Source organism: Gallinula chloropus (genome assembly GCF_964237585.1).
Source record: "Gallinula chloropus genome assembly, chromosome: 5".
Classification (NCBI taxonomy): Eukaryota; Metazoa; Chordata; class Aves; order Gruiformes; family Rallidae; genus Gallinula; species Gallinula chloropus.
In genome coordinates this window covers 74639451-74783629 of record NC_140090.1, presented here as the reverse complement: position 1 = coordinate 74783629, position 144179 = coordinate 74639451, and the positions used below count along the sequence as shown (strand labels likewise).

The window sequence follows — 144179 nt, the reverse complement described above, 5'->3', positions numbered from 1 at the left end:
CCAAGGTTTTGTTTACCTTCTCTATCTGGTCTGGGTTTGCATGTTTTAGGGCTGTTAGATTTCTTATAATTGCAAGGTTTGGGTATTTTTTTATAGGGTTGTGTTTTTATCTAAGATGTATGTTTCTCTTTTCTGCCTGCATTAGACTGTTCATTTTTAAAACTTTCTTTTAATCAAATGAAAGGAATTAAAAATGAGGAGGGAAAGCCCAAGAATTTAAATTCCAGTCTTCTTTCTACCACAAGGAACCAAGAATTCTTTCTATTTAAGACAGTCACAGATTTTATCATTATGACTGGTTTCCATTAACTTTTTAAGTAAAAAGACATTTAGTGAAGTTGAAAGCTGTCTCTTATGTGATGACAGACTTTGCCTGTTTTAATATTTTTACTGGTTAACTACCAAATCCCGAGTCTACCACTGTCTACAGCCAACATTGAGTGTTCACTACTCCTCTGGCAAGAAACGTGACTTAGAAATACATCTTCCATACCAGGCATTCGAAAACATACAGCATTATGTGTTAGAAAAACAAGAAAGAAGTTGCCACAGCAAGGTCCAACCAAAGAAAGAAAGGGCCAAAAAGGGTGCAAAGGGTCAGACAGAGAGTTTGCTTTGGGAAACACAAGACACAAGAGAGTCTCCTGTAATTAATACTAATGCATGCACCTCAAGCAGGATGAACTGGTTGTAGAGATCGAGAGGTTGGTTAAACCAACAGCGGTGCCATGTTGGGTTGTAGTGATGCCAAGTGGGACTTTGTTTCTGGAAGTCAGGACCCGGTTTACTCCTGTTGAAACTCTTGTCCTTGCCATCAGCCAGCAGAACAAAGCCCTTGCTCTCAATCTGCTGTCTGTTCTCACACCTGCCCTCACAGCCACGTGCAGCTGATCCCACTCCTCAGGGAAACGGGAGCAATGGGAGCTAAAATATCCGACCATCTTAGAAGAGGCATCCAAATGTGTGTAACATCCACCTAGTCTGTCATCTACCTCAATGCCTGGCATATTTCTTTCTACAGAAAGAAATGTCCCTGGTGATTCTACATTTTATTTAATGTTGTTCAGCGTAACAGTACTGGCTGGATGAACTAATCCACTCCAAGCCCAGGTCCATCCAATGTGAGGAAGGCACTGCCTGACCTGTTCTGCAGCGAGGAGGAAAAAAAATATCTTATCCATCTGTGAAAGTTGAGCTGGAAAAATGGTCACGTAGGTAGAGTTGATGTCCAAACAACTGCCTCCAGCACAGCTTTCAGAGCAAGCCAACTGCAGACCACTACTGGTGGCTCCCCTGGTCCTGGGTGGCTGCTGGGTGCAGAGCACATGGGTAGCTATGAAGTTGACCTGGTCTGCTTGATGGCACAGGGGTGACTTGAGATCCCCCATCACCCATTTGTTTTCCCTCCCTAGTGAGCAAGGCAGACAGAAAGCAAGGCCTTTTGCCTGTGAAATGAGATGTTTGCTCTTTCTGGCTCTTTCAAATGTTTGCTTCTCTGCAGCAGGGTCCATCTGGCACCACTGTGACACAGGGGGTATTGCTCAGCAAACAAAGCTACCTTCAGCTTCTGTAAACATGGTTCCTAGATGTTATCAATTTTAGATTACTGGCAGAGAAATCAGATTTTGAGGACCAAGAGTAGAGACAAGCTTCTCCCATGATCCATTTTTTTACCTATTTAGATTTTTCTTGTTAGAGTTCCTTGGAAAAGCTTTTCTGTTACAAAAGTTCTTCTCTGATGTCCTTCCACTCTGCTTCTTCCCCAAGAATCTGAGCTTCTGAAAGGCTCCAATATTACATTAAGTTTCAAAACAGGTCAAACTGGGCCCAGTAAATGAAGCTGTGTAAAATTCCCTTCAAAGGGGTTCTTTGGGTAGGGAATGTCACTCCCTCCCTCTTTTAAACAAATTGATGCTGTGTTCTGCAGGACAGGGAGGACCACATCAGTTGATTTTGCTATCTGGAGGCATGCACTGATGGCAGGTACCCTTCCTCCTTGCACAACAGCAGGGCAGCCATCACGATGGGGCTTCTTCCACTGCAGTTGTCCCTTGTGTTGCACCTCAAACTCTCTCTTGAGCCATGTGAAATGTGGTCCAAAGGTGAGAGACCTGCTGGTAGGAACTAAACGCAGTCTCAGGCCGTGCCATCTCGACCAACCTTCTGCCAAATACAGGGCTGAGGCTACCCAGAACCTGCTGTCAGGGATGGCATCCCCAGCACAGCAGGCCAAGATCTCACGTGTGGAGTGTCCTCCAAGCCAGGCTGGAGAGGGCTCAGTCAACCCTGCCTACTCTGCAGAACTGCAGTTTGGGCTTTTAATCCATTTGCTTCTATTCAGATACAACTCTTGCTAATTTCATTCTTAGTTTATTATTGGAAAGGGCCTTCCCTATTTAATTACTAGAAACAGAGAATCCATAATATATTCAAAGCTGTGAAAACTTAATCCTGGATAATTTTTTACTCTCTGAGAAAAGTCGCCAGGACTGATCTATTCTTTCAATCAAGTGCACCCATTTAGTTTATTTTTAACATTCCTTTCATTATGTTATGAGCTTCTTAAGGATAATGAAATAATTGCTTGTCTCTTTGATTGATCTTTGTTTTGAAAGGAAACTTTCATAGTGTTATTTCTAGAGCAGGCTTATGGTATAATACAATTAAAGGAAAACATGACATTAAAACACATTAAAGCACATGTTCCAATAATTAGACCTACAATCCTCATCAGCTAGAGCGCTGTGCAGGGAGGAGTCACTGTAAAAATTGATGAGAGAAGAATTCATATTATTCTGCTTAATAAAGCAAATAATGACATTTATTAACATTGTATAGCTGTAGTAATCGGTGAACGTACTCTTTCCCCAGACTGCTCTGGAAAGCTGTTCACATAGAATCATAGAATCATAGAATGGTCTGGGTTGGAAAGGACCCCAAGGATCATAGAGCTCCAACCCCCCTGCCACAGGCAGGGACACCAACCTCCAGGCCTGGAGCTACACAAGGCTGCCCAGGGCCCCATCCAACCTGGCCTTGAACACCTCCAGGGATGGGGCATCCACCATCTCTCTGGGCAGCCTGTTCCAGCACCTCACCGCTCTCTCTGTAAAAAATTTCCCCCTGATACCTAATCTAAACCTTCCTTCCTTTAGCTTTAATCCATTCCCTCTTGTCCTGCGATTGTTTACCCTTTTAAAAAGTTGGTTCCCCTCCTGTTTGTGTGTTCCCTTCAGGTACTGGAAGGCTCCAATGAGGTGTCCCCCCAACCCCCGCAGCCTTCCCTTCCCCAGGCTGAACAAGCCCAGCTCCCTCAGCCTCTCTTCATAGGGGAGGTGCAAATGGAGAGGTGCAAATGCACATGCTATGGAGAGTCCCAAATTCTGGCTTTTTCTTTTGTTAAGATGAAATTATGTTAAAAACATGGTCATTTAGGTTCAGTTTTAAATTTGTCCCTTGTGTACAAGGTGAGCTTGTGGTTCTTCATGTGAGGGAGTTTTACCTTCATCCTGGACCTTCCTTTGCTAAGGACCAACCACCACCTCTTGTGATGCTGGTGAGCAGAGAAACTTTTCTCCCCTGGAGTTAACAGCACCTCTGCAATTCCTTGCCAGCAGCTCCAGCACCTGTTTGCAGAGCAACACATTTCTGGCATTACCTTATCACGCATGAAAATGGAAAGCAGCCAGATTGCAGAGACCCTGCCTCTCAGGACAACTCCAGATGGGTTCCTGGCTGCTTCTGTCATTTAATTACAAGATCTCAGGCTAAATGAAAAGTAGACATAGGGTGTAAGGAGCCACTTGGGATGTCTTACACATCACCAGCCTATCTTTGGCACCACCTAGATACACCTTTCCTACAGTTGGATAGGTCCTTTTCTGTCATGGCTTTGGTGGACTTACTCTCACAACTTTCTGATCAGATGTTCCATACATCTGTATCCCAGGGAACAAGCATAGGTATGTATTACTGACTGGTCTTAACTGCTAAAATATGTGTTCAGCCAGCATGTACATGGTGACTCTGGTAGCTGAATTAACCTGTGATGTAACTAATATCTACAGGTACGAGACACATCACTGTACGTGGCAGATCAGGTACTAAGGAACAATATTTGTGTTCTTTTCCATGTTAGCATTCCCCATGTCCTCCATCAGCTTTCCAGAAATGGAATAAAAAGTTTTATATGTTAAATGTAATGCATGGCAAGTGTTGTGGCTGTTTGAGGCACTTACTGTGCAGATGAACATGTCAAAAAATGCTAACTAACAGAGACCTACCAGGTTGCTTGGAGTACAGAAGCACATTCTTGTTTAGATAACTAAATCTCTCTAAAATCACTCATCTTTCAATAATATTCAAAGCCCATCTCTTGCTCAATAGAATTAATTGCATTTGCACTGTTGGTAAACTGGATGCTTATGTATTTTAGGAGTAATCACTTTTTTAAAGCTTTTATTCAGCCAAGAAATGGAAGGAATCCGTAGAGCAAAGCAACACTAGTTTGTCAGTAGAAGGATGTGTAGAAGAGTGCTTGGATAAGCTCTGGGTTGGCAGAAGTAAGAATTCTAGTTTGTAAAATTCTCTAATAGCACACGATGGGGGAAAGTTCAAAACCTGATATAACTGAGTGTCTCTGAAGTGTGGATGTGCATGCGTGCAAATTAGAAGGGAAAAGAAAAGAAGGAAGGAAAAGAGCAGAGATCTTGAACCTGGGTGCACATGCTGTCAGCCTGTGAAACAGCTGTGCTGATGGTTAGACCATAAATGAGACAGTATAGGCAGGCTATGCTAGAGCATACAGGCAGGCTATAGTAGCCTGCAGAAACAGGCACCTCCTGCTCTCACAAATAATTAAGAATTTGGGAGAAAAGCCTTTCATCCTCAGGTGATGACCTCATGTCCTGTTGGGACAGTGACATAAGGGCAAGCCTGTATCATTGGGATCAAGAATTTTCGAAGATGCCCTTTCTGCCTCATCTTCTGTAGCCTGATTTCTGAGTAACAAGGCTGAGATCCCAGATAATCAAAATATTCAGGACTTTTTTTTTTTCCTGTCCAGTTGCAGTTGCATTCAATTTAAATATTTGGGGTTTGGCAGGGAAGGGCGGAAGGGTGGAGATTTTTCATTTCTTTGAATCCTAAACCCAATAATATTTTCTTCATTTAAGATCAGTGAAATCACTTAGAGACTGGTTGGTTACATGCTGGACAAACAGCCTGCCTTCTGCCTTGGAAGAAAGGAGAAGAGGGTCCAGTCCGGGACGCTCTGAGGACCTTTGTGTGGAAGTATGTGGTTCGATCCTCTGATAAGGTTTCAGTGATGCTGTACTGCTTTTTCTTATAGCAGATGAGGAATCACTATGGATAATGACTCTTTTTAGTATCCACCCAGATGTGGCACTGAGTGCAAAACCACACCAGCAGTTGTGTACTGTCTGACAACATGATTTGGCACCTTAGGAGGGAAAATGAAGTCTCTGAGTGAACCAAGGAGGTTTAGGTCATGCTCCCTGTCCAAACTCAAATCATGGATTTAACTTTTCTGCTCAACTGAGCAAAGGTGACCAATGTTACTTCTGCAACATGGATGGGATCTTCTGTCTTATCTGAGAGGCATCCAGGCTGCAAGTATGTTTAAGGAGTAGTTCAAGCCTGGGACTATTTGGACTTCTTCTGAGTTCACACTGGAAAAGGAGATTGTCCTTGTTTTTCAGGATGCCTGTGAGCCTGCGTTAGTAAACACAGATGATGGCAATTACGCCTTTGGGGGAATCTTGGCACATTGGGACTGACCGTTTTTCTGATGGAGAACTGAGATAGCAGGAGAAACCTTTATCCCCTGGATGAACGAGAACATCTTGAAGCTGTTTATGTGTGCATGAAAAAAATTAATCAAACCTCTATGGGCTGGATTCCTCAAGGATGATAAACACTCAACTGGCTTTGGGATCCTGCGCAAAAAGTATGGGTCAACCTGGTGAGATGTTTGACTCGAGATAAACCTGAGGAGCAAGGCTGTGGGGCACATGTGATCAAATGCTATCATGAGGAGAGGTCAAGAGTTTTCTGTGCACAGAGTGGGCACTGTGTCACTCCAGTTTCACCCACTTGAGTGTCTTTCATTTTGTGTTACTGATAAATATTATCCCTCTGCACCCCTTTGCTTTTATTTTACGTCCCAAAGGTCTGGACCTGATCTCTGCCAGGATGAGTAAGGATCCTGGCTCAGTGGCAGATAAACCTCTGAGTTTCAGTTTAAGGAGGATTTAATAGGAAATCAAACACTGGTTTCTCTGGGAGATGGGTGGTGGGGAAAGTGAGCCCAACCCCTCTGCGCGGTTGAAACAGATGGCGGTTGTATATAGAAGTGGTCTGGTTTAGCCTGTAAGGTCAAACGGAGCCTCCTGCCTGGCTCTGTACCCTGTCCCAGCTCCTCTGCAGCTCAGGACCTGTGGAAGGACACACAGCTCAAGAGAGACAAGTAGCTGGTCCAAACTCAGGTTACTCAAATCATTCTCTCTCACCCCATCACTCCTTATACAGGAAGATGCTGATGATAGTTACCTCCCAGGGAGTGGATTCGAGTCCACATCCCCAGAGAGACCTAAACCTGCATCTCCCACACCTTGGCTGAGTGCCTTAAATATTTGGTAAAGTATCTGGATATCCTCTGCAGTGTTGTAAACCTAGGCCAAAAATAGTTTCCAGCTGCAACTATATGACTAATTTGCCCTGGGACTACATTTTGGGGGAAATAATTTATTCACAGAAGAAAAATAATTGCCCTCCTCTATTAAGGAGACAGAAGGGAAGAGGCTCCACTGCTCCAGAAAATGAGCCATGAGATCCTGTAGACAAGGTCGGGAGGCTACACTAATGCACCACATCTTCCTAACTCCAATGTGAAAAAGCCAGAGTTCTCCTCCCTGTCTCCTCTTGTATATAGCTACATACTTACTTCAGTACAGGTTTCCAGGATATCTCAAAGTCCCTCATGTATTTTCATAATGTGTGGCAATAATAATATACCTTTTATAGCTGTAACTCCTGGGACTGCAAGTAGATCTCTCAAATGCACAATAGCTTTCCATAAAGAAAAAAAAGATGTCCAAATTATGGAATCATAGAGTCATTTAGGTCGGAAAAAACCCTTAAGATCATCGAGGCCAAGTGCAAATTTAACACTGCCAAGCATTTGCCTTCCTATTCCTGTGTATCACAACAACAGCTTTTAGGAAGGGTGGAAGGAGGGATCTTGAGCTACTGACTTGGAATGTCTTATACTGATTTCTCAGTGTGTTCATGTTACACCAAGGCACTACTAGCTCCATATCTTTAGTGAGAAGTTTGTAAAGCACTTTGTTCTGTGCAACTTAAATGGATAAAAGTACTGGCCCTAGGTTTCAAAAAACATTTAGAGTTAGGCCCCTAGGATCATACCTTGGCTTACAAATAAATAATCCCATTTTCACAAGTGCCACATTCAGCAGCTTCTCCCAGCTTACATGGCTGCAGCTGGAAGGCTGATATTTTTGAAAATCAGGGTCCTTCTTCAGGGACTTGAATGCAGACTGGAGATGAGGATTTGCAAAGAGAGCTAGGTGCCCAATTTCTATTGAGCAAAGGTTCAGGAGTTTCATGAGCATAACTTTCAGGTATCCATTAGGAAAATCTCAGCTTTGCTGTAAATGCCTCTGGATTCCTTAGATTTCATTCGTTTGGCAGCCAGGCACCTAGTTCTGTCGTCTGATCCAAAAGAAATTTGCCGAGCTCTGTCTAACTTATGTAGTCTTCCTTTGGAAAATAAATAAATCACTCAAATGGAAATACTCAAATAGCTGGGCACATGTCCAGATACAGTATGCCTAGCTTAGTGGCAAAAAAGTTACGGCACACATCCTGTATTGTCGAGGACACTGAATGTTTTGGCTGTCCTAATAGAAAAACAATAATTCAATCATGTATTATAAAAGAATTTCCTGGAGAAGTTTGGCCCCACTCAATCATCCCATTAGATTTGTCCTTAATGTGGAAGAACAGCACATTAAATTCATTACATACATTAGACCAGCTACATTTATTTCCAGATGGGTTTCCATAAAGCGGTTGAAATGCCTAAAAAAAAGCCATTTGGAAGATGCCTTTATGTGGAACTCACATAGCATAACCACGACACTGCAGCCTTACACCAGCCTATGTCCAGTAATTCTCTCTCACAGTGGAAGGACCCAGTTAACACAACTAGCTGTAAGTATTTATAAATCAATAATAATAGGCCCACGGGGGTAGGGTCATTGTTTTATTTTGCTGTCAGGGGCCCACAGGACTCGGGATATTATGTAAAGACAAGAGGGGATGTGTGAGGAGATAGTTATGCTAATATATGCCATTTTCACACTCTCTTTCTCCTCCCTGGAGTAACTGTCTTAACATTACACATGGTGATTTGTCCTCAGCAGTTCCAAATTGCCTACACCTGTTGGCTCTGGATACTTAAATAAATAGCTAATTAAGTATTTCTCTATTCACAGAGTATAAGGAAAACGTAAAGCGCTCTGGTGCAGCCCTACAACTCTCATCAAAGTGTTTCAGATAGCTTTCAGATGGAGAGCAGTTAGATCAATACCAAGGCTTTGGAAAATCAGGCTGCAGGGTGATCTTTATGCAATTTCAGGGATTTAATTTTCACAGAATATAGCCTTGCACACACAGTCCTGACCAGGGCTTGGGATTGTGCAGCTGGAAAGCAGCTCTGTGCTCCCATCAGAGCCTGTAAGGGACAGTGTCTATGATGAGGAGAATGAAGCTCCCTAAGCAAAAGTGAAGGAGGTTTGTCACCTCCAGAGATGATTTTGCTAGCTAGAACTCCTTTCCTTGAAGCTTCTCAAAGACCAGGACTTCCCCAGTTTGTAAAGACCATCCTATACTGCCTGACTTTCTCCCAGCCAAAGCAACTGGTCAGCAAGTTCTTGGTGCTCACAGGGCACAGTTTAATTTCCTGGAGTCCTTTAGCTGTTGCCACCTCACAGTCACCTTCATATTATGAATCTGCTGTGTGTCCTGCCACCCCTCTCTCTGGCTCAGAGACCTGGATGCCAATGCACCCAGATCACTTCCCATTTGGGTCCAAAGCCAGAAGAACAGCACTTTGGGGGTGGCTGAGAGGTTGTGCCTGTGGGTGTTCATCTAACCAAGCATCAGGTTGTCAACACGCACCCACCCTTCCTACCTCATCTCGTATGGATAGGATGGTGGACCTAAGCCCACCCAGTGACCACCCCCATGTCACCTGTGCCCTTCCAGGGATGCTCATGCCCCCCAGGTGCTCCAACACGAGTCTTGTAACAGAATAAGAGATCAGGGCCATCCCTCAGTCATTACCTCCATCTTAAACATCTTGCAACCCCACATCCCAGAATTTTTAAGTAGAAATACTTGATGCAATTTCTCAACTCCTCCCATCTCATTCAAACCAAATCCAAAGGAAAGTGAGCATCTTGACAGCAACCCCCCTCCTACCTGAGGCTGCTCCCAGGAGCCCGTGGGAGTTTCTGAGCAATAGTAACACAACCATGTGCATGCTGTATGCTGCTTTCCCAGCCACACAATCAGCACTGCAACAAGTCAGCAGCAGCATGCCCAGGCTTAAGGAGAATCTCCCATGGAACTTCCCAATTATTTATTTGTTTACACAAAGCAGAACTGGCTCTCCAAAGGGAACTTATTGTGGGAGGTTAGTTTATTATTTCAGTAAAAAAAACTACCCCTGAACTGAAATTGTGTAAAATTGATTGTAGACTAGGCTGCAGGAAGACTTGTTACTTCAGTAATATAGGATACTTAGCTAAAATACTTAGTTTTTGACTGACATGTTTGTCTATACATGGTGCCCAAACCAGACCAGGACACTGCTGTGGTAACAGAGCAGCTGGCCACACTCAGTTACACTGGGCTGGGTCTTATTTGGGTGCCACTTCACCCATTCTCCTTCTCCATCAGGCTTACCAGATGTGTGGAAGCTCCACAGCAGAAGTGTTGACTGATACAGACACAGCCAGCCATGAGTTACACCTAACAAGTGACTGCAAACTCTCATTTCAACTGCACTTGGTGCCAGGAAAGGCTCAGTGTTCTTGGATCTGTCACAGAAACATTTCAAGCTGTTACAATGCCTCTGAAAAGAGACAGAAGGCTCCAGTACTTCAGTGATGCCAACGCAAACAGTTTCTTAACCACCTTCACTCAAGCATCTCCTAATGATACTCCCGGACCCCGTGTTGCACTCCAGTACACATATGATGTCATATTTTCAAAAGCATCTACATTTTATGAGTATGTAAATGTGCCTACTTTGCATTCATGGATGCAATACAGGTATCACTTTCATAAGTCTACAGGATCTGTAGCTCTACTGGTGCCCATGCAGGTCTTCTGCATACCTAGAAATTATACCAACGGGATGTATGTGCCAAGAGTTGTCAGGAAGGAATCTGAGTTGGGAAACAGCTGGAAGGCAAGCCAGAAATTACAATATATGCCCATAAAGTACTGCTACACACACTGGAGCTGTATGTTGTGCTCCTCCCAGGGCTGGCAGTGGGAGCAGGCAGGATGCTTTGTGGTGGTACCCCAGAAGTCCTCCTGCACCCCCAGAGTTTTTAACAAAGGTCTCCTGGGTGCCCCTCTGCATGCTGCTGGTAAAATTTGCTTATAATATAATATAATATAATATAACATATGTTTGGACTGCTGCTGTGGGCTTAGAAAATATGAAAAACACACTTATTTGTAAAAACTCTGGGATGCTGAGGTGCTGGAAACTTGTTAGGTGTCTTTTTCCTCTGTCAAACTGAACCCTTTCCCTGCCAGGTTTTCCGTAGTCCCAAAGGGGCAAAGTCCTCATCCATCAGTTCCAACTACTAGAACCATAAGGCTGACAATATCAGAGTTATTGAAAGCTCAGAAACTATAAATGGAGGATCTGTTTATGATATTTTGCTTTGTGGTCTCCTGCTGTGCTGAATCCAGTGTCCCATCTCTTCAAGCCATAGGTCCTTCATTCTGCACTGATGGAAACGGTTTCATACAATTCCAGGTGTTCCACTGGGACAGTTTGTTGTGGTCCTTACATTAACAAATCTTTTCTCTGAACTTGCAATGTCCCTGATTCTAGATCCATGCTTGCAGTCACAACCCATCTGTAATGGATGTTACAAACTTCTGTAATGTTTGTAAGTTCATCGTTTTCTTCACCTTTCTGAAGAGTCAAATTCTTCCTTCCTCATCATTTATATCCAGAGCAAAAATGAGGAGTTAAGACACAGTTCAGCTGCACTGGATTTATGAAAGCTTCAACTGAAGTCGTTCTGTATCAGTTTATTTATATTGTTTATTAAAGAAAAATGGAGAAAACCTGATAAAAAAGTGAAATCATTATTGAGTACACATTTAAAACTGGGCAATAATTTGTTGTTTTTGCTATAGAGAAGCTCGGCACATTTTCCTACCTTGTACTTTTTCCAACTGCACTATTCCCCACCACTAAGACCCACTGCTGGAGAGCACAGCCACTCTCTGAATAAAGCTCCACAGACATACTGAGATTACAGACCGCATTCTGATTTCCCCTATGTTAAAGAAATACAGTATGATGCCAATTACTTCAGGGGGGAATGACTCTGGATTTATACCACTGTATCTGAGATCATAATTTGACTCCCTGTGAGTAATTGAGGTCATGTGTCTTCCTTTTTAACTTCACCACTGTAATGCCTACGCCTCATGCTGGAGGGTGACTAGCTTGAACCATCCCAGATGACTGAGTCATGAACATTTTTCCTAGATGAATACATGAGAGTTTATATGAGAGCAAGTAATTGCTCTTCATATGTGCCTGGGATATTATTTCATTAAGCAAACTACTCCCTGTTCATGCAGAAGCCCTACAGATCAAGCAGCTGCTAGTGCCAAATTAAGTTTTCCTTGGGGTTAGAGCACAAAGTCAAAACTCTTGGGTCCTTGTTCATTAACTTCCTCGGTTTGTGACTTTGGACAAACTCCCTGGGATCTCTGTGCATCAGTTACCCGTCTATAAAGTGGAACGAAAGCTTATTTTATGAGGGAAGAGAGATGTGAGAGTCAAGCATGCGGGCCCAAACTCTGTCCTCTTACTCACACTGAAACAGTCAGTTGCTCTGTGCTCCTTAGCTGCTTGGCTCCATGACATCACCGAGGAAAGCCGGGCTCAGTGTAAGTTCATATGTTTACCCCTGGCTCTTTGGGTTGGTAAAACACTGAAATCCTCCGACGAAAACCGCCCTAAAAATACAAAGTGTGCTTATGACTCAGGTTCACTCTTTGTTTGGGTACAGATTCAACATCTCACTTCTTCGGCTTACGAGACAGGTTGTTATTACAACGCTCTTTCCTACAGCCTAACACCTACTTAAACAGAAATCACTACTTCTGCTCTCACAGCCAGGGCACAGCAATCTGTTTAAACTTTCCTTTCGACATGAAGGAAATCATTAAAATCAACCTCAATCCCTCTGCCCCTGAGGGACTGCTGTCTTGTTACACCAGAGCTCCTCAAGTAAAGCCTACAGTATGGCTTTAACTTCCCTTTTCTTAGGAAGGACCTCAGTTTTTGAGAGTGAACAGACTTATAAGCAGCATGAGAGGGCGAGGGCACGGGGAAAAAGAGAAGATCTCCTCTCCAAGGAGGAGTTTTGATATGTCTGAAGAAGGGAATTAAGCCTTCAGATTGAGGCTTCAGCACCACGTTCTGGAAGTGACACCCGTACACTCATTGCAAGTGGCTACATAACCTGTGTAAGGCACAACAGGTCTGTTTTCTAACTTTTATGGTAGTAACTCTTCCTTCCTATATGTCATAGTCATCCAGGTTAGCGGCAGAAAACTCTTCCTTTCAAAGTCTGCAGAGGTGGCAGGTTGTGTTAGTACCAGGATGGGGTCCAACAGAAGGGCACTGAGTCCAGTACATATGCACCCAGCATCCCCAGCACACCCCCACACCCCCACAACCACACTCTCCTCCCCCCCACACCCCCACCAGGAGTTTCTTACCTTGCCTTGCAGAAGCCCGAGGGTCCACAGCTCCCAAACCAAGATGTGTTCCAGAGATCTATTAGTGCACACACTAAAGAGCATATTTAGGATACCACAAATATTTAAGTGTGGTCTCTGCAAGTGGGAGGAGAAACTGCTCTCTCCAAAAGCTTTTGGCCACAGGATTTCCCTATCTTGCCAGCCTCCATGCGTCCCTCTGAAGCTGTGGGTTTGGTGGGGAGGCCTCAGATAATCATCTGGCATCTTTCATAACGCTCATAAAAAGGGCTGGTGAGAAGTCCTTACATATCATCATATGTATTTGAGTTACCACAGGACAAAACAACACTTCCAGGAAAGGAGGGAGAAAGCATGCAGTCGGTGGTAAAGGCATTTGGGGAGTCATCTGCCAGGAGATGGATTGGAGAGGGCTCCTGCCAACAAGTCTTGGAAAGCTCTGGCCAGCTCCTTCCCTCTTTGCTTTCTTCTTAGGAAAATTCAACTTTACTAGCCTAATATATAGTGTGATTGTGAAATGAAGCTGATGGAAAGATGATTTAAATTTGATATTCAGTCTACTGGTTTGGACTGATAAATGGCTTCCCTGCAATACGCTGCTTTACGGAACGGTCACCTTTTCCTCTAGCCTGAGCAAGAGTCAAACTGAGCCTCTGTGGAACCAAAAGGACCCTCACCCCAAAGTTTACATCTTCAGATGAAAACAAAGGGGGCTCCCTCCCTCAGGCTGAGTGGATTCTTACTTGGTGAGTAATCCTATGGAAACCAATGGGACTGCTGGGGGAGTTGAAAGATATACTGGTGTGGCGTAAATGTCACTGGCTGTGGTTCTAAAGATCCATTCATTGTATCTATTTCTGTGTTAAAAAGCTTTTAACTCCACAGGCATTGCAATGTATTGGGATTGAGGCACAATGGCTGAGCTTTGCTGCCTGCTTGGCTCTCCCAGGATACATAAAGAAGTTCAGGGTCTGTAAGGACGGAGAAATTTTGGCCAAAGTGGCATTTTGTTTCTCCTGGTTGGGTTTTTTTGGTTGTTGTTTTTTCAGTTTTCTTCCTCTCTCCAGCCAAACTCCCAGTCACCCTGGCAAAGTGAGCTGTACTTCACTGGATCCCCTGTCTTAAACAGAAAAAGAGCTTTTCCTCTAGCTGAGAAAAAAGTTGGATCCCATGTACATGATTCTGCTGCTTCTTTTTCTGAGCAAAGTCAGCTGATCAAGTGAAGTACCCGTTCTGTAGACCCTCTCTTCTGGTACAGGCAAGTACTTCTTTCATTCCCCATGGCACTGATACAGCTCTGCAGGTCATGCCACTTCCCCATGGCATTAATGTGGCTCTGCACATCAGGAAATAGGAGGCAAAGAGGAGCTGTGCAGGAGACCTCCTTGGGTTATCCTTTAGCTCTCACTGAAATGGGTTGGATAGTTCAGAGAGGAAATTTTTATGCTGGCAGAATGCCAGACTGATTAAATCAAAACGAACACCCGAGCAGAAATCAGGAGTGTTTCTCAGGTTACCAATGAGCTCAGTGGGCTGGTAGGCTGCTGCAGAGCTGGTGACATGGAGAGTCCTGGCTCAGTCCCGTTAGATCCACAGTTCCATTAGATAACTGGGTGTTAGTCACTGCTATCTTTATCTGGCTATGTCACTGCAAGGAATTCATCAAGCTGATGTAATCCACACCGCACCAAGCTCCTGGCTTGGGTGAGGAGCCTGTAAGGTCATTCTGCTCCCTGGGAGCCTGTAATGCAGCTTGGGAACTCCTCAACCCAGAAGTCCTCTGCTTTTGAAAATGCCTGAACCCCCTTGAACAACATCCCACTACAAACTGGTGCACAAGGGGAAGATACCAACTGCAAAAATTACATTCAAAACACTTCAAGGTGGCAAGGAGGAGCTCCAAGGCAGTAATTTTGGGTTACCCATACCAGCTTAATTCCACCTTGTGCGTATAATCACCTCTCCATCCCTCTAGCTGTCTGGTCCTGTTCCCCTTTCTCCTCCCAGGCTGTCATCCACACTTTAAATGGCTTGGAAACCCCTGCCTGCCTGAAGGGGATAAATCTTGGAAGAGTCCAATTATTAATCTCTAGAAGTCTCTACGGAGTATATGTGATTTCTCTTTCAATTTTCTTTCTTAAAAACAGATTAATAGTTTTATCCCCTTGTTTTTCAGCTTGAGGCAGAAAATCTAACAGAAATTTTCACCTGGAATGACGAAAGTTTAGTGAAGCTATACCGAGCAGGAAATAGGACATTCTCCTGGGAAGTGCTGGACAACATTGGCATGAGGTGGGACTCGAGCAGTGCAGGGTGGGATGGCAGAGCATTCAGCAGAAGACTCCATCAGTCAGAGCTGGCGAGTGGTGTCAGACCCTCCAGAGCACTGTGTTGAGTGTGTCAATGTATATGATTTGCCTTGAGATCTCAGCACAGCAAGGCTGATTCCTGGCTTCACGGTGTCTTCTATGTGACTGTGCCAGAATGTCCTTAACTTCCCTTTCCTTGCCATAAAACCCCAAATCCATATTGATGTCACCTTCTTTCTTCCCTCCCCAGTGCCCCATTTCATCTGTTCCTATCAGATTGCCTCCCCTCTTGTCTGTGAGGATGCCAGCAAAGCAGAGCAAGGATAACATAGCAAAGAGTAATTTTGTCCTCTCATCTCTGCTCCCTCCTTCATTGCAAAGCTTCAGAAGCAGACCCACCTCTGACCTGATATCTATGTAAGTGCTTAACACAGTGGTATGGGTCTATGGGGAACTCCTCTTTAGTGACCTGACAGGTGCTTTGTCTCTGCTGCTTTTTACAATTTATAATCCTTTATAATCTCTTATATTTTTTCATCCCCAGGAAAATAAGCAGATCTGCACTGTTCCCATAGAAGAGCAGGGAAAGAGGATGGTGATGAGCTGGCACTGAGCACCAGTCCCAGGAAAGCATGGACCAGGGTCCCAGCATCTACAGGTGCCTCCTGGGGTCCTGCCACCCACACCTGCTTGCTCCCTGGGTTCACCAAGCTCCCGGGCCCACGCTGCATGGAGATGCTCTTGCTCAACACTGGGCTTGATGTGGTGTCATCACCTCAGAAGCTGCAGTTTCTTCTCCTGGATCCTGAGGTGTCTTCCCTGATGAGAGGAAGTTGTCTGGCAGTACAAGAGAACAGTCCGTGCATGTTACAGACAAGGTGATGGGCGTCCTGTGCTGGCTTTGGAAAATGAGCTGATGAGTTCTCATCAACAATAATCATAAGTAAAATAATATTCCGTTTTCTCCCAATTAGGAGGGGATTTTGTTTTGCTCTGAGAAAAAAACATCTGCTGGTCCTCTGAAATGGATCAGTAGTGACATCCAGTGGCCACAAACTGAGACTGCCATAACAATTTGGGGTTGTAACAAGTGGTCTGGATTTACCACTAGTTACATATATCCTACAAATGTTCTGCATGAAAAAAATGTCTACAGTTATTACAAGCACCACTGTTCAGGGAGTGAAGAAAAACACCATATCCACCAAGATCATCTTTTCAAGGGCTAGTGAAACAACTTCATGTCCTTGGAGCTGTTGCTCTGCCCTGCCCCACATAATGAACCATGCTCCTCCCTTTAGGGCTGGAACTTCATTCACTCAAAAGGTACTTTGAAATGAGTTACAGGTCTTGTGGAAGAACTTGGGTTGCCTATGCAGGTTGGCAGTCTGTTTTATCAGCTTTTTTCAAAGGGCTTTGCAGGGTTTCAGACTGTTTCTATTTATCTGCTTAACTTCTTAGACTGCTTCTTCTGCCAATGCTGCCAGAGCAGAGGGCCTATCTGCACTGCACAGAGTTGTACAGATTTTGTGGTTGGTATAGGATGGGGGTAAGGGAACTGTGAATATATATATATATATTTTTTTTAAAGGGAAATGTGTATGAAATACAGAGTTTCCCAGCAATGACACCAATTAAAACTTTCGTGGCATTATCTCCAGAGATTTGGAAATGGCCACTAGATCTGGGCAGTCCAAATCTAACGCAGCAATCCTACACCATGAGTAATTTTTTCCTACATCATGATTTTTTTTTTCCCTTCTTGCCAAGTTATCACAGTGTTCCAACCCACAACACGCTAAATGCAGCAAAGCACATACTCCAGGAGTCCCAGCATCTCCCTGACCTTGAGCGAGCAGGCCCAGGAGCTCTGTCTTGGATTGCAGCCACGTTGCTTCACTTCTTGCTGATCCAGGGTTGTTATGGTATGCTTCCTCCCCTACTGCCCCCATCTTTGCCTGACTATTTCCTGTAAATCTGGATTGATTGATTGATAACCACTGTCTGCATCCATCTCACAGTGAGTTCAGGAAGACAGATAACAACACACTAGCCACAGGCTATCTATGCTAATGTGCCCACCTGAACACAGCACTGGTCAGTGTCCACTGGCATCTATGGGTGGTTTGTAAATATGACTACGAGCCAATCATCTTACTCCATAAATAGTGAGCAGTCCAAAAGCCCTTTGAGCTCTCCTGAGATGACAGCGGGCTGCACATCAGGATCTCCCCTTGAAAGGGACGCCTCTCAAGGTTACTCCCAGAGGTTGAGAGAATCCTTGCCATGACAGATCTGCAACAGATCCTCGGTAAGTGAGCTGGGAATAAGTGATCTTAGCTAAGAAATAGAAAGGATTGATTGTATAGATATAACCCTTTAGACATAAACCGTTGACCAAGTCCAGGACTAAGACTGGATCCAGTCACACCCAGGCTCCTCTCTAAGCAGGAGTTTAGAAAGCAAGGGGATTCTTTCTGAACCCCGTGACTCAATGGGAGGGTCTCCCTGACAGATTCATCTGACCCTGTTCTCTATGCACTAACTAATCAAGATTACCTTACCATCGAATCTTAATCATCATTAATCACTGTCATGCTTATTACCAAACACCGTTACACCCTTTGCTTTATATCAATAACAATATTGTTGCCTGGCTCTTAAGAGTGAACTGCATCCCTCTTATCTATCTCATCTGCGACACAGACTGACTTAGCTCCCGATGGGCAACACGCAGTCCCTAAGCCTCACCCTAACCCTAACCCTAACCCTAACCCTAACCCTAACCCTAACCCTAACCCTAACCAGGCCACTGGCGAGTGCATCAGCTGGTTTGTAGATGCAGGGAGCTTGGGGAAGAACTTGCTTCTCTTTCTCAGTGTGTTAGGAAAACACAGCCCAGCACATGGGCAGAAGAGCCCAGCGCAAGCCAGGCATGGAGCATTTTTTACTGCCTAAATCTGCACTAGGAAATAAATATTCAGCTCTCCCTCAGAGACAATGGGCTTTTCTTTGGTAAAGTGCTGACGCTGTGACTCCATAAAGCAAATCCTCAGTCAAACACTGTTTCTCTCTTGATCTCACTGGCGATTTAAGAAGTTAAATTTACACCCTCCCTGACAGCCTCGTGCCTCTCGCTCAGTTCTAATCCGAAGCGACTGCTGCGGTTCAGTTCAGGGTTGGGAGACATAATCAAGTTACTGTTGGTTGGAGAGTTACTGTGTGCTCATCCAGGCTGAGGGTTCAACCACACACATACTTCTAGGCCCTCACAAACACATGGCAAAAATGCATTATCTTAAATCTTTCTCTTTTTTTTTTCTCCCCTTCTTCTGACATTTAAATGAACACATTTTCCCCCAGATATGTGACAGGCCAAGAGCATCTGGCTCCAGTGGTGTTCAGTAAGTAACTCATTATACTGCAGGAGCTCACTCATTTTTGAGCCCTAGGCTTTGGTAATGCTTTTGCTTGGTTTATGGCGCTGATGTACTTGATTTGAGCTTGAGCCAGGGTATTATGTTTAGGCGCTTGAGCAACAAATTTTGCACAGAAATCCAAACCTTTAACTCACAGTTATGCAAAGCACTGGAGTAGACCCTCTGCTCATTACTCCTTGTTTGCATTTAGGATATGGATGCTTCAAGGAGTGACAAAATGTAGAGACTCTAAAAATCTATGTATTGAAACTAAAAAGCAGAGGCACATATCCATCCTGCTGATGCTTTATCTGAGACAGCAGCCTGACAAAACATCCTACTTGTCTGTTTAGGATGGCTGCTTATGGACGTTTTGATGACTGACATTCCTAGCATGTCACTTTTTGTTTTGTGATTGTCAGGATGGCTGTAATTTCTTTCCTCCTTCCATTTCTTGTAATGCTTGTTTGCTTACATGGTAATGCTCAGTCCTCTTTTGGGATTAAAAGATGCTAAGGCTACAAATAGGACACAGATGGCAGCAAGCTCCTATTATTTAATGGTAAAGAACTAAACATACAGCTATTTATACTCAGCTACTACTTTCAATCATATGGTAGATCATTCATACTAATTTCTAACAGAGATGGGTATTTTCAGAAAATCCAGATTCTGCTCCTTTCAAAAAATTTCGGGATAACTTCCTTAAAGATATCCAAGGAAATTACTAATATGGCAGCAGTAAAATTACCACATCTCTCCTAATACGCTGAACAGACCAAGATGTTCACCATCACAGAATCCCAGACTGGTTTGGGCTGGAAGGGGCCTCAAAGCCCACCAAGTCCCAATCCCCTGCCATGGGTGGGGACACCTCCCCACTAGCCCAGGGTGCCCAAAGCCTCATCCAACCTGGCCTTGAACCCTGCCAGGGATCCAGGGGCAGCCCCAGCTTCTCTGGGAATCCTGTGTCAGGGCCTCCCACCCTCCCAGGGAAGTATTCCTGCCTAATGTCTCAGCTAAATCTCCCCTCTTTTAGTTTAAACCCACCACCCCTTGTCCTATCACTACACTCCCTGACAAAGTGTCCCTCTCCAGCTTTCCTGTAGCCCCTTCAGGTACTGGCAGGTTGCAGTAAGTTCTCCCTGGAACCTTCTCTTCTCCATGCTGAACCACCCCAACTCTCTCCACCTGTATCCATAGCAGAGGTGCTGCAGCCCTCTGATCATCTTCATGGCTTCCTCTGGACTCACTCCAACAGGTCCATGTCTGCCTTGTCCTGAGGACCCCTAAGCTGGACACAGCACTGCAGGGGGGTCTCACAGGAGCAAAGGAGAGGGGCAGAGTCCCCTCCCTTGACCTGCTGACCACACTGCTTTAGATGCAGCCTGAGAAATGGTTGCTTTTCCGGGCTGCAAGTGCACATTGCCAGGATATGCTACCTTCTTGTTCACCAACACCCCAAAGTCCTTCTCCTCAGGGCTGCTCTCAATTCCTTACGCAGAAGCCTGATTCCTGTTAAGGAAATGGAAGGGAAAAGTAATCAGTGCCTGTCCCCATAGATGCTCTGAGCAGCCAGGTGAGCCATCACCTGGGTACCCTGCTGCCATGGGATGTGAAACATCCTATGAGCCACAAGAGTGTGAACAGGTTACCACTGTCATATGACAGGACAATGTCTGAGTAAAATAGCAGGCTGCAAGGGAGGAGCTTAAAATGGAAAGATCTATCTCACTGGTGCCAGATTGGGTGACAGAGCAGATTGGAGGGAAAGAAGGGAATAAGTGAGAGTACTGGTCTCTAGCAGAGACTTTATGAGGCAGTGTGAGCCTAGCAGGGGTTAATAGAAATTAATAGTATTAAACTTTGATGAATTGAGAGCAAATAGTGAGATTTGCTTCCTCAGAGGTTTTAGATTTGTAGGTTTGGCAGTTCACTAAGAAATGAAACCTTAAAAAGGGTGGTTGGTATAATTATTTTTATTATTATTGTTATTAATCTTTCAAAATGCTGGCATGGATACGGTCCTTAGGTGACCCACCTGCTGAAGAGGAAATATGAATGGAGGGTTGCTGCTGGCTGAAGAGAAAAAGGGCTGTGGAATGGTCATATAGTGCTGCTGGGTCTTGGAGTGTGGTGTGTTTCTGCCCATGTGCCTTGGTCTTTCTCCAAGACTTGTGATTGCTAGCACCATGGGGAAGGATCCACAACAGCTACCTGCTGCAGGAGATACTGGACATATAGATTTAGTCCTTACTATATGTGGAAGAGTGAAGTGTTTGTATAATCAGCAACTGGTGTCTTTATCTCAGTTTTGATTTTCTCTTTAATTCCTGCAGCAAGAAATAAAGGTGGAACCCCTTCAGCTTCCTAGAAAGGAAGTTTTGTTGGAGGAAAATAGAGTTTTATTTATTTATTGACAACTTCTCCTTCAAAGTAAATTAATACTGTAATGTTGCCATTGACACGGCCAGTTTCTATTGATCATGGTTGAAAAAATAAAACTCTGTTGGTATCTGATCTTATGTATGCATTTGGAAGGTAAGTACCAGGACAAACCAGGGGTGACTATTAGCAATATAATCATCTCAGGTAGTGTGAAGCTTGACCTTTGCCTCATGATCCTCACCCTACCACCAAAATGTAAGTAGTGTTTCTAGCAGTACAAACAATACCTGACCTGTTTTCCCCTTGTAAGATTTCTGCATTTTTGTGCTGGGGAGCTCTGTCACTTCACACACTAGAAATCCAAACAATATATAAGAATATATCTTGAGGAGCAAATACTGCACTGACCCTAAGTCTGTCTGCAGCCTACGTAAAGGGACCAATCCAGCTCCCAGTGAAGACATATGAGAAATACAGGAGGACTGATAAGCTACAAAACTTATGCTAAAAAAAATTTAAATAATTCTGCATCTGTCCAGAAAACTCTCAGCAATTGAGACAACCAGGAAATAGGTTATTTGCTTGGTAGTGGTGCCACCAGAAGAAGTACCTACCAAAGGGGAATGGGGGTGACTGGATTCAAAGCTGAATTCAAGTGGAGGTCTCCCAGGCTCCTCTGAATGCAGATGAGTGTAATGCTTGCTGTCTGTCTTTTAGCTGTCCTCTTAGAACCTCTCTAGAAAAGACTTCATTTTGGTTTTACTTGTCTCCAGGTGAAGGAACTGAACTGAGTGGTGGGAAATGTACTCACGCTCTTCACAAATTGTCAAGAAGTGCAGTTTGTGCTTCCTGGTGATGGTAGCAGTTGCAGCATTAGCTAAAAAAACAGTCTGCATATTTTTATGCATGAGGTCAAGTCTCTTGTGCTGATTCTAGTTCAATGGGTGCTCCATCTGGGGGCAAAAAAAGGAGAAGCTGAAAGACATCTTAATTGTAATGACCACTTCAGTTTGCCTACACAGCTACAAGGTCTTCCTGTTAACATCAATAAGTAGTAGTGAAACCAACCATTTAGACAAGATATAATGGCACATTATTGCCTGCAAAGGAATTGCACTTAGGTTTTCCAGTACTCCTCTACTGCTAGATTTAGTATCACATTACAGGAAGCCTGACTGGACAAAGCTTGGCCAGATCTAATGATCTCATGTTCTTTGCTGTTCTGTTTTACAAGCTGATGTACAGATGCTCATCTGTTTTGGAGAAAGTACAGGCTGGATTTGCATCTCTTGCTATTTAAAAAGAACTTTTAGAGCCCCACTTGCTGACAGACCTGTGAGGATGAAGCTTTAGACTGCCTTTTGTATCTTCAAGCCAAGAATACCCCTCAATCTCCAGAAGAAGCTGTAAAAAGGGCCATGAATTTCTATTGTTAGTCAGTGAGGCTTTTAATGCCACATGTAACCTGATGCAGCTATGAGTCTCTGTGTGGTTAACTACAGAGGAACTTAAGCAAGGCCTTGGAAGAATATATTCCAGGCTTAGTTTAAAAAGCAAACAAACAAACTCCACCAATATAAAACCCTTAGAACATAAAATCACAAACCCAAATGCCTATAATGGGAGAAGCTGGAGGGCTCCCTCCATCCTTACCAACAGGAAGATGCATTTTCTTTGATTACAACCATCCTCTCCATGCTTTTTCATCCACTCGGCTCTGTTAGTCCACACTGTTTAGCAGTAACCTGTTTGGATCTATGTGTCCAGCAAAATTTTGCAAGTTACTCCTTGGCATCTTTCTAGCATTGACAAATAATAGGCTGTGGTTATCAAGTTCTCCAGCTGCTATTCCATCACAGTGCACAAGAACGTATGCGCTGTCTGCCAGATCAACTCAGGACTTAATTTCCTTAGATGAGCTAATCAGCAAACAGGCGCCAGCTAAAGCAGAATGAACCAAGGCAATCTCAAAAAAGTCAGTGGAAGTTTTTGTTCTCAGGCAAAACTAAACAAAAAGAAATGCATGAGACTGTTGAGCATGACATTTTCAGATGCTGAACATCAGATATTGCAAATTCTCGCCATCCATCACAAATTCTGAACTAGAGAAGCACTAAGTACATCAGTGGTACTGCTGCAGCTATTAACAGTTGGGTCCCATGTGTCAGCAGTGGGCTGTGGAAAGGAGATGTGCTTGAATGGAGACAAACATTCCTCAGAAAAGCTGTGAACCCAAACTCTTAATGGTTACCAAAAATAATTTTATATTGTTTACCAGAAACTTTCTAAAATGCTTCTCTATTAGAAAAGGGTACTTTGTACTGTCAGTAAAAGGGCTAACAAGGAAGTGAGAACGATGAGTCACCAAGCCACAGGGAAAGAAAATGTAGCGTGAGCAACCGCAGCACCCTCAGCTCACCCTGTGGTCCTTCGATAGAGCAACATGCAGTTTCCCGCAGCCATTGCCTCTGACAAGAGCTGTGCTCAGCTCACTGGTGGGGATGGAGGTTAAGGATACTTATTCCAGCTGCCCCAGATGTGCTGACATGACCATGTTATCTAAACAGCTTGTAACGTAGGAAGTATGTTTATCCTGATGCTACAGGTGTGACATTACGGTTAAAGACATAAGCCTCAGCTTCTCACAGGATTCAGGTGATGACACAGCTTCTGGAGATGCAAAGTAACTCGGCTGAGGTTTGTGGTAAGAGCTAGGGCAGGGATCCTGGCACAGCTGTCGACAGGGCTGTCCTGTCCTCCACAGTTGGTATCCGAATTGTTACATCCTTGAATGTTGAAATGGGGCAGATTCAAAGCAAAACCATCCTTGGAGCTGTGTAAGTTGAGCAGAATATATATACAGAATAACATACAGAATAAAATAGGAACAAAATGTTGGGCTGGAAGGGACTTTAGAGATCAACTTGTTCCAACTCCCTGCCATGGACAAAGACAGTTCCCACTAGACCAGGTTGCTCAGAGCCCCATCCAGCCTGGCCTTGAGAACAGTAAGTAGGGAGGGAAGACAAGGCTGTGTTGCTGAATTCTGACCAAAACCTATTTCTGCAGTTAACACTTACATCAAAAAAACCCCAAAAACAACAAGAAAAAAAACCCACCAAATGCAATCAACCGCAGACTGTGATATTACTGCTAACACTGCTACAAGCTAAAAGTGGGGGAAGTAGAAGGGAAAAGTCAGTGGTGCATGGTAGAGCAGCAATAACATGTTTTAAAATCTTCGTTGCATCTGTGACCTTCTCATCTTCTTAAATCTGAACCTGTGCTTGCTCTTAATGGCACCCATCTTCTGTTAAGTGAACAGTCTCCCTGGTAAATGCATCTTCCCAATAAAAGATGCAAAAAGAAAGTTCTGTGGGAAGCAAAGAAGCAAAGAAGAACTTGGCCTTGTGGAAAAGCAATATTTTCGCTGGTCTGAGAGGGTTTCATAAATAACTTGGCATATACTTTGAAAATGTCCTTGACGGTGCCCTTTTAACCACGGAGAAAGCAGGCAAGCTCATGTTACAGCATCAGATACGCTGAGCAACTGGTGTGGAGGAAGTATTAATGCCCACAAATCTCCTGTGTAAAATCAAACAGAGACAATTACCTTGGTTATGAACCACGATGGTGTAACAGGCTTCAGCCTGCAGCCTGTCCAGCTGCTCCTTGGCACAGATCTTGAACAGACCTTGCAGGTGGTCCTAAATCTTCAGATACTTTCCTCCTCCTCAGCCTGGCTTGTAGCCCTACTATTACATCAAGCATTCATGTGGCTGCTGATGGCTGCCTTATCCTAGAGATATGAGCAGCTTGGCCAATTTGCCACTGTCAGGCTCTCTCACAGGCTTTCCCAGTAAAACAACAAAGGGTGTAAATGAAAGGGAGATATAGACCTGAAGAAGAACTTCCTGGATAACTGCCATCCAGAACAGAGCTGTAATTAGCTGAAGAAATCTGTGCTCTCTTCCCAACAGAGAGGATACCCCAAATACAGCAGCTCTCCCCACCTCAGGCAATTCTGTTGCCTGTGTATCTCTCCCAAAGACCACAGGCCTCCCTTGAAGGGATTTAGCACTGGATAGAGCTTACTCCTTCATCTATCCACGGACACCCTGTTCTCGACAAGGCCTGTTGTCAAACGCCCCCTCGTTTCTTTCCTGCCATCCTTCTTACCCCATAATTTGTACATGTTTACCTGCAGTTCTTTTCCCCTGCCTTTGTCATCCTTTGTGCCTAAACTGCTCCAGAGACCGAGCAGAGGCGTGTGTGTATTAATAGAGCAGACAAGGGATGAGTACACTCTCATGCTCCCCGGCTCGTGCTCCCTCCAACGCGGATCATTTCTGCATGGTACAAACAGCATTGCCAGATGATGTTTTAAGCATTTAAGCTAATGAAAAAGAAATTAGCATCTCAGAAGCCTATTAGCAAGCTTAGGAGGATTTTTTTGTTGTTGAGGTTTTTTGGGGTGGGGTTTTTTTTTACCCATGATGTGTATATTTCTATATTATTAACAAAATCCAAGAGTTTTGCAGTACACACCTATATCTTCTCCTATATCACTTCTGTGTATGGCAGTGTATAAATAATTCCTATTATTTGCCCTTGCTAGGTGTCTTTTAAGTTAATAATGAATAAAAGCTGTTCCTTCCTTCCAGAAATGAAGCCCCACTACTATGCCATGGTTGAGCTTAGCTGGCTTTCAGTCTGTTTTACCTGCCTGAAAACTGTTTTGTTGTCTGTAGGGGTGAGAAAACAGGGGAAAACTACAGGATTACCTCAAGATAACAAAGAACCCATGCCAGCCTTAACTCGGTCTTTATGTCAGAATCAGCAGGTGATGAAGCTCTGGGGAAATGGGTGTGAAGGAGGGGTGTGCAAAAAAACCCACATGCTGCTTCAGTTCTCAGAAAAATACTATCGTCCTTCCTGCTCCTCCTCCAGAAGCAGCCATTTGTGACCCCTGAGATAAGCCCAACTGTTTTCTGCTGTTCTTCCCCTCTTAGCTGAGCTCTGCTCCCACAGTGGCTCCTCCACTGCAGCTCCTGTGGCAGTGTTCATAGGGACTTGCCTTCCAGCTTCCTCTTCCTCCCCTTCCTCCTCCTCCTCCTCAGCTCCTTACCTGCTAACGGCCTCCCCCAGCCCCTCTTCCGAGCATGATGTGCCTCCACAGCTTCTTGTGTTAATATTCTTTTTTCATTGCTTGTGTGCTTATCAGTTTGAGGGATCTTTGCCCACAACCTGTTCAGACTTTACTTGTTAGACCCTTTCTACTCCTGTGCTCCTACATCCTCCTCTCAAGAGCAGAGGGAGCTCTTATGGGTTCATTTTCCAGACCAGCTGCGTGTTGATAAATAACTATGCAATATTTAAGTGCTCATTTGCTGACTGCAAAGGAAAGCAAGCCTGCAGTGATCTGTGGAAAAAAAAACAATCCAGGATCATCTTTTCAAGCCTCCACAAAGGAGTTTTGTTGGACAAGTAGCTCACGGCGGCATCTGCAGTGGAAACAGTTAATAGTTGTATTTAAAAAAACATGAACGTGAGGCACGCAAGAGAACACAGAACATTTAAAAATAACTGTTCTTAATGTTGCTACGGAGACCTTTATTATAGCCATAGTACGTGATGCGCATTGATTACTATCCACACGTAGGTAACGTTTCTCTCTCAGGCTAGGACAGGCTGACAATACTCCCACTTGTACGAGATGGTGCAGAGCTGAGGAACATACAGGTTGTGCAACTAAGCAACAATTGAGAAAGGGGGGTTGCTTGGTTTTTTAAGTCTTAAACATTTCTAGCTATGTGGTTTCAGCACTCCACCATCAGTTTTCTGCCCCTTGTTTAATACATCCTGCCTTTCCTAAAGCAGAAGCGCTTAGGATCCTTCTAATTGGGGTGATACACACAGCAATCCCGTTACAAAATAAGGGCTGTCATTTATACTGCTGGCAGAGCACTGGCTTGGAGCTCCCTCCATTAAACCTGAGTGGTTTCAACACACAGCAATCAAACAAAAACCGTACTGACTGACATTACAGATTTTATTTGCCTTTAAGCCTAGCTGATTAGGCCACAGGACTGGGGGCAGAAAATGTATTGCTGGGGCTCATGTAGTTACACAGCCTGTTTTTTTTTTTTTAAAAAAAATGCTTTTGAGAAAACGTTGCTGATCAAAAGCGGTTAAGTTAAAATCTTGGCAAAAAAAAGCTCCCAAGTTTTCATTACCATATTCTAAGCTTCTCTCCTTCCAATAAAAATAACGGTGTTTGGAAACGCAGCCTGCGCAGAACTTCAGTCTCACTTTTTATGTGACAGTTTTCATCTTCCTGTCTTTTTTTTTTTTTTTTCTTTTTCTTAAATATTGACTCGGATTAAATAACCTTGTGCAGATGACAAATTCTAGCAGAAATTATTCAGGAAGCCAAGCTTCTTTAGAGCTTATTTCAGAGAAGTTTTAAATTTCATATCGAAAATATTTACTTGGGTTTTTCCATTTGTTAGATGGAGAGCTCAGTAAGTAAATTCAAATAGAAGTGCATAGGCTGCGTTTCGGGCAGCTGTGGTTTAAGAGACACGCATCTAAAATTGTTGGAATAACTGGAAAGTTGCAGGCTGGTAGTGGGAGGAATTCCTAATCTGCTATGATACTGAGGACAACAGACAAGTTCCTCACTCCTTTTAGCCTCCAGACTAGAATATCACCTTCTCAGTCAATCCAGTAGCCCCAGCATCACTGAGTGTCTGGGAAAAAAGAATGGAAATAGAACAGAACAAAACCTGTATGAATACCCACAAGTTTTGCCTTCTGGCTTAATGAAGTTACAAGTAGACAGTTTGTCTGAAAATGAGGAAATTATTTTCAGAGGATTTGAATTTTTTTCCCTATCAGAAGTTTGGAAGTGAACATGAAGAACATTGATTTAAATCACATTTCTGCCAGAGGTTTTTATCTATTTTTACTGATAAACCAAACATTAGAACAACCCCTCACCCCTAATATTTTTTGTAATGAATTTTGTTAATTGTTTTTGATGCTTTCCTGGCAGATTCACTTAGCCCATTGCCCTGCAAGGTCTTAGGCACAAACAAGGCAGAAAGTGTGTAAAGGATACGGCCTGGACTCAGTGTCAAAGGATAAGGGCAAATCCTTCTGTTACCACGGAGGTATTACAGTTTTCCAACTTGCATAACTTTTGGGAAACTACAAATTGCTTCTGCCCTTTCAAATGTCACTTTCTGAGTGTGAAACATCAGGTCATGTTTCTGGGTGAATTTAAATTTGGCTGGTGTCTGCCTTGCTCTGAGCAGACTCCGAACAGAAGCAGCACAGACAGCATAGTATGAAACCAGACTATTAAATAAACTCCAACAGGAGAAAGGCAGGAATTGTAAGGTGATGCTTTCTCAGCTGAAACGTGTTACTAATGGTATTTACAGAGATTTCAGGAATATAGCTATTTGTCTTACAGGGGTGAACAGAGTAACATATGTTATTACAAGTACGCAGCGCAGATCGATATGTGTATGTATTACATAGGTATGCTTAAACATATGTATTACAATATGTAGTCCAGATATGTGTGCAGTGATTACTATTTGTCATCAATCACTGTTTTCAGGACACCTCCTGAAGAAAAGCTACTTGAGTTTGTGCAAAAATATGCTGTGAAGCAAATAAATCTACACCTGTAAAGATGAGCCATGGGAGTTCGCGTGTGCCTTTCAGTTCCTGGAAGACAGGGGCGTCAGTACAGGCATGGGAAGAATGTTGCAGAAACCTGTTAGTAGGAAGGTACAGAAATGAGAATATGTAAATAAGAGTTTCTGTTTACCTTTCCCAAACTTCCTGCCCATATGAAAAGTCACGCAATGAAAAGCCAGTCCACTTCTCCGTGCTCAGATGGCCTTGAGTTCACAGAAGGAAGGGAGCTGAAATGGCCACCTTCCAGCTCTGCGGTGGGAACTGAGGAAACTGTTTCTTAGTGCTTGTCAGAGTCATCCCTAAAATAGGTACTTTTTTCTCCCCAGATTTATTTACATCAAAATGCCCGGTCTAACTTCCACTGCCCTGAACAAGTTATTTTCATTTTAAACTGTTAGGCTGGGAGGAAGGAGGGCTGACCGAACAGCAGGGGGAAATGAAAGGATCTCTTCAGGCATCTGTGAGAGGTTCAGCTTTGCAAACATGTTTATGTGTGTTTAGATGGACAGCTTTTATGTACAGCTCTATGCAGGTGCCTATAGGCACTGAGAAGCCTGGGGAGTCCCAGGGCAGCAGCACACAGGCACGCTTGCCCACTGCACCCACACAGACCACATCGGCTCTATGCAGTAAGTAGATGAGCTGATTGATAAAGTCCTTTCATTCCTTTTTAGTGTCTCATTATCATGTATGAAACTTAGAGGCAGAGGTGAAAAACAGAAACCCCAGAATCTTCCAAGAAACCTCACAGATTTGGGCTAAAATTTCTGAGATAACTCCCTCCAGCTTGGAGAATTGCAGCAGCTTCCCTCAAATCCCCTTCTGTCGCCTTATTTAGCTTTTCCTCCCAACCAAGCCAGCGTCAGGATACAAGGGAGCTGCAAGCAGCTACAGAAACCTAAGACCTGCCACGGCATGTCACTGATCCCAGGGCTGTAGCTGGTGAAATTGGATTACCGACTATTTGCACAAGTAAGCACTCTCCTGAGACCAGGCCACGGATCTGGGGCTCAGATTGTTGAAGTGCCAGGTGGTTCTCTCCCACTCCCCCCGGGCAGCCCTTTCAGCCGCCCCTTCATGGCCATAAAGGCTCAGTCTCAGCTCTGCACTGAAATGGCTGCTCCACGGACACGTGTTCAGCTCTGACCTTACCGCAGGGGTGGTAACCTCCATCAGAAGGGAGGAAGCTTCTCGCCGTGGCCTGATTTGGCTGAGCTTATCCAGAGGCTAACGAGACAGAGCAGACGTTCTGTGACCGGCTGCGGCCGGGACCCCAGGCAGAAGCCCCAGCCCAGGAACCAACTACCTGAGGACCGATGCAGGAATTACACTTTTAATGAAGGGCGAGCGAGGCACAAAGCCTCACAGGGACCCTCATCTCAAAAATTACGTTCATCCCCCAAGTGTGTATTAACTCTTTAGCCATTGAATCCTCATACAAACGCAAAATTGCTTTTTAATGCGGTTTCTTGAAGCCTCCCCATCAGCCAGAGGCTGTTTCAGACTAATCCAGGAAGCAAGCCGAGCATTGGAAAAAAGTGAGGTGGTGGACCATCTAAAACATATTGATCACAGTGTAATTACACTTGAAATCTATGAGGGGAAGTAGCTAAAACAATCTCCGCTCTGAAAATGATGATCTGGGAGAGTGGAAGAGGGTCTGGGGAAGGCTGCCTGCAGTTCTCTCAAGGGATGTAAGGATCAGGTTTGTGAGTGAACACTACATGACAAATGTGATAATAACTATCCCAAACGTCCCGCTTTCCAAAGCTGAAGCAAGCTAGCATTTACATGAGTACCAGAAGGCAGTGAAGCAAATGCAGTAAGAAGCGAAATACATGTGACAAACCTCAGCTGCGTCAGTGATTTAAAGAAGTTTCTGGACTTAAGAAGTAAGAGCAGGCAGGGAATAAAGGAAATCTTCAGCTTGCCTTGAATACCAGTGATGTAAAGAGCCTGAATTTGTTATATTTACATTTAAAATAGTGTGGGTGGTTTTTTTTTTGGTTGTGGGGTTTTATTTTAAATCTCGGAATAGCTATCTCGGTGCTACAGTTCCTACGCAGAGGATCTTGTTTCATGATATAATAAAAGCCAGGGTCTGGGCAAGATAGTAACAGAATCCCTAATTAAAAGACAGGATACTTTAAGCTTAAACATGAGCCTCTTGAAGTAAGTATCCAAAGCACCTTTACATCCAAAACGTTAAGCTTTTGATTAAACAAGCAGAACATACTTTTGATGGTAATTAAAGATGAGCATCAGTCAAAATACTGGATTTGTATTTGAGCCAAAATAAGCCTTGGATTCAAAACCTCGACCTCTTTTTGTTTTGACACGTTCTGATCCAAACTCTTCGGGCGCTAAGCCACTACCACAAACCACCTCAAGTGCTTTACTTGTTGCACGTATGATTTCAAAGCTGTTTCATAACCAACCAGTGCATCCCAGTTGTGAGAGAGATCATTTTAGACCGGTAAATTGAGACACAAAGTTTAAAGTCTGTCTCTTTTTTTTTTTTAAGAAATGAATGTCAATTTGGGCAGCCAATAGAAAGGATTTTTTTTTCCCTCCCTCCTGCTGCACACAGGATTCACAAAGTAAACTCTGTAGTTTCTCATTAGCTCTGAAAGTTGTTTAGGCATCTCAGGTTGGATCCAACCAAAAAGCAACATTTATTATGTAGTCCAATCTTGAAAACATGGGTTTAGCTTCCTTTTCTGAACTCACAGAGTGAGTCATTTCTAGGACAGGAATAAAACTCCTAAAATTCTCAGTCACTATAATTTAAAGTAACTAAAAATTGTTGCTTGTGTCAGATTTTTCAACAGGGTAAATGGTTACATTCACCTCAATGGATCCAACAACTGATTCTTGGTGGCGGTTCTCTATAGCACTAATACAGTGAGTGTAATACAGTTGAGTCACAACAACTGTGCTTTTTCCTCTACTTCTGAGAGGACAAACTTAACTCAAGCCAGTGAAATGTACTTGAGGGATTTGGAAATGAAGAGTGAGCCACAAGAGGTGGAATGAACAGGCTCAGAGGGATTATGATGGAGGAGTTCCTCCAGGGGAGTTGAAAAGAAGGGACCCGCCGGAGGTGGGGTGAACCCTTTCCACCAGCACTGGGAGCAGACTCATACTGCAACCTGCCCCTCCAAAGGAAGAATTAAACAAACAAGCATAAGGAATTTAGATGGCATCAAAGGAAATCTCACATGATCTAAAACCTCAGTGTTTTTTAAGAGGTTCACTCCAATAAAACGTGGGGTCATCTGATAATGACATTGTGCTTCTCAGAGTCTGGAACTAGACCTACAGGCAGCCCTGCTCACTGCATCTTTTAAACATATTTTCAGAACTGGGCCAGACCTGCCGCTCTCTGTGCAGTGTATCCTGCCTGAAATTGCAGATGCCTGAGGACAGTCCAAAGGGAAGACACCCCCATAGTGTGTCACCAGCGTAACTTCCAGCAATCTTTGTAATTAATGGCCTTCAGTGGATTTTTATTTTCCCCTTCATGAATCTAGCTAATCACTTTCTAAATCCTGTTTCGTGCAGCACCATGAGAATGATAATCTAATTTTGGTCTCTAAGAGATGTAATACAAAAACAATAGGAGGCCCAGGAAAGAATGAAATCATTTTGCCAACAGATATTACAAAAGCAGGCACGGACTCCAGTCCAGCGATGAAGGAAATTACTAAACCCACTCATTACAAAGCCGCCCAGCACTTCCTGCTGTGAAAAATGATCTATTTAGACTACTTTGCAGTTTTGAAAAAATCCCACCCCACCTGTAACTGCTTTTCTAAGCTTGTGATATGGCTGTTTCTGTCCTCAGTGCCATGACGGGAACTTCAACGTGCCCCTTTGGTCCCAGTGTCTCAGGTTAAATAAAAATTATAGAATCATAGAATCATAGGGGTTGGAAGGGACCTCGAGAGATCATCAGGTCCAACCCCTCTGCCAAAACAGGCTCCCCAGCTCATATTACACAAGTCAGCATCCAGATGGGTCTTGAATATCACCAGAGAAGACGACTCCAACACCTCTGTCACCCTCACTGTGAAGAAGTTCTTCCACATTTTGGTACAGAACTTCCTGTTCTCCAACTTGAGGCCATTGCCCCTTGTCCTGTCTCCACAGAGCACTGAAAAGGGGCTGGCCATTTCCCCCTGCATCCCATACTTAAGATATTTATAAACATTAATAAGGTCCCCCCCTTAGTCTTCTTTTCTCCAGGCTGAACAGTCCCAGCTCACTCAGCCTTTCCTCACAGGGGAGATGCTCCAGGCCCTTAATCATCTTCGTAGCCCGTCTCTGGACTCTCTCCAGGAGACCCCTGCCTTTTTTATACCAGGGAGCCCAGAACTGGACACAATACTCCAGCTGGGGCCTGACCAGGGCAGAGTAGAGGGGAAGGATCACCTTCTTCGACCTGCTGGCCACACTCGCTCCTGAACACAAAGATCTGTGGACCAGTCATGAATGAGATTAAACAAAGTAAACACTCCCAGGGCATCACTGCTCTTTGCTTACAACTGGCTCAAAAACATGTCCCTTCTGTGAATTTGTGCTACCTGCTCTCTATCATGCTACTGGGCTTTACATATTTTACAATTTTTGTAAGCTATCACTGTTGCAATCTCCTGCAAAACGGTGAAAACTGGTTTAGAAGTGCTACACTTACAGGTTTGTTGCCACTGGTCCTAAACTGATTTGTAAAGTTTTTCCTTGTTTAATTTCAGGTTAAGTATCACTTGTAATGAACTCTTCCCTAGTCCTTTAAAAAATAAAATTCACAAAATTCACAGAATTGTAGGGATTGGAAGGGACCTCCAGAAATCATCAAGCCCAACCCCCCTGCCAAAGCAGGATCCCTAGGACACGTCACACAGGGAGGTGTCCAGATGGGTTTTGAATATCTCCAGAGAAGGAGATTCCACAACCCCTTGGGCAGCCTGTCCCAGTGTTCTGTCACCCTCACCATGAAGACGTTCTTCTACATATTGGTGCAGAAAATAATCAAACACACATATAGGGTAGAGTCTCTTTTTTTTTGGCTGTTGCATCCTATTTAATAATTTCCAGCTATTCAAAGGGAAAATAATTGGGTATATTCTAGTTTTACAAAGCTGTAGGTAGCCAGGGTGGAAATTGGTGAGACTCGATAGACCTTTCTATTTACCCAAACTTCCAGAAAATGCAAATAGTGAGTTCCAAACTGAAGCCAAAGCAAAATATGCTCTTAAAGCCCCCTTTTTTATACAGTATTAAGATGAAACTTCTTGTTCTCCTCTGACAAATTTAAATTTCCTCTTATTTCCATCCTGTTCCACGTTATGTAACATTTTTTGCACATCCTTTTTGTGTTCATGTTAATGCATTCGCTGCCACTTTCCCTTTATTCTTTCATTCTTATTGAAAATGCTAAAACACGCCCAGCTCGTGCTTCCTAACATGTCTTTAAGATAAGGCTGCTCCTGTTGAAAACCTTCTTAGGAGAGAAGTGATTATGGAGCTGAACATTTCCACAGCTCTTAAGCTGCCATCAGGTGCACAAAAATGTGCCGAATTTCCTCTTCTGCTTGTTTAACAGAAGAAAATACTCAATTGAGACATCTGCAACACGACTTTTGGGGTTTTTTTTTTCTCCTGCTGTTCCTCCTGACCCAACCCCAAGGCTGCTATTGCCTTTCTGAATATATAACTCCTTATCTGAAAAGCCATTTAGTTGCAAATGCAAAAGCCTTTCCATTCTTACCGCATATGCCTGTATTAGCCATGGTAAAGGCCCGTAATAGAGCAGCTCAAACGTTGGACTAATGACCTCTCCAACATTTCTATGGCAATGCTCTGTTAAACACCCAGGCATTTCAACTTGCTGTCACAAGACCCATAAAAAATTCATACTCTGAATCTCTGGTTTCAAACCACAGCACTGCATCATTAAGGGCTTTCCAATCCTCCCACCCCACACACTTTATGAAAGGGGAGAGGGGAAAAGGACTTTTATCTTCCTGAAATTGAAATTTCATATTTTCTTGCTTGCATTTTTAAGTAGTTCTGGAGGTTGGCAAAAAATAATCCAAACCCCAAAACCAACCACCACTACCATGAGCCTGTGTTTTCTTTTATTTGAATAAAATATATTATCTAAGAACCTTTCACTTAACTAAAAATGAAAACAAGTGTTAAAAAAGCATGAGCTTTATTATTTAACTTTTGTCTGAATTGTGGCTGTCTTTCAGAAAGTATAAAAGTGCTATTTCAAAACTGAATGACTACCTGACTCAGGGAAGCACCTGGAAAAACAATGTGCAGGTGTCACAGCATGTTCTCCAGCAGCATGCACAGCTTTGAAATGGCCTTTAAAACAGTTTGCTGCATTGGAGTAACACGTTTTTGGAAGCAATTATGTATTTTCCAGTATAAACACCGTTATTTTACATGGTGCTTCTGTAAACCAACCTCGAATAGAATGGGTCTTCTGGGTTAGACTCTCAGAATGTTCAGAACAAGGGTCTCCACACCTGTTCTTCCCACTCCCTGCAGCCCGGCCTCACGCCACGTTTATTCTATTGTTGTTCACTGCTTTTAAAGCAATGTTTATACATTTCCCTTCCTCTTGGCCCTCAGTTTGATCGGCTGCTACCCGCCCTGCCTCCTGCATGGATTACACGGGTTGCCTGGCATGGAGAGGGTTGGAGGCACTCTGGGAGGCAAGATGAATCACAGAGTAACAAGGTTGGAAGAGACCTCTGAAGATCGAGTCCAACCATTCCCATCCTAAGCTAAACCGTATCCCTAAGTACCTCATCTACCCTTTTTTTGAACACATCCAGGGAAGGTGACTCAACCACCTCCCTGGGCAGCCTGTTCCAGGCCCTGACATCTCTTTCAGTAAAAGATATTTGTCTAATGTCCAATCTAAACCTGCCCTGGGTCAGCTTCTTGCCATTTCCCCTTGTCCCATCTCCTGTCACCTGGCTGAAGAGACCATCGCCCACCTCTCTACAACCTCCCTTCAGGTAGTTGTAGGTGGTGATAAGGTCTCCCCCTCAGCCTCCTCTTCTCCAGGCTGAACACCCCCAGATGCCCTCTTCTCCTTCCTCTCTGACTTCAACGAAACCACAGCCTGTCCTACAAAGACATCGCTGCCCTTGACCGCCGCAGCAGCTCCATCCTTCAACAGCGATCACATGCACATCACGGGCCGAGACATCAGGGCGTTGTTGTGCAGAAGTTTCAGCTTTCGTTGCTTCACGTCCCTTTCCTCTGTACATCCAGGGTTTTTTGGTTTTTTTACTTTGTTTATTCAGTGGCACCTTCTGAGCGGCAGCGAGTAGCTGGAGATGCTGAGACAGATTCATATCGTGTCAGCAGTGACAGCGGAGCCGGGCAAAACGCTGCCTAACCTAACAGTGCAACAACGTGCGGGGAGCATCTCCCGAACGGGTTCCAGGAGGCACGGAACCCCCGCGGGAACACATTCTGGCCTCCTCGCCCCCCCTCCAGAGCCGCTTTACTACACCCGCCGGCGCGCACCTGCCCCAAGTTCGGAGCCCAAACGTCCCTTCTCTCGCCGCGCCGCAGCCGCTCCCTGGGACACGCAGTGCCCAGCGGAACGCGCCCCCTTCCCCTAGGCCGGGCCTTCTCCCCCTGCGCGCCCCCCGCTCGGGCGCGGCGCCTGCACGCCGTGATGCTGCGGGTCTCACGGGCACTCCGCGGCCGCCACTAAACGGCACCTGGGTTGACCCCCGTAACCGGCCTGCTCCTGGCCGAGTGCCGGAACGAACCCAGCCGCAGAGGCGGCGGGGCGGGGCCGGCGGTCACACAGAGCCCCCAGCCCCAGGGACGGGCCGCGGGGGGCGCTCCGGGGGCTCGCCAGTGTACCCCGGGAGCGGGCAGCTGGGGACAGACGCGGGTGGGTGCGGCGAGTGTCCCCGGGACGCCCTCGCCCGCCCCATGCGCATGCGCCCTCCACGACGCGACGACGTACCCGGCGAAGCCTTCCCGGTTCCACCAATGAGGCCCCGCGGAAGGGAGGGGAGGGCCGCGTCGCTGTTGGCCGGCCCTGCCCGCGCCCCGCCTCCTACCCGCCGCCGCGGAGAGGGCGGTGGGGGGACCCGGATGAGGCGGCCTCGGGCGGCCGCGGCCGTTAAACGCCGGCCTGCGGGCGCAGCCCCCGCCATGGCGGCGGAGCGGTGAGGGCAGCGCGCTCGGGGCGCGGCGCAGGGCGCGGCGAGGATGCTGCTGGTCTATGTGATCCTGCTCTCGGCGCTGGCCGGCTGCTTCCTCACGCTCCTGCTCCAGCTCTTGCTCCTCTACAGGAAGAATCCGGAGCCCCCCGGGGCGGCCGGAGCCTCCGACGGCCTCGTCTACGCCCGCGTCGCGGCCGACCACAGCCTCAGGGACTACCTCCAGGGCTCGGAGCCGGCTGGCAGCCAAGCGTCTCCGGACCCGGCCCCTGGCCCGGTCCCGGCCTCGGCCTCTGCGCCCGCCGCCGCCGCGGCTCCTGCCGCCGCCCCGGGCCCGGAGCCCGGCGCCAAGCAGCCGCAGCAGCAGCCGGAGCCCCCGCCAGCCCCCTCTTCCCGCGAGGAGACGTGCCACTTCCTCAATGCCATCTTCCTCTTCCTCTTCAGGGAGCTCAGGGACACGGCCCTGGTCAGGAACTGGGTCACCAAGAAGATCAAGGTGGAGTTTGAGGAGCTGCTCCAGGCCAAGATGACGGGGAAGGTGCTGGAGGGGCTCAGCCTCAGGGACGTGTCTCTCGGTGATGTCCTGCCCGTCTTTAAAGCTGTCAAGCTCATTCGGCCAGTTGTTTGCAATGAAGAGGGCTGCCCCGAGGAGCTGGGCTTTGAGGTGGACTTGGAGTACAATGGTGGCTTCCACTTGGCCATTGATGCTGACCTGGTCTTTGGCAAGTCGGCCTACCTTTTTGTCAGAATCTCCCGGGTGATGGGGAAGCTGAAGCTGGTCTTCACGCGCCAGCCCTTCACACACTGGTACTTCTCTTTTATGGATGACCCTGTGATACTCTTTGAGGTGAAGTCTCAGTTTGAAGGGCGGCCTATGCCTCAGCTCACTTCTATCATTGTAAACCAATTCAAGAAAGTTATTAAGCGCAAGCACACCCTGCCCAATTATAAAATCAGGTAAGAGGCCCAGCATCGTCAATGTTACTCTGGATGGAGTGTGTTAGGGTTATTGTTTTGCCCTTAATAGGTGTAAAGAGCTTTCTGTTAGCACCTCTACAGTAGAGGTACTTGTACATTGTGTGATATCAAAAGCTTTCCATGAAGGTAAGCATTGTTTTCCATTTATAATAGGTGAAAAAACTTGCACAGTGGGGTTGTGATATGCTCCAAACTATGTGTAACTAAGTGGCAGAATTAGTAGGTGTTGGAAGTTTTAGGATCCTGTCAGATGTCCAGTGACAGGACCATGATATTCCCTGTGGGAAAGGTAGAAAGAAGGATGGCTCTACGTGTGGGTTTGGGGTGTCCTCCAAAGAGTCTGTCATGGGTGAGCCACCTGGGCTTACGCTTACCTACAGAGGCAAGGTGGTTGTCACTTGATGTGAGAAGGGACAGAATTCACTCTAGAACATATTTTTGGGATCCCATGATTGTGTCCTTTTCCTTTCTGGTTTGCTGAATTTCTTCAGTAACTTTGGGAAAATCCAAAAGTCCATAAGTATTGCTACTATTGTGGTAAGGAAAACTTTGGGGGACTCCTTGGGTGTTTTTGTCTTGTGAGGTGCTGTGTTTTTTCACACACTGCAGCACAGACTGCATTATATAGTGAGTATAATGACATGTTCAGTGATAACTCTGTAGCAGATGAGGCCAGTGGCATCTGTACTTTGATTTCTGATTGAAAGATAATGAATGTCTTACTGCTGTTCAGGTACCATGTTCCCTTTCTGTCATGTGCCTTACCACTCTTAAGATGCCATGTTTCCTTTTCCTTCTGTTTATTCTCTGTAGCTTGTATGATGTGTTAAGTAAGGATTTTTGCTTTGTTTACCACATTTTTCAGCAATAAGCCTTTTCTCTGAAATTCATCAGACGTAACTGGAAATGCCTATTTGAATGTTCAAGTGTAATTAGCTTTGTGGTGATGTAACTTGTAAAGTTTTTTTTCATCCGGTTCTCCTGCAATCACATTACAAGACTCACCATGAAAGTGGGTGTGTAAAATATCCAAGACCTGTAAAGAAACTAGTTATTGCCCTGTCAGGACTTTGAGTAATGAGGGTCCTCTCAAATGGTGAGGTACTGAATTCTTCTCCAGAAGAGAGCAATCCCTGGGTAGCAGGGAAGCTGTCAGGAGCAAGTTTGCTTCCATTCTTTTACTGTGTTGGAAAGAGGCTGAAGCTGTTAATTGAGGAGAAGAGCCTGAAGGAAAGGCTGGGATAACACACTTGTGCCACAGAGTGAACGCTCTCAGCATGCCTAGAAAGAGCAAGGACAGCAAATGACTTTAACAGTTTCTAGACAAGTTTTTGAGAGTGCCTGGGGGAACCAGTGATGATGTGCTCCTCCCCTTCAGCAGACGAAGATAGATATCCTCATTTTTCCTCTGGGAAATGCACCTGGGCAGTAGGGTACTCTCATTTTTTAGTTAATTCCCTTTAAGTTGTAAGGAGTTGGGGATTTGTGAATGCTTGAGAGGGAAATACGTTATTGTAGCAGGTTTTACACACTAGATAGCAGGCAATGCTATTGCACAGGATGGCAAATGTTCATTGAAACAGTGTCCAACCCTATACCCGGTGCTTTTGACCTTAAGTTTTGTGCCATGTTTTGAACATGTCATTCTGACCCTCTGTGATGTGAAGACACTGGGCTTAATGCGCATTAATAAAATTGTCTTAAGGATGAGAGATTGCATCATTGGTGTCTTAACCTGTCTAGAACTTTGACTTTAAGGCTTCAAGTGGGGACACAGACCCCTGCGTGGCAGCTTTTAGCTGTCTCTGTACTGTTAGCTGTCCACAGTTGCCCAAGCTTGTGAGGAACACCAGCTGAAAACACACGTTGCATGAATTTATGCAGGTAGATCCCTAGACAGCAAAATTTGGAAACAGCTGAGTAGTGACAATAAACTCTTATGTGGTGGAATAGTTGAGGTTTGAGATGTTGTGGTTTAGACAGTATTGATAACTGGCTTGGAAAACTAGCCCCCTTTGTTAAGATACAAGACTTGATATTTTAAATAGATTTATAAGAATTCATTGGTTTGGGTTTATGGTACCTTAATATAAAGAGTGTGCAGGAAGAGGTTAGAGTTTCACAACTGCTTAATAACCTGTTACCTTACCTAAAGCTTAACAGTTTCTCATCTACAGGGAATGTGCTAATCCCTCTCATTTTCCTATGGCCTGTATGTTTTTTTTGTTTAAGTACATGGTCAGTATTTACTTCCATGGGTAGTTCAAAAGCTTTTTGATGTCTTCCTACTCTTGCTCAAGTAACTTTGTAAGTGAATCTTTGAAAAGCAGTAATTACAACCTTGTTAACAAAAGTACTGGAGTGCTCAAGTTCCCTTTTCTGCTGGTTAAAAGGGCACTGTGTTGTTACCTTGTTAGTTTCCATATTCAAGTCCACAAAGGAGTTTTATCTTGTTTCAAGATGATGCTAAGTAATGTTAAGAACTTAAATATGCCGTTTTCTTCAGCTTTTGTATTACAGAACTTTTGGAGGTTATTACTTGGTAGCAAATGGTGTAAGAGAACTTTTGCCAATAGTTGATTTTGAGCATCCAATAACTGTGTAAGGTTCTGTAAAGCTGATCTCCCTCCTTCCCCCCATCATTATTTATTTGTAAAATCACAGACTGGTTTGGGTTAGAAGGGACCTCAAAGATCATCTGGTTCCAAAACCAGCTGCTGCAAACAAAATCAAAACAAAGCAAAAAGTCATTAAGTTAGGAGTACTTTTACTGTGACCGTATAAAGTAAATGTAGAATTAACAACCCATTCCTTATCTCATTAACATAAAATCTTTCATTGTATTTAGTGTTTCCAAAAGTTCTGGTAACACAGGGAAGATAAAGTATCAAACTTGGTATTTCTTGACTGTGATCTACTATTACAGACACCAAGCTACTCCTGATGTGCAGCCAGACCTTGGGCTGTCAGAAAACACTGCATTTAAAGTGGTGTGTCTTCATGCATGTACCAACCATCCACTGCTACAGCCAGATGACTGCACACATACTTTTGTATTCTTTCCAGTTATGTACAGGATTTGAAGTGGCAAAGCAGTGATGAGTAAGATCCTTCTCTTTTGTATCAGCCATTGCTTGGAGTGACTGCGATGTGCCTAACTCTAGCTCTAAAGTGGAAGAAGGCATCTTGCATTCTTGATGTGCTCCTAAGTGACTATGGGGGGAGGCAGTGTGGACTAGTAAGTGCATTTTAAGGACAATTTTCTCCATAAAAGCAATTGTCTACTAATTGAAAAAGGCAGAATGCACTTGATGTCTAAACAAATGAGTAGTAATTTGTGCTTTATTCAAATGGTGTGTAATCACTTTTCTCTAGCTCTTTCAGAAATGTGTTTGTGTCTGGCAGAGCACCCTGTTTTGAAGCTGCTCTGCCAATGAATGGTAATTGTTATCTCCTATAGTAGAATTTGGTTAAGTCTCTGGAAACCAGGCTGCTGGTAAAATTCAGTGAATAGTAGGCTTCCCCCCCCCAACCCATCCTTGATACAGTGTTTGTGCAATTCAATTGATAGTAGCAAGAGCTACTGCTGTAGTAGTAGCTTTCTAATCTTTATGTATTTGCTGTTACTTTATAATAGAAGTACAAAAAGCTTTTCTGAAAATGTGGTCGGAGAAGTTTTTGTTCAGATGTGGGGAAGACTTAAAATGACAGGGTTTTTTTTTCTCCTTCAGTATATGTGCATACTGGTGCGCTCTTGAAAGTAGATAAGTGAGTTAAGATTTCTTTTTAGCCCTAATCTCAGTAAGGCAACAAAGAATTTTAAATATCATTTACTTGGCTTTACATACTCCGTAACTCCGCTTGAGTCAACTGTTTAAATTACCATTTTTTTTTTGTTATTGTTGTTCTAAGACAAGTTGGCCAGTGGGTAGAGCTTGAACATGGGAAGCCTTGACTTCTCTGTTGGTTGGTTGTGATGTCGGCTGTTGATGTTCTGCAGGGTGGCTGCTGACCCACCAGTTGTGTCTGTCCCAAAATCTCTTAATGATAGAACTCTCAGGAACTGCACTCGGTTTTCTTGCCTGTCGGAATAGCTTGACTTGACAGTGTATTTTTCATGTGGGCCTCTTTTACTAGAGCAGGATGGTAGATACTAATTATCAGCACAAAGTGAAGTTTATCTAGAGGCCTGAATCAACCTTTGGTTTTTCATTGTGTACACTCAGTTAATTTAAAAGTAGTATGATAAATATTGGTCATGTTGTTTTTAACTTTCTCTATCATGTCCTGCTAATAGCAGGATAAAGTTGTTAATAATAAGGTGTAATTACTAGCATTGCCATGGTGTGTTTAGTATTGAGACACATAATAAGGACTATTTCAGGTGTCTATCTCCTTGCTTCTTCTGTTGCAGTAGTCACAGATTAATCTGTGTTAGCTCTAATGAGCTGTACCTTGCCCATTAGCCTATTATTAAGCTGCTTATTGGTGGCAACCTTGATATTCCCAACCCATCATGTCAGGTACACAGACACACTAATTATGTTGTGTTGTCTAGCCTGTTCTTAACGGTTGGCTGTAGTTTGTTGTTTTGAACAGGTCCTGATCTTACTTTGGGTAGGTTTTGGAGAGGTATGGGTTTTGGGCTCTTTCTAGACAATAAAAATACACTTTGCCATAATGAAGATACAAAGTCCTTTGTGTGTGTGTGTGAAGGGTGAGGAGGAAGTACTTGCAGTCTATTGTCCCTCCAGAATTTAATTTCCCAGTATTTCTTAATCAATGATGTAAAAAAACTGACAGCTGCTGTTTGGTTTTTTCATCTAAGGTCATGCAACAGTTCATCCATTTAGATTCTAAGCAGATTAGGTATTGCCTAAGCAGTGACTCAGCTCTGTATATTTTAAGAATGCTTAGTTTCTCAGTTTATTACATGAAAAAAGTACTTTGTATTAATACTAACCTGTTTGAGAAACTATACTTTGCTTATTTTAATGCGTGCTACCACAGAGTGGAATGACTTGATGATTCTATGATTCTATGACTTCTTTAGAAGCAATCTCTCAAAGCATTGCTTCTAACATTTCTGTATCTGGGATTTAGATGACCTCCTGAGATACCTTTGAACATGAATTCTCTTTGGAGCTGATCATTTGCAATGTAGTTAGTAATGTTAAATAGTTTTATGCTTTATTTGGAAGCTGGAGCTATATTGAGTTTCATTGGGAAGAGCCATTAGAGAAGCCTATTTTGATTTATCATTATGGGATGCAATTTGAGAATTACATAGCAGTTTCTTATTTTTGGCAAAATGTATGCTAAGAAGTAATGTAAGTACCTATTGATCTGAAGTGTGCTTTAGAATAGAAATTACTTCATAATATGGTAGTGGAGTTATTGGGAAAAGTATAAAATTAAAAAAAGTATATATTATTCATATGATGAACTAATTCTGAGAAATACCAGAAGTTATCCTGGAGACTGGGACTGTGAGCATGTCTTAACCTCTGAAATCAGCAGCCAATAAGAAATACCTACTTGCCCTACAGATTCTGCAAAGGGCAAGGATCTGGAGATTGTAGTCCTGTACTGTAGTAGTGATAAGAATCTCTGACTAGTTAAATCTGTAAGGCACTCTTGTTTGATTAAAGTTCTCATTCCTGTTGCTGCTGAAAAGAAAGAGGAGGTGCTTTTTAAACTTTTCTTATTATTCCAGGTGCAAAAATTTTTCAGTCTACAGAAACAATTAAAAAAATAAATTCCCAGGTCTGGGTCCTTTTTTGCAAAATCTGATGGCCCAGCAGCACTGTGGTACTTGGGGGCTTTTGGACTGTTCCAGATACAGTGCTCTGAATGAAGCCAGCACAAAGACTTGTCCAGTTAATGGCGAAGTGGCAATAATTAGGATCAGCAGGTCTGTCTGTAGACAGTAGTTTCATGCTTGGAAGGTTATCTTAGTACCTGGACAAGTAGTTTTTCTTAATCATACAGAGTTAGGTAAATGGATCTGCAGGCACCTGACACAGTAAACAAAACCAAACCCTGGAACATCAAATATTTTCTCATTTCTTCAAGGTCACAACATGTGTATGTTATTTGTGTATTTTGTGTATGTATAATGTGTATTTGGCATCTAACAAATGTCCAGCTCTGGCCCTGAGCCTCTCTGTTGTAGTGGGTAGGTGTGTTCAAGCCCTGGAGTTCTTCTGAGTCACCTACAGGTTGTATTATGACTGTAAGTTTCTGTGGATAGTCTGACCTTACCTTGACACACAACTTGACACCGTATTCTCCTTGAAGGAGATTACTTCATATGGCACAGAATTTACCTGTACAGATGGGTAGCTAATACAGCTCTTAGTAGCCCAGTTGATAACAAAATATGAGTCTCCTGTGGAACCTATCCTATTCTAATATATATATATAAGCATGTGAAATGGTTAATCTTTTTAATAGCAAACACTGTTTGATCAGAAAGCTTATAAATAAGCGCGCTGGGTTAGGACGGTGGGATTTTAGTAGTCAGTGGGGTAGAAGAGTGTGGTGCTCCAGTGATGGTGAAGCTTAGTCTCAAGCTGGTGGTTTCACCACTGGAGCTAGTCCTTTCATGTTACTGGGTTTCTATGGGAAACTGCTTATGCTGCATTCCTGCAGAGATTGCCTGAAGTCACCCGATATGCTCCTGTGTTTGTAGTTCGTGTTCACACTTGTTTGATTAAAAACTATTTCAACATTTGATTATTGTTGGTAGTATTTTTCTTTAGAGAATAGTAAAAGACACTTAAAATTTCTAGGATTAATAAGCTTTATTGTCTAAAATGAGAATGGAGACAATATACCTGAACGGTTGGTTCATTCAGTAGACAATTTGTGCTACCCCAGTCTGCTAAAATCCATTAATTGTGGAACTACAAAAATCTTTGCATGATGATCTCAAACTGTGCTTTTGTCCAGAAGAAAGCCATGATCTGGTATTAAAAGTGTTAGCTGGGAACAATTAGCTCTTTGAGCAAGTTCCATTCTGAGTGATACATGAATATCAATATTTTATGCTCAACAGAAAGTGTTTGTTTTGATGTTTGAGGCTTGAAGAGGGCATATTCATAATGGTGGATAAATTCTCATTTTGGAAATGAGTGTGGATGCCAGCGTGGTGTGAATGGGATTTGGGAGCAATTATTTTATGAACATTTGTCAGGTTCATTGTGACTTACTAAGCTGAACACAAGATTTAGAAATCATTTCTTTGAGTGGTTTCTACTGAAGTCACTGAGATTCTGGTTAAACTGAAGAATTTACTGCTGGAATGGTGTTCATCTTGGTTAAAACACAAGTAAGGTCCACACAAGTTTTGAAAGCTTTTCCTGTTGTTATTTACCTTCATTGCGTAACAGACTGCAGCAGTTCCACAAGCCAGTTGAATATAGGCTAGAAATCAAGATGTTCAGTGATCCCAGCCAGTGTATTTCATAAATTAGTGAAAAAAATCTCCCGTGAAGACTTGACAGATAAGTTTGTGTTGCAGAGAGAGTTTCTACAGTGTGGTGAAGTGAAATGGTTGTGTATGCATTGTCATGGATATAGGTGCTCTGAAATAGCTCTACCCAGCAAGTTGGGTATATGTTGGTTTTGGTAGCTCAAGCTTGTGCATCACACCTGCCCAAAGCCATTTGGATGCTTCTGTTTCCCTGAGCACCCTTCCTTCTGGAAGGACTTCTACTCTTGTGGAGCCCTGCTGGGGTTAAAAAGCCCCCTCAGGACTTGGGAGTACATTTGTGTTTACTGCAGGACACAACTGGAGCCCAGCAGCATTTTAGCTCATCTGTGGCTGTATATAGCTATAAAAATTGCCAAATGGATGCTAGATGTAGTGGAGGAGAAAAGAAAGAGCACAAACCTTATTTTTTGTGATATGAGAGAAAGGCAGAAATTGTTTTCAACTCTGGCTTGAGCTGTGGAGAGCTGCGTGGCTGGTTTATTTCCCTACTAGCAGTTCTAAGGCTAGAATGAATTATAACAACATGGGAACAACTTGCTCTTACAATTTATTAATTTGCCAGTTTGGCTTGCAGTACACTATAGTTCAGCAGATCGGTCTGTGAGGAGCAGTTCACCCAGCCCTCTCTGTTAAGGTTGTTTCATGTGATGGAAAATACAGGGATTCTGCTATGTTTTTTGTCATTTTTGAAGGAAGTCCTCAATCTGTCTGCAATAAAGAATGTCTTACAGAGATCAGCTGCTGAAGGAGTTAATCAGCCTGGTTACACATACTTAAAGACAGTAGCTAATTGCCAGATCTGCCCAGCATACAATTAAGTTAGGATAATCATTAGGGCATACTGTTTCTTTTAGCAATTCTGCGTTGCTTTAACTGTAAAACTTACAAAGACAATTTGAGAAGTACATTTGAAAATACTAGAAATAAATAAATAATTTTGTAAATTGTCTGTGGATATATAGTGGTAATCATAACACTTACATACTCTGTTCCTGACTTTCTTAGTCTTAATGCTAAGCTTCAGCATGTTTTCCTGTATCAGTTTGAATGGCAACATCCTTTTTTAAAATGCCCATTCAGAAGGAAACGTGTGTGAATATCATGATCTGCTTTTGTATGTCATTAAGTACATTATGTGGGGGTTGCCAGTGTTGCTTCAATGAAGATACTAGTAATTATGGCAATTAATGCCACGCATATGTAAAATGCTTTAAATGATGCTAAAACATTTGAAAAATAGCCTGTCAAATATACTTTTTTATGTAGTATTTTAAATGTAAGCCATAGTGTAGTAAGAATTAGAATGGACTCTTACATAAATGTCACTTGTGTGATAATTGACTTAAACCATTATTCCTGTTTGCCTGAGCTAAATAAAATAAGAAGAGTTGTCTTGCAGTGACATAGCAGAGGGCTTTGTGGTGGTGTCTGAATCACTGCTGTGAATGGTCTGACTTGGTGAATAACTCCTAGGTAATTAAACAGTGGAAATGATACAATGTGACTCTGAAAATGCCAAAATATTTTTTTTTAAAAAATAACTCTGCATACTCACTAACAAAACTTAATATGATTTTTGTAGAACAAGCAAAACAAGTTCTAATGTTGCCAAGCAAAGAGCCCAGTGGATTACAAGGGGAGGTGAGGTGGGAATAGCAGTGCTAGTCAGTGGTATTGTTCTGAAACAATACTACAAAAACACAGATTTATTATTTTTTCTTTTCTTTCTCCTGTTCCTCAAAGAAGGGCAAATGAGAAAAAAATACGCACATTAATTTTGGGGATGTGGGCAGGAAGCAACTTGAGCAACTGCTTCTTCCAAATATTATCGCAAGTCCCAGCTGTAATTTGCCATCAGTGATGCAGGGTGAATCCTTGTTCATTAATCTCAGAAGCCCCTCCTGTACTTAATTGTGGTGCCACAGGTCACATCCAGACTGACCTTCTGTGTTACTCAATCCTGTTTGCTTACAGTATGGGCCCATTAATAAAATGCTTTGACCCACAAGTGGTGACACCTTTGCTTGGGGGACACGGTTGATGAGTATGTGTGTCCCCCGTGTCTGTCAGTGCCCTTTCTACCATTGCAGTCTGAATAGCTGAATGTCTGTGAACCAGATCCTTAATTACTGCTGCTTACAGCTTTAAGGTGAACTGTCAGTCGTCTCAGCTTTGGAAGTGATCCTGCTAATCCAGGGCTAGACTGTTCCCTCTCCTTCAGAAGACTTTAAGCGTGTGCTTTGGAGCATCTTCTGTGTGTCAGAAGTGACTAGATGAATGTGGATTGAGATGCTTCTGTAGTTTGAGTGTGTTGAAAACTAACCAGAGTGAGGATAGACCTTGAAAAACTATCACATTTAGAATTCAGAACAGATACAGCTGCTTTTTCTTGTTTACAGCTTTCAGAGACTGTTTGCAGCAGCAAAACATTAATTTTTGTCTAAGCAGTGACATTAGTTTTCACATGGGCATAGGCTAGCGTTTACAGCAGAGGCTTAATACTCTTGAGCTCAATGAATGAGTCATGTACAGAGTTGAGGCTTCTAGTACATCAACATTGTTTTCCTCTGACCAGGAATGTAGAGAGATGATGTTTGTAGAGAGAATTGAGGCTTCCTATGGAAGAGTATGTCGCTGAAGTGGAAAAAGCTAGTGTCTTGCTATGCTAGCATCAGTTACTGCAACCGAGCTCTAATCCAACTGGCTCAAGAGGTAGAGTTTTGGAGTTGCTTGGGTTTGTTTGGGAGTTTTGGGAGTGATTTTTCTCTTTTCTTTTGCCGCTCTTCTCCTTGAATGCCTTAAAAACTGAACAACACCTGCCTCTCCCAGCTCTATGTGGGCAACAGCGTGTTCTGCATATCTTGTTCCATTTGGAGCAGAGCCACAGCGATTCAGGCTTTCTGGTTAGACAGAAAATTTGTCTTTGTCCTGTCTAAGACTGAAATATGGCAGGATTTTGATCTCTTACTCTTAATTTGAACCAACAGTTTGCTTCAGCTAGGTCACATACAATGTGAAAAAAGCCCATATGAAAACTCGGAGATCAAACAGGCATCGACTGCATTGAGTTAACTAAGCTATTTCAGTACTTAGTGAAATAGAATTTGGGAAATGAATATTCTCGAAATGCAAAAATATCTCTGCATGGTCAAATTGATCTTGTGCTGATAAAGTTTTGATAAGCCTGATTCAAGATTTCTTTTTTTCTTTTTATTGGCTATTTCAATGCAGACAGCAGTGACAAATCTTTGAGGCTTTCCTTGCTGTATTTGCAATGACTTCTGTCACATAAGCAGGGAAAAAGGTTTAATATTTTCTTGGAAGTAGCTACTTGCCTATTTACATTTACTCTTTTATTTGGTCTTGTAGAATGGATCTTAAACTTTGTCTTGAGTGCCTGCTTTGAGAGAGAGCTCAGAGGTACTGATACCACCGTAAGAAAGAATCTGGAAATGTGTGAAACACCTTTGAAGAAGAGGAAAAAAAATCCTCACTGCATTTTTTTTTTTAAAGATCTTAATTTTAAAAAGTGACTGTTCATATATTGAGAACTTATGTGTATGAGCCTCCATATGCCTGTGGCAAAATATCCTGTAACACAGTGGGTGGAGTGCTAGAATTGATTTGCAGTTTTCCATAAAATTTCCTAGAAAATAAACCTACTCTCTTATTGCAACACTTCTCAGGTTGTTTGTAAGCCAGATTTTTCATGGGTGTGGGTAAAGCTGAAATTAGTACATTTCTGTACTGAGTAAGAGTACAGTTTGAATTACTGGAGTCCTGGTAATGACAATGCTGACACGGTTCTGCAGCTTTGTGCCTTCAGAAATCAGTGGAAGCTGAAGAATTCCTTCTGCAAGATCCACAGTGGCTGTACTTCTGTTTTAATGTACTTTTTTAAAAAAAAAGTATAAATTCCATTTTTATGTCTTCCATGCAAAGAATTCTATAAATTGTTTGTATTAAAATGCCCAATGCTAACAAGTTTAAATGTGAGCTGACAAGTACTCTTAAAAACATACAGATATGATCGTGCCTTTTTAGGAGTGGGTTGTAATACTTTAGAATTTTTGTAGAGGTAATAATCTTAAAATTACACACAATGTAAGAATAGAGGGTTTTTGAGACTTAAAATATCTGGTGTCAATCAATCTTTGTGAAATTTATAGTTTAGAAGCTATACAAGTATGACTTGTATTTCTGTCGATCAGATAAAGGCAAACGAAAAATGAGTTCTGTTCTGTAGTTTGAACTTTTTGAGTACTCCCAAAACTGTTACTCTTTCAAAAATATTTTAGATACTGGAATCTTCAAATGCAGTAACATTTGCATAAATTGATGCTTTATTAACCACAATATGACATTAGATTTTAATTTTTACTTAGTGGTAAACCAGACTCTCAGACTTGCAATATACATAAAGTAGCCTTATGCTAAAAATACTTGCATTTTTAGCTGGTGGGCTCTTCTGAGGTTTAAAGTATCATTTTGCCTTGTTTATTAAGATTAAATGCTCAGTTAATGTAAGTTCATGTTTTGAGCTTTTCTTTTTAAAAAAACACCACTCTCAGTTGAGTGGCACTGGAATTTGTGTAATACAAATGATTAATGTGTTCTAAACAGCCAGTAATTTTTAGACCACTGTTTTAGATATCAAACTTATTTATAAAACCAGAGAATAAGTTAAAATTTTTTCCAGTACTTATTCTAGAAACATGTTCTTACTACTTAGCAAAAGCTCTAAAACATCTGAGCTTCTGCATTTACAACTGAAGCTGTAAGTCTTTCTGCTGCTCCAAGTAGGAAATGAAGTCCTGAAAGCTTTTGAAGTTTGTTCCTGTCTGTGTTTAGCTCTTCACAATTTTTTTAAACCATGATTCTGGCTATTCTTAACAGATGCAATGAACAGGAACACGTAAGTGCGTGGGTATCTTTGGTCAGATAAGTTGGTATATTTTCCCTCAGTTCTTAATAGATTTCTTCATGTGACTAAAAATACTGGAGTTAAGTAAGAAAGGTTAATTTAGGTAATAGGTTAATTAAACTAAGGCATAAAAGACTTCTGTCCTCTGTTACAAGTTGGTTAAAGGACTACAAAGCAATCTTCACAGAACAGCGAACACAAATTAAAGGGGAAATAGGTCAGACGTTTCTAAAACTAAATTGCTGAGTTACAGTCTTGTTCCAAGTAGGTGAGTTGGCAGCTGGAAGGAAAAATACCATTATTCAGGAGCTGAAACACCCAAAATGCAGGGAACAAGCTTGATTTGCTTGGGTTTGGCTGTGTGGTGTTGTTTTGTGGGGCTGGTGGTTCTTGTTTTTTCAGATATGATTTTGATCTAGGTTGAGTAGGGTGGCGGTGAGAGGAGAGCAAATGAGCCACTGAAGGGGCTGTGAATGCACTCTCCGAATGTTTTTTGCTGTGCTGTATATGTGGAAGAACTCAGTATTACACTATTTTAGTGTATAACTTTAATCCTGTGTATTAATTAAGAAACTTTATTATAATTTTCAGTGTAACCATCTGCCCTAATTCCTGGTGTGAAATTACATTTTTCCCGTTCTTTGTGTTTTCTGTTATTTGTTAATAAAAAATTCTGTTACCTGACAGTTTATTTTAAATATTTTTAATAAGTTTTTTTCATATGCTCAAACTTTACATGAAGCTTGGTAGATATTCCTGATCATATTAAGTTAAAATGCTGGGGTTTGTCCTTTTCTTAAGTGTGCTATTTGATTTTTAGACCTCTCAACAAATGATAGATTTGTGGAGGGAGACTGATACTTACGATGTTTTCAATTGGTTTTTAAATTACCTAATGTAAGGCGTTTCTAAAGCAAGGTGTCCTTTTTTCTTATATAGCTGCAGTGTGCCTATTTGTTTTTCTGGAAAAGGTGAAAAGCTTAGAAAAGGTTAACAGATGTGGCTTAAAGATAGTAAAATCTCTCCCCCATAGCATCTACCTCCTGATTGTTGTTTAGTGTTGTTTCACAAGTTGGGGATTGCAAGGGAGGCTTTCAGATGTGTGGGTTGAGTTGATGTAATGCCGCTTTGTAGGTCGAGGATTTGTGACTTGAGCATGAATTTTGCCTGCTGACCTTGCAGAATAAGGAGCTGACAGGATTGCAACCCCCCCTTGAAGGGGGTGTAATATATATGCAGTGAAAATCTGCCTTGGAGAACCTGGCTCAGCAGTGTTTATAGTGGTACTGTATTCATGGTAAACACCTTTTGGTAATGTTTTCCACAACAGATGCACCCTCAGGAGCATCTCCTGGATTTCTCCACATCATTGTCGTGGCTTGGAAGCTTTTTCTCAGGCTGCAGGAGCGAATGGACTAATTGCAAACCACTGCTTAGGGGTTTGCTCTCCACTGATGAGGGTCCGCTAGCTGTTTTGGTTACTGGTTAAAGTTCGGAAAAGAAGCTGAGAGCACAGAGTGAGTGTTTAAAGATCTAGACACTCAAATAGGAACCAGTTTTTCTTTGTTCAGTGTTTGCAAAGTGAGAACTGGCATTCACAAGTGCAGCCTTCCAGAACTGGCCAGATCCTGCTGATGTGGTGAGGCCAGAGGCCAGCAGACATGAGCCGAGGCGTTTAGTTTGCTGTCAGAGTTTCTTTATAGACTTTTGAATTGAGGCTTAATAGTAGGCTACGTGATCTTTTTTCCTTCATCGGTGTGATTGATTTCTCAAAGGCATTTCTTGGTGGCCTTTCGATCTTTAAAGATGGACTAAATGTTAAAAGGCAGTAAAATATACTCTTAAAGCTGTTACAGAAGTCACAGTGAGGGTTTTTTTTTTACACAGTATATTTAATAAAGCAAGCTCTACGTTATAATAAGGAGCCCAGGATGATTTTGCCAAGGATCATTTGGAACAGGAAGACAGTGAATCACCAAAAGTGCTGTAGTCTGCTGGGTTTGGGAATAGAGTTGGTATCTCTTGTCTCAACCACAGAGTTATTGTGTTACTGGCACTGTAACACAGTAACTAGTAAAAACCTAGTCTTGGTACTGTAACACAGTGAAATACAGCTTTGCTTTCATAGTGAAACTGTGTTTTGTTGTCACTTCTGTATGAAACAAAGCTCAAAACTACATTTTTGTCTGGCAACATGATTGTTTTCAAGCAGGAAAATCAGGTATTACAGAGGTGGGGAATCTGGCTCCTCTGCAGAGAGGAGAACATCCCTTGCTGTCCTGCTGCACTCCTGCTAGACCGGACAAGATCGCAGCAGTGATGGCTTTGTAAGAATGCACTCCTCAGTGACATTCATTACTGGTGATTGTGGTTTTAAATGGTAGAGTAGCTTGTAGGCTTTCCCTTCTATGGGGAAAAAGAGATGGGAGAACCAATGTGGATTGAGGGCTGCCTATGTGTGGCTTTACGAACATGTCAGAACAGAGTATTGCTGTATAACTGATGCCATCTGGGTCTGTATTAATTCACTGGTTCCCTGTAGGAAAGCCTTTCCAAATACATTTGGGTTATCTTAAATAGTCTGACAACAGGTCGCTTATCTAATGTGTAATTGAAATCTGCGTGAAATAGTAATTTGTCTGATCTTTAATTTTGGAAATGTACAAACTGTCAGTAAATTACCTTAAATAGATAACTGCTATTTTATAAAACTGGATGGCTTCAGAGCAGCACTTAAACATGAAAAATGCATTGAATGTGGGATATTTAGCTCTCTATATGTTGCTAATGCCGATGGAAATAGGTAATGTGTTAGGGTTTTTGCCAAGGGTTTTGCAAATTAGTTGCAGAGATAAGAATGCAAACATGTTGTAAATTAGAAATGATGTTGAAGCTGCTTTTTAATCCCATATTTGTAGAAAAATTGACTAGCACAGCACAAAGTCCATTACTAAGTGTTTTGTGTCTTATTGTAGATAATTTTAGAATATTTTCCTCTTTAATTCATTCTTGCATTATTTCAATTTTCATTTTTAATTAGGAATTATACTAAACATTAAAAACTACCAAGATAAATGGCTTGTTCTGATCCTTATTTTGCTGTTGTGTGCGAACAGTGTGTGCTGTTCTGAACACTTTGTTCTGAAGTTACTTGAGAGATGACATGTTTGGTTTGAGTTGTGCAACCTTACCGGCATATTTTAGTCTGTTCAGCTTTTTAGGGTTTGTTCTTATTTTTAGTATTGAAAATAGATTTGTCCAGGTTTGTTTCTAACTAACCTGCAGGCTGGTTTATGACATACGTAAGAGAAAGACCTTAGTAATGCCAACACTTTGGAGCCTGGCATCTTCAGAAATCTGTGTTTCACACACCACCCTCAATCCCCCAGCCCAAAATCTTACAGCTCACTGAGGGTCCTGATGATGGTCAGTAGTTTCCCATGGAAAACTATTTGTTCTTGTAAACATGTTTTGCTGGTACTGAGAAATTGGTTGTGCTAGAACACCCACCCCCTCAATATACAAGTTTTTATTCACTCCAAACTTAGCGTTAATTTCCAGTGTGCTTACTCTCCCTTTTTTGCTTAAAAATCTGAGCTAAGTCTGTATTTTGAGAGGATAAAAAAATCTTTCTTAAAAGGAACAGGGTGCCTTTGCTTGTGCTTGAAATGAGAACTGTGTGGGGTGGTGTGTGCTGTGATGGTCCGAGCAGGGAGGTGGCCAGGCCCTGAAGTGCCATAAGTCTTGCAGACTGAAAATGGCACTTCAGGGCCTGCCATAAGTCTTGTAGACTGAAAATAGTGAGGTCCTCTTGGTGGTATTGTCCCTACCCTTGTGATCCACACTTTCTGTAATAATAAAGGAAGCTTATGAGTAAAATATGCCTTGTAGATTTACTGAGTTGCATTTTTCACACAGACTTAAAGAAGAAATAAAATATTTAAAATTGAATTTTTTACTTGGTCAATTTGAAAGCAGTTTTCCTCATGAAGGAGTTAACGAGGCAGGAACTTGGAGCAATATTAAAGTTAGATGCTGAATTGGATTTCAGGAAAATAATTGGAGTGTTGAGTTGTATTTATTCACAAGGAGAACAAAAGAAATGTCTTTCTCATGGCTTTCTGAGGCTGATGCTCCTACAGAAACGAAGTGTCTCCAGTCAGAGTGTTGGGCTCCCTCCCGAAGAGTGTGCCGACAGTTAAAGGGCGCTTAATTATTTATTTGAATCTCTGAAACTCTTCAGTTCAGATCCATGTGACTGTTTCCTGAACATATTGTGATCTCTGAATGTGACAAGCAGATGCCTCTGATGACTGAGCAGACAGTAGTTATGAAAGACTTCATTCTCATGAAATGGCAGATACATCCTGCAGGCAGTGGTGCTTGTGTCCTGCTATTTGTAAGTCTTTTCCACAGAAGTAATCACTGGGAGGCTACATCCGTGACCGAGGATGGAAACCAAGACGTGGGGCAGTGCTAGGAAGTAGAAGCAATAAAGACAAACTGAAAGAAAGAATACCCTGCAAGTGGTGTTTCAAATACTTTTATATAAGTGCCAGTGTGGATTCCATTCTGTTTCTCTGATTTGTGGGGTTGTGGTCCTTGCTGCTGGGGTTGCATGTGTGTGTCCGCCATGTGATGGGGCTGCAGCTGCGCAGCCTCTCCCCCTCCTTCCTTCCCTCAGATCGGGGCTGTGTCCGACACTGAAGCGCTGTCACTTAAGAATGAAATCCGTATTTATAACTTGGCATCTTCTAATCAAAGAGAGAGAATTATGTGGTGAGATAACGTGTGTAAAACACTTAAAACCACTTAGTATCTTGAACGTGAACTGCTTTTCCTTTGAATCACATGCTGTGATGAGGGAAAGGAAGCTCAAGGGCAAGTATTTAGAATGCTGGTATCTTTATTTTAATTCAGACTGGCTGAAAAGAGCAACCAAATGTTTTCCACAAAATGAGGGAAGTATTAATCTGTGTAACTAAAATGTACTGTTCACTAGGATGCACCGGTCCTGTAACTACAGCAGTGTCAAAAAAATGTAGGCTTTAGGGTCTTAGTATATTTTAGTCTTTCAATGTTGGGATGCAGATGAATTTAAAATAAAGACCTGGTAAGATGCTTACTGCAAAAAGACTTGTGTTAAAACACATTTGTGATCATAAGCATTTTCTGTAATCAGCTTTCTGTTTTACCAAAATTAGCTACACTGGTAAATATAACTCAAAAATCTCTTCCAGAGAAGTAATCTGTGTTTATATAGTCTCTTCTGCATTCAAAAAGTTTTAGTGGGTTCTACTGGTTCCTTTTGACCAATAAATGTGGTAATTGAGATGTTTCTCTTTAAGAGTGTTTAAGATTGATTGTAATCCTGTGAGATTTTTTTTTAGTTTGTGTGTTAGTCTTGTTTATGTAACTTGAATTAAGGTTAGTCTCCTCTCTATTTTTCAGATTCAAGCCATTTTTTCCATTTCAAGTCTTGCCCCCTGACGAATATGAAGATCGAGACCTCTGCATACAGGATTTTCTTTTGACAGAAGGTCGACTAAAAGTCACGTTAATTGAATGTACGAGGTATGTTTTGTGGTCTTCTTCTCATTCTTGACTAAGCTGCATGAAAGCTGTGTTGGAGTTTGTAGTAATAATAGCTGCAGGCTTCTTCTGATTCACAAAGTACCAGCTTTGGTGGTGTGATTGAGCTCTAATCAAGTAAAAATGAAGAAATGAAAGGTGCGGTAAGTTGGAGGCACTTGTGTGTGGGTGAGTATGTTTGCCTTTCTTCTGAATTTTGCCTGGTTACAAGCTAAACTGTGCCTCCTGCTATTTGTTTTTCTAAGGGCTATTTTTTTTCTTTTTGGCACACCAAATTATGAATCTCTTTCCAGGACAGAATAAATGTTGTAATTATCCTATTGTATTATGTTGTAAGCAAAGGGAAATAATTGTTCTGCTCTGTCTTACTTGGATTAATTCAAATAACATTTATAAGGCATTATTTATTCTCTGTTTTTTGAACAAAATAATGGAAAGAAATAAAATCTACTTCCTTTGTTCATTGAAGAGAAAATTATTCTCTTAAAGCTGGAGAAAAGGTGTGTGGGCTCTTGGTTGGTGTGTGTTTTTTTTGGTCAGGCCTCTTAGTTCTTGGTTTATGTTAGATCTTATCCAAGTAGTGCTCAGGCTTTGATCTAGTCATGTGCCGTTCTGCTCTTTATGAACTAACCTCTGGTTTGCAGCAATACTCTTTATTTTTAACCAGTTCTTTTCAGTTGTGTTACTATATTAGGTCCTTTTTGCACTGTTTTCTCGTAGCCTCATGCAACTCTGAAAGGCATTTGCTGTACTAATGTAGTTTATCAGTGCTCTGGATCTCCAGAGTATATTTTTCTGTTTCCAAGGATCGTGTGGGCCAGAACAGTGATGATTTCTTGGTAACAATTTACCTGCCTCCCTAACTTCATGAGATGTTTTCTGTGAATGCTAAAAGACTGGGCACTCCTTGGCTGCCAGGAGCATTTCCTCTTTACCTGAACTGGGTAAGGGAACTCCTGACCTTCTGCCATAAGCAGTCTTCAATTTCAGTTGGTGTCTTCATTGTTACTACCACAGGGCCCCAAATAACTACCTCAAGTTGTATGCAGTTGTTCTTGGTTTGGAAAGTAACCTTTTAAATACTATGTCTTTCCTGAAACACTACCATTGCTAACATCACTAGTGTGTTTCATTCCATTCCATTTAAAAGCCAGATTGCTCAGTTTGACATCATCTGACCTCTCAGTATTTTCTGCTGTCACAGATGCTTATCAGATGGCTGGGAGAGGATACAGTTGCTGGCTTGTCAGGTCTTTTTAAGCTTCAGGTCTGACTTAATCCAACTGTTTTATGCAGCTTGGAATTTCTCTATCCACACTTCAAAATTGTGTCTCAACAGGCACCTCTCAATTTAGATGTCTGACTCTTGGTCCCCTAGTAATTCCCTACATCTTCCAGGTATCCCATCCTTATTTGAACTAAGCAATTAAAACTGCTGTCTGTAGACCCCCCTTGTGAGTAAATACTCTTGCTTACTTTGCACCTGAAGATAGCAGTGAGGTAGATGCTGAAAGGTAAGAAGAGGATTTTAGTAGTAAAAGAAGAAATATACAAAAGTAACAATGGATTTTCCTTTCATCACCACTGTATGTGAGCTGGTGTGAAGGTTGCCTGGGACTGTTCTCAGTGGTCCTTCCGTGCAGCACTGCATGCTGAAGTACAGAGCTCTCTCACTCAGGTCTGCAATAGAGACCTGAAAACTTTTCTTGATGATTATTCTCATTCCAGAAATAAAAGAGCACTTCAATTTCTGTGTGATTTTCAGTTTTGCTCAGTGCCCTAGAAAGTCTTTATCTTCTCTCAGTACAGTAGCTATTCTTGTGTACAGAATTTGGAGTAGGATTCTTGGCCAGTGACACTGTGTGGTGGTTTGACCCTGACACATTGTATTCAATCTGCTCTGATAACAGGGATCTGCTGCTTCTCCTGCTTAAGTCTCAAATACAGTGGTGAAACTACAGTGATAGGGACAAAAAATAAATTGCTAAATGTCTGGTTTAAGTTCATTATATTCTTCACATGGCCAAACACCTGTACTTTTTGAACTTGTTTCTACATTGATTTTCTCACTGCTATTGAAAGAAAAGTTAAGCTTGCATGCTTTAAAAATTAAATCAATGAAAGGAAGGGAGCTTTAGTGTAAATAATAAGGAATACATTCTGCAAGTTCTTGATTGACCTGTTGAAAATTGTACAGTGCCCTCAGAACTCGGTCATTGCAAAATTGTTGCTGTCTGTCAGTACATTAAGTTTTTAAGAAAAAGGCAAAAATCCAAGGAATATGCTGTTAAATTTTTCTAATTTTTCAAAAATGGATTATGAAGAAAGTCTTTAAAGTCTTATGTTAGGTGAGACTGCTCTTCCAAAACTATATAATGAAGTGGGCTTGTTAAATTAGCATTTGTTTCAATAAAGAACCTCTGGGGATAAGGAAGGTTTCCTAAGCTAAGTATTTTTCCTAAGATATTTCAGTAAAATACCTCAGAGTGTAGGTGAGACTGACCTCTCAAATGATGGGGTCCTTCGGGTGGACTTCAGCATGCAGCAGAGTCGTCTATTAAGTATATGAATATTGAATCTTCTTTTGACATTCTTAAGATTAGGGAAATACTGGGCTTATTTTGACTCCTAAAATGCTTGGAAATAAAGTCCACAGTTGAAATTAAAAAAGAAAAAAGGAAGAATTGTAAAGGAAATAAATCCAGCTTGCTTTTACATAGCTGACAATAAATAGCATGTTACTAAAGGTTGGTGTGTACTTTACCTGCCCATAACAGATTCTTGTTAGGTTTGCAGATCAGTAGTTTAGCATCATCCTACAAAACTTAGGAAGCTTGATGGCCTTGTTACAGTCTTTGGGAAAGGAGGAGGACTAAGAACTTGCTGAAGTTTGTGGTTTGGCTGAAGAGTTGAGCACAGCCTCTGTGCACTTCTGCTCTGTATGAGAGAACCAACACTTCATGTCTTGGAGTCCTGGTAGCTCTCAGGCCAAAAGGCAGGACAGCTACAAATAGCTGTTCATAACCATAGCCACTCCATAGAACTGCTGCCTTCAGATCGCTTGCTCAGGGATCCATCTGCTGCACAACTGGGGAAGGAATAGAAAGTCACTTTCTGTATGCATCTATTAATTACTCAAGTGGTAATTCTATCACATTACTGATTTGATTATAGCTGGGGTTATAAACTTTGTTTCAGGGTGCCTTTCACACGTCCACACCGATTCACAAACTTTGAATCTGTAGGCTATAGGTGTCTCCTTAACATGCAGCTTTATGTGTGTCCTGACAGTCTTTACATAGCTGCAGTTAAAGACTGATAGAATACAGAACCTCTGTTTGTGTGCTAATGGAGGTATTCAAACAAAAATAACCTTAGGGTAGTAGCAGTTAAAACTTCCTCTTTGTATTTCTGAAATTGGAAATTGAAGTCCAAACTCCATAATGAAGAACTCTTCAAAATCTGAATGTGTGTGTGGCTTTGGTGTTTTGTGATTTACACCCAGTGTGAGGTGAAATCTCATTATGGCTCAGGACTTTCCTTCTAAGTCTTATGTTACAGTCATGGCTGAAAACTGTTTTATTCCTGTTTTGAGCTACCTCCTGTCCTTGTTCTATTTTAGTTGCCACTAGTACAAGACAGTTAAATAGCTACTGAGCTGATGTTTTAGAGGGAGAGGAAGTGCCCCTGGAGAATTCCTACAGAGTGTGTCTATGTGGCCAGAAGATGAAACATACACAGACAGTGGTCAGCTGGGAAAAAACTTCTAATGAACTGACTGATATCAATGAGTCACTGAGGAAAACGTGTTACTCAAAAGCAACTGCTAAAAATGGAACAGAAAAGCCACAGAGGGTGGCTGGGAATGGCTTAAAAATAAAAGTCATGAGTTCATCACTTTAACCTTGGACAAACTAGGTCAAGCTGCTGTTTGTGGTGTTTCACTAGAGTGTTCAAACTCTCCATCTGAGGGTGGGGTTGCAGGATACTGCCCCAAACTCTGAACCATCCAAAAACAACTGTTGCTTTGAAACAGGTGTACTGGGTACCAACACAGATGTATCTTCCCCTGTCATCTCCCCCATGTGTACACGTACTGAAAAACAGTTAAACAAATTCTTCAGAGACAAAGAAAAGAAATATTCATCAATCACTCCATGCTGCAATGCAAGCTGGAGAGCTGTCATAGCCAGAGGTGCTTTCCCTTGGCATTGGCTTAATTTTACCAATTCTAATTGTTGATGAAAGTTGTTTTCAGTAGCATTACTCCCTTTTCTCCACACCTGGATGACTGAGTGTTTTTTAATCATAAATATTTAACCTAGAAATGTTATTTAACAATATCAAGATAAACAGAAAATTGACATGTGTGTTGTCAGCTTGTCTGTATCATCTAAAGAGTTGCACACATGACAATCACAAATAGATATGTATAAAGTGAAAGGGAGGGGAATTAAACTCTTTAAATCTTTTGAAAGTTTCATGTGAGGCTTTAATTCCAAAATAGTTATCTGCTTCCAGTTCTTGTGAGCAGCTGTGTACAGTTTTATTGCTGTGCTGCAGCCTAAAGGTTATTCTTGGGGGTTTTTTGTGTGTGGTGGGTTTTTTTTTTCCTTTTTATATCTAACTGAAAAACTTCATAGCTTTCTGGAGTAGAGTATCATGCATGAATTTGTGTTTTATGAATGTTACTAAAAATTACAGATATGAGTGAAACAGAAACATAAGCAGCAGTGAACTGTGACTTTAGTAATGCTCTCTTGACAAAGAAGAGCAGTGGTATATGGTGTAGTTCAGGAGTAGAATGGAAGACACCAGTGGCAAGTTGCTTTAAAAATGCAGGTTTTTTTATGGAAAAATACTTGTCTGCCAGTTGAATGTATAATTTAAAGAAAAATGGAAACAAAATAGCAAAAGAAAGCCTGAACCAAAACAAGCTGAAAAATTTTATTTGATATTTATGGAGCTCTTCCACTAGAGGGTGGCAGTGTCCTTCCTTTGCTGTGTCTGTGTCGTCTTCTGTGCAGACATCCATAGTAATCGTGTATAAATGAAGAACGGTGAGTTTGATATGATCTATGTGTAATAGTGTTACAATTCTTACTGTAGGCTTTTCTGTTTCAGGTTACTTATGTTTGGATCCTATGAAAGAGAAACAAATGTTCATTGCACGATGGAGCTGAGCAGCAACGTTTGGGAAGAAAAATCCAGAAGTTCTATTAAAACGGTAAAAAAGGGTATAAACCTCGGGTATTGCAGTATCTCTTATGCTCTTAATACATTGTCCAGAAAGACTGTATCTTTGGACAATCAATTTGGTGATACAGCAGGGAAAAACCCCACAAAAACACAACAGCACAGTTATTCACTTTTTAATCCAAACTACTTTACTGTCAAATTGACAAGGATGTGTTGAGTTCTCAGCTCCGCTTGAAATTGGACCTGCTTTGAATACATTGTTGAATGTCCATCTGCATCAAAGCAAACAGTGTAAAACATGTGTTTTTATAGTCCTGTTTGGATGAGGTGATGTTCAGAAAACTGAGTGAGGTTCACCTGTCTCTGACCAGTAGTATGTTCCCTTCTGATGTGGGTGGTGAAGACACATGATCAGAGGGTAGCTTGTGTGACTTTCTCAGTTTCCCTGAATTTTATGAAAATTTAGGCAATTGCCATAGATCTCTAACTATTTTTAGAGCATATCAAAGTGTAGTATTAGTGGTACTGTAAGTTTTGTGTTTTACTAATCATACTTGATAATGGGACTTTAGTGGCATACAGCTTACAAATTAGCATCTCTTTTCTGTGTGAGTATGAGAGTTACCTTTCTCTTTCATCAAATGAGATATGCAATATATGAAAAAGCCTTTCAGTTTCATGTTGGAGTGATATTTGTGTCATCAAATTGAATTGGACGTATGCTGAACAGAAGTAATGTGTTTGGTGGGGGGCGGGGAGGAGACACAGGCAAACTTGAAAGCTTTAGAAAGACTTCATGTTACCAAGGGGTTTCATACAAAGAAATCACTGGAGCAAAAATCCGTGCCCTGCATTTTATTCTCTGCTGTCTGAGTGCAACTAGCATAAGCCCTGTGTCTTCACTGCATCTGATTGGAGTTGTGTTTGGAAACCAGCATGTTTCTTCCATTGGAGCAGCAAGAATCCAGAATTTCAGTGTCTTGTTTGTTTTCTGCAATTAGATTTCACTTTGCATTGCTTTTAAAACTCCTTGTGACAAATGTTATGATACTTGTTGTCAGCTTAGTGTGTATTATGTTTTGCCAAAAAGGGTGTATGGCTGTGCACCAGACAGAAAGCTTATTTTTGTTGTCTTAACTGCTGTATTCCTAGTCAAATGAGAAACTTGGATGATCGAGATTCACCTGTTCTCTCTCAGGGTCCAGTAACACTGGGTGGCAATCAGCTTTCCAGGTGCAGGAGAGAAACAAGAAGACTGAGCCATTTCAGAGAAGAAGAAAGGTGGGGTGGCAGCAGTTTCAGCTAGTTTGAGGTCTTGAAACATGACTCCACCAGAGGTGATGGCATAAAGTGCTCAGGGGTCCTGAGAGGAATTACTGAGTTGACTTAATTCCAGAGGTTGCTAGACTTCACTGAGGCACTAGGCAGGAGGTAGGGCTGAGTAATTTATTTTCAGATCTTTTTTTTAATCTCTTTTTTTATGCAGCAGTTTTTAATTTTGTTTAACTTCTAGCTTGTTTTAATCTATAAAGATGTAAGCCTCTTTGCTCCTACCTTATCCTTCTGTGATCATGCAAGTCAGCTTTAAGTAGTCTGGCCAGTTCATAGTCTTAAGCCTTTTCTAATAATGATAAATATTTCAGAATTTTGAAGAAATAAGCAATAATACAAGCTTTGTATCTCTCATTTCCCCCCATCCCAAACAAAACCAAACCAACAAACAAACCCCAAACCAACCCAAACAATTTCAGGATCTGGTCCTGATCCTGCTAGTACTGATCTGAATGACCCTTTTGTTGGGATAAGCTGTGTATGAAGCCCTGCATGGATCTGTGGGGATGATGCTCTAGCAATGAAGGTGACAGTACACTGAGACTATTATGCTTCTCTGGACAAATTAATTTGTGCTTATTTTTAGATAATTCTGAGTAGTGATATAAGAACTTATTCTTTTACTCTCTAACAACAGAAGAGGAAAGCAAACCCACTCTGCAGACAGTGTGGCAGCAGTGTGTGTGTGACAGCAGATGGCAGTAGGGCTAAAAGGATGCAGGGTGGAATGGCTCCTTTTGAAAACTACAGACAAGTACTCCTGGTCAGACTCCTAAGAGCACCTCTTTTGTTTCAGCATGTAAAGTGAAATGACAGATCTAAAATTTTTTTTTTAAGCTTTTTTTAAGCTTTTGGAAATTTGTCCTGCAAGGGCCTGCTGTGCATTTATGCTGCAGTCCTTCATTGAGCATCATTCAAACACTGCCTACCAAAGAGCAGAGACTCCTTGATCTGGGTTGATGGATCTCTAGCCTTGATGTCAGCATGAAGAATCCACTGTGCTCAGCCACCATGAGCTCTAGGTGACTAGAAAAGCCATCTCACTTCAATATCCTGCTTTTGAACATCCTGAGATGGTTGAATATGGAAACCGAAAATTAGCAACTTGAAGAGGTTTTTTTTGCTTCTCATATCTGACAGTTGCAGTGAAATCATGGAAATATCTTTTCCTTAGATGAGGTTAAGTATGCAAATCGTTACAAAGTGGGAGGACCTCACACTGGGTGGCAAGAGTATTGCCAAAGATCCTCAACAAAATAAGAAGTCTTGCTAACACACTGAAGCTGGACATTAAGTATTTTTCTCAGAGATTCTAACTGTGAATAGTTGAATAGGAAGGTTATAAAGAAAAGCAATATTTTTCAAAAGAAAAAGTTTACTCATGTTTTTAATTGTGATTATTTTTTTCTCTAATGCAATTGTAACCCCAGAACAGCTGATCTGTGACACTTAATATCTTTTTAATAGTAAATCTTACTTTTAATGCTCATCTCTGCAACAATTATTTGAGATGAAGTTGTTAGACTGAATAACAACTTAAACTATAGAGGAAAAATGATAGACTAAATTGAAGTGAAAGGCAGAAGGTATGTTCTGGTTTAAAAGCATCTGATTTATAAAAGACTCACACAGACTTGACAATATATCCTCTGATCCGGACTGTTCTACAATGCTCCTGAGGAAAATTCTCATAACTTTCTATACTTCCTGGCATTTTCATTCTTTTTATTATGTTAGTAGTAGTGATAAAAGATTAGACAAGTTTCATACTTCATAATGAATTTTGGTGAGACTTTAATCTGATCCCATTTATGGGATATTAGTAGGTGTCAAAACTGGTTTTGAAAAAAGATTCTGTTATTGAACACATCTAGAGTGTTATTGAAGTGTCTGCAGCAATACAAAGGTGTCTCAGGCTTCTGTTTATCAAATCATTCTGAAACACCAGTGAGGCTTCAGAGAGGTGATTTGGCCCGTTCCCATGTGACACATAAACATTCTTTAATATCTTAATCAGTATGACATGCTGCTGGAACTAACATTAATCACTGCATTACTATGTAAAACTTAATTGTGGGTAGGATGTAGTAATTAGCATTAGCAGCATTGGTTTACTAGACAGGTGTTCTATGGCTAAACAGTTAAATATGGCTAAATTAGATATATGTTTGTAAATGTTGAGACTGTGTCATAAATGCAAACAGTTACGTCTGCTGAATTGCCACTTAGTAGTACCAGGATGATTTCTACAAACACAAAGAATTGTTCTGTTTTTCCTTGGAACACATCTGTTTAGTGTGGCCCCCTGGCCTTGTTAACACTTAGTGAGAATCATAGAATCCTTCAGGTTGGAAGGGAGCTCCTGTGCCAGCACTTCACACTTAGTGTTGTGAAAGAGTAACGTAATTTTCCAGCAGAAACTGAGGTTGCTGGATGAATAAAAGGAAAGCATAGCCTGACTTCCTTAAACATGTCAGAAGAATGGGCATTGAAATCATCTTGAAGAGGCTCAATGCAGCTGTAAGTAGAAACTATTGGAAATAGATTGGTGTCTTCTCATGCTCTTATACCCAGGAAGCATGTGCAAACTCTAAGTAATCTGTGCTTGTTATTGGTAGTATAAATGTAAGGTAACGTGAGAGAAGTGCTCAGCTGCAGAATAGAATGTATCTGTTCAGTTCTCTCTCTTTTTTTTTTTCTTTTTTTCCTAATTGAAATTCATGAGATAATCCAGGAAAAATTTGAGGAAACACCTCTAAATTCTGGTTCTCTCACTGTCTGATGAGGTACTGTAAGAATAGCCCCAGTTTTGTGTTCCTAAAGGTTGTAAGCATTGGGCCTTTTCTGTTGTGGTTTTTTGTTCTGTCTTTTTTAAAACCCCTTCTGTATATATTAACTTTAACAATGCATAAACTGCATTTCATATTCTGCAAAGTAAAAATTTCCATCAATAATGCCACATCTAGTAGCCCATAGGATTTGCTTTGGCAGCAGTTGTCTTGGAAGCACACAAATATCCTCTGAAGTAACCTAATAGAAAGAATTAAGACAAGAATCCACATACATTTTTTTAAGAATTCTGCTTCTTGTTTTTTCCAGTTCATTCTGAACGTTGTGGTCAGCACTGGAGTTACTGAAGGGAAAAACCAGTGACACTGTCTTTCACTACTGCTCCTTGAATTTGTGCATGTGTGTACATACATATACAGAGGTCATGATCTCTGCTTTTTTTGGAGAGGCTTTCTTGATGGATATGGCTGGCTGTAGATAAACATAATGGTAACCTTGAAATTGCTGTAGGCAGCTGGTTGGTACCTGTTTATAAAAACAAAGCAATATTTCTCAGTCTTTCATAAAACTAAATTTCCTTTATTGGGGATTAAGGGAAATTTAAAGGCATTCCAGTACTGTAACATATGAATGTAGAATGAGAAATAATGTAAATCAAATCCAGCACCCTCTGAAATGAGTTGCCTGAAGGTACAAAACTATAATGTCAAAATTTAAAGCAACTGTGAAACGTTAATTTGTAAATACATAGAGTTAAATGCCTCACAGTTGGCATTTCAGTGTGCTTATTTAACAGCCTGCCATTTCAGCATTTAATCCTATCAAAAGAAAGGAGGGGGATTAAAGCAAGAGAAGCTTTTTGAAAATGTCACTTTTTATGAAAATTCATGATCTTGTAAAATTTGATAATATTTGTAAATACAATGGGGAATAGTTCTGAGATTTGTGCCTTACATAATATTCTGTAATCTGTCTTTCAAATAAACTTGAAGGCCATCAGGATTTTTTTGGGTCTCATCCTAAACATTTAAGCCTTTTGACTTGGGGCTTCAGAAAGCTTTTCTGTGATTTAATGAGAGGCCTTCTGTGAAAATGTGCTGGAGTTCTTTACTGCTCATAGACTATTGAATAGGAATATTTAAACAAGTCCACTAAGAGCTTCTTTTTGGTGCATGTATATTCAGATAGCTGTTTGGAACGTGATACCTCTTACCTGCTTGTAGATCACCTGGAAGGTGTTGTGCACTGCATCTTTGGGCATGCATGCTCTCACCTGGAACAGGTAGAAAGCAGAACTAGCTACACTTCTGTTTGGCAGCATACAGTACTAAATGCATTGTGTGTGACCAAGTCTGTAGCTTCCCTTACATGCACCTTCTTTCTCCTTATGTCTAAGCTTGAAGTTGTCATTGTTCCCACCTTCTCCAGGAGTGCTGCAGAGGCTGACTGCTTGCAGTGAATCTGACTTGCTGAGTTTCAAATTTAAAATCATAGACTGGTCTTGGTTGGAAGGGACCCCAAGGATCATAAAGGCAGGGCCACCAACCTCCAGGCCTGGATCTACACAAGGTTGCCAGGGCCCCATCCCTTGAACACCTCCAGTGATGGGGCATCCACCACCTCTCTGGGCAGCCTGTTCTAGCACCTCACCACTCTCTTTGTAAAACAACTTCCTCTTAAAATTTAATCTAAACATTCCCTCCTTTAGCTTTAGTCCATTTCCCCTTGTCCTGCCATTATCTACCCTTTTAAAAAGTTGATTCCCCTCCAGTTTCTCTGCTCCCTTCAGGTACTGGAAGGCTGCGATGAAGTCTCCGTGCAGCCTTCTCTTCTCCAGGCTGAACAAGCCCAGTTCCCTCAGCCTCTCTTTGTAGGGGAGGTGCTCCAGTCCTCTAATCATCCTTGTGGCCCTCCTCTGAACCCCATCCGACAGTTCTACCAGAGGAAAAGATTAATAGATAAAATAACTTGAGTGCTTGCAGTTCCCCACCTTCAATTCTTTCTTTCAGAGCTGCCAACAGAACTCATCCATGGTACCCAGGAAGAGAAGTTCTGCAGCCAGATGTGTCTTGTATAGTGAAACAAGTCTGCTTTGAAGCCACTGAATTCCAGTCTACACCTCCATTAGATTTTGTAACCGAATTGTGTTGCAGGTGTCATTGGTGCTACCATCTCTTTAGTTGGGGTCCTCCAAGTTCATATATTGCAGGGTGTTGTGGTGACACCACTTCCCAGCCCTCTTTCCCCCTCACTCCGCCCCAAACCCCGGCCCTGCTTCATCAGGAGTGCTGAAAGGGGGCACAAGCCTTGTAGATGCTGTGGTGGTTAAATGCACCTCTGTGTGACTGTTCTAGGATGAAAAATACATAAAACTTCAAGCTTGATCAAGGGTTAGTTCTGTTCTTTTCGTGCTTTTTTACAGAGCTGATAACATTCATTTGCACTGTGGGTTTTTTCCTTGAAGGTTACCTATATAATAACCAAGTAGTTGCAAGGATTCTTCAAGTTACCTGTTAGTTGCATATCTTCTGTATCCTCCTGATAGTACCCAGATAGAATAGCAACTGTAAGTGTTCTGGTCATGTTTAATGTTATTACTTCATAGTTAAAAAATGAAAGTAAGTAAACACTATCTTTTCCTTACAAATGCTTATGAGACCTAAGAAGGGCATATTGTTTTAGTGTGTCACCAGATGTGTTGCTGATGACTGTTTTTTTGTACTGTCATCTGTTCTCCTGCATGTCCAAATATTGGATGTGGGGAAGAGTTTTAATTGGGTTTTACAGCAGCTGTGTTTCTTACTTGCAATGAAACTGATGTACAGTGATAGCTGATCTTGCTAAATAAATAGATGGTTGATGCATGAAGGCTAACTTTGTATAAACACTGTGGCCTATTGTAAGAGAGATAATGGTGTTTTATGGACCAGAGTAAACAAAGGGGTTTCTGGGCAATTCAGTGTATGTCTGGAATGACTTTCTAAATTATTTTGTTGTATTTGATTGCAAATTTATATGGCCAGATGAGACAACAGCTCAGTTGGAGGTTGCTGCAGGTGGCCGAATTGGAAGGGGAAGGACTTAAACACAGATATCCACAACCAACTTCGGGGAAAAAAACTGTTTTGGTTTGTAGTTTATTTTCCTTTTTGGTCTTCTAGTTTATTTTTAAAATATATATATTTTTTTCAGAGCACCTTTGTAAAAGTTAACCTTGTAATGTATCGGGATCTGTTTCTACTGAGGAGGTAGTTACAGATTTACCCATTTGTGTGGATTTTACTCATGTTGTAAGCTTCCCTACCAAATCAGGATGTCACAAAGTAAACTGTGGGGCATGTTGAAAATGGTTTCCTTCTACTGATGAACAGTTACATCTCCCAAAATAACAAAGAAGGGAACCTATGTTTGAGTATTTCCTTGCTAAACAAAACTGTGTTCCATGTTGTAACAACACAAAGAGAAGTCCTGGGGGTGGGTAGAAAGTCTGGAAAAAGGACATGTGGCTGTGAGGAAAAGTAGTTAAGAAATAGTGAGGTACCAGCACTTGATGCTCATGTGTTCTCCTACAGCTAATGAACTTCTGAAATCTGTGTGAGAGTTGTAGGGGTGTTTGTTTCTGACTGTAACTGGCCTGTGAGTTAGTCCTGTAAGTAGTTCATTGTCTGAAAGTTCATCTTACAATTAAGGAAGACAAAATTACATTGTAGTTTCTGGAGATTATCAAATTACAAGGCAAGTGCTTGTAGTTATTGCACAACAGCTGATGTTTAATTTATGATGTATCAGTGCCTTCAGTAATCTGGTATTGCCCTTGCTTCCAAGTAGGAACAATTTACCTGTTTACTGGCTTTGAAGAGCAGCAATAGCTACTGAAAATGCTCCTCTTGTGAGTACTGTCCTATTACTTTGCTTTGTTCAGCTTTCAAAGTTTGAGCACTTCAAGCTACAGAGTAGCACTTTACTAGAAGTTTATCAAGAGCCTGTGGTTAGATCCTGCATTTAATTTTGAGCTTGCTCTTCATGGGTTGTCTGACACCTTTCCCATGCTCTCCTGCAGTATGTCAAATGCTGCTACTGAGGTTTAGTTACCCTTGTTCTCTACACTGTTTATTGCTCCAATGGGCTGTACTATAGAAGGAGCATGGAGAGCCTGCATGCAAATGAGTGTCCAGGAGCAGTTATTTTATTTTTAGTAGGATTTTGCCCAATTTTTGGTCATGTTGTTCATGTGGTCTTTTTTGTTTGGGTTGCTCCCTGTTGTCATCCCCCTGGCCCCCCTTTTTTCTTTACCCAAGCTGGTAGATTGAGTTTGTAGGCTTGATAGGTCTTTAACTTCTGCTACATCACTAAAAATGATACATAAGTTTAGCAGACCTCTTCTTAAAACAAAATAAACCTGTCACAGATTGGCCTCCTGGAAAGTTTCTGCTTTTCACTTCATAGCCTTAAAAAGGCATAACTAGACTAGGAATAGTATCAGCTCTGTAGCAACTCATTTTGGCCAAATGAAGCAGTGAAACATAAGGGCATACTTCCAGCTCCCAAACTGTGCCATCTGGAAGGGAGATGTTCTTAGTGACACAAACTCTAATTCAGGGAGCAGATGTAGATGACAGAGAGGTAAATGGATTACTAAGTGCAAATTCAGCTACGCTTGAGGGGTATGTCTCAAAACCCAAACAAAACAAAGAGCTAGTGATAGAAAGATGTGAAAACAGCATCTCCAAGGCACACAGGGGCAGGATGCTGGTGCTGAGGTGGTGTGGGAAGGTGGTAGCTCCTCTGCACAAATGTATTTTGGTGTGATCCATGGCCTGTCTTTGTTCACAGTGTATGAAGGGAAGAGGATGCAGATGGCATTGAGTTCCTTAGTTTTGCTTTTCACAAAATGGCTTATATATAGTCTCATTAGTAGAGGAGATGTCAAGTACTTGAATCTAATTTTTATTGCAAATTTAGCTGGTGTAAATAGAAAAATTACATCAGCTTAAACAAAAAGCATCAGCAGGCTAAACATCAGCAGAAATTGGGAATGAAGACTTTTTTAAAAGGTCCTTAATACTCAATTAATAATATATAATAGCTATTAATACAAACATTTTAACTAATGAATCCACTGTTCTTTAATGTAGATAGTTGATGTCTTTCAATGGGAAGGTAATTAATTTTCATACACCACAAATACTTGACATTTAGTGGTCTTAAATCTTATGGTTCAAATGCCAAAATACAGGCATAAAAACTACTGTGACTGTGAATAAGGCCTTCAGTTTTGTGGGAGGAATTCCCTATTCTGAGTATACTCTAATGTAGCTACTTTTATGAAGTTAAATGACTTCAGTAGTTCAGATTCTTGGAGTCAACACAATGTTATTGTCTGTATCATGTCATCTTACCTTCCTAGAGTGTAATTATTTAACTGAACCTTGTCTCAAAATGATTATTCACTTTTCTTCCTTTCTCCCCTCTCAATCACTTGTTGAAGCAGGAATTTAGATGTTTGTGTGGTGTCTCAGTGTTATGAGTCTCTTCTAGGTTTAAGAGGGTGGAGTTCAACACCTGGAGGGCAACACATGGTGAATGTGAATGGTCTTGGCGTGTTGGTGTGGTAATTTTTTGGTAGACCTGATGCTGTGGCTATTTAGTGTCTGTAGAACTGCAGGATCAAAGTCTTGCTTTGTGGGCACAAGCACACATTAAGACAATTATTAGTGTACAATAAGTGATTCTTCTTGCTTTTTCTGAAGGGTGACCAAGCATTTTAAAAATGCTTTCAGAAATTAAATGTATATGTAAACAAGCATTTCGTAATGCGAGTGCAGTGTGTGTTCTCCAAATGATCTATGATGATGGCAGATGGAAAGGAGAGAGTAATATGGGTGGGCAGCATAGCAATTGCCCTGGAAAAGCCTTGGGGATCAAAATTGGAATTGCCAATTCCTGTCATGCAACTGAAATGACTAAAAGGTCATTCCAGTCTAAAGGTTAGATAGAGCAGGCTGATGCTCTGCAAAGGACACCTACAGATCGGAAGTAATCAGTAGTGAATTATCGTTAGAAAATGGAGCATTTCCCTTAATGCAGCCTCTTAAAAGGTAAGATTAATAGAATCTTGGAATCTTCACAAATATTTCAACCAAATTCAGTATCTTCACATCCATGCTTATGTCATCTTTACTGGTTTTAGGTGCTTAGTTTGGAACAAGGATGATGTCTGTGCAACCTTAGATCACAGTGTTAAATGAAGCCCTGGATTTTCCCTAGCTGATTGGAAAAAAACAACCCAAAAAAAAGCCCTTAGAAATCAGAGGCTAGATCTGCAGGAAGGTTTTTGGCTGGGGTATTTTGTTTTGGATTTTAATTCTGAAAACAGCCATGAAGTTTTTCACATGTAAACAAATAGATGTATACTTATATGAAGTGTGTATATGTTGTGTGTATGCACGTATTATATTAAATTCACATGTGCATTTAATATAATTAAATTATTGTATATATATAAAGTTGAAACCATCAGTTCTTCCATTAAATTTAAATGGAAGTCTCATGACCTGTACTTTTAAAAAAATTGACTATATTTTTTTTAAAAAAAGAGATATTTGTAAATACAGTAAATGACCCCAGAGAAATTTGGCTTGGATTATCTGAAATTCATCAGCATTTAGAGCTCTGATGATAGGCAAGTGTCAGGAAATACAATGGTGATGTTTATCAGAGCAATTTCTAGGTTCCTCAGTAGTTAAATTAAACATCTGTGGGAATATAGTAAGAATAGGCTCTAGAGCAGCTTGATAACTAAAAATACAATCACTTTATATAACTATGTTGAACTACATAGTTCAGCACATGCTCAGAAGTGAGCATAGGATTACGGTGTTCAGAACTTCATAACACAAACAAGCATGTGATCCATCTCAACTGGAATCTCTTCCCCTTTCAAACCAGTGACTTCCACTGGTCTCACATCTGATGCATGTTTGTAATAAGAGATGAAAATACGAGTCTGTGATTTCAGCAAACTAGTTATGTCTGTTACAAGTAACTTCTGTAAGTTGCTGTTCAATCTCAGGGTGTTTCTGTGAAATGTGGTGTCAAAAACTATTTGAGCTGTGTATAAAAACTGCTGTGTGACAGAGGTGTGAATGGGTGTTGTACATATTCACCTATAACATGCGTTTACTCATTTTTGGATCTGAAACCTATACGTAGACTGTAGCTAAAGTTGTGCTCTCTGTGGACATATATATGTAAATGTAAGACAGTTTGGAAAATGGATGTGCATGTCACAAACTACTTTGGCAGTGGTACAGCCTGGGGGCTGAGTATATGATTTCCATGCATTGTGGAGGCTTTACTGGGATCTGCTTCTGGTCTGTCCTCATGGGTTAGTGGTAGGAGTATGTCGCGGTGTAGCTGGAGGGAATGTGCCTTGTCTTCCAGGAGCACTTGATAATGCATATCAAAGCATGGTAAATGGAGACCACAGTAAGTTCTGTCTCAATTCTTAAATTGTAAATTCCATCCTTGGTGCTAGTTGGCTTGCTGCTTCTACTTTAGTCTCTTAAATGAGCAAAAAAAAAGGAAAAAAATTATTTTGTTGCTGTCTTGTGTGAGACAGAGGTCTATCTGCAAAAGGTCATCGAGCCTTACTTTTTAAACCTTCATGGGGACGTTGTAAAGTAACTGAGGGGCTGATGAAGCCTGGGTTAAACTTTGTCTCCTGTGGAGTAACAGGAAGGTGGGTTGCTTGTTGATAGATTTAGGTTATCCAGTGATGCAGAAGTCACCTCGTGTGAAGAGCTAGAGGTCTGGAAGGAGCATTTCACATATCAGCCTAGGAGAAAAAAAAAAGACTTAGGGAGCTGCAACTGCTTGTATGTTACGTATTTAGGAGGGGGAAACTCTGGTCAAGACAGGATAGATCTAATCTATGTGATCAAATCCCATGTAATAGCTCAAAACTGAAAAAGAAGAGGGTAGCAATGAAGTGCAGGTGAATATATTCTCCCGTCTAAGTAACTTGGCTTCTTGGGATCCCCAAATGAAGCTGCACTTCTTTTGGTAGTCCTTGTTACTACTTTGAATTGTTGCCTTATTCAGGAGTAAAGTCTAGTGCTGGGCACTGAGATGATAATTGAGGGTGGTCCTGAGTGTACTTAGTTGTGATGCCCTGTTGAAGTACAGGGAATGAGGGACAGGTAGGGGTGTGTGGTAGGCTGGGATTTGTTGTTTCAAGGCTGATACAAGTGTGCCTGAACTGCAGGCCTGAAGAAAGCTCTCCACTTAGGTGGGGTATGATGTGTTAGGACTGCACTGTGATCAGCATGGGAGCTTAGGGAGGCCTTGGTGAGACCCTTGCTAGTTAAGGAGCTGTGTCAGCAAGGAAAAACTAGGTGCTCATGAAAGAGTTCAGTTAGCTGGAATTTCTTTGGAAGCTTCCATTAAGGAAAATGGTATTACTGGACCAAATCAGTTCTTGGATGTAATATCCCTTAAATATTAAAGGTGAAAGCAGGCACAGTAGTAAGGGAGAGCAAATAATGACTGTTACCTTGGTGCAGGAGACTGGGTATGATGATGAATAGCTGCATCCATTCAGATGCATAAACAGAGGGCAGAGGATGTATGACAAGAATAGTGCTATTGACAAAGTCATAGGAGTAGTGGGGCCGTGGGAGTAGAGTAGCTGTAAATATTTGGCTAGTGTGGAATCTTCAAAGTGCTTTATTAACTTACATTATCTGTAGGTTATAGAAACTCCCAGGAAGTGTGTGGTTGTACTCGCAGAAACATTAACCAGCTGGCTTCAGCGGGAAGAGTGGCTTTATTTCAAGCATTTCTTCATATATGTATTTTATTTATAATATGTATATATGTAATTCCAAGTAAGATAGAAATGGTGTCTGGACAAGGTATCTCTTTGGCTATTAGATTAGAGTCAGAGTGATTTAGAGTGGAAGGGACCTCTGGATGTAATGGAGTCCCAACTTCCCCTCGTGCCAAGGCTGCCCTGGCTCAGACTGCTCAAGCCCCTGGCAGTAAGACAATGGTGGCTGTTGAAGCTTTGTGGTGGGTTTTTCTTTCCCCAGGTTTTATTTTTGCCTCCTCACTAAGTAGTATGTGGCGGACTATACTGATACACAGGGAAATATGGCAGCAGAGTTACCTGAACTAACTTTGACTAGTTAAAAATAAGTAGTCTCGAGACCTATTAGACAATTAGTCTCAAGACCTATTTCTATAGGGATGGCTTCAGATGGAGTAAAGCTTCCTTGTGTTGCAGGCAGGCCAGGCAGGAGGCAGTTTTAGCCTAAAATCTCTAACAAAACTGCATCAAGGCTTTGCCTGAGCTTACAGACTTGCTGGAGAGGGAAAGTAGTAAATATGTAGTATTTTTATTTCATTTAAGGTTCTGCAGTCTGGCTACAATGAGCATTTAGTCAAAACATGGGAACATCTGTGGTGGATTTTTATTCCTTGCAAACGATATTTGAGAAAAAAAATTCTTTTTTAAACCAAGTTTTTTGCCAGGTTTGATAAATGTTTCTATTTCCACTGCAGTTCTTGAAGCTTCAGCTATTGGAAGAGAATCTGAAATAACATATATTGTAAAAATATGTTTGTAATAACTAGGAACAAACTTTTGGCTGCTGTTGTGAGCAAAGGCATTCAGATTCTTGCCAACTGATGTGTAGAAGTAAGAGCCACATATGACTGAAGTAACCAAGAATTGTAATTAATTCTTGAGCTTTAAAAATAGCTGCTAGGAGGAAGTAATTTTATAAAAGGTCATTAAAGCAGTATTCTCTCATATCTAATAGTTGGACTGAAATGAAACAAGATTTACCAGAAAGTAAAGGATCTGATTCTAGCTAAGAGCACACAATTTACTTTTGCAGAGATTAGTTTCATTTCTGGACTTGTTTTGACAGCTGGAAATAGAAACCTATAAAGGCATTGGAAGTGTGTCCTGGGCAGAACACGCTCTTTTCTTCATGTTCAAATTATAATTTAGTGAAGAGATCTTTTTTGATAGTGCCAAGCCCCCAGCCCACTCTATAACTCTTCAGATGCTGAAATAAGTCATTTAAAGCTGCAGTAGAAGAGGAACAAGGAATGTTGGTGTGGCTGGAGATAGAGCAGATTAGGGAAAGATGCTGCATAGGTCTTTACTGACTGTATCCTGGGCCTCCTTTTCAGCAGAGCATTGGTAGAACAGGAGAGATGCAAGTGAATTCCTGCCTCTTGCTGCTCTTCTGTCTATATCTGAAAATAAACCTTGGATGTTGATACTGGGCACTCTACTTTTTTGCTTTTACGTTTTATTGGGGAATAACTTTACCATCTTCTGAAAAGATTTCTTCCTCTTCATTCTTTTGAAAGAGATGATATTTTTTTTGTCTTGCTGTGTACTTCCTGGTGGCTGATGTCTGGCAGTCCTACAGACTACTAGGTAAGCTTTAAATGTTATGTAATATTAAGTGCAAAATGCAGGAGTATAAATTCTATTGTCAATAAAATAGATCGATTTTCTTTTTTTTTTAATGGTGGAATTTCCACTGGGGCAGCAGCATAAACCCAAAGAAGGAGAGCAAAGGTTAACCTACCATTACTGAAGAAAGAAGACGTTGCAAATAGATCTTGAAGTGTATAGTCATCCCTTTATCTCTCTGTAGGTATCATACACTTCTACATATCATATATTGAGGAAAGAAGAGCGGATGAGAATGTTACTAGCTGCCTGCTCGTTGGGCAGCAGTTGGCAGGAACACTTGAAAGCAGTGCCTTCTGTCAGTGAGAGCATGGCTCATATGCAGAGCTCAGATGAGTGCACGGTACATGCAGACCTCACAACATCAGCTTTTTTACTGAGTACGTCACCTTCCTAATGTACCTTTGGCTTCATTCTCTGAGTATTGCTGCTGTTTATTATGAACACTTGGTGTAATGTGACTGTGGGCTAGGGGGCCTTATCTAGTATAAAGGTTAATTTTTAATTGGCTGTTGTTAGTATGGTGACTTTTTGTTATTTAACAATTTAAGAAAATCACATTTAGCCACACTGTGGTGAGGCAGTTCTGTCAGCTTGAGTCAGCATCACTTATGTCTGGAGGCATAACTTGATATCTCTTTAGGTATCGGTCTCCCTTTTTATATCCCAATGAGCACGTGTTCACCTATAGAGCACTTTGTCCTTTTTTCAGAAAAAAAAAAAGGGATTTACAAAATCTGTGGGTTGAAAACAAATAAATACGGGGATTCCTGCCCCAGCATGGCAGCCTGGTTTCCAGGAGGGTCCTGCTGCCATTGGAGTGCCAGCGGTGCTGCTGTGAGACCACCCTGGGTGGGCAAGGGTGGATCTTCCCACTTGTTCCCATTGGGGCTGCGTTTATCCCTGTGAACCACAGGCTATCAGCTGCCATGGAGAAGGGCTCTCACAAAGAAACCCATATATTCTCTGCGAAGCAAATGCACTCGCTCTCTATGTAATAAAACCATAGCTCCATAGTTCAAGTAACATATTACTTGATCTTATCACATACAGGTTATGATCTTTGGATGCTTTTTTTAACCTTGGACTGCTTTGTATGCAAAATACTGTTTCCAGTTCAACTCAAATATGTCCTTGGATGAAAATGGCAAAAAATCAATGATGCTTCTGCTGAAAATAGCTAAATTACAGCTCAATTTGTATTTTTATGACATAGCAGTACAGAAGTACCTCAAGTTTAATTATTTTGTGATGTACTTGTTAAAATGGTATTAGAAGTATGCAAGTCAAAGGCTATTTCTGTTAACTTCAGGCATTCAGGAGGGGCAAGCTGTGCATGATGAACACTCATTTTTATTCATTATGATTTTCTTCTGGCATTACAGGCTAACAGGCTCCTAAGTTTAAAAGAAAAAAAAAAAGAAAGACTGGGCTAATAGTTTTGGGGTTTTAGTTCCCCAAATTGTCTTGGGTTTTTTTTGTGAAAAAGACAATTCTTTAAAGCTTTCTCTCAATGCATTGTAGTAGATGAATGGTGGTATCAACCAAAGAGTAGCACTGTCCACAAATATGTAGTTGAAAATCTGAGTGTAAGCTATGGGTTTGTTGGTAGCTGATATACCTTAATAAAAGTTTCATAATCAGGAGTCATGGGAACAGGAAAATGAGGTTTTGCCATGGTACCAGACCTGCAGACTGTAGGTCTCCAATGCAGATTTAATTTTTTTATATCTCTGTCCTGCTTTCCCTCCCCATCTCTACATATGCAATGTTTTTGCCCCCTTCTTTCCCCCTAAACTCTAAGTGTAATTTCTCAGGTACTTTTAAGCTTTTTAGTGTGTTGCAAAGATCATAAAAGCAAACAATTTTTTTTTTTAGTTCTTTTGTTATTCTCTTGTTCTCATGAGATGTGGTGGGAGTGAAGTGACTGTACAACAAATTGGGAGCAAGATCATAATTAAACTTTTAATTTTATATCCTGAAGCTTTGCTGTATATCACCTTTTACTTTTTTTACTCTAAGATATTTCATTGCTCATCACACTGCATGTGTGGATTTTTCTCTGAAGTTCTATTCTCTTAAACTTGTAGGCTTTCAAATATAATACTTAGAGTATCAATTTAAAAGAGAAACCTCGGGCTTTGAATCCTTCATATTACTGGTGCCATTCATGAACAGTGGTGTTTTTGGTTGCTTTGCCAACAACCATAGGTATAACCAAGAACATATAGCACCATGGCCTGATATCCTGTGCTCCAATTATCACACACGTGTTTTCATCAGCTTCTTGGATGCAAGTTTGAATTTTTGTTTGATAAAACTTACTCAAATTGCTGTCTAAACCTAATTGTTCCTACTTAAGAAATCAAAAAACCTGATAACTCATGGTTTCAGAAGAGGTGCAGATTCCATCCCAGTAATATGTAGAAAGATAAATATTTACAACTCATAGTAGTAAATATTTGCTACCTTAGAGTAAGCAAGTGAGATCTGAAGGACATGTGAATCTGACAGTGTTCTTTTCCTTACCCCTTGTTCAGTAGGATTTTCTTTTTAAAAGTATATTTATTTCTCAGACATTCTGTGGTGGTGATTTTTTTTTTTTTTGGCTCATTTTTAAATTGAGGGAGTTGTAAATTCTTTGGTCAAGGTAATTGGCCCTGGTCAGGCTCCCAAGCAAGCCCTGTTTCTGGTGGCAGAGAAGGGGGAAGGGGAAATATAAAGATGTGTTATGAAATCTGCTGGGTATTTTTCCTATATATTTCACTAGCTATCAATAAGGTCTGTTGCTAATTTAAAAATAATAGAACATAAACCCGGAGTATGTGAAGTTATAGTGAGTGCTGAAGTAAAAGAAGTTTTTAAGCTTGACATAATTTCCTATTCATTCTTTCATTTATCTTACAGTAGGGAAATGAGGAATTGGTTTATATTACTTCCCTGAGCCAGAAAACACTTTTAAATCGAAAACAAACCAAAAACCCCATCAAAATGAATGAACTTCTCTTACGGATAGTGTCCTGTTCCTCTTTTAACTTACTCTCTTTGATTCCTAGTAAGCTGTCTCTGGAAGAGTATTTTTCTTGTGGCACTTTTACGTGCTTCATTGCTATCAGTTTGGGGTCTAATGTGGCTTTCTGGAGAACTCCTAAGTTCTGCTACCTTCAGAAATACATGGGGGGAGGTAAATCTTGGGAGAGACATCTGCTAGAATGGAGACTGAGCCTCACAGCAACGCACACCCCCAGTCTCAAATGTTTAACAAATATTTGTGGGGTAACTATGTGGGTTTGTTTGGCTTATTTTTTTTTGGACATCATTGTGAAAAAGCTTTTTCATAGCCTAAAAGTGGAGGACGCTCAGCTCTTTGTTGAAGTAGCTATACCAGTTCTGTTCCCTTGTCACTCGGATGTCTGACTGTAGGGGGGGAGGATTCTACTCGTGTCAGCCCATGATGTGATCTCACTGATTACACAGAAAAAGCGGCGACATGAAGGTCCTTTCCAAGCCCAACCATCCTATGAAAATTCAAACCTTTGGATTTTCATGAAGCATTTATAGAACCTAGGTTGCCAAGTTGGATAGCGTGTTGATACCAATTTAAAGGTAACTCTGTTCCTAAATTGTTCTTCATGTATTTTAGGAAGCGGTCTCTGTGTGTGTTTGGGGGAGGAGGAAATCTAGAGTGTTCTTGAAGTGCAAAGCAAACATAGCTAGGTATTGATTTCTCTTGCAGAGTGAATTGTCAGGATTTGACTTTGCTGGTGTAAAGATCTTTTTCAGTTTAATAGTTGTGGCAATTTTTATAAGTGATGAACAGTCCTGGTATGAAAATGTGGCTTCTAGGTGTGCTGTTGTCTTGGTGCTGCTAATTAGATGTGACATTGAGCTGCTGTTTCACTCCCTGGCAGCGGCTTGTGCCCTCCAGCCATAAACAAATTGATTTGATGTGATGTGTTCAACAAAATAATCAGAAATAGATGTATGGTTGTGGAAATCTTTACTGGTTATATAGTTATGTGTTTATACTGCAGTGTTTTGTCCAGAACTTAATTGAAAACAAAGTGTGGTTTGGCTGCCTTTCTACGTAGAGAAAGATGATTCTATACAAAACCTTGGCCTCCTTACGGTGATTATTCCACATAAGCCAGATACAAAACCCCATCTTTTCTGGTCTTGGCAATGTAGGGTTTCAGAAGAAAACTGCTCTTCTAGCTTTACCAGTCAAAGGGTGGGGATGGGGGCTGCATGTAATAGGAACTTCATTTTGATACAGATCTTCTGTTTATTCTCTGAAGAGCCGTTACAGTGACGAATCAATTCTCTACATCTGCTCTAGTTCCTTTGGGTTTAACTAGTTCTGTGGGAATGCAGGTGTCTGAAAAATGATTGGGTCATGCAGGATATTATTGAGGCTTGTGCTTTTCTTTGATTAGCCACCTAGCCATTAATACCAATGAGTTGTGAAGAGGATAGTATGTTTATGTAGTGCAGGAATAACAAATTATGTTCACTTAATTTCAGATTTTATGATTACATTGGTTCTGGGTACAGGTGAGGTCCCTGTGGCTCAGCATTATTGATAAGTGTAACTTGTGTTACCCCAAATTGTAATGGTTTGTAGAGTATAGGGTTTTCTACATAGATTTTCATTCTCTTGTTTAAGTAACTGCTTAAATATAACGCACCTTTAAGTCAAGTGGCACTGCTTGATTTCCCTCAACTCTGCTACAAAACTTAATCAGATAATCCTGTCAGAGTTGAGGCTGGTGTCAGGGATGAGCCAGGCTTCAGGGCTGGGGCGAGCAGGGAAGGTCATTGCTGTGTCTGCTGCTTTTGCCTCTCTGGGGGCTTCTGTTGCACCCCAGCCCCAACACTGCTGCTGGCAGCACTGGGCTCTTCTGCCTCAAATCCTAGCACTTGGTTCAAGATTCCCAGGCAAGGAGTACTCCTGCTCCTGCTCATTTCAGAAGATGCACTGTACTCCAGGTGGAATTCTGCATGTAGCATTGCTGTTGCTCTAAAGAGAATACTTCTACTCCAGAACAAAATCAACCTATAAATAATAGATTTTTCCAGCAACATTTTTCCTTCAGAAATGTGACTTTTAAGCCCATTAGTGAGATCCAAGTGTTGTGGTTTGTATGCATTAGAAAGTAGCATTCTATATTTTATTTCCATAGAAGCCTATATGTGGTGCACGCCACTAACTCCAGTGGATAATAACTTTTCATATTTCTAGCCTTGATGGCAAAATTCATGTCAGTAATCAGGTAGTTAATGCTGCTGGGTGTGATAGTCAGGATTGTCGAGCAGTTCCTCTGGTTAGACAAGATAGATAACTCTTCACTGTGAATGTTATTTCCATTATAAGGAACTTTTACCTGATAGTCTAATTTTTTTAATTTATTAGATGAAGATTAACTATAAATTAGGTACTTCCAAGATAAATTTAAGTAATTACAATCTGGTTTAGAGGGTTTGTTTTTAATGCATACACTTGAAAGTAATAATTTTTTGATTTGTTTTTTTTTTCCCCCATCTTAAGGTGAACCAAAAACCCTGGGTGCACATATCCACAGTGCATAAACTCTGATGTTCTTATTTATCATCTTTATCTTTAATCTACATTGCAGCAATTCATAACAAATTTATACAAAGAAAACCATTAACTAGGTAAACTTTTGTGTTGGCTTGCTCTCACACACAGTGTCATTTAATGAGCTCTCTGTTCTTTTTAATATCTAATTTCAGTAACTTTATTTCAGTACTTGCTATATTTCAGTATTTGCTATTAGACTACCTAAGTTTTTAATGAAATATTTATGTGAAGGCCAAGTCATGCTTAAGCAACATTGGAGAAAGCCTTTTTGTCTATGAAAGACGTAAATGGTGATATAAGATGGGGAAGGGGAATCAATCTTTTCAATTTTTTTTTCGGGGCTAAAGGAAATCACCACAGTTGGGTTTAATAAAGACTAAAAGGATGTTAGTGAGTAAAAGCACTTAAAGAAGAGCCGCATTGATGTTTGTACTAAATTGCTCTTCAAAGAGGAGCTCGGCATTTTACCTGCTTCTGACACTTTGAAGTTAAAAGCTGGTTTTCTGCTGCCTTGTTTGTCTTTAACTCCTCCATTCGACTCCTGTAATTGCTGTTGGAAAGAATGCCTCAGCAATTCATGGTAATTGCTAAAGGGTTTACTTCTGGCATGTCACACAACCTGCTGCACTGTGCAGTTGGGAGGCCATGCTATTTTAGTAGTAAAGTCGGAGTAACCTCCAGTGTGTCAGACCTACTAAGGAAAATACCATGTAGCTCTTCCTTTTGGATTTTGCTGATGTCAAATGTTCCTTAGTGCTCATCAGGCAGACCTGTGGGTGTTTAACTTTACTGCCCTGACTGGTCACATTAATTTCAGACAATTAGCACAGGAATGAATGTGGTAGAGTTAGACAAGCGTGTAACATTGGCAATATTGTGGCCTTGATGAATTATTATGTTAAATATGATCTTGGTTCAATATGTAACTTGCTTCAGTATGAAATTACCATCATATTTTGTAACTTTGTGGTGGGGGAGGTTTGTTAAGGTGTCATGTAGAACAGAAAAAACCTGAGGTCCACCAGCTTGCTATAGAAGATGACTAGTAAAAATTATCCCCAGAAATGTATCCATAAATAAGCTTCTTCCTGAAAGAACCTTGAGTTGCACAGACCACAATTCAGGCAACATTAACAGTAAAAGGTGTAAAATCTCACCTCAATTTTTTCCACTCTTTTATTGTTATCAAAAAAATCTGTTGTTCCTAATCCACAAAAAGAGTCACTCTTCCAGACTTTGCTAAGGAAGTCGAGATAGCCAGTCCACTGTTTATAAGCCTGATTTCTGTGACACATCTCTGGAACAGCTTGTTTTGGTTTTATTATTAATGCCATGTGATTGTTTAAATAGTGTGCCACAAAAAAATCCCAACCCAACAGCAGTCACTTAATTGGGGTGGCTGAAATGTCATGTACCCATTAATGGGAAATTCTGTCCCTTAAACGCTGCTTCCAGTGTAGCTTGGAGAAAATTCTGCTGTGCATAAAGATAATTGAAATGGGGAAGAGGAGGCTAAGAACAATGGAAAATGTTGAAAATCTGAGATTCACACTCTTAGAGCAACTAAAGGTAGGTCCACACTGCAGTACCAAGTTACCTATACGAAGATTTAGTGCTGTCTCAACATCCAGTGTAGTGGACATCGGAATGCAGACTAACGGGTGTAAAGTCCGTGATCTATGTTACTGTTTTAGTCATAGGAGAGCATATGAACTGGTTGCTTACTGCCCACTTCCAGCTGCCAGTAGTAGCAAGTGTGTTGAAGGCAAAGGTGTTTGATATGTGTGCTTGGAGGTGTGTGTGTGTGATGCTTTTGATTATTGCTGCCAGTGAAGGGAAGAAGAAATGGGGATGTGAAGTGGTGCTTAAGTCATGTGTGTTGAGTTGGGAGAACAGCAGCTACAGTTTAAAATAAATGCATCTTTTGTTTTCTGGAGCTCATTTTTTTCACTACCTAAAGTCTTTAAAAGTACTATTAGGACTCTGGCCTCCTCCAGAAACCCACTGCAAACTGGACAGGGAACATTGTAAAGGCAAGGGATAGTTTAAGCATCAAACTAAGTGGTACAGGATGGATTAAGCAGATGTAGTTATGCACCATAATAAATAAATTCCATAATATCCCTGTGGAAATGGTAAGACTTCTATATTTTTATAGTCCTGTATGCCATGAAGCTTTATTTTTATTGAGGATAAATACGGTGAAAACTTATTCTGCAGTTATTAATTTTCCTGAATTTATTTTGGGTTTGCATGTTATATTTTTAATGGTTTTATCAAACTACTACTTTCAAAAAAACTGGGAACACAACATCTCTAGGTATGTACTGTAAAATTAATTGTTTAAGAACAGTAATCTGGATCTTCATGATTGCTGTTTGACAAATCATAGAATTTCTTTTTTGTCTTAAGGAACAGATATTTTTCTATTTTGCTTTTAATTTCTTATGGAAAGTCTTATACATATATAAAAAAATATTTTTATAAATTAAACTATTTTGAAAAAGCAACACCCCTCATTCTAATATCTAGTACAATTACATGTTTGTTCAACATATTATCCTTCCAAAACATTAGACAAATTAAAAAAAGGTGGGGAAAATCAAATCACCATGTTTGAAATTTAACTGACACAATGTAAAGCTGGGAATGGAGGGAAAATACATGAAAATTTTCAACCATGTCTGGTACTAAAGGTGGACGTTTGTTTGGTATGGAGGAAACATTATGTAGCAAGGAGAATGTAAATTACTGCAGAAGTCTTGATGCAGATTTTGGAACAGTAGCATCTTCAGATTTGAAGGTTTAGCTTCAGTTTTGGAAACAAAGAAATGGATATTTGTTCAAGCAGTCCTAGGAAATGCATTTTAACGAGCTATTTGAAAAAATGAATCCACAAATCAGACTAATTCTCAAGTTTGTAGATGTGCTTCCTAATTCCACAGAGTGGCTTCTAGCTGTGAAGCTTACAGATAGTTTCAGTGGTCAATAAGTAACCTTTTGCATTAAATTCCCTTCAACCTTTTCCTCATTTGTGAGTAATGGCTCTTTCTAGAGGTGGGAGAAAATAAATATTGGAGTAAATTTTCTGTGTAGAATGAATTTTATTCTAGATTTCCCTTTTCAGCATTTGTCACATTGTGCAATCTAGTTGTTGTGTAACTGCTAATGTAACTTTTAATTTTGATTCTTTTAAAACCCATCTGATCATTTCTGTCAGTATGTTGTGATACATCTGAGCCTGCTAAAAGAAACAAGAAGATAGAAGCACATGTACAATTTTAGGTAGCCAGTTTCTGGGTTTGTTCTTTTTGGGTGTGTATCTGGTTTTTCTGAGCACATCCTAACCAGGGAGCCTCCAGGGAGCCCATCTAGTTAGCGTGTTTGTGAGCAGAATTTTTAATGGATTTCTGTGCAGCTGTGTGAGTGTATCAATGCACCGACATACCTGTAAGACATAACAGTGAACACAGTCTATAATTGAGAATTAGTCCATATTTTATTGATTCCTGAAGTATTTAAGCACCCCAAGATCAATGTTAGCTCTCAAACTTTGAGAACTTTTTCTTCCTTCTGTTGTTGGGAGTTTTCCCTATGCCTGGGAAATTGAAGGGGTTTTATCATCACAGATTCCTTGGTCAAGGTCTACATCAGACACTTTCTATGTGAGATTTTCTTGACAGTTTTCCCCAGAACACTTCAGGGTTTATCCTGCCACGTAGACAGGAGAGAGCTGGAAAAAGATTGGAAAAGGTTTGTGTTACTCTGGCCCTGTAGTTTTCGCTCTGGGGTGTGTGTCACAAAACCAAATATCTACTCAGATAAACCATAGATGGAAATCCTCTCAAATAAGTAATTGAGTTTGGAGTCTAGTGTTACCAAGGAGTGTATCATGAGATTGGTGGTACCTCTTTCCTTTCTCTGCCTCCTCTAGCCCATATAAATAACGTAGCAATCACATTGCTGTGAAGGACATATACATAACTACTGCATTCAATAACAGGGTTGGAAAAAAGCAATAATGTTAATGTCCATATTTTAAAGATACATGCCAAAGACCTTTTTTTATTAATCAAAATTCCAAGCCTTGAGAATGGAAGGAACTGCTTCCTAGTTTTGTACTTCAGTGTTGGGGTGTTTAATGTAAAAATATTCCTTCCTCTCTTCTCTCAACATGCAGTGTTAGCTGAGGGGAGGATGTAATAGTTCACAGGCATGTTTGTAGATGTGATATCTTCTCTTTCTTCAAAACACATTAGACAATTCCTTGCAAGTAATCTTAAAATCCACTGTAGTAACTCTGATGGGTTGGGAGGGGGGGGATTATCTACAGTACAGCACCGACACGGTGTCAATTTGTGATACATATGACAAGTTACATACCACTTATAGGGAGTAAGAAGTAATTGTATAAAACCACAGTTTTTTGGTGAGATCAATTCAGGGAAGTAAGATTTCTTTAAATGTGCTTGAGTGATCAAACTTTTGTAGGATTTGGTCAAAAGAATGTGTTGTGATTACTAAATGGCAATAAAGCTTTATTATGTTAGCACTTCATAAATAGTTAGAGTACAATTAAGCTTTCCAAAAATTTCCATGTCAGTTCCTGAGAATAAATAACTTTTAGAAGAGAAAGTCTTATGCTGTAATTATCATGCTTAATTTTGGGACTGTTTGTGTGCATCTAATAGTTTTTAAAATTCAGCTGAATGCTGTTGCACCACTAGTAATAGGTTGTTATACATAGTTTTCGAGATGTTAACATCTCTATTGAGGGATATTATTTAGTATACCTTGTCTTAGAACTCTGAACAGAAGTGCTGTTTGTAATGTTAACTTACATTGTGGTTAGGGGACTGCAGTGTTACCGATAACATTCATAACTATTAGAAAATAACTTTGTAAGTAGAGTTTTGGAAGCAAAGAGTAAATGACATGGCATCACATTGCCCTTGCCTATAAAAAGGATGTTTGTTTATCGTCTCTTCAAATTTGCAAATTCTTTCAGACTGATAACAAAGTGTGTGGAGATTAAAATTGCATCTTATATTGACAGTCATGTAAATATTTGGCTATTTAAATGATCTTAACAAGCTATAAATTTTTGAATAATCACACTGTAGCTGTGGAGTTGAGTATCAGTACATTAAAAAAGGTTGGAAAATTGATTTTCAGTGACATCCAACATCTGCTAGGCTTTCAGTATGACAAGGCTGAGGTAAGGAGAGGCTGTGAGAGGCAGCATAATTTTTTCTCACATTGTATTTCCAGAGCACACTCCCCATATTGAACTGAAAGTACTGGTGGGGTTGTGCTCTGCAGCGTCTCATATACACTGATGCGTGTAAACGAACTGAAGTGTGTCCTGTGAAATCAATGCTTATAGACATCTTCCTGCAAAAGTCAGGCATTCACAGCCCCACATCAAAAGTGTTGTATTAATTTTAAAGTCAATGGGCATCTTGTATCATCTTCTTGCGTTTTCTGGTGTTTTTTTCTTGAATAATAAACACTAAGGAAATTATTTCTTCTTCTTTTTCCCCCCAAGATAGTAAGTTTTGTTCTATTCCATCTTAATTTCAACAAGTATTTAATAAATAGTCAGAGGATTGCTTCTCCCTCTCTCTTTTTTTTTTTTAATATACAAGTTCTGTGGCACAGTTTAGCTCTCACACTTTTGATATAAATTGCTCTGAATGTATGCCTGTCACTGCTAAGTAGTTTTATATGCTTTGTCTTGCTCCTTACTTAAGTAACTTAAGTTACTTAAGTTTATAGGAACTAGTAAACCAGAACTATTTAATAGATCAAATTAAAACGAACTTGCTTTAATATGTTATAACTAGCTGGTTAACAGCAGCAGTCTTCTGTGATAATAAATGTCCTTTCATTATCAGTGATTTTCTTCTAACCTCTGTGTCATTTAGCTAACTTTTGTCATTCCAATATTTCATGTTCTGGTAGATATTTGCCTCTTCATGATGCAGAGAGATACTGGAGATACTGGTGGTGTTACCATTGGGTGGAACTTGGAGTTTCTGAAAAAAAAAAAAATCAAGGAAACTGTTCATCTGGTTTGGCTTGATAAATAAACCCAGTTTACTTTATGAAAAACGTTATGATTGTGCCAAAGTTAATAAAAAATTGAGATGAACTTTGCTTGTTATGTTCAAAGGCACTCTCCTTCCAAAAACAGCTTTCTGTCAGATACTGATGGTGAGGAAACTTCCGATATTCCAGCAGTGAGTCACACATGCTGCAATCTGCAGTCGGTGTCCCTGCATGGGCGCCAAATGTTCTGGGATACCTAAGTGTCTTTGGTCTCAGCTGTTGACTGTTCCTTTCATGTGGTCTGGCCCTGGGGAGGGAGGGAAGGGTGAAATGCTGGTTTCTAGTCTTTTACAGTAGAGAATATTTTCATTGTTAAGTCATACACTACTGAGATCTTCTCAAAGTAGTCCTTGGATTCAAAGGAAGCTCGGGAGGATGAGGGTCTGTGCTGACAAATGCTAAGAAAGCTTTTGGTAACTATTTTTCCTTTTAAACTGTCTAATTATGCCTTTTCCTGTATCTGCTCATCACATAGTTTGCCATGATTGCATATGCTAACAGTAGTAGAGGACACTGCTGCTTTTCTTCAAAACACTGGATAGTGCAATACCAGCTCTTGTTTTCCTTCTGACGTTCCCTTTCAAACAAGGCTTGTTGCCTTTTGAAGAATGGGTCTTTAGAAATCTTATCTCCACTTTGAATGTGTGAGAAAATATCTGACTGTAAAAGAAAGTAGAATCATGGAACCATAGAATGGTTTGAGTTGGAAGGGACCTCAAAGATCATCACAGGTTGGATTTGCATGAGGTAAGTCTTGTGGTAATGTTACAATGGTCAGCTTCCTTCAATAGTTGAATGTTTTTCTGATCTGCTCAAAGACTGGTTGCACAAGAGTTATCTCATGTTGCAAACAAGCTTACAGCAACACTTCTTCTGCACTGATGGAAAACTAACAGACCTAATGCCTAACTCTAATGCCTTTGATATGCTGTGACTTTAAAACATCTTGTCTTACTAATTAACTCCAGTTCTGGGCATTGTGATCCAGAACTAATGTAAGAATTCAGAAGAATCTATATATCATCAAAATAGATGCATCCCTAAAAGTGTAATTAAATGGCCAGAATAACTTAGTGTTAAGAGGAAAATCATGCTATTCTGTGTGGGGTTTTGTTGTTTGGGGTTTTTTCTCCACATTTCTGTCTAAGCATTCATTTCTGCTCTGAAATTCTCTCATTAAAGAGCTTTATGCTGAGAAAAAAGAGAAAAATTAGTGCTAGAATAAAAATTAGAAATGGTTGTAGTTTGCTTTTCAGTCCTTTCTAATATTCATGTTTGTCAATGTTCCTTAAGTGGGTGTTTACTTTCTGATCTTGGTTATAATAGTTTTATTATCTGTTCAAGCTCAAGGATTTGGAAAAAATTTTCCAACCTTTATCATTTAGAACAAGACATTCAAAGAAACCATCATAGGAAAAGTAAGATTTGAGTACATAGGCCCTGTGGCACATCTCAGAAATAATGGCTCCTTGTTTGATGATAATAGAGAGCTACGTAGCACAGGGGAGTGATTTCCTTTGGAAAGGAGTGTTTGTGGTGCAGGTTTATATTCTGCCACTGCAAATTCATGTCACTTGTGGGTTTGTCAGTGAAAACATTCAACTAGTGTTGTTTGGAGTTGTGGCAATTGTTAATGTTGTTTCCATACAGCACGTGCAACATTTATGAATTGCTAACTTTAAGCCATATTATGTATAAATAAAACAGAAGAGTAATGATTTTCTTCTTTTAAAAAAGTTTCTCTTTTCTTCCACGGGTATTCTTTCTTTGTTTTATAATACTTAGGAGTTTATAATAAAACTTTTAATAATTTTAATTCTGTATCAGCATTTCTTTGGTGGGAATGACTTTTAATTAAAACCACTGCCACCCACCCTCCCAAAAAACCCCACAACCTCCTACCACACTTCTTTCTGTAGGGAGTTACTTGTGGGCATTACAGAAGAGCCTTGAATCTTGACTGCAATTAAGCTTATATTTGGTCTTGTTATTTTTACATACATTACTGGGTAATGACAATAGACTTTAAAAAAGGCTGAGAGAAAACTTTTTTGGCTATGGGAAATGCAGAAAATTAGTGACAAAGCTTTGAAAGGTGATGGAAGCCTGCTTTTTCTGACTCAACACTGTTCTTAAGCAAACTGTTCAGTAGTGCAGAATTGTAATTTTATATTAAGAACTGAAAAACAATTTAAAAAGCCAAGATTTGCTATTATGATTATAGGAAAAGACTGAAAAACAAGCAGCCGAGGAGAGTCATGTGCTGAAGTAATCCACTTCATCTGTGGAAAGCTGCTGTTCAAAACTAAGCAAACGGACACATCCTCAGAAGAGGAGGATCGACTCCAGACAGTTCAAACATTGACAGTTGAATAGCAACAAAGTAAATGCAGAAGGATGGAGAAGACTGTTTACCTAAACTCAGTAAATTGAAACCAAATATAAAATTTTCTGTGGAGGTTTTCTACAAACAATGTCTGTGTCTCTGTTCTTGGGAAGCAAAAAAGCAAATTAAACTTCTGTACTCGGAGCTGAAACACAGACTGTGAGTTCTCCTTTCACACAGGCAGAATGTGCATTGGTGGAATGACAGTAGGCAATCATTTGAAACAGTCCAGAAAGAATGTGCTTTAGGGAATAAAAGTATAATTTAAAATTCATTAAGGACAGTCTTTATTAAGAAACAAGTTGCCAAAGGTAGTAGACACTGAGGTGTTTAAACAGCAGACCACTGCTTAGCTATACTTTTTCAACAGGGACTTCCAAATTGTAAAATCTGTGCATGGGCATGGGATGAAACTACTACAGAGATTGCACCTCAGTTTACTTTTTTTAAGAATAAGATACTTGAGGTTACTGGATTAAAATTCATCTTGTATTTATTGTGGAGGATAAGATAAATGAGAAAAGGGTTCTGAGTATTTGAAGAAACGTCTAAAGCTATTGTTAATGTAGATTTGTTATGAATGTGATTTGGCATTATGTAAGTACATAATAGTTTTCTTGCTGCAAAACCCTTTTGAATAGAGTGCTGACAAACTGCTCATAGTAACAGGTTTTATAACACAAACATGATATATTCAAAGTGGTACCTGGATTGATGGCTCCATACTGCTTTTAACATAACTTTTTCCCAATAAAATGGATGATGAGGTCATGTTTAGTTGCAGCTTTAAAACTGGGCCTTTGTGTTGAGTTGTGTTGCCTTACTGCTAATGTGTATTTGCATAGGTTAGCTCAGGATTGTTATTAGTTGTGTATAATCTATTGAACTGATGTGTATGTGCATACACTTACTGAGAGATACATGTGTTTATTTTGCTGACAATTCCTTCCACTGCTCTCTAGTTGTGGCATATTTGGCTCTTCAGCACTGGTGATGTTTGGTTCAGCCTTTCTCCAAAGGTGTAAACTGGGTTGTCAGGCAGTTAAATCCACTATGTGATAATCTGTTCCATAAAATCAATGGATGACCTAATGTAATTTTTAATACCAGTTGTATAACTTTATTTCAACATTAGTAACCACAAGTCCTTGCAGTCAGCCTAATCAACATACTCTTAACTCTTAAATTCTTTCTCTCTAGGCAGAACTAGTGAAGGGGAATCTGCAAAGTGTTGGGCTCACACTCCGCCTTGTGCAGTCCAAGGAAGAAGATGCAGGGCATGTTGTCATTGAAACCGTGACTCCAAACTCACCTGCTGCAGCTGCTGATCTACAGAGGGGAGACAGGCTTCTAGCAATTGGCAGTGAGTAATCTGTGTTAGCCTTTGAGATGAACGTTGTCTTACAAACTGGGAGGATGATTCTATGACATGTCTGCATACACTTTAACTAGACTGCCTTTATCAACAGTTGCAGTTACACCTGGTGTTCATAATGAAACTTAACTTCTATTAAGCTTGTCATTCACTTGATTCATTTTCTTGCATATTTATTTAGTCTTTGCTAGGTAAGAGCCAAAATAAAGTTGACTAAATTTTGGAATATAAACCTACTTGTCTAATAGCAATGCTATGAGGTTCTATACTTAATTTATTCTTGTGATGTTACAAAATGTGCTTAGTTTACCAAGAAAAGCAGAACATTTTACATCCTAGGCCTGCATACTCAGCTTTCAACCTAAAGATTAAATAAAATATGGGACAAGTACATATTTTTACTAATAGAGTAATTGTCTGAAATGTCCAAACAACCCAAGAAGATCATCTGAGTACTCTATAGTATTTTTATATTTTTAGTATCAGTGTTTGTCAGCTCAGACATGTAGGAGCCAAAGTGTTGTTATGCAACCTACTCTGAAGTTCTCAGATTTAGAGAACATTTGTAACTGGCAGATAAGTGCTGTGTTGAGGCAAAAAGTTACCCTTGACTTCTGCAGGAGAGGGCAATGTGTGTGTATTTTTCATAAAGCTGCTGGATATTATGAAGTGGGTTGATACTAGTTTATGTTCCACAATTTTTTAAATTAGAACATCTTCAGATACAACTCGACTACTTTTTTTGTAAGGAACCTGTCACCAGCAGAGAACCATTACCATAAACCACAATCAGAAATGGACACTGGATATCTCACTGCTTTAAACTTTAATTGGAGGGTACCTATAGAATATAGCAGTAGACAGAAGGACAAATAACCCACTATCCAGAACAGTGGCTGATCAGTGGAAGGAGCTGATAAAAACCTGTGTATGATCAGTAAGAAGTAATGCAATGTTTTCTATTCTACTGGTTGTTGTGAGACTAAGTAAAAACATTATAGAGCAGGAATCATAAGTAGCTTAGTTTTTGGGGGTTGTATGCTGCCCAGGGATTTATGAATACTAAAAAGGTTTGGGAATATCACTGCATGTTGGTAACACTTATTTCTAAAGTGTAGGTAGCACTGATAAAATAGAACTTAAACTGAAATCACTCTAGGGTTTATCTCACAGTGTGAGCATGCTGGACTATTTATGTTAGTATTTTTTTCCAGCTACTGAAGTAATATAGTTGTATGATTAAGATGGAAAGGATCCCTCTGTTAGGTTTGAATGAAGCTCTTCTGTCATAATTTACTTTCTCCGTTAGTGAGCAACAGCATTATTGCCACTATGAAATATTTAAACATGTTTCTTGACTATTTTTGGCAATTTAGATTGTTATACTAATTAAAATTTAACAATTTTTGTCTTTTTTTAATAGGTGTTAAAATCACATCAACTGTCCAAGTGTTGAAGCTTATAAGACAGGCTGGAGACAGAGTTTTAGTCTTTTATGAACGGCCTGTTGGGTATAACCAGCATGGTTCAGCACTGCAGGATGGATTTGGGCAACTGGAAGACACTGCTTTCTTGACACAGCCAGAAGATGAACAAGGTAGTTTATCAACTGATGTTGATAACAGAGATTTTGATTCAGAATTTGAGGACTTAGCTTGTGAATCACCTGACCAAAAAGAAGATCTGCCAACAACGCCAAGTCCCAAACGTTCCGTAGTAATACTTGCTGCTAAACCACTTGGAACTATATCTCCGATTCTGAATCGAAAACTGCATTTAGGAAGCTATCAGACAACATCAAAAACGCAACAAAAAGATGGAGCTAAAGTGGCAACAGCCAAAACTACTGATGGTTCAGATGCACCACAGCAATCGGGTAAACAATCACAAGGATCCGGTACTAAGCCTCCTGTGCCACCTAGGCCACAAAGTAAGCCTGTTCTGCCTGCTGGTGAAACTCAGAATCTGTTAGAAGCTGGAGGTGTAGCCTCTGAAAAACCAGAGAGGCCACCTCCACCTGCAAATAACGGAGAGAAATGTACAGAGAAGGTAGTAAAGAATAATGATCAAATAGAGGACCCAGTGGTATTGAAAATACCAACAGCACCAAAGCAAGATACATTAAAAGATGGACTTTCAGAAAATGCACGTGGCTGCAAAGATAGTGGAGATGATCATCAGCCATGGGAGTCGCCAGAAATTCCTTACAAAATCCGGCAAGGCCGGTGGCCGAGGACGAGAACATCCTCCTGTCTGTTTGAAGTAGAAGGATACCATAAGTACCTTAATGTTGCACTGTGGTGCAGAGACCCTTTCAAAGCAGGTGGCTTTATCTGCTTAGGATATGCAAGTATAAAACTTGAAGAAATCGCTTTAGATTGTATAGCTACATCCTCAATGGAGTATATTAGAACATTTAAACTGAATGCTCCTACGCCTAAAGCAGCAGTCACTACTAGAACAGCGCTGCGGAATCTGACAACCCATAAGGGATTCAATGAAAAGTTTTGTTATGGTGATGTAACTTTACACTTCAAATACCTAAAAGAAGGTGAAGTTGACGACTCGAACTTTCTCCTGGAGAAAGAAAGGGAATGTCACTTGGAAGAAGAAGCTCGTACGCTTCAGAAAGAGGATCCTTACTTGGGACAAGTGGTTCTTGCGGAGAACAAGCATAACTTCCAAGACACTCAGTTTCAGAATCCAACTTGGTGTGATTACTGCAAAAAGAAAGTGTGGACTAAAGCGGCTTCACAGTGCATGCTCTGTGCTTACGTTTGCCATAAAAAGTGTCAAGAAAAATGTCTGACTGAGACACCCTTTTGTGTAGGAGCTGAAAAGCGACTTGATCGAACTGTGGGAGGCTGTAGAGCAGAAGGACAGGAAACTCCCCAGGCTGCCCCCTCTCGTGTTGATTCAGAATCTAAATCTGTTAACAGAACTACAGTGTTGACCAGGCATATCATCAATACAAGCACCCGCTTTCTAAACCTTCGTCAGGTCCCCAAAGCTCGCCTTTCTGAGCAAGGAGCAGAGGTGGTGGAACCTTCGCCAAAGCACACTCCAAACACTTCTGATAACGAAAGCAGCGATACCGAGATCAGCGGGCCGAGCAGCCCTTCCAAACGGGCGGGAGGCACTGGGATAAAGCTGGTCCGAAAGGAGGGTGGTCTAGATGACAGCGTCTTCATTGCCGTCAAAGAGATTGGACGTGATCTCTACAGGAGTTTACCCACGGAGGAGCGTTTTCAGAAATTGGAATATATGTTGGATAAGCTGCAGAATGAAATAGATCAGGAGCTGGAAAACAATAATTCGCTCGTTAAAGAAGAAAAAGAGACAACTGATGCAAGGAAAAAGGCTTTGATTTCTGCTGCGCTGGCCAAGTCGGGTGAAAGACTGCAGGCCCTTACGCTGCTGATGATCCACTACAGAGCGGGCATTGAGGATATAGAGTCCTTGGAGAACATGTCGTCAGAGCGGCAGTCCAAAAGAGTGACTAAAGATTCAGAGGAACCCAATATAGCAGAAGAAATGGATAACGAAGATGTCAGTCTGATGGAGGCTCCAACATTCAACATCATATCAGAAGAGCCAGTCGATCCACCTCAATCAGTAGACTGATATTTACATATTTAGCCTTTGAAGGAATTGACTAAAAAAAAAAATACTTTGCACTTAATTACACACACAAATTAAATTAAAACACTGGTATAATGTACATGCCCTGCTTCTCCAGTTATTTGCCTGTGTAAGAGTACAGCTAATAATGGTTCTTCTCCAGCTACAGCACCATCATTTTGTTAAACTGGCTGGTTAAAACTGCATTTGGGGTATATATTGGAAATTTATTTTTAATAACTTATTTTTATTTTTTTCTAATTATGTAACCTTACCATTTCACATTAATGTGTGTGGCGTCCTTACTGTATTACTTGTGTCCCCTCCCTTGTTGTTGTTTTTTTTTTTAAGCTAGTGTTTTCAATGGGAAACTTGCAGGATTTTCAAAATGTTTAGTTTCCATTGTATGGTTAAAAGAAAAAATAAGCTTGTTGCATGCCGAAGCTGATGACTGTCACAGAAGTCACTGAGGGACCAGGCTTTAAAACATGGATCACAGTTATTGTATGTCTTCTAGGTAGCTGTGTATTTTTTGCCAAACATATCATGAAAGCAAACAAAAGGTCCCATTTTTGTTTGTTGATATTTACTGAAGTTAACATTGCGTATCACTTGTTTTCCATATTTTGTTAAATACAACAACTTTTCATTGTTGGTAATCGACATCAGATATATTAATGCTATGCTAAAAACAAAATCCTCCTTTAGAACTGTTGTATGCTGATGGAGTAATACTAGATATCAAAGTCCATGCCAGTATCTCCTAATAATTTAATTGGGAATACTTTTGAGGTAAGAGACTGGTTGCCTTCCAGAAGTATGTTTAAGTGTTGTATTGCTTGATAACCTGATAAAGGAAAACTGTTCTTAACGTGAGTTGGAGGTTTCATTGCATTCTATGAAAAAGCTTGTAATGACAGTTTAAGTAATTTTTAAAAAAGATAAATATTTTGCTGCAGACTTTCTCAGTTCAGAAAGCTTAAGGTACAAAATACAAAGTAGCTGAACATGTTCTCTCAACGCTTTTGAGTAATCACATAGTGGTAAGTTGCATTCAGCTTCTTGCACAGAAGAGACAGTCTGAGCAGAAGGGTCACCTTTGTCATAAAAGTGTCCTAAAGTGTATATAACATGTTTTATTTGAGTCTAAACAAGTGAGTCCAGTAGAGATGAGGAAGAATTTCAGCCAGCAGATTTTGAAAAGAACTGTCTGGTCTTGTGCTATGTGTAAACTGTGGATCTTCACATCACCTGGCTGAGGCCGTTGTTCTTATTTATTTCCTGTAAACATGTCTTGGTTTCATCTTCTGTGTATAGAAATGCTGTATAAAATACCATCTTTACTTTAGGTACTGTGTTTAGGTACTGGTATCACTATCACTGGTAGTAGGAGAAAATCAAAAAGTAATCCTTTACGGAAATGGAGTTGAATCCAAGGTGGTAAAATAACTCGTTAAAATTTTCAGGCAGTCCCTAATGTACCTCTCCATTAAAACCTGCTTCTCAGTTTATTTTGTGATGGGCAAAACTAAGAAGCAACGGTTTTCAGGTGGAAAAGCATCCTTGTGCTTCTGAACAGAATGGTTAATTCCACTCATGCAACTACTTGCACTTTTCTGTGAGTTCTGGGCAGTTGAATGCTTACATAGTCGATGTATGGAAAACACTATCCATGCTAAAATAGGCATGTGACACACTTCTGAAATTTAAGCTTCAGCAAATAATCACACAAAATTTGCTTCCCTTATTGACTAAAAGTTATTTAACCTGTACTTGCTTGAGATGCGTGTTAAGACTTCCCCGCTCCATTATTTCATTGGCTTACCATTGGTGGTGACCTGCATTCAGTCTCCATCAGTGTTTGCTCTTACAGACTATAGAGGTTTTCAAATATATCCAAGCACTTCATTTAAACCCTGGTACACGTGAAGGAGCTGTGAAAACAATGCAGATGCTGATTTCAAATAAACATAATGCATTGAGTTTTAAATTGACTTGTGTAACATGGTGGGTGAGAAAAGCTGGATATAGTTTTCCTTGTATAGTGTTGCTAATGAGGATTGAAAGAGGTAAATTTAAAGGTAGTGCAATATTTTTAAACATACCTAATGGGAAAAGGGCAAAATAGTTGTATTTTAGTGATAAGAAGGAAAACACAAATTCCTGTCTGGCATTAATTACAATAAACGGTGAATCTCGAGGGGTAAGTTGTAATACTACATTCCTGATGTAATCTTTGCTTCATGCTTGACTGTAAATAGCTGAAAATAAAGAATACCACAGAAAACAAGAATATCTTGACTTAATGATATCTGAATAGGTGGCAGCTACACACATTTGCAGAAGATCTGCCTAATAAGATTTTGTTGGCTATTATTTTATCATGAGAATAAGCTTTAATAAAATAGTTTTGCTAAATTATCAACTCCTTTGCATTGTGTTAATATGTTTTTTTAATAAAACCCACACTTGTATTGCCATAGTTTATGATCTAAAGCCACTACTTAAAGCAGAGACCCTGGGGAGAAAAGCACGTGTTTTTGCATTAAATAAAGCTACTGATTGCTGGATTAATTGGACTTTTAGGCATTCTATTTGCATATGTGCTTATTTTCATTCTACATGGTTTAATAGTAGGTGTGAATGTCTTTCAGAATGGTGATTCCTGTTGATTCTTTGTGAGTCTGGAGACTTTCATAAAAGGCAAAGGCTGTCCATGAGTTAGTTCCCTTAAGACCTCCAAGTGCTGCTGCAGCCACGCTGCTTGTTCAGGTATTGGTGACAGCAGCTACCCCCAGAGTTATGTTATGGATTTTTGTGTCTCTTTCCTGGCTGGAGTTACTACCTGACCCTCAGCAGAAAGGGTTTGATTACTTATTCCTCCAAAAATCCAAAATGTAGAGCTGCTAAGTATCTTTTTTGGGGGGAGAAGGTGGCATAGAGACCAAACATAGGTGTCTGCGTGGCTCCTATCTCGTCTAACTTCTGGTGGACCAGGTGTGGAGCCAGGCTGACCAGGTGTGGTGGGTTCCTGAATTTTGGTGTGCTCAGAAGTACAAAACCAAGCCATGAAGTCATTCTATGCTGCTTTATTCAATATTTAAATTGCTATGTTTGCATTACTCTTATACTTGTGAATTTAAGCAATACATTTATTTTCCACCTGGTAAATAAATGACTGGTGGGAAATAATTTAGAATTACAACATTGGTGTATTAGTTCCAAATATAACTGGATTAACTTTGATATTGACCCAAAGCATTCAATGAAGCAAAGCCTTTCACACCTTTTAAGCCTCTTAGGGTTTTTTCTTGGAATCTTCACCCTTATTTAAAGCACATACAGAGCCACCCCCTCATTATGCACCTTTTGGCCTTAGTGTTTCCTAAAGTTCAATCTCAGGCCAGCAGCTACATGGCAGACTTGATGTTTGGAAGCTGTTATGGTTACTTAAGCAAGTTGCATGTATTTATGGCCTAGAATGAGAGTGTTTGAGTTACAAACATATTGGAAACAAGGAGTGTTTTCCCACAGCCTGAAAAAAATGCTTTGCCCCCCCCCCCCATATACAGTAAAACACAGTGTGTAGGGCAAATTGTGAGGGGGATTCATCTTTCTTTATTGTGTTTACTATGTTACAATAGATCATGAACTTCTTCCAGATAACTTTATTTTCATGTGGTCTGAATGCATAATCATTGACAAAACAATGCTTAAAGTTTGATCCACTATATCTTTCATATTTTCTGACCATAGTATGTACACTTTACAAAACTATATGTAAACATAGCATCTATACTGTGGTACGTAAAACATCTGCAAGTGCATGAAAGAAGGCACATAAAGATTTAAATTTTACAAATGAAGAGATACACCATGGTTGGTAAGGATGCTGGGATTGCTTTAAAACACTTTCTTTCCATGTCTGGTTTTTCTTGGTGCAGATAGGGACTCCCAGTACAGTGCTTCACCTGTGTTAGGCTGTGTCCTCGAATGTTAGGAGATACTGGCAACAAACTGGTAATTTTGTGGTTATTTTTAGCAAGATTGAGAATTTTAACTTATTTTTTTTAAAAATAAACATCTGTTGGATTTCTAGATGTGACTGTGCGAATGCAGGTAAAACAGTCTCTTGTTTCAACCAACCCATGTTCAGTACATGCTACGGCTGAATACTGGGATACTGGGGCTTTTCTTAGCCAGTCACCTAAGAAGCATCTACAAGAAAGTTGAGAAGTGTTAAAAGTAAGAGATTCAAAAAAATAGAAACATAAGAAGTGTCTTCATGCTGTTCTTGTTTCCTCTAAGGAAACAAACAGTGCTGTGGGTTTTGGGGACTTCCTAGTGCATAACTGGTTAACTAATGAAAATTTCATTAAATAGTGCTAATTACAGGCCTCTGTTTAGAATACTCTTTTCCCTGACACTCCATGAGTGGTAAGGAGCTCCTTGTTTAAGTCGGCAGAGAATCATGCCTTTAATTTAATGTATGACCTAAGGTTGATCAAAACAGTGACAGTGCTGTCCCTGCTCTGAATTCCAGCCTTCAGCTCCTCTCCCAGGTTGGATGGGATACTGTTCTCTGAGCTTTGCTCTTTTTTTTTTTCCCCTACCCCTTCCAATTAGTTAAGAAAGCCCTGAGCTCCTGCCAGTAACTCATGACTCCAAGCAAACTAGGAAATATTGTATGCCTGACTTAAAAAAACAAAACCAAAATAGTAAAAAATCATGTTTATACAGATTTATACTACACATTTAATAAAAATATAGTATAATATTCAATAAAATTAAATACACAAAGATTAACACTATAGAAATCCTCTACAAAACTCCCCCCCTCCCCATAAGGCAGTTACCAGTCTGCTTTGTGACCATGGGCAATGAAAAGGATACATCTTTGTGGTTTATTGACCTTTTCACAATTAAATGTACAGCACAACTAAAACCTATTTTGGGATGAGATGTTTCACGTGAAACACTGCGTTTTGTACACCAGAATATGTTGTTATATGGCTTTTTCTTTTTGGTGTTACTCATCACTTTCATACTCTTCTTCATCCCCTATGGGGTAGGACTGGATGTTGTTCTGGGTATACATTTTTGTTTTCACAGGACAGTTGTGATCCATGAGTATTGCCTATGGGAAAAGGAAAGTGTGGGCATTAGTGTTTCTGCCCTGTGACATGATGAGCCCTGTGGTTGCCTCCACCACCCGACCATCTGACTGCACCCACCAGCCAGGGATTTGCCCCCTCCCCCCCGAACCCAGAGCCCAAACTGAAATCAGTTGGAATAAATGGAGTCCACGAGTCTCAGGGTTGTTGGCCCTACAGACATCACCAGCAACTTTCTGTTACCATACTGGAGTCAGTACTTCAGCCCACATATTAAATAGGAATACAGCTGGCTGCCCTCCAGCTGCAGGAAAGGTAAATCGCTGTATTTAACCCCTGTCTATTAAAAGCTGGATGAACGTCCAAGAGTCCTACTACACTTACTACATTCTTTGGGGTTTTTTCCCTAGGCCAGAGCCTGTACTCAGAGCATTTGTGTAGTGTATTTCATGAACGTGAATAGTTAAAACCCAAACTTAATGAGGCTGAGAGCACGAAGTAGGGATGCTCCTTTTGACTCTTGTCAAACCTGAAACAAATGGCACATCAGTTGAGTGACACAAGCCCCGTGGGGAGCAGGAGTCACTGGGTGTTTCAAGGGATGTGGTGGACACAAAGGTGTTTGAACTTTGAGGGGAGGTACTGTCCCTTCAGTGAGTGCCACCATGGTGCATGTGAAACCCAGGGGAGCACACCACAGGCATCGTGTCTCTAGTAAGACACAGCAGCCTTTTTCCATTATTATTTCTTTTTCTGTTCCTCAGCTGCAGTAAATGTTAAAAACTAAAATCAGTACAGGCTACAAAGGTCATGACAAGGGATTAACTGGAATCCCTGGGATTCTGCAGTCCAAATATGTGCAAAACAAAAGGTCTCTGGCCTCACGTACACCACTGTTCCAACAAGATTCATTTTTCCACCTTCTGTTCTCTCATACCAGTGCACAACGTGAGCAGCATGTGCAGCAGGTCCTGTCCTTACCTTACAGAGATGTGGTGCTGCAATTGTGAGACCACAGCCATGCAAAATTACCTGTACATTTCAGCTGAACGAGCAACTAGCAATGACAGTTTCAAGCCAAATCACTCTTGTTCAGTGTGAGCAAGGATGCAGGGCTGGGTGGGCTAGGCCTACACCTGGGGATAGATGGTACAGCGAAGACTGGGACTTGTTTTCCAAGATTTTCCCAGCTCTGGCATCACAGAGGGGATTGTTCTGCCTACTGATCCCACTGCTGTGTCATCCTAATTCCCTTGGGAGCTTCCTATCTTCTTCCTGAGCAGATGAACCCTTCTGAGCAAAGCCATGGGTCCCTTCATGCTGTCAGAGGGGTTTTAAACCTGGTCTAGGGCAAACCTGTAGGAACAGCACATCTTGCAACAGCAGCGTAGAGGAGCAGGTGGAGGATATTGTGTGAAAGGGCAAGCTGAGCTACAGAAACAGGAGAGAGGAGAATGGTATAGGGTGGAAAGCAAAGGAAAAGCAGGGGAACTCTTTGCTCCAGGTGTGTGGAAAGTAGGTGTTCACATGTACCCAGAGAGCAAATGTGAACATCCATGGGGGAAAAGCTGATAACCTCTGTGTCACTTTTGAGCTAGGTGTCTTAGTCCCTAATTTTAGGGCTGGATCAACACATTCACCTGTTCAGAGACTTGTCCCTAGATGTCCCCTCCCCCAGCTGCAGGGGCCTGAGTGAGATGCCAAACTGGGCTAGCATCATTCTTCTCACACACCATATAGAACACAGACTGGGAAAGTTCTTTAAAAACAAGAGAGTCAGGATAAGGCCATGCTACAGATAAGAGAAGCCATCTGCATGTGCTGTAGAGGGCTGTGGGGGGAAGCCAGGCTGAGGCAGACAAAGGAATAAACCAGCATTGGTCAGTGCAGTTCTAGCACAAGGACCACAGCGTATGCTGCAGCAGATGGATGTCTGCTGGACCCTGTTTTGTGATAACCAAGTTTGTGGCTCTGTAACAGGTGACTAATACAAAGCTTTTCTTTCTATATCTTGGACGTACAAAGAAGGGAGGGGGTTATTCCAAAGACAATGCACGGGGGTGAAATAAACTGTGCTGGTCCCATCTTCACAGGGAATCACAAAAGTGATTCTTTTGGTGAAGTTAAAGGCAAAGACACAGAGAGAAGTTATCATTTGAAAAGCAAAGAAAATCCCCACCCAAAACCAAAAGAAAGCCAGTTTATGCTTACCATTTTCTCCTCTTTGGCAGGTGGACTTCGAAGGAAAAAGCACAGAGGGGCGAAGAGGATATCTACAATCCCTATAATCGTCATGAGCCATGGAAATCCAATGGCTTTTGCAATGGCACCACCAGCAGAAGGACCTTGTACAAATAAAAAGCCTTTTCTGAAGATCTCTCCGGGGCAGAATTTGCAGCAGTCCAGTTAAACAACATTCACTATGTATACAAAGCTCCCTCTTTACAAATTGGTCTGAGGAATGTAAAGACATGTGTGTAGCTATAACATAAACCTTTCCTGGCTCCATACCCCACATTCATTGAGGGAATTAGAGATGCTCTGAGCAGCATCCGTACTTAAGAAAGGAGAGGGTCAGTGGGGAGTTATTCCCCTCACGGACTAGGAGGACCACAGCTGTGGTGTCAGTTTTCAATGTCTCAGGGCCTCTTTCATAGGGATATCCCATTTGTGTTCAGTGCCTGACACCTTCAAGCCTCTTATAGCTAATGAAGCTGAGCACGGTGTTGTGGCAGAGGAGGGAAACAGGTGCCAAACACAGAATCACAGAACATGAGGAGTTGGAAGAGACCTCGAAAGATCATCTAGTCCAAGCCCCTTGCCAGAGCAGGATCACCCAGACTAAACTGCACAGGAACGTATCCAGGCAGGTTTGAATGTCTCCAGGGGAGACTCCACAATCTCTGGGCAGCCTGTCCCAATGGTCCATCACCCTCACAGGGAAAAAATGTTGCTCCTTATACTCACATGGAACTTTCTCTGCTCCAGCTTGCACCCCTTGCTCCTTGTGCTATCTCTGGCCATCACTGAGAAGGGTCTGGCCTCGTCCTCCCAACTCTCACCCTTTACATATTTATAAACATCAATAAGGTCACCCCTCAGTCTCCTCCAAGCTAAAGAGGCCCAGCTCCCTCAGCCTCTCCTCATAAGCAAGGTGTTCCACTCACAATTACCTCTGCCTTGAGTTCTTGCAGCAAATAAGAACCCATGCTCATAAAGCCTGCTAATGCCAGTGGGATTCTCACCTGGCACCATGGCATGTTCTCTGTTCTGAAGGGCGCCTTGTAGGCAGGGGGAGGCTGGACTTACCTATGGCGAAGCCCATGCAAAAGGCAACATCAGCTATTGCATACACGCTGCCGTAGACTGATACGTGACGTAGATCTACGAGGTAGCCCATAATTGGCATCATGGAGGAGTCCACCATTCCTGCTCAGGAGGGAGGGAAAGAGATTTCAGAGAAATATTGCCTTTCTTTTTCTTTTTCAGTGGCTTGGCCAACTATGTGCTAAAATGAGATGCAAAAGCAATTACAGATCTCTTGTTTATTCTTCAATAAGCAAAAGATTTGCTTAACAATAGACTGTATTATCTGTTTTATGTTCTTTACTATGTCAGAGGTTGTGTATGAATGTGTATACACATACGTACATACTTGTGACACTGGAGGACAAGAGAGATACAAGCTTAGAGAGCATGAACCACATATCAACCATCTTATATCACCTGCCAAGTAGTTTTCACTTCAGGGAAAGTCCTTTTGTATGAACTTACACTTATTATAGGCCTAAAAGTTTGCTTTGCATTAGTCTCCAGTCAATCAAAATTACTATGATCGTCGTAACCTGCTTTTTGAGCCACTCTCTAGCAAGAGACAGCACGAGATGGCTGACAGAACTGCTGAGACACTGGGAGTCTGTAGTTGCGTTAGGAAAGAAGTTACAGGCACAAGTCCTTCGTGAATGAAGATGCCCCAGAACAAGGGCTGACCAGCCAAGCACTAGAAACCAAGCCGTGGTTGCTGCTCCAGCCTGACTGTGTGGTCCTGCACAAGCGAGGTTCACACGCAGACTACAGGAGGAAGAGCCCATGCCCATGGGCCTGGGAATGATGAACAAAAATGTAAGCCTGTCTTTTCCATTTTTTTTTTTCTATGAAAATGTCTATATAAATTATTTTCTGTGGGTTTTGGGCAGTGCATGGCTTTATTTCTGAAAACAATGTATACATTCAGGGACCGTTTCAAAGATCTGTTTAGGTCGACAGAGCAATTCTGGACAGGCTTCAGAATCCAGCCTGGTTCAAACTGCCTGACCACTGTCCTTTAATCCTTCTTGCTTGGGCCACGTCTCTGGTTTCACTACCATCAGATTGGGAAGGCAACAGAACTCATTTTCCGTGTCACTTCATATAAAACAGTTTTCACATGAACAACAGTCCGGAAGAAGTCGTCATAATTTTTCTTACCGATGGCAAATCCAACTCCAAAGTTTGGTGCTATGAGCCCATAAATGTTTTTAGCAAATGGTACCTATAAAGGGAATTTCAGGCAGTTAATTATGTTGCACCACACAGGCTAACGAGGTTAGTTTTCATTCTCCAGGATTAATTCTCCAAGTAGCTACGGCTCGCTCTGTGCACACATGGGAGTCAGTGTTTGATCCTCGTTCTGGGCTACTGTTTCACACAACTGTGCCTTAAAACTACTGACACACTTACAACCAAGAATAAACCATTGAGTGACAGCTCAAAAAAATAAAGGACCATCCTCCTCCTTTCAGAGCCATTCTTCCTTAAAATAATTGGAGCACTGAAATTTGAAAGCACTCACCACTCTGATCTGGATCCTATTAACTGCACATTGTTTAATAACGTCTCACAGAGCAGAAGCTGCAGCAAAATCTCAGGGGGGGAGGGAAGCACATACTTGAGGATGAACACAAGAACATTCAGATGCTTTGAAAGATACATGATCTACTTACGCACAAAATGCTTATTCCCACGATTAGCATCCCAAGTAAAGCGCAAAGCCACCTAGCAAAGAAGAAACATCACTCAGAGACTGGTGATACCGAGATGTCAGAGCTGATCTGAAATGCTTCAAAGTCCTGCCTGAAGTGCTGAGTTACACCACCAAAGCAGCAACGTGTTCCAAAGAGCGATTCTGCTGCTACAGAACAAACTTTAATCATTTCCACCATCAATACACCGCCCTGGGAAAGGCTGGAAGTGGTACACGAAGAGACTGGGAGATTATTAGTATTTGTAAATGAAGCGTACCTTCCCATTTTGTGTGCGAGTATCCCAAAGAGATTAGTCCCAATGAGATAAGAGATACTAGCTGGAAGAAAAGCAACGCCTGCAAAACACAAATGAGGTGTTTTATCAGCGATGATGTTAGTGATGCGTTAGGAGAAACTAATAAATCCCAGGCACTGTGATTTTGATCTGACTGTATCTAATGGACTCTCCGTGCATAGCCTTCCCCCCACCCCCAAAAAATCAAATATCCGGTTTCTTGCAGCCTTTTCATGAAACCTAAGAGCATCATCTATGAAAAGCAGGAGCGATGCAATGCCTTTGAAAAGAGTTTTTCAGCATCAGCTACAAGGACTGGTGCAGGAGAGGGGATGGAACAAAGAGCAGAAAGTTTATACCTAGCTGCAGTAAGCTTTGGGATAGGTCAAGGCAACTCTTTTGTGGCCACATGGCTTATGGAGCATATGCTCAGCATATGCAGCAAGCCCAGAACAGTCAGGGGTGGGCAAATCCCTCCCCAGAGGAGGGGGCAGCAGGACTCCTGCTGTGGCTTTGCAAATCACCATCCCCTTCCCAGAACACCATGAGGCCTCGTGCTACAGGGGAGTCTGTCCTGCCATGGTATGGTCCTTGGGCAAGCATCTATTGGTAATGGAAAGATGAAAAACCTTGAAAAACATGGTTTTGAAATTGTTTAGCCGATATATTTACAGTAAAAGTTAAAAAGTGAATTTTATCCGTTATTGGTTTAAATCAAACCCTGTCACTATCTGTGATGAGATAAGGGCAGCCAAGTGAATTCTTTTTCCTACCCCATCCATTTGGAAAAACATGGTGGTTGGGACCAGCAATTTTTTCTAGTCCTGAGTTTTCCACCACAGTGGTTGTATCTGGAGTAGATGCCAGCTGCACAGTGGCCAGAAGAACTTCTGGTTTAAAAGCTCTCCTTGACCATTCATCCTCTCCCTACACATTAAGTCACAGGGCAGGACTCAGCCAGAGGGGAAACTGTCAAAGAAGAAATGCTAATGGAGAGCATGGTCTGACATCACCTCGGCTGCCTGGAGAACACCAGGGAGGATGATGCTGGTGAGAGCAGGGACTTCCACCCTATGAAAAATATTGAGAGGTGGAGGAACAGGGTGACTGCACGTAACACTGTATCCTCGTGCAATGGTGTTGAATGGTTTGCTCACGTGCCTCGGGAGGAAGATGACACAGTATTTTTCTGTTGTTCCTATTAAATTTTGCATCTTCTTAAGTAAAATAAATCTGGGAAACCTGATGAGACTGGGAAAGCTGGACAAATTAGTGCATGCCAGAGCAAGCCTTCATTTGGTCGCTGCGAAATCAGGTAATTCAGATTTAGACAGCAGCTGCGACGTGAGGGTACACAATCAAACTGTTTCCTTTAAGGGTACATGCTCATCTTTCTCCAAGGCAACATAGATTTTCTCATTTCCTGCCTATCCATCTTCCCTCCTATCTCTCCGATATTCATAAGAAAAAACCCCCAAACAAACCCAAGAGGTAATTTTCAGCACAGCAATATCCCGTGATTAAAATCCTTCTGGGTGACAGTGGTGGTGCTGGGGAAACGTTTTCACCTGTGTAACCAACCACAGCTACTTCAGTACTGCTTAGGCAGAACTGTTTGTACCAAGTGGCCACATACAGCAGGCCTGGACACCCAGGAAAAAAAAAAAAAGAATATTAAAAAAAATACTGCAAAGCCTTGTTAAATTTGGTGTGTCAGATGTGCTATACTGAAGGGAACTGTAATTTTCTAAATAAGCTTTATGCACAGGAACATTAATTGATCAAATCAAGGGTTGGGTTTGTTTTTTTTTTTTTTGTAACCTCTTCAGATCGTGCTTCAAACAGCTGGATCTCCAAATTGTGTAAGATAATCATTTGCTTAAAACCCTGCAGTTCAAGACATAATTTAAGAGGCTTCAAAACTTTAATTAATGCTGTCAAACCAGACAAAGCGTAATGGAGTCAATTACTTATATCATTAAGGGGTAAAATTGGTCTTAATTTAAAATGGATATTTTCCTTCTAGGAACCTCTAGTCAATGAAGAGATCTGTAAATCTCTTTCCCGTTGCACCAGTGATAGGAGACTGTAGTGAGGGAGGTAGATAAGCAATCTTTCTTCTCCTTTCTTCTCCTCTGCATTAATTTTGCTGCATCACAGGCCAGTGCTCATTACCACACCCAGCATGTCAAGGACTTCTAGCTTGGCCACCCTAGTTCAGAGTTTGCATTGATGAGAACGAAGGATTGCAATTTCTCCACAGTGTTGGGACACCACATTAAGATAGAGCAGGGATATTACTTGGATGCTAGCTTAACATCATTTTCATGAAGGATTTTTTATTTCCAATGCCACATATTGGTATTAAAAAAACACCCCCATGAAATGTCACCCAAGACGATTCGCATCAACATCCCCCACAGAGTTTGACACTCACTGGAAGTTAGTCCATTTTCTTTTTTCTTCCACCCCCCAGCCTCCTGTTCACCTCAAAGGGAAAGTAACTGCCCTGTCTAACTTGATATGTGGGAAAAATTCCCAGTTTTCCTGTGGAAACTGGTTTCCTGGGACTGTGTCCCTGTTACAGATTTTAAGGGGGTTCAAGCTGGGGCTCTCCCATGGCTTTCTGTGGAACGGGATGACTAAATAACCATTGAAAGGGTGTCAAATCTACCAGATTCAAGGGAAAATGCTCCTCATGTCCTGACATCTTAAGTCAAGTCCATCTTTCTTCCACACATTATCAGGAGCAGCCCTGGAAGGGGTACGTGTTGGCATGAGCACGCTCTGCACCAAACTGACTGCAACTGTGTGGGTGTAACAATGGCAACGTAAAGATAGTAAAAAAGTCTACCCTGAAGCATGCAAGGAGACCCTCTGTAGCAGGACCAGAACTGAGGCAGTCATTAGACGAAGTATAGAGATGCAAATAACAGATGGTACGTTACCAAGTTGCCATTTTTTTGAACACATGGTCTCCATCATCCAGATGGGCAACGCCGGTTCAAGCATGGCAATCGCCATGTTTGCAAAGCAGATTGATCCTTAGAGAAAGAAAAGGGGGGAGAGGGGGAAGGAAGAGAAGGTAAAATTATTTCTTTTGACTAAGAAAATAAAACCCCATGAAAAGAGCAGGTGCTGTTACAAAAAGCATTGTGTTTTTACAGCCCTGTTTGTCACACATCGAATGTTGATTAATGTTAAGCAGAACAGAATGCAAAACCCAGCAAGGCTAACTTTCTGTATGTTTCTGTTCTCCCAGAAATTCTACAATAAAGGTTAAGCTACTTTCATAACGTGAAGGTCTGCAGTGAGCTTGATGACATTTAGAAAGTTCATGAGGTCTGTCTGTTGTACAAATGATTAGCTAAAACTACAATCTTTTGGTCTTTACCCAGTCTCCTGGGGCAAAAAAGAGCCATGTTGTGTAAGAGGCACAGGCTCTGACCCTATGCCTCCATCACCTGAGAATGACTACAATGAGATAGGGTATGTTTAGGATCAAGACCTCCATGGGACAAGCAGAGAGATGCGTCTATGAAGGAGAATTTTATGTAAAGATGCTAAAGCAAGCAGCCAGTAAATCCATGCAGCAAAGCACAGGTCTGCCTGGGCTTGCCCAGCCCTATGAATTTCAAATGCTTCCAAATCCCTTTTGAATTTCTGGACCTTTAGTTACCCAGACACAAAGGATAACAAGCAGTAGAAGCGCTGATTCACTCTTGCCCCCGAGCTCAGCTCTGTCCCATGCCACCGCCTGCAGATCGAGAGTCTGGTGCATCTGTGTCAAGTTATCTGCCCTCAGCAGAGCACTTCAGCTTTAGCACGGGGATCACTAAACCCCACGGCATTTCTTTGGATTGGAGATGTCTTTCCCACTCGCTGAGAGGAACCTGAGGCAGTCAAAGCCTAACACAGGGCAAAGGGACATGTCCTCTGCTAATCCCTTACAAAATGGCTGTCAAGAGAATTTGGAAGTCACTCAAATCTGTGTTCCCACTCTTCCTCCTAATATTTATAAACTCTGAAATTTAGGAAAATATTCTAGACTCCTACAGTCACTTACTATCCAAATTTTACTTTAAAAATAAACCACAACTTTTTTTTTAAAAAAAAAATTACTACAGATCTTTTTCTTCTTGAAAAAAAAAACAAAAACCCACTTAATTTGTCCAAGGTCAGAGAAACATTATTTCTCCTGAAACAAGTTCCCCATCATACAGTTCAAAACCAAATGAGCACTGATGTCATTCTTTGCTCAAACCTGTCAGAATGTATCAGACTATGTACCCACTGTTCCTAAAATGAACTTCCAGGCTAGCTGGATCAGTCCCTTCCTGAGGCAAGGAGCAACAGTTCAGCTCTGCTTTACCCTACAGAGGAAAGGTCAGGGCTGAAGCTAACCTTTCCACCCCGCTGCACGCCCTCCCTGCTGTGGTGTCTGTGAGGAGCCTTGGTTAAACACCTCAGGGCTTCCCTCTTCCAAGCCAAGAACCAGCCACGCTCGAGCAGCTTCTTTGATGCTGGGAAAACACTTCAGGCCACAGAAAGTGCAGAGCCATTCTAAGAGAGAAGGCTTGAATAGCAAAGGGCTTCTTCTACTCTTAAACTTCACAAAACAACAAGTGGTAACATGTGCATGAACGCATGTGTTCTATCAACATGCATATTGCATCATCAACACACATGTGTTGATGCCCCAGGATCACTGGGGCTCACCAAAGTGGTCAGGTACATGTTGACAAAGGTACTTCAGAGCTTCAGGACTTGCCCCAAAAGCAAAGCAAGAGCCTGAGCTGGAACTCTGCAAACTCGGGGCAAAGCCCAATGAAGACTGTGCTGCCTCAGCAAAGCTTGTCCTAAAGAAGATTATATTGGGTTTTTTTTCCCTTCTTGCCTGGAGCCAACTTCTCTTTAGAGGGCTGTTTCCCAAAGGCATAAATCCTACATTGTTGGCCAGAAGGCGTGAAATCACAGTCTCCTAGCTGGACCCCATCCCTGCAGCTGAGATCACACCTTGGCAGAGTGCTGTAGCCATCATGGACCCCATCCCTGCAGCTGAGATCCCACCTTGGCAGAGTGCTGTAGCCATCACTGCTGTTTTTCCATGAAAAAGCAGGTAAGTGGTGAAAAGCTGCCGTGCACCTCCTCAAGAACCCACGTGGTCACGATGACATCTGTCTCAGCCCCAGATTTGGATCTGGTAAATTAAACTAGCTTGTCTGTCAATACAACTTTGCCACCCAGTAGCACCTGAAGTTTCTCTAATCCCTGTCAGGGAGGTCTGGCTGGGAGAATGACGCTGACTTTGATCACTGAGCACCTACCAGCAGTGACAAAGCATGTCAGCAAGGTTTCTTTTGCCTGGGTCAGGAGCACTGATGGCACTGACTCTGAAGCATCGCCTCCCACACTATCCACACAGGAGGCAGAGTCTGTATTTGCTCCCAATCCTTTCTCCTGCAGAGGTTTTCGTGTGAGCAGCTCCATCTGGTCCTGTCCCTCTGATGCCCATGAGCACACAGTCAACAGGAATGGCTGCAGCACATCCTGTAATAGCTACTGCTGGCACCAGAGGCACCCAGGCAGCAGGACTGGCCGTAGGGACTGCTATATACAGCAAGGGAATGACAGCACCAGCCTCCTGTCTGTTGTGACCATCATCGTTATTAACTCATGGGCAACACGGGTTATCAAGGGAAAACAGTCCCACTTTCAGAAAGAAGAGAGGAAGACCATGCTTGAGTTCAAGACACCTTGTGTTAAGAGTAATATTGTGCTATGGAGAAGACAGATTGGCCAGAAAGCGCTTGTACTTTGAGAATACAAACAATTATGACTCAAGTGTATGACGCACGCTCAGGAGATCGAATCTGAATTTAAACCATCACATTAGTGTACCTAAATAGAGTGCAGAAAGCACTTAAGCTGCTAGTCCATTTGCAGCATACCTAAAATGCCCTTTGTTTTCACTTGTGGTTAACAAAGCCCACTAGAGATGCAGAGATTTTCTTAATGCAGTAGTTAACTGCCTTAAAAACCATTCAAAACCTTTAATCTCCCTGAGCAGTGCAAACCCAATGGGACTTTTAACCTTCCCCTCTCTAATCACTGTAACTGAACATCATACGCAGTGTGGGATCTCTGCATTCCCAGCAACCTTGTGAGGCAGAAGACATAATACCCGGGCTTAGATATATGGAAAAGTGGGGTGTGATGCCCTGCCTGGATGCCCTAAGGTGTCAGAGCACAGAGTTAACCCTGCCATCCCAACCAACCACTTGTCCACCCTTCCCTGCCAGCGTTAGGAGCAGAAGTTCCCACGTTAGAAAATAAAGCTTGGAAAATAGTTCATTCCTTGGGGTAATGAAACTTTCAGATTCTTTTTACTTAAAAAGTAACAGCTTCAGAACTGAAGCAATTAATGTTTAAGCAGCGTATCCCATGCTTGGATGGATGTGCATTCATAGGACAGATAAATGGCTGAATTTATGGTTGGTATTTGGTGTTCAGCTCAGAGAACCAGATTTGGTCTGCAAGGGAAATAAAGCAGAAGAGGCTGAGGTTAAAGAACATCAGCATCATCTGTACTGTCAAAGCATGGGGCAGTCTCTGTGCGTACTGGGAAGCAGTACCTAACCCCACCAGTAACCTTCTCAGATCCTGGGTGCTGATGTCGGATGGGAGCAGGACAGGTCACCCAGAGCAACTGATGAGAGCAGGAGGGACTGGAACAGAGAGAATCTTTATGCTTCTCCCCCTCTATTCATCTTTCCTTTCTCTGCCTCCTGTTGTGTCCAGTGGCACTGGATGGGGAACCAGGAGGCACTGACAGCACCTGCCCTTTGGTTCCTTTTATATTCCTTAGTTTAGACTACCTTGGCATGAGCAGCTAAGTCTTTGTCAAGCATAGTCTGTCCTTGGAATCAGTCCCCTGGTCATACTTTGTGGTTTAAACTGCGTTCTGTTGCAAGTTAGACCTTAACAGGGATTATTCTGCAGAAGTCTTTTTATGCTAGATGAATCTCACCTTGCAGCAACTGCTTTGAGACACTGAACTAGATGAATGACAGATCCGGTGTCCTCAGACAGGTACTGCCTCTGCTACACTTTCCCCTCAAATACTTCTGTTCTATGAAAAAGGCTTTAATGCTCTGAGAATTTCTCAGGGAAAAAAGTTTGTGGAACTTCAGTCACAGTTCGACCAAGTGTCTCGTCAAAGAGTTTTGGGTAACTCTCGTTCCCTGAGACCACCAAGAAAGAGCCAACCCCCAAAATACCTGGAAGAATCGCTTTCTTGGGCAAGCAGGTTATCCTCAGCTAAGGAACAAACTGTAAAAATATCAATCTCTTTGCAGACAGTTCATGAACATTAGGGAGAACCAGGCTTAAGGACAGACTTCAGAATAAACACCCATCAAAATGCAGCACAAAGAGGCAAACTTCCCTGGAGACATTCATTACACAAATGATACAGGTAATGCCAAACGTTCACCATTCAGCCCAGACCTTTTCTGAAATATAACCCAGACTCTAGAGACCAAGCACGCTCCCTCTTCAAACACAAAGCAAGCTCAGAGTTATTCCCTACACCTGCCTGCCACATGCTGGCGATTCCTCCTTCTGAAAGCCTCGGCATTGTTCACTTGCCTCATGGAAAGTTTCGTGGCCACATCTCATTGCCTGAACAGGCAACTGCGAGTCATTAGTGTCCTCTCAGCCAGAAAGACACTTCAAACTTTCTGCCCATTATGTTTCTACTGGCACATTCATCCTGTATTACCAACAGGTTATATTCTTCTTTGAGCTGTATGCAAAAGTAACCAGCCAATGACAATATTGTTAAACCAGCTCAGCCTGAGGCATTCCAGGATGCCAGGTATAACACTGGGGGTTGTCAGAAGCACAAAAAAACCTCCCAATTTTTAAAAATAATTTTTAAAAAGGTCCAGTACCTGCTGCAATAATGATATATGGGTCCTTCAAAAGCGTCAGTAACGGCGTCCCCTTCTGACTCTGTGGAACAAAAGCTGGGATTAGGAAAGGCAAAGCATCATCCATTGCCTTGACTGTTTTTACTTTAATACTTACTTCTGCTTGTGCTCTGGATGGCTGCAGGACAAATAACTGAATAGCTGTGGAAAGAAACCAACACTGTAACATTTCTTGAAGAAGTGGGTTCCATGGTGGTAATACGAAAGGGATGGACGACAAGGTGATACTGACTCTTCGTATTTACTGACCTCCATCCAACAGAGCTAGAGCTGCCAGCACCAGGAAAGGAGAACTCTTCCCCACAAACTCATACATGACGCTCCCAAAAGGTGGGCCCACTGCCAGAGAGAAAGAAAGGATGCAGTTGTGAAGCCACATCTCTGACCCCAAACAGACGCCCTCTGCAAGCGCTTGGGCATCCTGCTGTTGGCACTCAGTGGCCAAAAAGCTCAAGTTAAAAATCCTCACAAAGCTCACTGATCATGACAACAACCATATTCCCCAGAATACTCATCTGTGTAAACAAAAGCCAAACATCTCAGGGATCATTGCCTCATGTAGGCATCAGCATAAGAAAGGTGCTGCTGTGGGAAAAACTATTCTTAACATGCACCACGAGTCCAATCTGGAGATGACTCTTGCTGACACCTTCTGATGCTTTCACGGATGACAAGTACATGCTTTGGGAAGGCTGGGGGTGACCTCTCTTGCCAGCAGTGCCTCCAATTCACTGACCTAACACTCCCATGGCGAGGCCCCCTAGTGCAATTCCCATGGCGTTGCCTCTTTCTTCATCATCCGTGTACACACTGGCGAGCATACCCATCCCTAAAATTAGGAAAACAAACATAGAAACAAAAGCACAACACAAAATTATACATCTGTGTGCTCCAGGTTATGATCATCATTTGCCAGCCCTTATACAGAGGTGACAGCACGTATCTCTGTGTGTGTATATTGATGTGTACGTATACAATGAAATATACAACGATGTATATTCTCTCCCCATAGAATTCACTTTGAAGCAAAAGGGGGTTTGGTAATGTAAATGGTCTGCAAGACCATGTTCTACTGTACAGTATTATCTGGGTGATTTAACAGTGTCATGATTTGCTAGAGTCCCTGCCTTGGTCACAGAGCTTTCAGATGATGCTTTTCAAGGAGCAGAAACAAAGCTTTTGACAAGTATTCCCCATCTACACCCATTTATACCCTGGGTGCTTGACGCAAAGGTCTGGTGACCACTCACAGCTGTAGCTGTGGTCAGTGCCACTGTGCTCTGGCAGGAGGTATTATGCAGGGCTGATTACTTGGAAAATGGGGATTTCAAGTGCAGCATCCAAAATGAAAGGATACTTCTGACTTTTATCTTCACGTGTCTCACTTCTGCATTGGATGATGAACCTTCATTTCACAAAAGGAAACAAGAAGCCTAATTAATTTGTGGTTTTGTGAAGCGCTCGGACACTGTAGGTGTAAACACTGCAGAAGAGTCCTCATAGAGCTTAATAATTCTCTTTCCAAATCAAGGTTTAAGTAGGGCCCAGTGAATAAGCTCCACAGCTACACAGAAACAGAAAGCAAAATATTGCATGATCGTTCATCAAGTGAATGCCACCCATCACGTGTATCCAAAGAGAGAGGGTCCCGTGTGGATTAACGTGCCTATTGAAAGTTGTGGGTGGTGTCAAATCGTTTCCATGGGCAGTTGAAGAGTGAGTCAGAGAGCAGTATCAGAACTCACAATGGATTTGTGAGGTTTGGGGAAATATTCTGGAAAAAAAATAGGAGTTAATACAAAGAGGAGAACACAAAGCTTTACCCTTAGGTGGGAATGATTACATGCACGAATGGGGTGGGAGGCAAAAGACTGGCTGGCAGGGATACTACAGAAAACTTCATTTGCCTGTGAGACGTGAATTGACCCTCACCTCCATCAACCCTTGTAAGGTGTCAGAGCTTCTTCCGAGGGCTGGGTCTGGTTCAGCCCAGGAAGAAAGGTGAAGGTGACTGGAAACTAACCAGAGAAGAGCAATCAGGGTGAGCAAAGGCTTAGAAAAACATCTATGAGGAACAACTTCAGGACTTTGAATTTACAACCAGAGAAGAGAAAACCAATATGAGATGTGATAACAGAATTGTAATAAGGAAAAAGAGCCACAAAGATAAAGCAAATAAACTGTTCTCCGTGTTCTCTCAAGTCTGGGAAGAAGAAATGAGTTTACATGACAGTAAGGAAGCTTTAGATGAGACATCAGAACAAACTTCCTGACAATAAAGGTACTTAAGCACAAAGCTAGATGCTGAGGGCATTTCTGTAGGCTCCTGAGAACATGCCTGTCAAGTATGCATGAGGAATAACAGATACAAAGCTGATCCTGCCTTAAGGATAGAGGTGAACTAGATGGGCTCTTGGCCTTTTCTGCTCTATTTTGTAGGTTCTCTGAGAATAAAATCACCTACTGACCCGAGAGCTGTATCTCAAGGTGCCCACTGCACAGAGACTGAGTTAAAGCTGGACAAGAGTTTTGATTCTGGCATACCCTCCCTCTGGAAAGCTTGACCTGTCACCTTAAGTGGTACAAGGAGAAAAGATAGATTTTCTTGCCTCCACTCCTCCTGCCTTGTCTTTGCCTTCGCTATCTCTATCCTTGGCCTCTTATACCAGCCCCTGCCTGCTCCCTCAGCCACTTCCTCACTCATTCTCTTCCTCCTCAGGCTCAAATCTCTGCTTAACCAGTGCTTGTGGCACAGCTTCAACCCCATCTTCAGCACAAGGTGCTTCTTGCTCCAAGTTTGAATGCTCAGTCTGGGGTGTCACATCTCCCCAGCCGCCCCAAGCAGTGCTGCCCAGATGTGAGCTGCTGCAAAATCCCTGGAAAAGGAACCTAGGAGGAATCCAGCTGCCAAATTCTTGTGAAGTTTCTGTGGAGTGTATGTGACCCCTGCTTATAGGTCAGTCCAACTTGGAAGGGGGAGTTTTCCTGAGGAAGCCAAGAGACACGTTTATGACAAAATGCTCTATTCACCTCCTATCCCAAACCAAATGGATATTGCTGCTGCCATCATGGGATGTTTTCCCAAGAAAAGAACACAAAATGTTCTAACATGAAGAGAACATATTTTCTCAAGGCTCAGAAACGGTTCAATAATTTGGGCTGAAAACACATGCTCCATTTCATCTGGTCATTAAAGAAATTAGAACTTTATATTAGAAACCTGGAACAGGTAAACAGAGTCCAAACTGGCAGACAGCATGGCAAGTCCCTGAGAACAGCATTTTGTAACAGAAGTTTCAGGAACAGACAGAGCTCCTGTCCCTACTTACTACCAACATAAGTTCCCGATGACCTTTACAACAGCTAAAGATGAATTTGAAATGTTGAAGAAGCTGATGCCGAAATCCCAAGGAGAGAGCAGTTCATTTAGTGTTCTTCCTTGCAGCAACCCAAATACCAAGGAAGGCAGAGAAGACATTTGCTTTTGAGCTACTTGATATGAAAGGGACAGGAAAAAAAAGTGAAATCGATTTAATTGAATATTTTTGCACTAATTATTGAAATGGCAGACAAAATACAGTTCAGAAAATGACTAAAAATGATGCAGTCAGTGTGATCTGAACCGCTGAGGGAGCTGGAGATGTTTAGTCTGGAGAAGAGGCGGCTGAGGGGAGACCTTATCACCACCTACAACTACCTGAAGGGAGGTTGTAGAGAGGTGGGTGATGGTCTCTTCAGCCAGGTGACAGAAGATAGGACAAGGGGAAATGGCCTCAAGCTGTGCCAGGGCAGGTTTAGATTGGATATTAGAAAACAAATTTTTACTGAAAGAGTTGTCAGGGCCTGGAACAGGCTGCCCAGGGAGGGGGTTGAGTCACCTTCCCTGAGTGTGTTTAACAGACAGGTAGATAAGGTACTTAGGGATGTGGTTTAGCTTAGGATAGGAATGGTTGGACTTGATGATCTTAAAGGTCTTTTCCAACCTTGTGATCTGCATTTTATTCTATCACCTCTTTACTTACCTGCCACTGAAGAACATGAGGAGCCCACTCCTTGGAGGGACCTGGCAATGAACAGTAACGTGTAGCTTCCAGAGAAGGCAAACACTAAAAAAAACAGACACCCAAAACAAAACAGAGGTACATTTTTAAAATTAGGTTAACTCTAACTAGGTTTAAAAGTTAGATTTCTTGAAACTATCACAAAAACTTCATACAATTTAGCCAGGCATTTGCAGTGACTTGTGCCACTTTCAATGCTAACTGCATTATTTGCTCTTATTGCATTTGGATGTGTCAGTGCTGAATGGCTCTCAGGTGTCTAAAGCCTCCTGGTGACACAGAATGCAAGTGCACAAGCAGTTTTAGCTAATTACTTAGGATTTGATTACATCCTGCTCTGCTTCGGCTGCACATAGGAGGAGTGGTAAGACTGACCTTTCCAGCCTTGCCTCCCCTCCACTGTCACTGCTTCATCTAGGGCTGCCCTGCCTGAAGCTCCAGGCTCAAGGCTGGGAAGTAAGACCGCCCCAGAAACCCAAGCACATCTCTGCTTGTAGAGCCTGTGTCAGTGTCATTAAATCCACCATGAGCTTTTAAAAATTGCTTTCCACTCCCATCTCTTGGCCACCTAGGGAATTTTGCCAGACAGGTTATAGCTGGGGAAAGCTGCTACATGCCAAATCAACTCAACATCCACATGCACTTCTCCCACCTCCCTGCGGCATTGTGCCTCTTGGGCTCTACACCAGGTCTTACAAAATCCCTACCCACGTAGACAGAGAAAAATCAGGAATAACGGAAGGCAGGCTGTCAGCACATCTAACCATAATTCCCTCCACCATAAATTAGGCTCACTTATCTCCACCCCAACCAATATTTGTCTATCATTCCAAAAATGCAGAGTCATCAGCAAGTATAAAATCAGGTAATCTCCAGCACTTTAGTCCCCTTGATAGTTTTAAGGTTGTTATTCCTTCTCTTATATACAGTGGACATGGAAAAGTGTTTTTGTCAGACTCTGATACATCCTACATCTGCTTTCTGAAGCAAAGCTGGTTCTTTCACTATTCCTCACAGGCTTCTACAGATCCTTGGTGTTCGCCTTTCCACTCATCCATCCAGTGCACAACTGTAAGTGCCATGCCAAAACCAAACATAATCCAGCAGCTAAAGCCTTATCAATGCCATTAGAGCAGACAAATTATCTCAGCTGACCTGCAGACTGTGCTGCTGTTTGCACATCCCATAGCGATGTTTAACGACACTATGATACTGTTGACTCATACTCTACTCATGAGCCACTGCAGCTTCTGATCTTTCTGATAAGCCCCTATGGCAGCTAGTTGTTAAGGATCCTGTGAGATAGCAAGAGGTTTCTCAAGGCTGATAGCTTTCCCATGGCTATCTGTTTAAAGCTCTCTGAGCACTGCTTTGGAGTACAAGAACCAGAGAGAAAGATTGAGCCAAGGTGGGATGGAAGGTGGTGAATTCCTCAGAGCACATTCATAAGCACATTCAAATCTCATCAGCATCACCATCCACATGGAGCAGCCACCCTTAAGTTTTCCTTGGAAATTAGTCTCTCTACATCAACAGGAAGAATTCTTAGAGATAATAATTATAGATCATTTATTTAAAATTTGCATCTGGGTCAGACCAAATAGTATGTAGGCACTTACTGATTGTTGACACAAACATGATGCAGAAGCCAGCAAACAGTGGAATCTGGTAGCCTATTCTGGAAAACAAAATGAACATTCACATTTCTGGGATTGTCTCTCTGACATTTTCACTTACACTTACTCACATGAGTGCACACACCACAGAAAACCCAATCTGTAGTGCCTTGGTAGGCTTTGAACTATTGATTGTGGACCACAGGATCAAATTTGTCCATGTTAATAATTGCCTTTGCACCTTGCACAGCAGACTTTGTGTCTGAAACCCTGGAAAGGCATAGATTGCCCTGTTCTTGTCCCACCATAACTGTTCCAAATAAAGCCCCTCTGAGCCTCCATGGGGTTGCCAAGAATATGGGAAGGGAAGATGTGTCTGACCATGCTGAGCTTTGAAATCTCCCAGTAGTGTTTCAATGCTTGTCTCTGTCCTCATGGGACAATGACTATAATGAGACACAGTCACACCAATGGCTTTACATTGGGAAAATTTGTCATCAGCTTTGTTGGGAGTTCTGCCTGAGCCACGAGCACTGGAAAAGTCCCCAAAGAACCTGAGGGTGAAATTGTTGTTCTCTATGGGTTTAGTAGTAAAAATGGGGCTGATCAAAGCTTCCTTCATCAGCCCACTTCTTCATCAGGACTCAGAAATGCCTGGTTGCTCTAAGTACTTTCAGGTTTCCAGGAAATAAAGGATTTTCTGTCTGGAAAGCAAACACATATTTTCAGCAGCTAAAAATGATATTGCAACAAAACAGTTCACAACATATCATTTTCCATGCCGTTAGAATTCTACCCTAGAATCAAAACCACTACCCAGGCAGCTCTGAAGAGTCTGTATATTCTACTCAGCACACTTTATTTTTTTTTTTTGCAAGATCCTGCATTTTAAACATATTAGTATTATTTAAGGGCCAAATTCTTCAGCAATGGGTGATGCTTTTCAAAGGAGTACTCACTGGCTTCAACTTCCTACGCCCAGTTTGAGGCTATTGGGCATTAGTGCTGGCAATATTGGCTTAAGTAGGTCAACCAAATAATGGAAGTGTGTAATTCCTTTTCATTTTTAATATCATCAGTCCTGAGACAGGTGAATCAACCCAATTATTCTAAGCTTTGTTTTTTCATTAATATAATTTGTATACAGGTAAGGCCAATGAACAATGGAAAACTCTCTGAAGTGCAGGGCTCAATGATCATTAGGTCACAGAGACTTTAACCATAACTGCTTTTATTTTCAATTTGGTGTTGGAAGCCACTTTTAATGCTCAGTGAAGTACTGCCCTGGCATTGTACTTGATTTTTGCATCTCTCCTTTATCTTGGACAGAGTCACAGCAAGGTGTGAAGCAATACCTAGCAGAGGGCGAACTCAGTTCTGCTCTTGCTACCCATCAGACCATGATGCTTTCTTGCTCACACTGAGGTCTAACATTTACCTTTCATCCAAACAGAAATTAGTCACAGCTAGTCTCTTTAGCCAAAGTCTGCATCGCCAGTGATCATCAAACAGGAAGCAATGGTATACAGGTCAACATAGGACATATATTTGTGCTGAATTGAGTCACTATAATCCTCCAAAAAGCTAAGATTGCCTGAAGCTTCACCCACAATTTGAAGATGCACGATCCTGGTGTGCTGCCCCTGCATGAGACCACTGAAGTCATGATTGCTCTTGCTCAGGGAACAGTCTTACCCACATCCAGCTGACAGTTACAGATGCAGACTGTCTTTTCCTGTGGAATCTTAGCACACCCTGCCTCCTCCTGAAATAGCAGCACTAATTAGCTGGAGGTTGTGCTACCACAAATGTCTCATCTGCAGCTGCATTCCCTGATCTAGCCAACAGATAGTAAAGAGCACAGACTGGGAGCTTTTTACCGAACAATTCCACTATGTGGCATAAATAATCACCAAAAGGAGAGGCACTGACTCTAATTCAGTGATCCTGCCCCTTGGCCTGGGCCATTCACATTCTTCCCTTGTGAAACCTGTGAATATGTGGTTTCTACTTCTTGGCCATGGCATGACATGCTCCATCAGTTATCTCTATGTTTTGTTCCTCTGCACACGTGCAACGCAAAAGAATATTACAGCCTGTCTGTTCTTTTTTCTTGTTGCCACACTCCAACATGTCATTTTCTCTGGCACTCCTCTCTAAAACCTCCAAGAGAATCTGGAGCAGAGTCCAGCAGGTTTCACCGAGGCTACCTGCAGCTTAAATTGCTCCTTACAAGTACTTCTGACCTCTGGAAAAGCCAAAGCCATTAGCTGAAGGAGGAAGAGGAAAGGCTGACAGAGAGCACCTAATTTACTCTGTTTCAGTGCCACGATGACCCCAGACTGCAGGACTGGTTGGAAGCGGATTGTACCCATTAATAAGGTTACCCTACAATAAGAGAACAGATCGATGGGTCCTGTGCAGCAGTAAAATAAAGGTTACACCCACCAGGATAGTAGCTGTTGTATGATTAAGCCCTCTTTATCCAACCATTAGAGTGCTGCAAATCCACAAGGTCTCAACTTTGTTACACAGCTACAGTGGCACCACCGTGAGCATCCCTTGTTACTTCTGTCCTGCTTGGCAGGCTGGCTACCTCCTGCATTGCTGGTAAAGGCTGGGGGGACGTACTGCATGAAGATTTTCCTCAAGGTTGTGAACCAATGAACTGCTGAATGTGCATGAAGGTAAGGAAAAACTTGAGGGGTAAGGATGTGGTCCCCATGTTCTCCACCCACACGTGCTGTAGAGATGGGGCAGAACCGGTCACCTGAATTACCAGCCAAAAACTCAAAGGAAACCTTATATATATATGAACTGACCTGTAACTCAGCACTTACAAACGCTATGTATCTCTACCTCACTCTTTGCATGTATCTTGTCGTGGTCCTAGCTGCTCTCTCCCCTGCAAAGAAGTTTAAAGCTGTAGCCAGAGGGGTGTAAAAATAATGATGAAAGTACCTGTTAATTTTTGCTGATTTTTGAGGCCAGTATGGATAAGCACAAGGTTACAACAGTGTATCATTACAGACCGGTAAGCCAGAAACTCTGTACTCAATTAAAACTCCAAATCACTCCAATTGTATTTGACTGAAAAATTAAAACCATGAACGGAAAGTTCCACCTATGTGGGAAGAGAGACACACCGGGCATCTCAACAAACTCTGCACCCTGATCCTGAACTGAACAACCCACCCTCTGTCAGCAGTGATATTCTGCTGAAATTCTGTAGTAACAGCAAAAATCATTTTCACTGAGGTTTATCAGTGCAAAGGAAGAGTCTTCATAAGGATAACTCAGATATTTTCTGTTTCATTTATAATAATCACAATTTTCACACTGCTTTTAACTGATCGTGTGCACTCAGTTATTAAGAAATGTCAGCTTGGAGGGGTTTTGCCAACAACTCCCACAGTTAATTGATAAATGTCTCAACTGATAGTTTCCACTACACAGTTCTCAGAAGAAAGACAGATCCTGGTGCTGAGATATACATATCGCATGAAAGAAACCCATTTATCCTTAAATCTAATTTAGGGCCACTTTGCCACTATGGTGCCATTTCTGCTACGTGGGAGGAGTCTGTTGCACAGGATGCTGGGACGATGTGCTCCTTGATTTTATTCTTCCAACTTGTTGGGCATCTGAGCATGCAATCCTGGAATCACATGCTCAGCCCCCTGCAAAAAAAACCCCAACCCTGTAGGTTGTTTCCAGGAGGAAACCTCAGCTTATAGCACTCATGTTCACACTGGTGTGTTGCCAACCCTGGTCGCAAAAGCAGCAAAGGGAGATGTTACAAGAACACCCACTGCCAAACTGGCAGCTGCTGCTGGGGAAGGTGGTACCCCATGCCTTGGCACAGGCAGCACCAGGTTCCCTTCCTGAGATGCTCAGGCGCATGGAGAGGCATCAGCAGGAACATGCACCTTCTTGCTGAGGCAGATGTCTACCAAAGAAAGAGCAGAGATCATATCTACAGCGTGATGTAACTGTGCTACTGAAAAAGCCATCAACAACATGGAACATGTTGTTGCTTTTCTCCTGGTTTGGCAGGTTGTGGAAATGATGGCACTAAGAGAGAAAAGTAAATATCAACAGGGCAATAGATCTTTGGGAAGATCTAGAATACCTAGAGAACTACCACGAAAATATTATTTGATGTTGTTTACTTTGCCTGTGGATGACCCATCATATCCTCAGAAAGAATTCAGAAAATCCAGGTAACAGAAGTCTGTTTTCCTCCTCAACTTGCAGCAATATTTGTGGAAAAGTAACTTTGCCATGGCAAACTTCTGTGTGTGCAGGTGGAATGCCGGAGGAGATGAGGTGAAATGAGAGAGGAATGAAACCGTCTGTCTCATTTAAAGCTTTTGTGTTCAGATCGGTTCCACAGATTGAATATGGGCTTTGAATTCATAACACTGTGCATCAAACCGATGCTTAGCCCTCAGTGGTGTACTCTTCTTTTTAATACTCTTTTTAATTTCAGATTGAAATTAAACACTCAGACAATATATATAAGCTGTAAGCTGTAGTTCTGGCTTCAAGCCCTGAAATACGTAGCATTAAAAGGTGTTGGCTGTTTTGGTTATTGCCACATATGATAAGCACTGACTGCTTACACAGAATGGTTTTACAAGGACAAATTTCTGGAGCATGTAATTTTCTGAGAGGAAAGTTCTTTATAAAAAATAGTTTAAATAAGAAATATGAAATCTAGTGACCCAACTGAATACAGCTTGGAGTGTATTTCCTGCACAGATCGAGCTCTTACGTGGTTTGGGAGGACTGCAGCTGCTTCTGTGGGGAATGGTCACACAAAATGCTAACAATAAAATTAAATTAATTAAGAACATAGGACGTTTATATGATATTGTAAATACTTTTTGGTCTCTAGACATCACTAGTGCTCAGATGTTTTAGGGGGAGTGGTTATAAATCGTTGATATTGGTACTTATACCCTTGATCCTGGCTTACATAGATTTTCCATAGTGCACCATTTAAACACGTTTCGTTCACAATATCATATATATGCCAGAATTTAAAGAGAACAAATTGGAGGCTGGGCTAGAGCATGTACTGATGGCAATCTGAGATCTGCTGGACTTCGTGACAAATGTGGCACAGCAAAATGTGACACTTGATCATCTTTCACTGAGGTCCACACAAATCTCCCACTGCTTCTTACCTCAAATTACCCAGAATTGTTGAACACTAAATGGCATCAAGAGCTGTGAGTCTTTACGAGAGCAAGGGAGGGATCTGAACCCTGCCTACAGCTTCAATTTCATATGTGCCTAATGTAGGAGTAACAGATATCTCATCAGTTCCCACTGCTTCGTTAATGCTGTAGCATCTTTTGGCTCCAGACAGCTGTACTGAAGACATTTCAACACTGTTTCTGAAGAAGTTTCTGTAAGAACCAGAGAACTCAGGAGCTGAAGGAAAAGTGTACAATACTGAACGTATCAAATGGTGCAGCTTACCCATTTATTTTGGAAAGGGTGTGGGCACTTCACTAAAATATTCCTCCAGATAGATAAAGTGAGAAGGCCAGGAAGTGAGGGCCACACCAGAATTAAAAATACTTGGTTTGAAATTCGAGCTGGGACTAAAACATCGATATAAAATCCTGAGCAACACAGCAGAAATAACATACCTGTTTGTCAGTGGCCCTATGAAGGGGTTAGTGATTAGCTGCACTGTTGCTTTTGAAGCAAACAAGAGACCGACTTGAACATTTTCATTCAGCAGGTCCTTATCTTCCTTCGGGCAGTCAGATGGGGAAGGAGTCACATTTACTATCATTTGTTCTGTCTGGGTATGATGCAACTCTCTGGGCTGTGTCTTATCAGATTCGTTTCCCGTAACCATTGTTGAGTTGTCATAGTAGGAGAAGATGCTCTGAAAATTGTCCATCGTTGGTGAGACCACATTAGGCTTAGTAGTGTGGATTTCTGTGGCATTTTTCTCATGTTTGATGCTGTAAAGGTAACTGGGAATTATTGGCACTGGAAAAACAAATAGAATATATTGGCATCTTACTATTAGGTTATTTGTAAATGGAATCACCAAATTTTCTTGTTGGCTTTGCCACTGATTAGGAAATACAAGGCTTTCCTACTGGGCACATTAGTAAGGATTTTGAACGGTGGAAACACAGAACTAAACAGAAGTTTGCTCATGGGAAAAAACACACCCATAACTCCTAAGTGCAGTTTAGTTTCTTTGCTGGTTTTCATACATGTAAGATTTTTCTATACAGGTGTCATTCAGAAAGCAAAATGTACAAGTATCAAAATCCCTGTCTGAAGAGTCTCTTCGTTGCACGACTGCACAAACCCATTCATTAGATTGTGAAAACATTAAAGATGAGAAAACCACTGAAACTAGTGTTAAACTAAAAATATAAAACCTGTAGTAAGTCATATTTCTAAAATAAACCACAAAAACATTGATAAGTAACAGCCCCAGAAAGAAAAAAAATTAAAATACAAACACTCCTGTATTAAGTAATCAGAACTAATATATTGATGTTTGCATATCTCTCTGGGTTTTTTTAAAACATGCACTGAAAAGATCATCCAGAGGGGACCTCCTGTATATCCATTAGGATCTTAGGTGCAATTTAATAGCAATAATATATTATCTCTGAAATTAGCATTTCAGAATTTGTAAAAACAGATGTCAGGTTCATTCAGTTTAACACTAGTGACAGAATCATCCCTCCTGGTCTTGCATCTCCTGCTGAAAAAGCCCACGCTTTCAGCAGGTCTGCAAACTGTAGTAATTTCTAGGGCTTCTAACATACTTATTACTGATAATTAAATGTTATCAATTTAATTAGAAAATATATTCATAGATAGATAATCCAAAACTGACTTGCTGAAGATAGGTATATTTTAACCTAAGGTCCACGTTGTGGCATCGGCTTTTAAGCTGAAGCCCCCCAAGAAATTCAGGAGTGTGCTCCAGAAGCTGACACTGCAGCACTGTCCGAGAGCCAGCTCTGCACATTGTGTGTGTGTCTGTGTGTGTGTGTGTTTGCACACCCATTTACCACTATTTTCTCAAACGCTTTTCTCTCAATTCATATAAGCATTTGCACACAAGGGCTTCTAAAACTGTCCCTGAAGAACACCCAAGTGTTTGGAGTGGATCCCTGAATGTTGACGTTACACGACCGAAGCCAGCAAAAGTTGCATCTTCCACTTTGATCAAAACTTGGATTATTTTATTAAACCAACTCACAGAAGTGCTTTTCTGAAAACCCAGTTAGATAGTTTTCTTATTAACCTATCGTTTTATGACCAACGTGGGGGAAAGAGTAACTATCACAAGGAAGCAGGCATCTCCAGTGTTATCTAGCCTGTTGTTTCAGTTGCCTGACCACAGGAGAAAAAACCGATGATGAGCTAAAAATACTGTTATCTGTTCTGCGAAGTATTAGTGGCACTCAGCAGAGGAAAAAAAAGAATTACAAAGACCTTTTTAATACCCTTCCTTAACCTGCAATTAACATCAAAATAAAGAGAGCCTTTGATGTGTTCGGCAGCGTGTTCGGGGCACCCAGAATATCAATCGTGTTCCAAAAAACCAATAAAAATCAGTGCTGGGATATGTTTGCTCTGGGAGCATCAGCTCTGGGAGCATCAGCTCTGGGAGCACCAGCCATGCACTCGGGGGCCACACCTGCCACCGGAGGTTATTTCTGGCATAAACCGGGAAGAAGTAAAACCCAACCCAAACTAAACCCCCCCTCCCAGAGCCCAGGAACCATTCTACCTACCGACCACCGTGAGCAGCATGTTGTCCAGGAGCAAAGCGATGAACACGATCAGCAGGATTAGTTTGCGGGACTGCCGGCTCTCCCGGAGCCAGCGGAGGATGCTGAACTCGCCCCAAGCCATGCTCCCGTCCCTGCGGAGAGACAAAGGCCATTAGGGACCGTCGGGACAAGGCGGGGAGCCGGGCCAGCAGCTCCGCGGCGGTGGGGCGGCTCGGTGGGCGCAAGGAGCCCCGCGGCACCGCTCCGCGACCCCTCCCTCCCCCCACCCACCCACCACCACCCCCCCCGCCGCGCCGCACCCGGCCGCCGACAGCCCGGCCCCGGCTCACAGCTCCCGGCGCAGGTCCCGTCCAGCCGCACGCTGCGAGCCGGCAGGGCAGGAGCGGGGAGGAGGAGGAGGGAGAGGAGGAGGAAGAGGAGGGAGGGGGAGGAGGGGGGAGGAGGAGGAGGGAGCGGAGGAGGAGGCGGCACCTCTGGTCCCTTTGCGAGGCCAGGGAGCTCGGGAAGCGGCGTAGGGGGGGAAATCCTCTCGTCTCCCCTCCACTCCCCTCCCCGGGCAGCGATGCTCCGGGGCAAGGAGCGAGCTCGCCGGGTTGTGGGCAGGGGTGGCTATTTGCTGACTGTTTGCCTGCCTTGCCTGGGCAACGCCAGAACCTCTGTGAGCCCAACAACATGTGCCAAAGCAGATGCAGAGCGTGGGGATGTCACTGCTCAAGCGCTGACACACGCGAGCAGCGTGCCCTGTCGGCCACCCAAATCGAAATAGTGCCACTGATTGATTCTTTCCCCGAAACCAGGCGTTTGCACCATTTAGTGTTTAAATTGCTCGTTTTTCTTGTCTGCCTTGCACAGCGTTCCAGGGGTTGTGCCCTGCCTGTGGCATCTGGTCGTCAGCATCATCGGTTTCTTCTCAATGTTAGAAAAGAGATTAACTGTGTTGGACTCGTCAAGAAGCACATTTTAGCAAAGATTTTTATATATATTTCTTAAATACTGTCTTCCATATCACGTATTGCACCGCTTTCAGTCAGCCAACACTGAACCTGTGAACTGTTCTTGCCCCGCTGCCTCCGCTGAGCTTCACCTTTGGTAGAGCCTGCTGAGGAAAGTCTCTTAATAAAGAGTTTCATGGTCCCAGAACCAAACATCAGACTGGAGCTGATGACATCACCACCATGCAAACCTTTTATTTCCTTAACTACATCCCCTGCCAGTTCAGGGGTGCCTGTGTGATGCAATTTCATTGCTAATGCAGGTTTCTGAAGGAGCAGTGCTCAAACTTGTGCTGGGGTTTCTGTGGTGGCAGTCACTTCACGCTGTAAACACCCGGTTTCAGAAATAACAAAAGACATTTACGCTGTGGAATTGTGCCAATGTGAGTAGAAGATAAATGTTTGTGATCTAAATTGCTCTCTTAGGTCTTAATCCATCTCTGGGTGAAGTTTAAATGGCCTTGGGAATGAGGATCAGCGTTTGGTAATATGTTATTGACTATACACAGATTTTTCTAAAAACACTGTGAACTGGGGGATGAATGCTGATAACATGTCTCTCTCTTGTTTGCATGCAAGTAGATTTGATTTTATTTGACATATCCACCTTGCTTTATTTTTATATGGCACCCATTATGCTGGCAGCTGGCAAATATCACCCAAGGCTATTAATGAGCTATTGATTCTTGAATGAATGGCTTGTAAGTGGCTTGTCTTTTCCAAACTTTTCTAACCAGCAGCTTCAGGAGTTGTGCACATTCCTGATTGATGTTGAATTTCCAAACCAGAGCGTCTGCTTCTGTACTCAGAGGAAATAGAAAAGTATGATCTACTGGACTAGACTGGGAAGAAATGTTTCATCTTCCATGCATCAGACCCTGAGGGCACTTAGACAGCAAATGATATTGTTTAGTTGTGGAGCACAGCAGGAGAAGGGGAACACCAGCTCTAGTTAGGAGCAGAAGCAACATTAGCATGGGATGCATGTCAGTGAAATGTCAAAAGCAGTACTCTACCAGGAAAACAAGGGTTTGGGTATTTTGTATTCCCAGCAGGTCCCAGGACAGCTAACTGACAGCGGTGCTGATACCTGTCAGAAAGCAGATGTGGAGAGAAATAAGATGCTGTTCCAGCCATTCGTGATGAGCAACATGATTGTAGAAGCAACTTGCTTCTCTCCTCTATCATCCATCTCCTCCCCCTGCCTCCTCTCCCAGTCCTTTCTTCCAGAATATTTCACCTCTTCATCTGCCTGTCACTGCAGAGCTGCCACTCACACCGACAGCATCCGGACACTTTGCTTTGCTGGACATCACATCTCTCCTCTTTTCTACTGTCTTAGCTTCTCCTGCCTTCAGCCAATTCATTGTTTGATAAGTAATGCTAAAATATATATGCAAAATCATGCCTGCTCTATTAGTGTGAGTAAGCACACGAGCACTTGAATACTTTTATTTGCATGTAAAGATGCCAACTTGTGCAGAGATATTATTGCTTTACTAATCTAGCTGATGAAATTGTGGTTACCTCTAGGAAATGGGCAGGCAGGAACCTGGTTTGCTGCCCTGCAGCTGTAACCTATTTTAAGGCACATAATGATTCCTTCACTAGTATTTGTTTACCTTTGATCGGTGATCTCTGTGTCTACTAAAGAAAGGGGAGAAAAGGAATAGGACCACAGCCAAATCAGCAATTACTTTTGGGAAGCTGTTCACAATTTGGTTTTCCTATTGAGCTTTTTACTATTATGGAACTGTTAATTAAAATTGGTAAAAAAAAAAAGGGTTTTTTTCCAATTGTTATTTGAGCTTTCAACAGAACCATTGAGCAAAATTTCATGCTTTGAAAAATGCTGGTCAGCTCCAGCTCTTCTAAGTCTCTACCTTTTATTTACTTTAATTTTCTTTTAAAGTATACATATGCTTATTATACACAGATTTAATATCATCACTTTCTTAATTTTAATAAATAATAATAATAAACTCTGAAATTACTTCCAAAACCACATATTCATTTAGGAACTGAAATTTAAAGGATCTATAAAAAGCCCTTGCTGAGAGAAACATCCCTAAGCCATTAGGGCACAGGCTTAAAGGCATGGAGCATCATAAAGCTGGTGATGAAAAAGAAGTGTTTTAATGTTGTATCTGATTCTCAGGCTTGGCAGACCGAATGGTAGACTCTCCTGAATCACCTCTGCAGTGTTGTAGAGTCTGTGTAGCCAGGTGAGCTAGGCAGGAAAATAAAATAACTATAAACACACAGGGTATGATACCCCAAACTGTCACCAGCCTGGAAACCATGATAGGGGAATAGGACTTCCCAGCAATTAAAATCTTGACCTCAGGTGAAAATTCCTTCGTGACAAGATGTCCTGGATGCTGTCATGGGATGTGGCATGATGTCATTACAAGCGCTGGGGAGAAGTGACATTTGGCTGGTTTGCCTACAGGTTTCTTAAATGCTGAAATTTAGAAAAAAAAAAAAACCCACTTGTGGTTCTCACCATCCAGGCTGAGAAATACACTGCCTCACTAGCTTCTTTGGGGAAAGTAATCCCTTCTAAAGCTGTCTCTTTAAGATTTACATTTCTTTTTAGTGCTTGCAGTTTAATTTGCACTAATTCATAATTATCTTAGCTTTCTGTATGAATTAATCATTTTCAGCTATTGCTATTGGGGAAGATTCCTGCTATAAATAATTCTTATAGTTTAGGTTGGAGGACACATCTTGCAGCTTATGTTTTACTAATAACAAGTGATATCCTTACTCAGCTTTTTCAACTTTGAAGCTCTTTCAAGACTCCTTTCTTTGTGCCCAACAGTCATGTTACTAATTACTCTGCAGTAAGACCATGTGGTAGTTAATTCCACTGAATAATGCATCTCGTCTTCTCCAGGCATTATAGTTTATACTTCTGCCATACAGAAAGTGTATATTTATATAGATGGGATTGTTCACCATGGCATGTAGTGTTCAGAGGAGAGAGGGAAAAATGCTGAAATTTTGCATCCAAGGGGGTCACTTAATTAATCTGTCACGTTAAACATTTATTTAGCAGAACAACTGTATATGTGATAACCCAGTTTGAGACTTTGAGGGGTAAACCCACCTATTCTGAAGTTGGGAAAGTGGCTGAGTAGAAAATCACCCCTTCCCCAGCTCCCTATCTAAACTCCTGAAGGAAACACATAGCCTTTAGCACTTAAATTAGCATGAAAACAATATTTAGCTGTATATAGGATAATATTTAGCTACATACGTGTACAGTAGCTACAGCAATGGCAGAAATGCTTGATGAGTGGCTTCCTGGTATGCCTCAGGTGTGTATCCTCACTGTTTAGACTTGCTTGAAAATTTAACCTAAAGAAACCCCCAGACTGATGGAGGAGAGGTCAGACACCAGCACTGGCCCTGACTTATCCTCCTGTCTTCCAGTGCTATGTTACTATTGTCTGTCTGGGACATGAGTGGAGGGAAGGGCAGTCCCCTTCTGTCCCCCACCCCACAGCATCATCGTTTCTCTGCTGGCTTTTGACACCCAGAATATTTTTCCTTCCTGAGAGTGAGCACTAGGAAGAGCTGAGTGATGCTGAGGATTTAACAGGACCCTCCTTGGGATCTCTCAGGAGAGCCATTGTGCTGCAAGATGGCCAGGGAAGCTATTTTTAGCATTTTCCATGGCAGGCTTTGTCTAACCACTCTCGTATTACTGACCACAGGTTAGTGACGGTGCAGTCTGGCTCTGACATGTTTCACTGCTCTGACAAGAAAAGAGGGCCTGCCAAGCACATCAAAAGCTGGGAAATAACTAGGCTAAATAACACCTTGTTTTATCTGCTCTTTCCAAGCTGGTATTACGTTTGCAGTGAACACGACCCTCAGGACAACCCACTGTTAGCTCCATCATCAGTGGGAAGACGTGCTGGCCTCAGTTTTACAAACCTAATTATTTTCTTCAGAAAACTGTCTGAAATGAAAAGCCATCTGACAAAAACCAACCTCTTTCCTATCCCTGGAGCTTAGAGGAATTCAGTCATTGCATGTTAATTGTATTTATATTGACTGCTTACGTGTCTTCGGCTACTGGTGCCGTTCAGGTGGCTTTGCAAGAGACACAGTCCCCTCCAGGCACAAAGAGTGACCTCCATCAGTTAAGAAATATGGTTAGTGATAAGAACACAGTGCACATTTGCATTTATGTGCACACAGACCTATGCACGTACACGGTTATGTATGTGTGTGCATGTATATGCTTGCTTGTGAGATGCTGCTGTGCATCAGTCACTTGGGTCATGGAGCACAGCCCTCAAGGGCTGGGAATTCTGAAGGGGAAGCAGGAGGTGAGCAGGTCGCATGGAGAGGAAGCAATAGCTTTTCCTTCTGTGGCTGGGATTGAGAGTGAATACCTCCCTGCTTTTTTTAGCACAGGCATCAGCCTGTACAGTAACTCAGCAAGTACAGGAAGATTTCAGATCGGTTTGACTTAAGTAGCTGTTTGCATTTAACATTTGTCTTCTGGTTCCAAGATTAGCCAGCTTTCAGGCACATCATGAGCCCTTTGCCATAGCATAGCTTTACATCAGAGTGGATTCAACCTCTTCCTTCTGCTGGCACATATCACTGCCTGCATTCACACCGGTTAGTTTTGCAGACCTGGCCAAGGAGAAGTGCATGAATGCAGGGGTCTCCTGGGCAAAAGAGATCCTGAAAGTGAGGTGAGGCACTTTTGAAGTACCACGTGCATTCCTCATCAGCTGTGGTGCTGGCAGAGGAAAGGAAATGCTCAAAGACAGCAAGAGTCATGAAGCCAAAAAATGTAGAGAAGAACAAGAAGCAGAACTGCAGAGGTGGAAACATACAAAGCAGGACTGCTGGGCAGGGAAATGCTTTTGCTGGGTCCCGAATCCAGTTATAAGGAATACCCTGCTTGAGCTTTATAAGGAATACCCTGCTTGAGCTCAGACCAAGTGTCTACACACTCAAGACATGACTCAAGAGTTAGTGAAGGGGGGTTCTGTGAAACGTTTGCACCCAATAGGAGGAAATAGTGGGTGGCCAGGGAGATCTCTCCTCTTCCTGTGGGCCTTCAAACTGCCAGGAGTGAAGGGATGGCTCCAGCCCTCCCATAGATCTGTAAACCTTTGTTTGGGACAAAGATGTGCAAACAATGAGAGGAAGATGGGTAAAACATATGAAGTGCTTCCACCTCTTGGTTGCATTTCAGTCCAGCTGCCAGATCATTATTATAAAGCACAGTGTGTTGCAAGACCCTGAAAGCCAGCCCGGTAGTCCTGGCTTGGTAAAACTCGTGGTCAGGTGGTTGTTGGGGTTCTCCTGTCCAGGATTTTCATGCTTGTTTCTTCCCTGACAGATTGTTCACTGCAAAATCCTCCAGCATGACCAAGATGAACTTTTTCAGGACCTGCTGGCTGGCTCAGCTGTATCCATGCACCATTGGAAAGTGACCTCCAATTCCCATGAGATGCATAGGTGATGTTGGCACCTGGCAGTATGCTATGTCACAAGGGCACAGCAGCTGTGTCAAGGCTGTCACACTGAGTGGTGGGATGCCTGGGACTTCTTGTACAGTCACTCCTTGTTCTTTAATGTAGTTTTAGCACACCTGGCTTCTGCTTGTGTCAAAAGATTAAAAAAGGTTGTAACTTTGTCCTTCTAAAGGACAATTTGAGTGTTAGTGAAATAAACCAAGGCTTCATCTGCCATGATAAAGAATTATTATCTGACAGTAGAACCCTCCCCAAATACCCAGTCATCAACACCAGTGGAAGGAGCTCCAAAACTTTGGCCTACTTCATTAACATTTAAGAGCAAATCCCATCCATCATGGAAAGTGAATCCACTCTCAAATCCTTGAGTCATCTGCCAGACCCACATCTAAATATCCTGGATTAAACCCTGTGGAAAATTCGTGATGAAAAACAAGCCAGCTGCACGGAGCAGGCGTGACCTGCGGGCTGCTGGATACTGTGATTGCTTCCCATAGATTATCATTTTAGCAACACCTGGGCTGAGTGTGCCGTGCTGATGCAACAGCCTTATGGATCCTAATGAAATAATTACAGGCTAAGAGCACAAAGAAACATTCAGAGCTTGCGAGGAAACAAACAAAACGTAAGGCAGGAACAAAGATACTAGATTAGCTGGGAGATGAAAAGCTTTTGTGTGGCCTGATTTATATTGCTGGCGTAAATAAAAATCTCTCCAGATCTGTAGGTTCTATGTAAATATGGTCTGGTGCCTGGTGTGGAGAGGATTGCTCCAGTTTTGCAGAAGGAGGCCTTAAATAAAATATCCCGGTCAGGTGGGAAAGGTGAGATGATAGGAGAGGTTTGTGCCACCTGCTTCTTTCCCTTCCAACCTTCCTGAGAGCTCAGGGAAGGGCTACAGGTGTTTTCAGAGGGCAGCTGCCCTCGCTGCAGCCTGAATTTCCCTTGACAGCTGCCTATCTCTACACTGACCCATATGACATATTACAAGTCACAAAACATAACCGCTTGCAGCCTCAATATAACACGTGTAAGGCTCCTTCCTGAACCTCCAGTGGCCTCACACAGCCTTTTTAGTTAACATACATAGGTCATGTATGAGTCTTTCATGAAGGATGTCATTGAATAGCCATCTTGTTCTCTTTTATTTAAAAGTCTCTGGCCACAAATACAGCAAGAGCTTTCTAATGAACATCAGAAAAATACAACAGAGGTGAGGCTTCACAAGGAGGAACAACGTGGCTCTCCCAGACAAAAGGTTTCCCTTTTGAAGGGTGATAGAGGTCAGGATGAAGGATGCATTTGTCAAAGGCACCAATAAATAAATACATTCAAAATAAATACACACAACTGTGTCTGAAAGATCTGAGGGAGAAAAAAGCCCTGCCTTTGGACAACTCTAAATTCTTGCAAAATTTGGCTCTGAGTTTGTTTTGAATATTGCAGCAAAATACCAGTGAAACACAGGGTGTGGGAACTCTGCCCCTCAGCTACATGTGTGACTCACTCAGGATCTCCTTAGACACCTGGAGCAAAGCCTTGGCTGTTGTAGGGCATTTAAAGTAGCTTAAAACCATCCACAGGCTTATTCTCTCACCCATCACTAATGGATGAGCTTCAAGAAAGATTTCTACTCCAGTACTTTACAGCCCTAACAGTTACTCACGTGTATAATCACTGATTTCTAGAGGACTTTGCAGCTCTGGATACTAAAGCATGCTAGTAATAAAAGCAAGAATTGAAGTATTTTTTTAAAAAATAAAATAATTGCTCTCTAAGCAATGCTCTTTTGTGTAATATTTTAACAGAAATCACATTTATCCAGAATATCAGTTCCAGAGCCAAGTAGAGACAAACTAAGTTTATATATTACATGAGCTTGTAGAAACATGATTCATGATCCAGAATGACTGAAATCCTTTGCTTCATTAACTCTGTCCTAATCTCTTAGATACCTGCATACAGTACCAGAAATGCTGCAGGGAATTTCTTCAGTCAAATTCCTTTTTAAAAAATCCTATTTGATTTTCTCCCACGGAGAGTACTTGTGTTTTCTCATTTGTTTTAATATGGGATCTATATATTTTTTTTGTCCCTTGGATTATACAATCTTCATATGAGTCTAAACACACTTGGAAAAATAGGAAGCCCTTCCTGGGAGTATAAATTGCCCTTCTGTGCTTAGTCACAAATGGCCAAATGCAATGAGATTTTACAACAAACCAGAAATGTCTGTGTTTTGTTGTGTCAATAAATGTTCCAGTGATGCTCTTAAAGACAATAAATTACTGGTAATGGAACAGTATCCTCAGCATGTAGAAGTCATTTTCCACTTCCAGACATTCTCAGATTAGGTTTAAATTGCTATTAGAAAATCCTAAATGTGTTTGTTTGAAGAAAATCTTTTTAATGCCAAGAAATAATCCAACAGTGGCTGGTGAGAGCAGAGTTAGCTGGAGTATTCCTAGGGACCACAGTTTGCACATTCAGAAGGGAACTCAGCTCCAGCAGATTCCTACCACTAGCAGAGGGAACAATGCAGAGAGATTTCACAGCCTGTAATTTTTTGCAGCTGCTTGATGGTACCGTTCAGTCAAAGAGAAAACATGTTGTCAGTCTGCCATGAAAATTATTGGGAGAGTCCAAGTCTATAGCACAGGCATAAGGCTTGATCCTGAGATAGTGTGTCTGGATTGCAGCTGGCAGAGGGCACCTCCAGAGCCAGTGCTCACAGAAAGCCTGTGAGGCAGCAGAAGTCAGCAATGGACATTGCAAGCAGGGCAGGATAGGGGAAGTTTGGGAAAAGAAGAAGCAATAAGTGAAGAAAAGAGCAGAAAATGAGACTCAGTTAGCTCCTTTGTGAGAAGAACTGTTGATTTCCTGAAGGTCCACTGAAATCCACAGTGTTTTCATCACTAGAACCTGAGGGTACAATTGCTGGACTACTTACACATCCTCTTTTTTTCAGCATTGATGTTAACAATAGAAATATCAAAGCAGGACAAACCCTTCACTTTTTTTTTCTTATTAATAGTATCAATACTAAATATCAGATTAGATTATGCACTTACAAGAGCATGGTGGCTCACCCCCAACCAGTGACTGAGCACCACATACCACTCACTCCCAGAAGAGAAAGAGCCTCTATGGGTTGGGATAAGTTCAGCTTCCTGACCAAAGCACCATGAAAGGGGAAGAGTAACAGCCTGTGGCAAACTTCACTCACACCTGGTGGTAACACAGAGTACCTTACTAACCTGATGATAATGCAGGATCCTGCATAACACAAGGACTGACCAAGCATCTCAGCCACACACAGACTGCCTTAGAAGCACCAGGAGCACCCCTCCTGGACCAGCCCCTTTTATGGGTGAGTGATGTCAGGTGGTGTGGAAACAGCCCGGGCTAACTCAGCTCACCTGGGTTAACTCAGCTCACCTGGGCTGGCTGCTGGGGAGCTTAAATCTGGCCTGGCCAGAAACAGCACAAAGTGTAATGAGCTGTGAATAATCTTCCAGACTGTGATATGCTTCCTGGTCCTACACTGAAAAATGAGAGAACTGGAGATGCAAAACATTAAGAGGAACTTTTATATTGACTTGCTGAAGTTCTTTCAGAAAAAAATCCACAAGGGATGGAGCAGAAATTTCAGAGGGGCTAATTAGCTCCATGTTCTATAAGAACCATAGCTGGCAGACTGTGCTGGATTGTGCTGTGCTGTCCTGCAGACTAATGACCCTGAGAACACTGAGAAACACTGAGAAAATCATTTTCTCCTCATCGGTGCCAAAAATGGGTTCCATGAACTCAAATCCAAAATTGCATTTCCCTTTGCATAAAGCCTCAATTGCTTCTTATTTTATTTTGCTTTATAGAATAAAAAAAAATGAAAAGAGAAGGCACTGGTGCTGCTAATGGATACGTTTTCATTAGGGACAGCAGAGTTTGCCCATAGGAATGATGTCTGATCTGTGCTGACATAAGTGAAAACCAGAGGCTATCATTTCATGCTGGGGAGCCATCAAAATTGGCTGTGCTACTTCCTATATCTGCCAGAATTTTGAGCTTTTTTAAGTCTTATGCAGTGTTAATATGATGGGTATCTTTGCATAGTACTCACAGGGGTCTGTGACCATGGACATGTAATGTCCCACATATATGTATGTATGTATGTGGGTACATTATAAACATATAAAGTCTGCTCTGTAGCTTTATTTTCAACCCTACTTAATGAAGAGATGTAGGCCCTTGTATAAGGTTCTTGCATTGCACCCACACATTTACATTGCAGCATATTTGACTGAGCTTGCCCTGATGCCTTTCTTTATTGATGTTCTCCGTGGGGACACAAAAAGCAAAAGTATTAATGAACTCTAGTTCTGGCTGAGCAGCACCTGTGTTAAGTGTACTCTGTAAAAGAGGAAACAAATGTGAGCCAGAAGCAGCAAAGTTCTGACTGCCAGCAAGCTTGCTGTACATTGTCCTCTTTTAAGGACCAACTTCTTCCCTGGGCACCAGATCTGCTGTCAGCGACAGCTTCGTACGACCCCAGGTGTCCTAAGGCATTGGCTAGAGGATTTCCACAAAGCTTCCAGGGGAAAGCAGTTCAGTAAAATGCTTTTTTACTCTTGCCCTTTCTTATACGCCTTTCTTCTTGGCATTGTATTCAAATATTGATACTAACGTAACAGACGAGTGAAGTTGGCATGGTGTCAGATGGTTAACGAACCGTTAATTAAGGGATATAGTGGCAAGAAATCTTGACTAGTTGTGTCTGGCATTAGGAAGGGAGGGTGTGTAGGTGTGGAGCAGGTGGCATCAGCCTTAACGCAGGCGGGAACAGAGTTGAGCAAGAGCCCTCATGGAGAAGGGAGCTTGCAGCATCTCTTGGATGAGACTCCATTCGGTCACTGGGAGCCAGTGAGTGGTACCAAGCTCCCTCATGGAGTCCAAGAAGGGAACAATTCAGCCCTTTTATGTCGAAAAGTCAACTATAAATAATGAAGCAACTGCTGAGTCAAGATGCACTTGTTCACTCTGAGAAGCCATGAGCTGTAAAAACTAAGCTGAGCCCAGAGCTTTCTCTGAAAGCCTTAAAAGGCTTCAGTTTGAGAACTGGAGATTCTTTAATATAGCAGAATGCAAGATAATGGGTAAGACTATAGAAGCCATAAAATGGAAAAATGTTATTTGCTGAACATTGCATTTAGAAACCTCCAGTACATCTATCTTTGTCCAGGGACAAGCAGATCACACAATTGAAGTTTGGAACCAGTGTAGGTTACTTAATCACTGAAAAGTTTAAATGTTTTAGGTGGGGGACAAGTTGGACACTGTTAGATATTCCGGTCTGACAAATGTTTAGCATCCTGTCACATAAGACATGAGTGGAAATGGCATACCTTTCCACTTCAGAGCATCATTAGAGGTCCCATCTGCTGAATTGCTTTCCAGCATCATGTTACTAGAGACTCAGGCCAGCAATGCTTCCCTTTTTTGTTCCAGGATCTGAGGTACCAGGTCAACCTGCAAACTACCTGTGGCTGAAATTGGGGTGCTGGAGCAAGAGCCAGGCATCAGCAGCTTTCTGCAGATGTGTGGGATGCAGGCAGCAGCGCTGAGCGGGACAGCGTGGGGCCAAGAGGCTCAGTCTCGCAGCCGGCGTGTGACGCTGGCCAGGCTTTATATTAGATTAAGCATCCACATTTTCCAGTCACCAGACTTTCCCTGAAGGAAGAGTCAGTCATTGTCAGTATTTATAAAGCCTGATGAGACCTTCTCACTGAAGGGCAGAAGGAGCGAAAAGTGTTTTATCATTATGAGCTTCCAGCTCTTCGGTGACATTTGATGAAATCATATTAAGCTTAATTATATTTGAGGGGAGCACGTCTAAGTTCTAATGAGCCTTTATAGTTATTCATTATCTGATTTCTTCATTTTCATTTTGCAAAGGGTTTGTTTGCTTCACTCGGTTAAATTAAGAGAGCGCCATTTTCATAACCTCTTCCCTTCAACTTTCAGGTCCTTCACTGAGCTTTATGACTCTACGCCGGTGAATATTTGCACACACTTGATTTTTAGCTTCTTGGGGGGAGGGGGATTCTCATCATATGTGTGAAGTTACAGACAAGAACAGCTTTATGAAGAAGCAGATTTATAGGCTACGCTCGCTTGCTTTTTATCACAGGAAATTGTTGCAAAAAGAAAGCAGGCTTTGTGCTTTCAGGAGCGATTGCAGTCGGTGGGATGAAGCCCAGGCACTACCGATGCTTCACCCAAGAGTTATGCACAGATTTAAAGCATAAATCCTGTTTTTTCCATTTTGAGGGCATACTCTGGGTTTAAAAGGAAGCGGACAGAGCAGCCCACCAGCTTGTACTAAAGATGAGTATCTCCTCTGCCAGTCTAGTCTAGTTCATTACTGAAGTCCCAGGCGTGGGGACAAAACATTTTGGATTTTAACAGGAGGGACAATCTCCATTCAATTTTCCCTTCTCTTACTGTGCCTTTTTCAATCTGAGGAATCCAGGGTAGATAAAACCACCAAAAGCTGCACATTATATCCGTAACTGTAATTATAATTCACTATCTAGATCGCCTACGGTAAAGAAGGTGGAGAACTGATGAAGGTGCTAATTGGCTTCTGTGTAATGATGTTTTCTGCAATAACTTTTTCCTGGTAGTCTCATTAAAAATCCTTTTTTGGCAAATGAAGGATGTTTGAAATAGTACATTGTGAACAATCACCGTAACAAGGAAGGGTCTGATAAAAATATGAAGCACCAAAATCCTAACAGTACAGAATTGCTCCACTTTGTATATCTGCAGTGGATAATTTTCCAAAATTAAATATTGATTTTGAAAATGTAGCTTTAAGTGATTGACCTGCATTATGCCCACATACTTGTTTGTATATACAAACTTCCCCTGTCCACTTTTTCTGTGTACTGGACAACACAACTACACATCCACAGCAGAAGAAAACTGGAGTAACATCATTTCTGCAGAGGCTTTCCTCATTTTCTAGAAAATCATAGATCAGGCCTGGACTGACCAGTGGAATTTCCTTCCCTCTTTGTAACTACAAGAGCCCTCACATCCTCCTGCTCTATTTTGTGTTAAATATTAAACAACAGACTGTCAGCCATCTGGCTATAGTGAAATAATACTTTGTTTGGATTGCAGACACAGGCTGGTAGCTCAATGGAGCTTTCGAATGCAAAATTCTCTCATGGAGCACTGCATCTTTGGAGAAGATCTCATTTGGAGGAGACTGAGGGGTGACCTTACTATATGTTTATAAAGATGTAAAGGGTGAGAGTCAGGAGAGTGGAGCCAGGCTCTTCTCAGTGATGGCAGCAATAGGACAAGCTGGAGCAGAGGAAGTTCCATGGGAATATAAGGAGGAACTTTTTCACTGTGAGGATGATGGAGCCCTGGGACAGGCTGCTCAGAGAGGCTGTGGAGTTTCCTTCTCTAGAGACATTCAAACCTGCCCAGACACGTTCCTGTGAGATTTAGTCTGGGTGATCCTGCTCTGGCGGGACGAGGTTCTGGGGGGGGGGGGGGGGGGGGGGGCGATTGGAGTGGGGGGTCGACTAGATAATGTTTTGAGGTCCCTTCCAACTCCTAATGTTCTGTGATTCTGTGATCTTCTCTTCTACTGACCCAACCAGTACTCCTCCGTTATTCTAGGAACTTTATCTTCTTAGGTTGTCATGTGAGGATATTGTAGCAGATCCCACGCACTTTCAGAGAGAGGAGACCTGAACCGAGGATTTAAGATGCAAGCTCCTGTAAACTTCAGGAATTCTGGGAATTCAAAGCTCACATCTAGGTATTTGTAAATAGCCCTTGTTTTTTTGTTCTGACGTGAGCATCTTCTGAGTTCTGGACCATTCCAGGTCTCATTCTGAACGCCAACATAGCTCGAACATCTGTAATTTCACCTGTTGTTAAACACCGGATGTTTTCCTTCCCTGCTTCTCTTTGTCAAAAATAATCAAGAATTCCAACTTTCACTTTCTGCCAAAAAAATGACCTCTAATTTAGCTCTGCTAGAACCTACATCGACATGAAAGGAGCTTTCAATATGCTGCCTCCATCACCTATATTTTTCAAATCACAGTATTTGCATAGACTCTCTCTTCACAAGAATAAACAAAAGAGAGAAAGCAAAGTAATAAAGGGAAGATCAAGGATAAAAGAAATAATTTGCAATCATAGTTAAGGCAAAGCATCATGCTACATCTTTGTTTTTCAGATAACCCAAAGCAACTTCAAAGATAGACTCCAAAGGCAAGATCGATATCCATAGCAACTAATTGCATTTACTGCACCTGCTGGAAAGTGTAGTGGCTGTGTCCATGAATACCAAAGTAAACCACAAACAAACACAGAGCCTGGCTGAAGGTGTGTCCTTGGGCGATTCTGTGCTACCAGGATGCTTCCACTCTGCTGCTGATGCACAGACTTTGCTGGTTTTAAGAAGCATCTTGTGTGTTCTCTCCAGTTGTTCTCGGCATCAAAAGGATTCTCCGAAGAACTGAAGAAACTTTGTTGTCCTCCTTCAGCCCCTGCTGAGTACAAAAATCTTGGCAAGCAGATGGACAGCTGGCACATAGATATTGCTGCCTGCTTGATCGTTAGGTGATGCCATTTTTCCCCTTGGGCTCCTCAGTGCAGCTCTCCCTGCCTCTTCTGTTTGATGTAGATTCTATGGTACTCAGGGCAGGCATTACCTTTATACTCTTCAGTTACACAGTGCATAGCATAAAGGGCTTCAAGTCCTGGACTGGGACTACAAGCTACATCTATACAGATACTGGCACATCCACAGGGATTTATCATTACTATTAGTAACACCCACACTGTTACCACCAAGCTGAGGAACAGTTTGTTCCATCACAGGCTGAACATCACTACCTAAGGCCGAACAGCACTTTTGTTAACAGCGTAGCAGTGCTGAATTTCAAATGTTTACAAAAGGAGAAGCAATACTCTGGAGTTGGAACTACTTCTTTCAGATACTGCACCAGCAGAACATGCCTTCTTGGTCCATGTCAAACACTGCAATTAATTTTAATTTCTCTATGAGACAGCAAGGCATTCGGTGTGAATGGCTGATGAAATTAGAAACTCTTGTCTATGTGATTTCTATTTGATTACATGAATAGCATGCTTCTGTTTCTATTTGTCACTTCTACGTACAGAACTTTGAGAACCAGGGAGAGGACTGGGTCTGAAGAGTACAGAAGAGATCAATAAACAGAAACAGTGACATCTTTTAAATGTTAAACATTTCCTTTCCGCCTCCTTTCCTGGCCTCACCTGGAATTGTCTGTGGATATATGATACTATTTAAAGCCCAATGCTTTCATGACAGGTGTGCAAATGGTACCTTTCGGGAGCAGATCTTGCTCTTTTTGAAATCTATGTTTGTCCAACCCAAGTTAATTGACAAATGTTAATGAACACTCACCAAAATGATTTGCTTCCTCCAGTATAACTCCTGAGCATTTTGTTAGTGATTTCCAGCCATTCTTTTCTAATAAAAGAAGCACAGCTCATTGGGCAGACAGCAAAAATTAATACTTGGGCTTATTTTCTGTACACGTCCAGCCACCATCTCCCTCTGTGTAGGAGCCACACTTGTGTTTTATCTGACAGTAACCACCGCCTGGGAAATCGTGGCCTGTTGCAGCTCCAAGTCACAGAGTGACAGATACGGCTTGTGCAAACGTAAATGAGGATGTTGACAAAGCCCAGAGTGATACATCTGTGTTGGGGAGGTAAATTTAGGTCAGTTTTTTGCCTTTCTGTGCAGGCCTGGATCTGCACAGCAGCCTGATCGTGCAGCACTCGCACTGCCCTGGTCTCCATCACTCTCCTTCTCTCTCTGAAGCCTTCAGTGGCAAGTTCATGCTGCTCTAAGCCACATTAATTTCTGCCTGGATTTCTGTCTGGACTGATGTGAGATGTGCTCAGGGAGGGGAGGGGGAAGGCAGGGGGAACAGGCGCATGGTGGCCGCTCTGTTTGCTCTGCCCGCTCAGCACCTGCCCTGTCCTCCCCCTTCAAAAGCAAACACAGAGAAACCCCTGCAAACGTGCAGCACTGGCAGGCTGCAGGGAAGGCCAAAGAGGCAGCACAGGGCCCTCAGCAGGGATCTGTGCCTGTTTCTGCCCCCTCCTCACAGAAAAGACCCCAGGGTCGCACGCTGTACTCCATGGCCCAGGAATGACACTTAGGAGCACGTCGCCACTGGTTAACATTTCCTTTCCCTTCCCAGTTTCAACAGAGTCACCCATAATGTATTTATTGCCATTGCTGGCAGCCATTATATTTCCTGGTGCATTATATTTCCTCCTGTACTCCGTGCAGGGAAAGTTCAGCAGCCGGAGCAGCATTTAAAGGGGTGGTAAGGTCGGTCCTATTCTGGGATGGGGCTGCGGTGCAGGAGATGACATTTCATGTGTTTACATCAGATCTGCCTCATGCAGTTATAATCAACCATGCTACCAAGGCTATAAGTTGAAATGATTCAGGCCCCGTGGCCTCTCCCATTGCAACTTAAATTCCACTAAAAATAGTAATAATAAGAGAAATCGGCGACATTTAAGCAGAAGTCTGGGCTGAGTATGAGCAAGGTGGGAAGAGAACAAACAAAAGATTATCTGTCCTTTGAAACACCCACCTTCTTGCCAATTCAAATATTGACCAGCTACAGAATAGGAAAATCACTGCTTGCAGTGGGATGGAAATGGCTGAGT

General features: G+C 41.7%; 2 protein-coding genes across 2 annotated transcripts; one reads left to right on the top strand and one right to left on the bottom strand.

The window, feature by feature from the left end:
* Window positions 1–37177: 37177 nt before the first annotated feature.
* On the top strand, window positions 37178–95105 carry PDZD8 (PDZ domain containing 8; the record flags this gene model as incomplete). Its single annotated transcript, XM_084264809.1, has 5 exons — window positions 37178–38085; window positions 55980–56102; window positions 61245–61347; window positions 91236–91398; window positions 92834–95105. 5 exons carry the CDS (start codon window positions 37178–37180, stop codon window positions 95032–95034), a joined length of 3498 nt encoding a protein of 1165 aa, XP_084120935.1. The 3' UTR covers window positions 95035–95105.
* Window positions 95106–100060: 4955 nt separating this feature from the next.
* Window positions 100061–127028, bottom strand: SLC18A2 (solute carrier family 18 member A2; the record flags this gene model as incomplete). Its single annotated transcript, XM_084265429.1, has 15 exons — window positions 100061–100168; window positions 102357–102490; window positions 103455–103574; window positions 104613–104676; window positions 105128–105179; window positions 105426–105504; window positions 108392–108487; window positions 113399–113459; window positions 113535–113578; window positions 113687–113776; window positions 114174–114266; window positions 117460–117543; window positions 119118–119176; window positions 124778–125129; window positions 126908–127028. 15 exons carry the CDS (start codon window positions 127026–127028, stop codon window positions 100061–100063), a joined length of 1557 nt encoding a protein of 518 aa, XP_084121555.1.
* Between the last annotated feature and the right edge of the window lie 17151 nt (window positions 127029–144179).